Below are 144,179 nucleotides of genomic sequence, written 5' to 3'. Positions count from 1 at the left end.
ATATAAAAAAAAAAAATTTCAAGTCAGGGTGTTCCTGGGAACACCCTGACTTGTACGTGGCGCCGCCACTGACATGGAACAAAACTTTGCTTGTCAATTCTCCAATAATTAACTCCAAGTGTATCATGCCGATGGCGCGTTGTCCTCCTTGGTTAAAACCTTGTATGACCAAGCGACTGTGTGATAATTCCTCCATAGCAAGACCAAGTCGTCTCATTGTCATTTTCGGTAGTATATTAATAGCTGAACCGCCATCAATGAGAATGCGATCAATCTTTTGTTCACGAGCATAACCAGAGACATAAAGTGGACGATTGTGAGGCTTAGGGCCTAACAATAGATCCTCATCAGTGAAAGTCAAGTCTGGAGAGCACGCGAAACATTCCTGTGTTTGTTGAGGTGTATTGGTACAAGGAGTGTAAATCTTTGGCTCTTCAAGAGAGTGGATGATCCCTTCTTTCGGTGAGGTAGAGGATTGTGAGGGTTCAACTTTATCAACCTGAGATTTGAGTTGTTCTAAAGACGACAAAGTCTCATTTGAACTACCATGGTCAACACCTTTTTGTTTTTCATTGACTTCACAATGAGAGACCGTGTGAACAGCCTCCGCTGACTTGTTTTGAAAGAATTTTATGGGGAAAAATTCTTCCAATGTGACAAGACTTCGAAATTTTTGGGTTTGTGCCGAATCATCACACATTTCCGTTCTTAGTCTTTCTTTCCTTTTATCATTCTTTCTTCTTGACTGTGGCTGAATTTGGTTTTGTGCTCTTCTGGACTCTTGGGTGATCAAATGAAGAGGGAACTCGTCTCTTCTTCCATCTCTTACGAGTAACCAACGTCCAACCCTCTTCCTCATCCATTGCTGACTTTCTATCATCATTTGAGTTATAATCAAATGCTTTTTGTGAGAGCTGAACTTGAACAGGTTCCAAAGAACCAAATCGAATGAACCTGGTATTTGCCCTCTGCTTAGTAGTTGGAGACTTGCAACTAGGCGACCCGTAAGCAAATGTTACAAGGTTTGACTGAGCAACATCATTAACATCTAAGTCGATTTTCCTTTCCTTGGCTAGCTTCATGATGAGTTCTTTAAGAACAAAGCATTTTTGGATCGGATGACTTATGATGCGATGATACTTACAATAGTTCGGGTCATCAACCTTTCCTACTTCTTCCGGTCGTTTGCATTCTGGCAATTCAATTAATTTCAAGTTGAGTAGTTGTTCTAGCATTTCGGGTATATCAGCGTCAAGGAAAGGATACACCTTTTGTTCCCATTCCTTAGTGATGAGCGACGCGTCTCGCGTCGTTGGCCTCCCTCAGGCCTCTTCTCGTTAGCCTTTACATTTCCTGTTGAAATTTTGACTGGGGCAAGGTTGACATTCATGGAGTGTTTGACATTACTTTTCGTATTCCTGTCATTTTTCCTTATTTCTCGCCTTTCTTTCTTTTCTTCAGGTATGGGAGGTTTCAGATTTTCATAGCAAGAGATACTCAATTCCATGTCATGCGCACGAGTTGCCAATTCTTCGAATGTTCGGGGCTTTACCCTTTGTAGGATGTACAGAAGTCCCCAATGCATGCCTTGGATGCACATTTCTACAGCAGATATTTCAGAAAGTCTATCCTTACAATCTAAACTCAAAGAATGCCACCGATTGATGTAGTCAACAACGGGTTCGTCTTTCCACTGCTTAGTATTGGTAAGCTCCATCATGCTTACCGTGCGGCGCGTGCTGTAAAACCGGTTAAGGAACTCCCTTTCCAACTGATCCCAACTATCAATTGACTCAGGTTCCAAATCTGTATACCAATCAAAGGCATTCCCTTTCAGTGAACGAACAAACTGCTTTATAAAGAGTCCTCCTTGAGTCCCTGCGTTCTCACAGGTTTCTACAAAGTGAGCAACGTGTTGCTTAGGGTTTCCCTTGCCATCGAATTGTAAGAACTTGGCGGGTTGATAACCATTTGGCATTCTCATATTGTCAATGCGCTTCGTATAAGGTTTTGAATATATGAGAGAATGTGTAGAAGAACCTCCATATTGTGCTTGTATGGTGTTCGTTATCATGTCCTGCAGTTGTTGGACAGATATCAAGGCCATTAAGGTGGAATGTCCTTGTTGAGAAGTGCCTTCACCTCCTTTTCCCTTATCACCCCTAGCATTTTCTCCCTTCAAGGTAAAGCCAGGAGGGTGCTCAAGGTCTGGATTTGATTCACCCGAATCTTGGACTTCTAGTTTGTTCATCAGGGTTACAATTTGGACATCCTTATCTTCAAGTGCTTTTGTGAGAAGGGTGACCCTTTGTTCCATTTCAGCCATCTTTTCTTCCACAGTAGAGGTGTTGGTCATCATTATTGGCATGACCTCTAGATATGATGGAGAAAACGATGAGACAGGATGAGTCAAAGGCATTTTATTCCTTAGACTTCTCATCATGGGTGAAGAGTTGATGGAAAAGGTCTTTGTTGGGGATGATTCATCATTGATCTCAAAATCCTTCGAGACAGATGAATCCTTAGCGGTAGCTTTCCTTTTTGCAAGAAAGTCTAGAGAGATGATATTATGAAGCTTGCTTTCTTTGGTTGATTGGGGTTGCGGTTGATCAAGAGCTTTGGATCGACTACGAGTGATTGGGCCGACATAATCATCCGCAACAGAAGCATCCATCACTGATTTTTTAGCATTCTTGTTAGAAGCCATCGAAGCTAGCAGCAAATTGAATTTCTTTTCTTTTGAAGGAGAAAGAGATGAGAGGCAGAGAGGTCCCACCGGGCGTGCCAGAATTTGTAGATGACTAAATTCTTAGTTCGAAATAAATGAAACAAGTAAAAATAGTTTCACAAATACGAATTTGTATTGATGAATATGTGGTACAATTCTCTGTAATTACAAAAGAGTGATCCTCTGATTCAATCTCCCTGAAAGATTTATTGATTGGAATTGTGGTAATGTGATTTTGATTTGAACACAAGATATCCTTCAATTTGGCTGAGGAATGGATCGAAGATCTTTGAAACGGAATTACAATGAATCTCTGGCTATGAGCTTGTTAGAAATTCTTTGTTCTTCGTGTTCTTCGTGTGTTCTTCGTGTTTGAAGGTTTGTGGTGGAAGTTCTTCGGTGCTTTAGAGGCTTGATTCCGTAGAGCTTCGTTGATTTATGGTTTGTTGAGGTTTTTGGAGGCTTTTGAGCTTGATTCTAGTGACCTTTGAGACCTGGACGAGTAGTTTGGATGATTTTGCTTCGAATGTTGTCTGAATTCGAGGTTGAAATTCTTGGAGGCTTTGGGGTTTGATTCCGGCAGAGCTTCTGGATTTCTGAACTCAAGATATCTTCTTCCTTTTCTCTGTCCTCCTAAATGTCTTAGGAAGGCTTCTATTTATAGGAGTTTAGGGGTGGGTGAGTGACACGTGGCAGAGTCTGATTGGTGACACTTGTCACAGCTTGATTGGTCCGCTTATGTCATCGCTTACACGTGCTGGATTGCTTGTGTCATCGCTTACACGTGCAGGGCTGCTTGTGTCATCGCTTACACGTGCAGGGCTGCCTGTGTCATCGCTTACGCATGCCGATGCAGTTTCATGCCTTTATTTCAATGACACTTGGCAAATTTCTATTGGAATCTGAATAGTGATGGCAAAACCTAGCAGCAGTACGTGGCGCTTTGTAATTAGTTGTATTTTGTGGACCTGGTAGTATGATGTGTCAGCTTGTGATAGGTCGGGAATTTTTCCTCTCTACAGCAGGCTTAGGTTCGCATCATGCAGAGTCTCAAGGGTCCCAACGCGAAGATCATTTTGAGCGTCTTGAGCGACGGAGGGATCGAGAGGGAAGCGTGCATACAGTATATCCTGATGCAAGCCATTCGCGTGGTGGAAGCAGGGCCACCCATGAGGATGATGCCAAGGCCATGCAGAGGAGATTGACCACCTCAAGAAAAAGCTACGCCGTGTCAGACGAAGGCGGGCTTCACCTCCATCCAATCCTTCCTCTGGGGGGTCCCGGGGAAGCAATTACAGTCCAAGGTCCAGGACTCCCCCTAGAGAAACCTTCTCTTACGAGAAGGATGACCTTCCAAGTCGTAAGCACAAGAAGTTTCCCTCTAGGGGCTTGGGGAACGATGCTATGAGCCGAGCGTTGCACCAACTCTCCAAGTCACCCTTCTCATGCAGGATCAAGAAGGGAAGGCTCCCAAGACAGTTCACTTAGCCTACCTTCACCATCTATAATGGCAGGACAGACCCAGTCAAACACGTGAGCCATTTTAATCAGAGGATGGCGGTACATTCTCAGAACGAAACCTTAATATGCAAAGTCTTTCCTTCTAGCCTGGGACAAGTTGCTATGAGATGGTTTAACGGACTAAAGTCGGGGTCTGTCGATTCTTTCATGGAACTCACTAGGGAATTTGCATCTCGATTCATTACATGCAGCAGAGTTCCTCGGCCTTTGGACTCATTGTTATCCATGGCCATGAGGGAGGGTGAGACTTTGAAAGGGTATTCTGACAGATACTGGGAAATGTTTAATGAAATCGATGGAGATTTTGACGAAGTGGCGATTAACACTTTCAAAGTGGGCCTTCCAACTGATCATGATTTAAGAAAATCTCTGACCAAAAAGCCCGTGCGAAGTGTACGTCGCCTCATGGATCGCATCGATGAGTACAACAGGGTTGAGGAAGATCAACAACAAGGTAAGGGTAAGGCGAAGGTTATCCCTCAAGAAAGAAGGGATTTCAGGTCAAACAGGTACCATAACAATAAGCCGAGGAGAGATTTCTCTGGGCAATCTGGTTCAGCCAATCCTCAAGTAGTTAATACCGTATTTTGAGAACCAGTGCACCAACTACTGGAGAAAGTCCGTAAGGAACCCTATTTCAAGTGGCCCAGTAAGATGGCAGGGGACCCTATGAAACGGAATCAGAACCTCTTTTGCTAGTATCATCAAGATGTGGGTCATACTACCGAGAATTGTCGGACCCTTTGGAACCATTTAGAGTAGCTTGTTAGCGAAAGAAAATTGAAGCAGCACCTGTATCAACCCAACGGACAAGGAAATCATTCGAGTTCAAATAATCAGAAGAACAACTCAACTCGGCCGCCCTTAGGAACGATTAATGTCATCTTCGCTGCACCTGGCAGGACCGGTTCCTGTCCCACAAGGGTGATGGCGGTGTCACATTCCCAGGCTGAGGAGTCTGGCTCGAGGCCGAAGAGGATCAAAGGGAGTACGCCTATTTTGGGATTCTCTGATGAAGATAAGGTTAGGACTATTCAACCACACGACGATGCCCTGGTGGTCACATTGAGGATAGAGAATTATGACGTTAGGAGGGTGATGGTCGATCAGGGTAGCGGTGCGGATATTATGTATCCTGACTTATTCAAGGGGCTTAAGTTAGGGCTGGAGGATCTCATTCCCTATGATTCATCGTTGATAAGCTTTGAAGGGAAGGCTGTCATGCCAAAGGGACAAATTCGATTGCCCGTACAGTCGGGCTCGGAGACAGTCGATGTAAATTTCATTGTGGTTAACGCATATTCTCCATACACGGCCATAGTCGCTAGGCCTTGGCTGCATGCTTTGGGTGCTGTCTCCTCGACTTTACATGTTAAAGTGAAATTTCCCTCGGGTGGATTGATTGAAGAAATTCTTGGTAGCCAATCAATAGCAAGGCAATGCATATCGGCCGCAGTACTACATCAAGCCGAATTAAAATCCTCAGCCTCGACTATGGCAGACTTATAGCAATTAACAACTCTGGATGCGCCTGGTGTGGTGATAGCAGAAGAGGCCACGTGTGAAGATTTGGAAAGGTTTCTCATAAACGATGACCCCGAAAGGTTCTTTCAAGTTGGGATACGGTTACCACACCAAGAGAAGATGGAATTGGTGATGTTTTTGAAAAACAATATCGATGTTTTTGCCTGGGATCCCTATGAGGCTCCAGGGGTTGACCCAAGTTTCATTTTCCATCATTTGAACGTCAACCCTGTCGTTGTTCCCAGAAGGCAACCACCTCGGCGTTCTTTGAAAGAGCATGCCGAGGCCGTCAAGGAAGAGGTGCTCAAGCTCAAAAGGGCTGGGGCTATTAAAGAAGTTTTCTACCCAGAATGGTTGGCGCACATGGTCGTAGTAAAAAAGAAGAGCGGAAAGTGGAGAATATGTGTGGACTTCACAGACCTGAACAAAGCCTGCCCAAAAGACTCGTTCCCAATGCCTTGCATCGATCAGCTAGTGGATGCTACGGTTGGGCATCCTCAGATGAGTTTTTTAGATGCCTTCTAGGGTTATCACCAAATACCATTGATGTTGGGTGATAAGAAGAAGACTGCCTTTATTACTCCTACGGGGAATTATCACTATAAAGTGATGCCATTCGGTTTGAAAAATGCAAGGGCTACTTACCAAAGGATGATGACTAGGATGTTCGAATCGCAACTTGGGAAGACCATTGAGGTATATGTTAATGATATGGTAGTGAAGAGTAAGACAGTACCTATGCATGTGAAAGATTTGGACGACGCCTTTCAAACACTTAGGAAGTACAAGCCGCACCTTAACGCCTCAAAGTCTTCTTTTGAGGTGGGCTCCGGAAAGTTCCTAGGCTACATGGTGACTCATAGAGGAATAGAGATAAATTCGGCACAGGTCAGAGCCATTCAGGGCTTGCAACCACCTCGGAATCCAAAGGAAGTTCAGAAATTGACCGGGATGACTGCTGCTCTCAGCAGATTTATTTCTCGATCCGCTGATAGGTGTAGACCTTTTTTCCAACTTAAAAATAAATGGAAAGGATTCCAATGGTCCGAGGAGTGCGCTTTAGCTTTTCAGCAACTTAAGGAATATCTTTCCCGGCCACCCATCATGTCTCAGCCGAAGGTCGATGAAATCCTATTTGCATACCTAGCTGTGGCTATCCATGCCATCAGTCTAGTTCTAATAAGGGACGACGGTGGGGTACAAAGATCGGTTTATTATGTCAGCAAATCTTTGAATGAAGCTGAGGTGCGTTATTTACCTTTGGAGAAGGAAATTCTTGCGGTAGTCCATGCTACACGAAAGCTTCCTCACTACGTTCAATCTCACACCGTCGTGGTTTTGACTCAACTGCCTCTCAAGTCAATATTGCAAAGTACTAATTACTCGGGGAGGGTAGCCAAGTGGAGAACTATTCTAGGAGCTTTCGATATCAAATATATGTCGTGCACCTCGGTGAAGGGCTAGGTTCTCGCTGATTTGGTGGCAGAATTCGTTGAACCATCGTTGGAAGAAACTGCAAAGGAATCGCACATGGATGAAAAATCAGTTGGCATGATCACAGGCAAAGGGCCTCTGATTTGGAAAGCGTATGTTGATGGGGCAGCAAACCAGAGGGGATCTGGCGTTGGGCTTGTTTTGGTATCCCCTAAGGGAATTACCTTTGAGAAATCATTGAGATTAGCGTTCTCGGCCACTAATAACGAGGCTGAGTATGAAGCTGTCTTAGTCGGTATGGATATGGTACGGAGAATGGGGGGAAAGGCAGTTCATATGTCCTTAGATTCTCAATTAGTTGTGGGCCAAGTGATGGGGACCATGGAGGCTAGGGATCCAAGAATGCAAGAGTAACTAACCCAAGTCAAATGTTTACAATCTGAGTTTGATTCTTTCATCCTTTCGCATGTTTCTAGAAGTGGAAACACGCATGCGGACTCGTTGGCCACTTTGGCGACGTCCTCGGCTCAGTGTTTGCTTAGGATTATCCTCGTCGAAGATTTGTTGAAACCGACTTTAACTACCACAGGTGCCGCCCATATCCATCTGATAAGGCGTGGACCTAGTTGGATGGACCCCGTGGTTTCTTTTCTAAAAAGCGATATTCTGCCCGAGGAGAAGTCTGAAGCAGATAAAATTCGTCGAAAAGTGCCTCGATTTTGGTTGTCCGAGGATCAAAAGTTATATAAACGCTCCTTTTCAGGACCATACCTGCTGTGTGTACATCCTGAAGCGACGGAGGCACTTTTGGAAGAACTGCACGAGAGAATTTGTGGAAGCCATATTGGGGGGAGATCCTTAGCCCATAGAGCTCTGACTCAGGGATATTGGTGGCTTAATATGCAGAGAGAAGCGCAGGACTACGCAAGAAAATGTGACTAATGCTAGAGGTTTGCTCCCAATATTCATCAGCCCGGTAGTTTCCTTAATCCTTTGTCTAATCCTTGGCCATTCACTCAATGGGGACTGGATATAGTTGGGCCCTTTCCAAAGGCTGTGGGAAACAAAAGGTGACTACTCGTGGGAACTAATTACTTCACCAAGTGGGTCGAAACTGAGCCTTTATCAAATATTAGGGACGTGGACTCCAAGAAATTTATCTGGAAGAACATTATCACTAGATTTGGGGTACCTCCCACACTTATTTCAAATAATGGCATGCAATTTGATAGTAAAGTTTTCAGGAAATATTGTAATGACTTGGGCATCACAAATAGATACTCCACTCCCGCTTATCCTCAGGGAAATGGGCAGACCGAGGCTGTTAACAAAGTTATAGTCAGTGGACTTAAGAAGAGGCTGGATGACGCAAAGGGTAGATGGGTAGAGGAATTGTCACACGTTTTGTGGACATATCGAACTACGCCACGCAGATCCACAGGAGAAACACCCTTCTCCATAACCTATAGGGTCGAGGCAGTAATGCCTTTGAAATTTGGGTTTCCCACATTAAGGACGAGTTCTTTCAGCCCGGGACATAGCGATGGCCTCCTGGAAAGAAGCCTGGATCTGGTTGAGGAACGGCGAGAGGCCGCCATGGTCTAAATGGCTTATTATCAGCAAAAGCTCAAACGAGGATATGATACTCATGTGAAGCTAAGGCCACTAGCGCCTGGGGATTTGGTGTTGAGGAAAGTCATGGGTACTTCCAAAAATCCAGCGTGGGGAAAGCTAGCACCAAATTGGGAAGGACCATATCAGATCATTTCTATAGCGGGCATAGGGTCATATCGCTTAGCTGATCTAGATGAAAAAATTGTACAACGCCCTTGAAATGTAAACAACCTACGAATGTATTATTATTAATAAAAAGCACTTTTGTCGTTCGTTGTTCAAATTATCATTATGCATTTCAATTCACTATTTCTAAATATCAAACAGAAACTTGGTCATGCATGGTTCTTAGACCACATACCTCGTGGAAATTGATATCCTATTGTTTGTTAAACAGAACCTTAGTTATGTCGGGTCCTCAGACCTTCTACTTTGGGGAGATTAACACTTCAATTCACTATTTCTAAATATCAAACAGAAATCTGGTCATGCATGGTCCTCGGACCACATATCTCGTGGAAATTGATATCCTATTATTTGTTAAATAGAACCTTAGTTATGTCGGGTCCTCAGACCTTCTACTTTGGAGAAATTAACACTTCAATTCACTATTTCTAAATATCAAACAGAAACTTAGTCATGCATGGTCCTCGGACCACATACCTCGTGGAAATTGATATCCTATTGTTTGTTAAACAGAACCATAGTTATGTCAGGTCCTCAGACCTTCTACTTTGAGAAAATTAACACTTCAATTCACTGTTTCTAAATATCAAACAGAAACTTGGTCATGCATGGTCCTCGGACCACATACCTCGTGGAAATTGATATCCTATTGTTTGTTAAACAGAACCATAGTTATGTCAGGTCCTCAAACCTTCTACTTTGGAAAAATTAACACTTCAATTCACTGTTTCTAAATATGAAACAGAAACTTGGTCATGCATGGTCCTCGGACCACATACCTCGTGAAAATTGATATCATATTGTTTGTTAAATAGAACCTTAGTTATGTCGAGTTCTCAGACCTTCTACTTTGGGAAAATTAACACTTCAATTCACTATTTCTAAATATCAAACAGAAACTTAGTCATGCATGGTCCTCAGACCACATACCTCGTGGAAATTGATATCTTATTGTTTGTTAAACAGAACCATAGTTATGTCAGGTCCTCAGACCTTCTACTTTGGGAAAATTAATACTTCAATTCACTATTTCTAAATATCAAATAGAAACTTGGTCATGCATGGTCCTCGGACCACATACCTCGTGGAAATTGATACCCTATTGTTTGTTAAACAGAACCTTAGTTATGTCGAGTCCTCAGACCTTCTACTTTGGGGAAATTAACACTTCAATTCACTGTTTCTAAATATCAAACAGAAACTTGGTCATGCATGGTCCTCGGACCACATACCTCGTGGAAATTGATATCCTATTGTTTGTTAAACAGAACCTTAGTTATGTCGGGTCCTCAAACCTTCTACTTTGGGGAAATTAACGTTTCAACTCACAATTGCTAGATGTCAAACAGAAACTTAGTCATGCATGATCCTCGGACCACATACCTTGTGGAAATTGATATCCTATTGACTGTTAAACAGAACCTTAGTTATGTCAGGTCCTCAGACCCTCTACTTCGGTAAAATTAGCAGAAATCATACGACATGAGTGTTGATATGTTGGTGAGCCACAATAAGTTTGATGGATTGCTTTATGCCCCAACTAAATGCTAAGTTCAGTTTTAGATTGTGTATTGTTGTATTACATGTATTATGGTTTTGATGCATGATTTACATATATACACCTAGTGTATGTACTTTTATTTGAAGCTACTGCTAATCGAAATGTTGTAAAGACATTAGTATTGTTGTACTGAAGGTTGAAAGCCAGTCGAAAATCAAATCTTTCAAATTTCTCATTAATTGTCAATGGATACATTAGAGATAAAATTTTGAAATAAAAAAGTTAAAATGAAAGTCCTAATACCAAAAAAAAAAAAAAAAAAAAAAAAAAAAAAAAAAAATCATAAAAAGGAAAAAGGGGGTCCTAAGTGGCCTGAGCCTTAAGCCTTGGTAGGGGGTCCTGCTCGGAAGTGCTAACAGCCCCTTCTGATTTGTTGTCCTTCTCTGTTTGTTTCAGCTCTGCTTCAAATGAGGTCTGGACTTGTTTCCCTTTGTCTCTTGCCACTAGTGGAGGAACACTAGGCTCGGCATTCTGGCTCGTAGGCTTCTCGGCTCCATCGCCTTGTTCCTTCTCTTTGTCAGAACTAGCAAGTTCTTTAGGAGTTGGAATGGGCAGTGGAATCATGGATGGATGCGTTGAAGGCGCCGTCTTGGGGGTAGGTACGACAGGAGGAAGCTCTTCGATCACTTGGATGTCCTGAGGAAGCCAAATTTTCTCAGGCTTCCTCAACTCGAAAGTTGTGGGAATCCCTGCCACATTTAGAGCTTCCGCCCACACTTGTTGGCAGTACTCCCGGCATAGCTCGGCGAACTCCTCTGTCAGTTGGTTTTCTGTCGCCTCCTCCCCTTCTTTGCAAGCTCCTTCTTCAGGTCGGAGTTTTCTTGCTGGGCTTTGGACAAGTCCTCATCCTTCTGACGCAGAAGCTTGTGTTGCCCCTCCACCTGGGTTCTCATTGTCTTCAGGTTGGCCTCGGCACCGTCCCTCTCCCTCTTCTGCTCTGCCAGCTACTTGGTTAGGTTATCGTTCTCCGCAAGAGCTTGGCCTAGGGACTTTTCAGTCTCCTGCCTGACCTCAAGTTCAGATGCCGCTTTCTTTCGAGAGTCTTCCACCCACTTCTCGGCAGCAAAGACTTCTTGAATGGCCTGTGTTAAAATATTAAAATAAATGCATTATTGTTAAAGCAAATTCAAAGTACATGAGAACGATTTTTTTCGTTAAAGTGTAGTGAAAGCAGTAAGGTGGGGGTAAACACGAGACACTCACCAAAGCCAAGTCCCTTTTGAGCGAGAGAAAAAGATGCGGTTGGTTCATCTTGTCTAGGGTGTCCATGTCCTTTGGCAGAAGAAGAGGTCGTTCCAAAGCCTCAGCCAGGTGATAAGCGTGTCCTTGTTGGAACGCCCTAATGCTGGATTGGCAAGAGATTGGAGCTCCATCCAGCTTCAGGTCGAGAGACCAGTTGGCCGGTGTACTGCGTACCTTGGCCAGGTCCTAGTTCTCCCCACTTTCCAATGAAGACGCACATCCCTTACTTTGCCAGCTTTCTGTTGTTGTTGTTGCTGTTTTAGCTTCTTCTGCCTCTCCACATCTGCCTCCTCGGCCTCATTTTTCCTCTTCTTCTTAGGCTCCGGAATGGGAAGTTTAGGGTCGGAGGGAGGAGGGGGCGGTGGCAAAGGGGGAGGGATCTGGGACTCACTCGCGTCCTTTTGAGAGGCTTTTGAGCCCCTCTTCGACATCAACTTCCTAAGAGTGGACATATCGTCTTCTTCAGAGCTAGAGTCGAGCTGTGCAATTATCAGACCTTTTATGCCCGAAGTTTCTGCGGGCACGTGCTCTTCGTCCGAGAGGATGACAAGTTGATCCTCTCGAGATCTCTCAGCTTCTTCGAGGCGAAACTGGTCAATCTCCTCGTCCAACGATTGTTGCGAGGACGCAGGCTCTTCTCAAACGGCTGTTATTTGGGAATGTGCCGAGAGAGGAATTATTGCGATGGGGCGAGAGTATAGAATGATAGAGGGGTCGTTTGGGAGTTCATGGTCAGAAAGGAAGCCTCGTTGTGAAACGTCTATCCTTCTGCGTCGTTTGTCTCCAACGGTGATCACGTTGTCAATCTCTTGGAAATTCTCTAATAAAAGATCGTATCCTAATATCAGGTGGGCTGCTCTCACTTGTAGGTCTTTGCTAACAAAGACTTCGAAGCGAAGAACGCGATTGAGGTCTGCGACGTTGCAAAGGCTTAGACGCGGACGTACGTGTTGTTTATCTGTGAAAAACATCCGAAGAGATGGGCATGGTTAGATTAGCGATAAATATCAAAGGAAAGTGCAATAATGCGCAATGTAATAAAAAAAGGTAAAGATAATGGGATTAAGTCATGGGTTAGGGAATCTAACTCCTATGGAGTCATACCTAGGTCTCCCCATTCGACTAGGCAGTAAGGACCGTCAGACCAGTTTCCTGAGGCGATGAGATAGTCATCTTTTATGCCTTTGTTGGACTTGGGAAGACAAGATATAAGCCTAACAATGCTAGACCTGGATTTAAGGTAGTATCCTACACTTTTAAGTTTATGGCACTCGTACATGTAAACGACGTCGTGCCATGTGAGGTTCAGACCCATTTGTTTATTTAAAGCGTTGACGCAGCCTAAGACTCTAAATACATTGGGGTTGCACTAATCTGGGCATAACCTATGGTTATGTAAGTATTCCCTGGTTACGTTTTTCATGGGAAGGGTCATCCCATCTTCTAGGAAGGCGATGATGGGAATGATAACTTCTCCCTCTCTCCTAGCGTTACCTATGACTTCTACTGGGCAATATCTTAAGCCTACGTCTTGGGGAATCTGATATTTAGCCCGAAAACCCTCTATACCGGCGTCAGTATCTACTAAACACTTAAATCTACCCATTTGGTGGGAGTGAGAACGAAAGTTTAGAGAAGGGGGGGGGACTAGATGGTGGCCGAGGACAGAAGCCGAGAAGAAATGAGTAAAGGAAGTTGAAAACTTACGGGAAATAATTAGGCGATTCTTCACGAGCTTCTTGAGAGGAAAGATAGTGATTAACTCTTAGATTTGATTAATTTCTGAAAGAATGGATGGAGATACGGATTCCTAGGCGTTTTGGCGTGTGGGAGGCGGCCTCGAATCAGAATTATCCCGCCCAATTTTTTAGAACGAACCTGGACCGTTGGATGCGTATCTCATCGTTGAACGTGGGGGACAAGATGTAACTTGCAGTTATTAATGCGAGTGTTCCGGGTTTCGAAGAGTCAAAGGCGGTTTTAAAGGAACGAAAGGACCCCTACACGTGTGGCGGTTTGCAAAGTGTGTGGAGGGTGCGCTGTTGGTTCAAAACTCCATCTCTCTCCTCGGATGGGAGGAAAAAATGAAGTTTTTAGGGGCTATTGTGGGGGTAAAAATGCTTAAATGCACGTTTGGGCCTTGGGCCTGGTTAATTGGTATAAGTCTGTTCAATCAGAATCTTCTAGGCTCACAGGTCAATCCGCACTATAATAGTCCGAGGAGTTGTCCGAGGAGGAGTATCTCCTCGGACAGGCCCAGTAAAGGCCATGGGACTTGCTAAAGGGTTTAAAGACAGAATTCTAGAAGATCTGTTGGGCAAAGGCGTGATCCAAGCATCCGTTAGAAGCAGGAATGTGTGAGAAATATTTGGGGAAAAAGCTACTACCACCACATTAAAGGCCCTGCATCTACCTCCCTGGCCGCATTAATGGAGAAATGACCTCTGAACAGTATTTTTCAGTCTTCCAGCTATTATTTGAAGACTTTAAGAATGTGGTGGATGGGACAAGTATCTAGGAGGAAGATCTGTGTTACACGTGGATGAAACAGGGAAAAAGAAGAAGGATATAAGAAGACAAGAGATGAAAGAAAAGGGGGATCTCTATTGGAAACTAAAAATTGTAATCTTTTGCTTAGAGAAAGAAAGGCTATACAAATTATCCTCGGCTTACGTCTCAGGAGGGTTTTTTGTCATATTCATCTATCACTTGCATAGACTGTGGCCTTCTAGCTTGTTTATCAACTTTCCAATATCTCTAACCTAGGTTTCAAACTCATACTGTACAAATTTCATTGTATAAGGCTCTTTGGGCCTGAGTCCATCACTCGTTTGGGTCCGGGTACAAATTATGCACTTAGAGTGGTCATGCTAACAAATGCCTTTAGGACATTGGTTAACAATTCATTTTAGGAAAATTTTAACACCACTTTTATGGGAAATGAAAAATGTTGTCAAAACATTAATTGCTTTATTTACTTTCCCATAAAAACTTTCTTTAAATGGATTATTAACCAATGCCCTAAGGGCATTCGTTAGCATTTCCCGTGTAGTTAATAAATCTACTATTTAGTACTTCTTTTTCTCATTTTGTTGGTTATATCGTTTTCAACATTTTGCAAAACATGGCATACGTTTTATTTTGCATTGATTGTGATTTGTTATGCCCCTAAAATCACAATTCACAGCTAATAAACCAAGGGTTGATTTCACCTAACAACATCAAATCAGCAACAACAAAATTAAATGAAAAAAGAAAGTACCTTAAATCACTATGAGTGCCTTAATTTAATTAATCACAATCATTTTCAATCACTATGAGTGCGCTTGCATGCTACATTTTATACTAACAATGTTTTGCATTTAACATAACAAGGGATTTGAAATCGTCTAACAACATCAAGTCAACAACAATAATAAACCAGACATGAAATACCCACCTAAGTCACATTGATGTTCCACATTTTGCACCCATTGGCATGTTTCTTTTTGTTCCTTGATCATAATAAATTTTATTAACATGACATGCCATGACCTCAATTAATTAATTTCACTTAACGACATCAACTTATCATTGACAACAACAATAAAATATTCTTTAAAAAATAAAAAATAAAACTAGCCTAAAAAAAAAGGTAAGTGTATTTAATATATCTACTATTTAGTACATCTTTTTCTTATTTTGTTGGTTATATTGTTAAGCAAAAAACAAGTAAAGGAAGGGGATGATGTTTATTATATTCTTCCATTCACTTACTTTGCTTTAAAAAAAATAACAAACAATTTTTTTTTTTGAGAAATAATTACAACATGTTGCTAACCCGCAGCTCGAACTCTTTCTCCCCCTAAACCCCCAAGTACTTTGTGCATGGGGAGGTACCAATTTAGCTACAAGGCCTTTGGTAACAAACAAAATTATTTATTGTCACATATAATAATTTAGATATTGTAAAATAATATAGTTTTTGTTTATTTAAAATCTAATATACATAGTTTCATATTATATAACATTAAGACATAATAATCCAAAGTCCAAACCTCCCTGATGGCGTGGTGTATTGGTAGGAGTCCTGGACTAGCATCACGTGATGCTGGTAGGGGTGTGATGGTTCAAGTCATACGCTTCAGCCAAAAAAAAAAAATGTTGTGTCGTGACATGGATAGCTATTACATACCTAGGGTGCCCCACACGATGATGAATTTGGTTTTTAGTGGATAGGGTCGGTGACCCACGTGCAAGACCCTTTTTTCCATTTAAAAAAAAAAAAAAGACATAATAATCCAAATTGTAGACAAATCTTAATAGATGAAAACAAATCCAAAAATATTGTGAAAAGATTAAAATGTTGATGTTTAGTAATAAATAATAATAAAAAATGGAACTAAAAATATGTATTAATAATTTTAATGATGTATATAATAATTCACTCTACACAATAACCATTTTTGTTGCAAAAAGTATTAAAGTTTAATCAAGTTAAAGTATTTTTATAAAAAAATCATAAAGAAAATGTATCATTTTTTATTTTTTATAATTTGATAGTTGGGGTAGTAGGGTTTGAACTCTAGAAATTTCTCTTAAAAACGTAAATTGTGCTACAAGACTCTTGACAATACCAAAAAAAAAAAAATTAATATATGATTTTATATACTTTCTATTATATAAAACATATATTTTTATCTAGAAAAAACTTTTGTTTACAGTTATGTTAACTATTCATTTCCCATTTCTCAAAAAAAAAAAAAAAAAAAAAAACTATTCATTTCCTTGCTTTGAAATTCTTGTATTTTTTATTTATTGAAACGATAGTTTATTTTAGGAAAAAAATTAAAATTCAAAATTTGCAATGGATTGGATAATAGGTGAACACTCTTCTATCCACATTTGAGTGCCCCTATTCCAATAGAAGCAGCCACTAACATCCTGACAGCCATATTACAAGATTTGCTAATTACATTAAAAGAAATATGGTAAAAATAATTACGAAATGACAAAATTTAGATACAGTATTTTAGGTGCTATTCCTCAAGTTTTTCTTTTAAGATTCAAATATGTGGCTACTTAAAAAAAAATAGACTTCTATCTCATGAGAAAAAATTCATATGGCAGAATCTTAAAAAGGAAACCTAAGGAACAGCACCTAAGTATTATACGTCTTGCTCATTACGAAAATTACAGATATCTTCCACAATAGTTAAGCTTGGATTTGTAGAAGCTACTTCAATGAAATAATAGCTTATCCTCACCTTCAAGTCTTCAACAATTAATCTGTAAAATCCCAAATCCCATGCCCATTCTTCAAAAGGCTCAACCATTCGCATATGACTTGCAGCCATTACCAATCCATCATGATTCTTAACTACCACCCCAAGGCTCACAATCTAGTCTTTAGATGAACTATAAATCGTCGTATTCAATTTATAGATATCTGGTGGTGGTTTGTGCCACGCTTCCTTAGAGAACTCACATGGAAGATGCTAAAATAAGTTAAAAGTTATTTTAGCAATCAAAAAAAAAAAAAAAAAAGCAAGCTACATCAATGGTGCTAAATTAAAAAATAAGAATAAAAAATTTAGCAACCAAACTACAGTAGCTCTAGAGTTATAAAATAAAAAAATAAAAAAAACTATTTTAATATGTTGATAGTTGTGGTTGTTTATTGTGTTGGATATATTATTTTAATATGTTGAATACTAAAATAAAACCTTTGTTATTGAATGAATTATAAAGTAAAGTATCAAAATAAATAAAGTTATGTTTTGAATTGCTAAAAAACTATCTTTTGTGAACTGTACAATGGAAAAAAAAAAACCCTTAAAAAAATCATAACAAAAAATTCTAATACTATATATAAAAGCAGAAGTTTTATCCTGCAATTAAAGTCCTACTGCCACGTTAGGAAAAAAGCCAACTTAAAAACCTGCCATTCTTCCAAGAAAGGATGCGCAAAACAAAAACCGCGAAAAGTTATAGACACCCTTCAAGCGGTGCGAAAACTTAAAAACTTCAAGCCGCACACTTATTCAACCAAATGCACAAACACAAATACAGAGCCCCTCTCACAATTGTTTCCAATGATCATTCTAACTTCTCCTACCAATTTTCCTTCCCTCTCCTTTCCTTTTTCACTGCCTTGTTCATTCTTTGCCCTATCACTTTTCTACCGCCATTCCTTCTCTACAACAACAAACTATTCAAAAGTTAAACCATTCCTTCTCTGTAACAACAGACTATTTAGAAGGTAAGCATGCTTTTTTCTCTATTCAACTATCATTCCCAATTGTCTAAAACTGCCTACAAATCATTTTTCCATCTGCTGAATTTTTTTTTTTTCCTTTCTCTTCCATCTTTTTCTCCAATTGCAGATTACTTATTCCCTGTGCCAGATAAACCCATTGGGTCTTCCACAAGAAGAATCTCTCAATCAAGGTTTAAGGTTTGGCTATCTGTTACCCTAATTTTTCATTTATTTTTTTTTTCAATTTATTGAGATTTGTTTTCTTTGATTGTTGTATTGATAGATTTTATTTTTGTTTGGAAGATTTTTGTTAGTTTTGCACTTTTTTTTTCGTTTGCCTTTATGTTTTGTCGATTACTGTAGAGTGTAGTTATTAATGATTTTTCTCAAAGTGAAATTATGGTTTCCCTGGAATTATTTACTACATTTTTTTAATAAAAACAAACAAATAGATAACAAAGATTTTGTTATATATTGTTTTGCTGCATTAATCAATTGAGGTTTAAGGTTTGGCTACATTTTCCCCTAATTTCCCATTTATTTTTTCAATTTCTTGAGTTCTATTTTGTTCGATTGTTGTATTGATTAAATTTTGTTTTTGTTTAGCAAATTTTTGTTAGGTTTGTGATTTTTTTGGTTTGCCCCTAAAATTTGAATTGATTTATATTTTGTCAATTACTGCATGTTAAGGGATTATTTCCTTAATATGGTTGTATGATTTACACACTAATTTGTAGATCTATGTTTTGTTGAATCATTCTCAAAAGCCAAAAAAAAAAAAAAAAGTTGAACAGTTGAGTTACCTTTTAAATGGAAACAACCCTTGATTTCAATAGCCATATTAGTAACATGGATGGTTTAAAATCTGAATGTTTGGAGAGTACAATTATTTATAATTTTTTTTAAGTAAAATTATTGGATTTTTATGTTAATTACCAATTTTTGCAGATTGAACCACATTTTCTCTTTTCGCTTTTGTTGTTTTTCTTCTTGATATTTAATTTTACCATTATTTCTCTATTGATCTATGTCTCTCATTTACTGCAATGCTTTTTTTTTTTAGCATCTTACACTTTCTTTTTGCATTAAGAATAATTTCTCATATAATTCAAAATTGTTTTATTAGACTTGATATCTGTTAATTTTTGTACTGCTCAGGCTATTAGGCTCAGTTTATTGGCAATTTTTTTTTTTTGAAGTTGTTGTTAGCTTTGCTTATTTTGTTTATTCATTTGTTTTTATTGTGTATGTCTTAGTGTTTTGGATTTGAGTACTTATAGATGATTTACTTTTATTTATTTATTTTATGAAAAGATGATTACATAATAATGGGTGAAAGTTTCATGAATTCCATAACTTGGGTGTACATATAACCGAATCTATCTCTGTGTAATTTTGAATTAAAGCCTAATAAATTCGAGGGACCTTTGTGTAATTAATCTTGATTATTGCTATCAAAATTAGAAACTGTTATCAACTTCCTTACAATTATTATTTCTTACTCTTTTATGTAGTCTCTCTTACACTATTCCCCTATTTTTTCTATCCCTTATTATATACGAAATATAACATAGAATTATTTTAGTGTTATTAAACTTCAGTTTAGTTTTATTAGACATTCAAATTTCTTGTTGTTTACTTCAAATAAACCTGCCATGTTTTGTGTTTTCAATGACATTTTTATTCTCACGTGCTATTGTAGATTTATCATCTCTACTTTGGCTTGTAAGACTGTTTTTTACTATTCAAGAAGAGCCGCTGAATTAAATTGAGAGGTCAGTACAGCCTAATTTCCCCTTTGTTGCTTTTATTTAGATTTGTATCTCTTTATCATTTGTTGATGTTTGATTAAAAATATTTGAACAAAAATAGTTTAAAAAGATTATTAAATATGTACCCTTTGATTCTTAAAACAGATGCTAATTTTTTTTTTTTTTTTTTTACTTTACCATGTTATAATAGTAAAAGAAAAAATGGAAAATGCAAGATTAGCAAAACAAAAAAGAACGATGATAATATTTGAGAAGCAATCCAAAAGAAAACAGTATGAAAGACAGGATACTTTACAAAATAAAGTTACCAAAGCTAGAAAATACAGAAAAATAGTCATTGCTGGGAAAAAAAAAGGAGTGATAGTACGGTGGTCAATCATGAAAACTCTTTGTTACATTCACCTAGTACAAGTACGAACCTTTTTGAGACAAGAGATTCATTAGATATTGATGTTAATATTGTCCATTCCTTCGGAGAAAATGAGTCGAATATAAGTAATGATATTGAACCTTGGAATTTTGGCCCACCTTCTTATGTATGTAACCATTGTGGTGCGGTATTATAGTTTGTAGAAATAAGTGTAAAATCTAAGAGGCGTAGAAATCCAAAATTTTCTTTGTGTTGTACGGAGGGTAAGGTGAAGTTGCATTTGCTTAAAAAAAACACCTCATCTTCTTAATGAGTTGTTAGATCCTCTTGGTGGACAACAATCTAAAACATTCAGAACTCAAATGAGGAGTTATAATGCAATGTTTGCAATGACATCCATGGGTGGCAAGGTGGATAATAGAGTTAACGATGGTTGAGGCCTTTACATTTTCAGACTTAATGGTCAAACCCATCATAGGATTGGAACATTTCTTCTTAATAATGGTGAGGACCCACAATTTGCATAGCTATATTTCTATGATACTGAAAATGAAGTCCAACATAAAATGAATGCCATTAGTAGTAGTCCAGTTGATAAAGACCTTGATCCATCTATCATTAACGCATTGGTCCAAATGTTTAATGAGTCAAACAGTTTGATGAAGATATTTCGTTGTTCTGAAATTGCTGTAATCATTGTTGGCAATATTGGTGTTGATAATGCACACCGTGATATTATTGTTGAGTTAAAAGGAGGGTTACATAGGATCAATGAGTTGCATCCATCGTACATGACATTGCAATATCTTCTTCTATTTACATATGGTAAGGATGGCTTTAGGCTTGGCATTTTGTGCAAAAATATAGATGAGATCAGACCTGACACAAATGACTTCATTACAATGAGAGAGTTTTATGCATTTAGATTGCAAGAGCGTGATGGTGAGGGACATACTTTGATATCTGGTGGTTGATTATTTCAGCAATTTGATGTAGATGCTTATACATGTATTGAGGCAATAAAACTTATGTGGATGAAGAATAACCAAGAAAAGTTGAGGATTGAACCGTATAATGGATTGAAGGATGCAGTTATGAGGGGTGATACCACCCCTGCATTTGATAGAAAAAGATTTGTTTTACCTTCAAGCTTCACAAGAGTCCAAGGTATATGATTGAAAATTACCAAGATGCAATGGCGATCTGTAGATGGGCTGGCTATCTAGATCTGTTTATTACCTTCACATGCAATGCAAAATGGCCGAAGATTGAGCCTATCCTATCTAGGAAACCTAGATAGAAAGTAGAGGACCGACCTGATGTGGTTGCAAGAGTATTCAAGATAGAACTTGATCAACTTTTAAACAATTTAAAGTATGGTCGACATTTTGGAAGAGTGGTTGCAGGTATACTAAACTACACACCTTTAATATATTTTTTTTTCTTTCTCCTTTTTGGTCTTCATAATTACTCTAAATTAATATAATTAACTTGCTATTTTGGTACCAGTTATCTACACCGTTGAATGTCAAAAGAGAGGCCTACCTCATGCACACATATTGCTTTTTCTACATAATGATGACAAGCATCCTACAACAACAGAAATTGACAAGATAATCTCAGCAAAAATTCCAGATTTGAATAAGGAACCTCTAGCGTATGATGCTATCAAACAATACATGGTCCATGGTTCTTGTGGATCTATAAATTCAACGGCAAGTTGTATGATTGAGAACAAATGTGTGAAGCACTTTCCAAAGAAATTTTGTTCTCAAACCACTGTTGATAATGATGGTTTCTTAATATATAGAAGAAGGAATAATGGAATATTTGATGAAAGAAATGGAGTTAAGCTCGATCATCGATTTATAGTTCCTCACAATATTGACTTATTGGTGAAATTTCAAGCTCACATAAATGTCAAGTGGTGTAATCATTCAAGATCTATCAAATACTTATTCAAATATATAACGAAGAGACTTGATCATGCAACTTTGATTCTTGAAGAAAATCTACCTGTTGATGCTTCTACTAGAGTGCAAAATATGACAGACACGGATGAAGTTAAGGAATAGTTAAATTGTAGATATGTGTTTGCCATAGAGGCATGCTGGAGGATATTTAAGTTTGAAATCCACTATCGACAACTTGCTATTCAAAGACTTAATTTCCATATCGAAAATGAACAGCCAGTTGTTTTTAAGGATACTGAGTATTTAGATAATGTTATGGATAGACCAGTTGTCAAAAAAAGTAAATTTACGGAGTGGGTGAAAGCAAATGAATTGTATGAAGAAGTAGGGGAATTTATTTATTCTGAATTTCCAACAAAATGGGTTTGGCATAAAAGAGACAAGGAATGGAGATTGAGGAAGTCTGGAAGATGTATAAGGCGTATATACTATGCTCATCCTGCAAGTGGAGAATGTTTTTATTTAAGGATGCTATTAAATGTTGTTAAAGGAGCTCGATCCTTTAAAGAAATAAGAACTATAAATAATGTACTATATTCAGATTTCATATCAGCATGTTATACGCTTGGTTTGCTTGATGATGATAAAGAGTGGCATGAAGCTTTAAATCATGTGTTACATTGGGCTTCAGGAAAACAACTTTGTGAGCTTTTCGTCACAATGCTAATTTTTTGTGAGGATTCTGACCCCTATAATTATGGATTTTGAATTGGTGGCTATTATGTGAGGACATTCTTCATCGTCAGAGAGCAATTTTACGCTATAACAATCTACATTTTGATGACTTCCAATTGCAGAACTATGCACTTAGTGATATAGAACAAATTTTGATAAAAAATGAAAGGTCTTTGTGAGAATTTGAAACAATACCATATCCAAACACATTGCTTTTGAGACAATGTAACAATAGAATTGGATTATGATAGAGATTCTTTGGCAGCGGAACATATTGAACTTTTTAATGGTCTTAATTTTGATCAAAGGAATATATATGATGTAGTAATTGATTTTGTTTTGAGAAATAAAGGTGACTTCTTATTTGTATATGGACATGGAGGAACCAGGAAGACTTATCTTTGGAAAACCATTATATGCCGATTTCTTAAGAATGAAAGATTGTCATTGCAATTGCATCACCTGGAATTGCTACATTATTGTTGCCAAGAAGGAGAACGGCTCATTCGAGATTTCAAATACCAATAATTGTAACAGACAGTTCAACTTGCAGAATTAAATAAGGTTCACAAATTGTATGACAAAAGCAAGTCTTATAATTTGGGATGAAGCTCCTATGGCACACTGAAACTGTTTTGAAGTTGTTGATCATTCACTAAGAGATATTTTACGTTTTACTGGCAACAATAGTGGAGATAAACCTTTTGGAGGAAAAATAGTTTTCTTGGTGGTGATTTTAGAAAAATATTACCGGTGGTAGCTAAAGGATAAAGAAAAAAATAGTTGAGGCATCAATTAACAAGTCTTCATTATGAACAATTGTAGTGTTTTCATTCTAACAAAAAATATGAGGCTGACACAAAACCCAGGTGATATTGCTACAAGAGAATTTGCTAAATGGATATTGAAAATTGGTGATGGTGAACTTAATAATAGTGGAAGCGAAGCATTGATTGAAATACGACATGATTTATTAATTCAACCTGATACTCATCCTTTCAATAGTATCATGAATGCTGCCTACCCTGACTTCGATACGAAATTCATTGATTTAAATTATTTAGAAGAGATAGCAATTTTAGCTCCAACAAATGAAGTTGTTGAAGACATAAATGATTATATGATGGACCTTATTAACGTTGATGAAGAAATATATCTTAGTGCAGAGTCAATATGTAAAGCTTCAACCAACATTCTAGATCAAGATGTCCTGTATCCAACAGAGTTTCTCAATTCATTGAAGTTCCCTGGTATTCCAAACCATAAACTCAAGTTGAAAGTAGGACTGCAATAATGCTACTTTGAAATTTAAACCAAAGTGCTGGACTTTGTAATGGTACTAGACTTTTAGCCACTCAATTATCAAAATAGATTTTGGAAGCCCAAATAATATTAGAATTTCATGTTGGAGATAAAGTATTTATCCAAGAATAGTTTTGTCCCCTTCTGAATCTGAATGGTCTTTTGTACTAAAGAGAAGACAGTGTCCAATATCAGTTTGCTTTGCTATGACAATTAATTAGAGCTAGGGTCAATCTTTGAAATGCGTTGGACAGTTATACATTGTTGTCTCCAGTAGAAATGGCCTTAGGGTACTTATTGTAGAAAATGATAATGGTGATCATTTTCATACAAAAAAATATTGTATATAAAGAAATATTCAATGATCTACCTAGAGGTTATACATACTGTTCATTAAAATTATTTTTGTTGATAATGTAAGTTAGATGTTACTTATGTTGCAAATGGTAGATTTTACTCCATAATTATATATAAATTTTATTGATGTTTAAATTGTGCAGATATTATAGATTCATATCAATATGGAGTACACAACTTTGAAACAGATATTGAGGGACAAAGACAACTTGAAAGTGAAAGTTAGAGTTTTACGAATGTGGGATGCAATTAATATAGCAAACAACCATGACCTAATCAATCTTGATTTGATATTGGTTGACAAAGAGGTAAATTCATAATTGATTTTCTTTTAGAATAAATTTTACTAATATGGTGTTCTTAGAGTTTCTTTTCCATTCAATATGTCTATGCTTTATGTGGTCATGATTTGTATTAACTAAAAAAAAAAAAACCACCGTGTAAATAGAATAAATTGTTCTTGCTGATGCAAAATGCTTTCATCAATAAAGCCTAATGTATTATATACATTAATCTAAGGTGGCAACTTCAAGTAAATAAACAAGACTTCTAACTCATTTTTGAATTCTTTTTTATTTGTTAAATCTGTGTGTTGATGCTAAGTTGCTTACAATTTTGATTAAAATACTGATTAGTTCTTTTATTTGTTTTCTTGAAATTCCCAAGACTTATATGCAAATTTTGGTAATCTTGATTTATATTTTTATTTGACTTCTTTGTTTTCTTATGAATTTGAAGTCTATCTTAATTGTATATTCTACAAACCATGAAATAAAGGTTAGAAATAAGATGAAAATTTCAGAATTTTAGTTGCAAACTAAGATCTAGCTGTGAAGAATTTAAATTGGGTTAAATTAATTGTGGGTGTCTATTATTAATGAGGTCATAAGGAAAATGCTCTACATTATGCCACCCCCAGTGAATGTAAGTTGGTAGTTATGTATTGCTTCTATTCATTTAAGGGGTAATTTAATCACTAATCTCTATCTTAAGCACGTATATCTCTTCTATTACTAATGTATCAAATAAATATAAGTTTAAGGGATACTGGGGAACTGATAAACAGGTTAGAAGGCCGCAATCTACGCAAATAATAGATGAATATGACAAAAAACTCTCCTCGGACGTAAGCCGAGGACCACTTGTATGGTCTTTCTTTCTCTAAGCAAAATATTAAAATTTTTAGTTTCCAAAAGAGGTCCCTCTTTCTTCTTTCCTCTATCGTCTTCTTATAACCTTCTTCTTCTTCCTTGTTTCATCCACGTGTAATACAGATTTTCCTCATAGATACTTGTCTCATCCACCACCTTCTTAAAGTCTTCAAATAATAGCTGGAAGGCTGAATAATACTGTTCAGAGGTCATTTCTCCATTAATGCGGCCAGGGAGGTAGATGCAGAGCCTTTAATGCAGTGGTAGCAGCTTTTTCCTCAGATATTTCTCACACGTTCCTCCTTCTAACGAGTGCTTGGATCACGCTTTTACTCAACAGATCTTCTAGAATTTTGTCTCTAAATCCTTTAGAACGTCCCATGGCTTTTACTGGGCCCGTCCGAGGAGATAATCCTCCTTCGACAACTCCTCTACTCCTTGTAGTGCGGACTGGCCTGTGGGCCCCGAAGACTCTAATTGAACAAACTTATACCAACTAACCAAGTCCAAGGCCCAAACGTGCATTTAAGCATTTTTATCCCCCACACCTCATATAAACAGTTTGTGTAAATATCACATACAAAACGATTACAAAAGATAAAAACTTTAATAGATTGATTATTAATTACAATAAAAACATTACTGGGCATTATGAAGAGGAATTTCAATTTTGAATTAAAAAAAAAAAAAAAAAAACTAATTGCATAGGACATGATGCATGCATGTATATATATTTTGCTAATTGTATGACTCTTTGTTTATACAGAATTTGAAATTGGATGAGAATGTCCTACCAAGGAAGATTCAAAGAATAATTGGCAATGAATATTTCTTCCAACTGCATCTTGATGAATATAATTTGAAATATGGAAGAGGGAATTACATCGTTTCAAAGATTTTGGAGACGGAGATCTCACATAAAGTTGAAGGACATCAACTAATAATAAAGTTGAAGTCTATTTCCAATATATTAATCACATTTAAGTACCATAGGATTCATAATTATTCTTAACCTGGTATTTTCAGTATGCTTTATATACTGTTCATTGAAATTGAAGCATTCACACTTCACCTTGCTTGCTATATGATTTTGAAAACTCAAATAGTGTGGAAACGCTAATTTAGAACCCCAATTTAAAATTACAACTTGATTACATTTACTCTAACTTAACTTAGTGCAGAACAAGAGTAAATTAGTCGTAATAAAACTGAAACACTACTCTAAGGCATAAGCATGTACAACAAACAATAAATGTAAAGCTTAAAGGATAGGGAAGAGAAATGCAAACACAAGATAACACCGAGACATATTATTGAAGAGGAAATCAAAGTACTTGGAGAAAAACCTCACTGCCGCCTTCAAGCCGAAATCAATCCACTAGTGAATAAAGTTGAAGTACACGAATATTAAAAAAACCCTCTAAGCCTAATCTACCCAACGTACTTGAACCTTCCAAGTTCTAACTACCAACGGGCTTCACAGAGTTATGTCTTCACTAGTTATCCAGATCCTACAATTAGCTCCAAATTGCATGCGCCACTTAATGGCTTCTTCCAATACTTTCCATATGCACCAGAACTTCTCTCAACACTTAGATTGGGTGAGGTAAGTGTTTGGACTAAGAATCTCTCAAGGATGTGTAGATGGAGAGTTAGGAGTAAAAGAAAACTTTAGAGAAATGGTGTAGATGATTGAATACATTCTCTAACTCTCAGGTGTTTAGCTAGGGTTTTCTCTCTTAAAAATTTCTTGGAAAAACTCGTTACAATTTCATGGGTAATGGGGGCTTATATAGTGTTGGTAAAGGTATGAGAAAAAGCACACTCAAAAAACTCCAGATAGAGAGTTTCACGGATCATTCGCAACTTGGCCTGAGTCGCAAAGTGACTTGTGAAATCCAGCCTGGATAAAAGACTCTTCAAATTCTAGCATGTACTTCTCACGTGGCCTTTCATGAGTTGGCAATCGTGAGCTAGTCGCGAATTCTTCATCTTCATAGAAATACAGAGAAATGATTGAACAAAAATACAATCAAATTTGACACGGAATTAAAGCCAACATAAAAATATAGTTGTAAATCACAATTTTACAAATTTAAACATTAGTTTGCACATGACTTACTATTCATATCTAACTGGTACATAAGAAGTCGTCATCAAAATAAGAAAATATATATAAAATTTGTATGATACCATCAAAGTCAGTATAGTACAATGAAAGCACTCTAAATTTTAAGCAACATGCATATATTCTTCCATTTTTTGAAACACCATTTAATAAAAGTGCAAATTATTGCAGGACACAATAGAGGAAATTATAAGGAAATCCAGGCAAGACAAGTCCATCGCTAATCAAAAAATAGAAATAGGACAAACATCTATTGAAAGACCTCAATTAACTGCCGCTATAACTATTGAAGATGAAAAAGCTGATGATTATGCTGCTCCAAATGCTTCAAAAACGTCAAAAGGGTACTAAGCAAATTGCATCAAAAAAGAAAAAAATTTGAAGTCTAATGCATCTCAATGTATTTTATAAATTACATACTTTTACAAGCAAGACAAACAAACGGACGCACTACAATACCCTTTGAATTATAATGCATTTCATTGTATTGTTAATTTTTTTTTTTTTTTTTTTTTAAGAAGGGTAAACTAAATGTATTGTTAAGTTATTGTATGTCATTTTCTTTGTACATGTTGCCATGAATTTTAATGGATTTCATTGTATTGTTAAGTTTTTTTTTTTTTGGAGAAATATAAATTAAATATATTGTTAAGTTATTGAATGTCATTTTCTTTGTACATATTGCCATTGCCAATGTGAAGATTAATTTAGTTTACTAATGGCTTTTAGCAATAGTAAATACCACACAATTACTATATAAGGTACTCAATTTGAATTATAAAAAATATATATTTACCAATGATTGTTTAAGAGACCATGATAAATAGAACAATACAAAGCGTATTGTTTATGAACTGCTAACCATTTGTTGTATGTGTAAAACGTTGTATTACTATGTAGATTAATTTTATGCTTCATTTTTAACCAATTAGACGGGAGATGCCCTAATTATAATTTTAAAAAAATGAACATTTGGAAGTTTCTAATATGTAAAATAAATTGACTCCGCGTATTGCGCGAATTAAAAGCTTGTAATAATAATAATAATAATAATAATAATAAAAGAAGGCATTAATGCTAACATGGACAGGACATGCCACATGACTCAACTCAATTTCATCCAACGACATGACGTCAACCACAACCAAATAGAAATTTAAAACGCGCCCAAAGTCACTGTCGTTTACGACGTTTTACACCCATTTGCTAAGTTCCTCTGAAGTCTGAAAAGAAATATTTGCACCTATTGGCTTCTGTGAGAACTTTCATCAAACACTTTGCGTGCGCGTGCCGTTCCAATGGAGAAGGCATTGGCTTCTGCTAGTCTTCCTTTCAAGCTTCTTCTCTCGTGCCCCTCAGGTCTTTCACCACCACAGGTTCTCTACATTCCCATCCTCTTAAAGCATCTATACGTGTAATTATGCTATAACTAGACATAATTTTTTTTTTTTTTTTTTTTGAATGTGCAAAAGGTGTCTGTGGCTTTTGATGTAGCATACGATCGGATTCCCCACCAGGACATTCAATTGGAAAATTCCATTTCTGAGGTGACCCTTGAATTTTTTTTTTTAATTTACATTTTTTTTTTCTTTTTATGTAAAGTTCAAAATTTGTTACATTATTTCATTTGATAAAGTTGTTGATTTAGCAAAACTAGTCAATTTTGGGAAATTGAATCAGTAACTGTGTTTAACATTTGATTTTATACGTGCCCATTTGATTCTGATAGAACTTAAATGAGCTATTTGTTATCTGTTACATTATTATGTTAGACCTTGTTCAAACTAAAATGGCTTTAATTGTATTTCCATGGAAATTAAAACATCTCTATAGACTATAGCTAACGCTTTTGACTGTCATTTACTAATTCATTTATTTTTGTTTAGATATGGGATAAGAAGGTTCAGGACAACAAGTCATTATACAATGGAACAAAGTTCCGGGTAAGTGGATAATAGCTAGATTCTGTTTATGGGTATAAGTTCTAGGCATACTCATTTTTTTGTATTACGTAATTGGATGGTGGCTATATTTTGTTGTCACTACGCTATAACTCTGAAATTCTTGTATCTAGAACTTATTGTATGAACTATGTATGAAAAAAATAAATTGATTGCGTAGTTTTAATTGAAGAAGCATTTGATGCCAGTGCCATCAGTTCTGTTGAGGGCATATGGTATGTTATAGAATAGAAATTTGATGCATGTATTTTATTTTGGTAGATTTCTTATAATTAGCATGTCTTATTAATTGTTTGTTTGTTTGTTTTGTTAAAAATTCTACAGTATGGAGGACACAATTTGATTTGTGGTGATGGATCTAATCAGGATTCTCATGTATATCTCCACCTTGGTTTGACAGATTATAGGTCTCTCTCTCTCTCTCTCTCTCTCTGTGGGTGGCCATGTCCATGTCCATGGCTGCATGCACTTAAGTGTCCTGATAAAATAAAACCCCGATGGGTTGGCTAAGTGGTTCTTAAGGCCTCATGATATTTAGCGAAACCTCTTGCTAGCATCTTGGGGCCACCCCCAAGGGGTTCATCCAAATAATAACTTGGTGTGTGGGAGACGGGGGGACTGCATACGCTTGAAGGAATAGTCAAACACTCAAAGAAGTCTGGATACCCTCATTTATAAAATTAGAAAAAGAAAAAGAAAAAGTGTCCTGTAAAAATAATAGACATGGTGATAAATAATACTTTTTTTTCCCTGTTGAATGAATTTAGATGCAATACCCTTCATATTCTATATTGTCTTCACAGTTGTTAGCTTTTAATGTAATATCTCTAGTTTTTTTTTTTTTTGAGAATCTAATATCTCTAGTTTTAAATTTCCTTTTTCCTTTTATTTAGCTTCTGGTAATTACTGCTGGTGGCCTTCGGTGGCCGTTATTTTAGCAGTTTCCACATTTGTATGACTTGGTATTTGGTACTAGACCAGCCTGCCTTAGCATTTAGCAATTTGGTCATCTAACATACATCCTGTGATGCTTAAAACTATTATCAGTAATAAACAAGGAGGGAATATGTGGTGCCCTTCTTGAGCATCCCTCTGTTCATGATCAGAGGAAGTGAGTTTGGAGTACCTGGCTACCTTCTGCTACTAAATGCAGGGGCATTTTTTATTTTCTATATGAACTTAAAAATTCGTTTGCACACATCCTTGTGCTTAATGCTGCTATGGGTCTTATTAATGACATTTATCTGACAAAAGAATTTTTGACCGTTTTCTAGCATATTTGAAATAACAACTGCTAAATTTGGCATGAAATAGAATGCATTACAGCCCATGGTAACCCTTAAATGCAGACACTAGATTGGACTTATTATTTCTGATTGATGTTTTTATCTTGTTTAATTTCTAGAATTAATTTTTTACTTGGTTATATATAATTGGTTAAGAGTTATCTCCTTTCCTACTTGGTTCAGAACTTTATTTAAAGGGCCCTAAGTTCAGTATTGGTACAATTTTGCTTGATTAATAAAATTTCTGTTGGTTTTTTTTTTTTTTTTTTTAAATGGCTTGGTGCTGATTCCAAGCAACCATAGGTACTAATTCCTAAGTTTTATTTTCTTTTCCCACTTGGTGTTGTTTCCAAGCAACCCTAGATGTTAATTCCTAGGTTTATTTTACTTTTTCTGTTTTTATGCTGCATCAAGTTTGACATCAAAGCCCTATGTCCTGCATCAATTTTGGTATCAGAGCCCTTTGTCTTGTGTCAATAGATATGTAAGTTGGCAGGCAGTAGGAATTTATAGTTTGAAACATGTATGTCAACTTATGGATGCTTATGTATGACCCATGATATGATTAACTTTAATTGAATAATGCAAAGCACTATCTGAAACTTCAAGGCTATCTTTTGATCAGAAAGAAGTAAAAACAATGGTCTTCTAACCACCAAATAGAAAACTCAATCAATAATTGGAATGGAGATGTCATCATTAAAATGATGAGCAATTACTATTCTGTTGTTTATCCTTTACATATTCTCAAAATAAATATAGTATTGGTTTCTCAATATCCATATTCCATAGTAGTAAGTTTCTGCAACACTTTGATTGAATTCTCTTGATCCATATCATTTCTCATTGCATTCATCTCTGTTAAAACTCAAACTACGGCAAGTAATCACAGATCAAGGAAGAAACAGATATAGAACATTCAAGAAAGTTCAAGAAAGTTTGAGAAACAAAGAGAAAATTCCGAATGAAGAAAGAAAATTCTCATTGCTCTGCTCTATCAAAATACAAAAACTAAGTAAGTTACACATATCAATCTCTATTTATACTAGAAGCTACAGATCAGAAAGAAGAAGAAAAAACGCGGGAAAACTCTAACCAATTCTAACAGAATTTCCTAAATCTGCTCCTACAATAAGATTATGACATGTGTCCCTCCACTTCTAACTAACTAACTGATCACTTATTCTCATGTGCAACTCACATGCTTCTATTCAACTCTCAATAGTGCAGCAAGTAATTTCTTCAGCCACACCTTAAGCTTCTTTTGGTTCATACTTTGATTACCCTGCTTTGTTTGTGCAATACTCTTCTTTAATCCAGACTTGCATCTTTCCTTCATCTCTGCTCTACCCTTCTTCAATTCAACTACACCCTTAGTCTTATTCTTAACAATCTCAAAGTAATGGTTCTCTTTCATCTATGTGTTTCCAGGACTTTTATGGGGACAAACTTGAATCCTCAGTGGGAAAAGTTCTTGGTTCCATCAGAAGGTATATTAACTTATAGTTGAAATTTTATATGCTGATTGGAGTTTCTTACATTTTATCTCATATGCTTCTACTGAATTCATGCTGCACAGAATTACCAACAAATTTTCTGTAGCTATTCATCTTGCATCCTTCAGCTCCCTGGGACTTCAAGCCATTTCTGATGTCATCAGATGTAGCATGAATCAAATGGTTGAACTTATAGACTATTAAGGAAATAATGCAAGAAACTAAACATGGATATACACATATTATCTTTAGCTATTGAAACTTCTAGACATTAGGCTCAAGTTCATTTGAGTTATGATAATGCATGATATTTGGCAGATAAAATCAACTCAGATAGCTTAGTAGAAATGCCTTTATATTTTAGTGTGTAGTGATGTAATTCATTTCTGTTAGCATCTGTAAATTTTCTTTTTCTGTAGATGACTCTATACGTTGTCAACACACCTCAAGTCCACTTGGTAATGGTGCAATAGTGGAGACATCTGACAGGAAAATAATTGTGTTGCAAAGAAGTACTAATGTTGGGGAATTTCCTGGACACTATGTTTTCCCAGGGGGCCATCCAGAGGTATTGAATATGGAATATTAAAATTGAAGTGCTCTCTCCTTTTGGTAGATGGGGAAAGTTAATTCCACAGCATATGTTTAATCTCAATTTGTCTGTTTTGATTTCAGTGTATTTCTGTATTTGCAATATGTTATCCAGTTATTCACATACAGTATTTTAGCCAATGAACTCTAGCTCAAATAGCACTTCCTACTCACACAATAATGGGATAGGTGTTGAGGTCATGGGTCCAAGATCCACAGGATGTGTGTGTATACCAAAAAAAAGTCACAAGCAGTATTTTATAATTTATAATTTAATGATTATAAAAAAATTCTTGCTCTTCTCTATCCTCTTGCAGAAAAATAAAATAATATTTGACTAATCCAGACTTAATGGTGCATCTTCTGATGGTTGACAGCCCCAAGAAATTGGAATTACATCCCATCAGTACGGCAAGGACTTGACAGGCTCTGAGCTTATTAACAAAAAGGTTTCTCAGGAGATGTTTGACAGCATTATCCGTGAAGTAGTTGAAGAAATTGGAGTACCTGCGTCAACCCTTGTAAGTTTCAGTATCTTTGTTGTAGGAGAATTTTTTCTTCTTGCTTATGTCATAGTTATTTCAGTACAGGTATCTTTTTGGTTAACAGGATTAATTTCTGCACTGTAGTTGATGTTAATTATGAGTGCTCATGAAGGGGTTTGATATGTTGTTGAAATATTCCTTCTGCCTGGGTTTTATTTTTGATCTTCAATGTAAAGTATCTGATATTAATCTTTTGTTTCTCGTGCAGTACAATACTGTTTTCATTGGTATATCCTGTAGGGAGTTGAATGTTAGACCAACCGCATTTTTCTCCATCAAATGCAGTCTGGAGTCAAAGGAAATTCAAAAATTGTATTTGAGTGCACAAGATGGCTATGAGTCAACTCAACTCTATGCAGTTTCATTGGTTAGTTCAAATTTTATTTTCTTGGGGTGACAACTTATGGTTCATTTTTAAAAGATCAAGCACATACACAATATGAAGACTGTGGCAATGGTGAGAGACGTATGGATTGTATAGGTGTATAGGTTTGAAGGGATGTGGTATTAATAATCACAAAATTAAAACTGATTATAATTTGTTCTTTTATGTTTGTGTGTGTGTGTGTGGAGAGAGAGAGAGAGAGAGAGCACTGTTAGTGCAGGGGTATATAAGGGGGGGGAAAAACTTTGAGCTGGAACAACAACTTCTTGCTTTTTATGATATTGTAGATGCTTGATTGATTTCATTCATTTATTTAGACTAAGGTTTAAGTACTCATCAGTTTCCTATATACCAGAGCGAGTTAGAGAATATGACATCAAAAATGCCTGGCTGCCATCAAGGTGGATTTGCTCTTTACAAGTTGATGGTAGATTCTCTGAAGAATACTTGATGAAAGTTCATAACTGCTGATCAATCAAATTTGTCAACTTGAGATGTCACAATAGCTTTTCAGCAAAACTTTTGTGCCATTAGTCTTTACTTTATTATTCATACAAAAACAAAACCGTATGTTCTTTCCTTAGATCTACTGCATATGTAACAAAACATTGTTATGCAGATTAATATTTAAAACTTGGGTTCACTACTGCCCACTTTATCAAACTTGAACTGCAGAGCCTAAAAGTTTGAAAATGTAATGTGCAATTGTCTCTACTTGTGTAATTAAGAAGGTAAGCATGTATATGGGTCTGTTTGTATGGCAGTGGCATAAATCTGGAGTGCCCCCCATCGAGTTCCTAGACCCTTGGAGGTCTGCTAGGCAGAAAAAAATTCATCTAGAATCTATTTCTTCCTCCTCCCAACATTTCTTCTAGGACATGAAGTATCAACGAGCTAATGACCTTTAGGTCAAACTGCCTTTCCTGGTGTGCCCAATGGTGACATTCAGGGTTTGAATACACCCTCCCCCTCTTACAATGTATTAAAAAAATGAAGTATCAATGATCGGTCACTTTCTTTTGAAGCTAGATATAATTGGTGGATGGTCCATAAGTTATTTTGGATTCTATCCATTCATTTAAGTGCAAAAATCAAGATACTCTATTTCTCACACAGTGGCCACTGATTACTATTCAAGACCTTTAATCTGCTTTCTGTATGAAAAACTCAGGAAAAGATCATAGTCTTAAATTTGAGCAAAATTTGTTTTAAGATTTTAAGTCAATATATTGCAGATCTCTGCATGCATAGTTATGCATTAGTGATCAACTTGGGACTTAATAATAGTGCTATATTCATTTCAAACTTCCATTTATATTTATGTTTGACATGCTTTGTAATGGTTGTAGCCCTAAGGTGTAGCACAACTGGTTGTAGAATGTGCCTCGTGAAGTGGAGATCACTAGTTCCAATCTCCCTCTCCCCTTCCCTTCGGAGCCAAAAAAACTTAAAATTAAAGAACGCTTTGTGATGGTTCAATTTTGCTTCGAAAATAATTTTCCTTGGGATCCATATCATAGATGATAATGAGATGATTTCCATCTAAAACACTAAATCTTATTGGTTGTGGTTCAGTTTGATTGCAGTTTTTCGTCATAAAGTGACTTAATCCCTAAATGTGGTTTTGCATTGTGTGCTCTTGAATTAGAGATTCTATGGCATGCACGCCTGGAATACTGCAACAAATTATATTGCTAAATATCTTTTGATATTCTGTAACACACTAATTTGACTAATTTGATGATGTGAAGATCCAAATAAAACACTATGGGACTATTTTCATGTTGCTGGGAGTTGATCATGGAAAATCAAGAGTTGGGAAGAGTTACTGCTTTCATCAAGGAAAGTATCACTTTTAGACTAAAATGGTTCTTGATTCATATTTTATTTTGTGTAATTATAAACTTATTTCAGTTTCTTGGCAAGATTCTTTGATAGTTTCTATATGTAGGTCTCTTTTGAAGTATGCCAACTGTCTGTTAAGTAATTTGTATGTCTGTTATTATGAGAAACACAGCCTAATCATGAAAAAATAAAGAATTAAAAAAAAAATAGTCAACATTAAACCTCCCCCTTTTTTTAAATGAATAACAAATATAGGAAACTTGCTTTTGTAAGCAGTAGTTTGTTGTGAAGATCTTTAATATAAACTCTGAAATTTCACCTAGTGGATATTAGTTAAGGATCACGGATTTCAGCATGAAGAAAGGGTTGTTGATTAGTTAACTAGTTGGTATATTTGGAAATTTTTGGATTGGTTTTTTAACACCACTTAATATGAAGCTTAAGGGAAATCAGCAAGGAGTTTATTTTCTTGAGATACTCTTCAGATTGATGCATAAAATTATGAAATCCATCCTTCTCTCTCTCTCTCTCTCTCTCTCTCTCTCTTATGAAATCCACTTATTTTCTACGTGGTCAAGGCCTGCACTACAAACCATCTTCTTTCATAGACTGACTGAGTCTAGGGGGGATGTCTAATGTAGAAGCTTCCAAATAGTCTAGTCCAAGTGGGTTAGTTTAGGATTGTTGAGAACTACGCAATGTTTAGTATTGGTCACGAGGGAAACATCAGATAATGTTTGAAAATGTAGCTATATGATATTATATTTGCTTGACTTTGAGAACAGCCTTAAGTAATCACATGTACACTGTACTTTTATGTGGCTTATTGAGTGTTTGCACAGTCCACTCGACGAACAGAGATCGACTTACTCTTTGTTGCAGTAATCACATTGTCTAACACATTAGATGAAACATTTAATACATTTTAATGAGATTTAATTGGAAGTGAAAGTTCTGTTTGAACTGTGATCTGTCGTATGTAATGTTTTGTTTCCTTGTTTGTAGTTACCCTATAGAAATTTAGCTTACATGTAAAGTGAAGAAAGATACTTCCAGCTGCTCATGTTAAGTAAAGTAAGACTTCAATTAGGTGATGCAAGTCAAAGTTTTCTTTTTCAAAAAGAGTTGGTGGAGTCAATGAAGGACAAAGTTAAGAAAAGAGGTAAGACCTTGTGCTATAATAATCATGTCTCAGTCTCCCACTTTCTACTTTGCCGAATGTTAAATTTGTTGCTCTAGTTTCTTTCCACAACTTGGTTTTGTTTTCTGGTTTTTTTTTCCTGTGCATTCTAAGACTTCTTCATGTAAATATATAAAAATTATCAGAGTACCAAGTTTAGTGACCTCTATTTGATCATTCTCTACCTCATTAATTGACTCCTAATTGGAAGTCATTAGTGGACTGATGGCCTATCGTCCAGAAAGCTCAGTCATGGCTATATTTTTTACTGGTATCATCTAAACCATGAACACAAAAAACAAAAGGCACAACCCAAACTGTTTTCCCTTCGCCCATATTAAACATCGTGCTAGGCCCATTGATGAGATAGGCCCACGCACCTTCCTGATTGATGCCTTGTGAGATATCACCATCATACATATATTTAAAGAACTTTGCCACACTTGAGCCTTGGACCTTTTTAGCCGGTACTAGCGTTTAAATTATTGGGATACATACAAATGCAATAGTCAGTTTGGGCACTATAGACTGTGCCTTTTTAGAAGATTACCATTAAAAACTATTGGTGCTGGTTGAGTGGTATATCATCATGGTTGTGAGTCTGTCTTAACCTTATTAGCATAGGTTGCATGTTACAACCTCTACAAAAGGTTCAGAATATTATGCAAAAGGTTTATGATGGCTTTAGGCAATACCACTAGATGCAGACGTGTAAAAGAGAGACTACACAGACAGAGAGACGCGGTTCAGCCTGAAGGCCTATGTCCTTTGTATTATCTGTGATGAAATACAGAGAACTCTAACAGGTTTTATATAGGAGTAATAGAGTTTACGGACTACGGTTACCCTAGACAAGCTTTACTCTAAATTCAACCTCTCAGGACATTACATAAAATATAAAGCCAAATATATTTTTTTTAAAACATCATGAATAGCAGTAGGTGTTTAAATTTAAAATCTTACACTTATGATCATCAATTTTAATGACTTGCAAATTACATTTTTTTGTTGCAAATTACATTTTTATTTTTTGAAAATGGACATTTGGCTACCATACTGCAGAAAAAAATCGTGCTGATAACGGAAGCAATCCTTACTAGGTGAGTCAATGGTCAACTTAAGCCCAGTCAATGCAAATTTCACTGTCAAATAAAATGTGCAATATTTTTATCATGGAGACGGATATTACATATCTGCCTAGACTGCCTTAAATGAGAATGACAGCAACATCATAGAGTGGCACTATATATGTACAGTGTGCAGTGACTTTGGCAAGACTAACGAGGAGACCTATACTGTCTGGAACACCACGTGTGGTGGATGATTCCCATTTGCGATGCTTATCTATATTCACTCCTAACCATGTATTAAAAAAAAAAAAAAAAAAAACTCTTCAACCATGTATAAAACTATCAAGTACTTTGATTGGATTTCATTTTGGACTCTAGCCTTAGCCCTCCATGTGAGTTGGGGGTATATTTTACAGAATATACAATAATATTGGTAGTGCATGATCAAGATCTGGGGTGCAAAAAGTGCTTTCCTTAAAAGTACTATATTATAACATAATCTAACGCAAAAGTTTGAAGACAAACAATTGTGTAACACTATGATTGATGACCAATTAGTGCAGCCTTTTACGCTTCCTTAGGTATGAAGGACGTACTTTTATGTTGTCAGGAGAATCTATCTGTTCATGTCAAACATCATTGGTTTCCATATTTTCATAATCTGGAATTCAGATTTCATTAAGGTTTGCTTATAGGGGTTATGAATTGTAACACAGACAAACCAGTAGGTTAAAGGTGAACAGATATGGTTAAATTAAGTCATTTCTCGAATGTACGTATTCTGGTTCTCAGCCTGAAATTCTGACCTATTTCAACCCAAACGGTGTATTATGGAAGTTCCATTTGTGTTTTAACTTATAACACTGTTGACTGTTGTGTCAATTGTACTTACTTGTTATGTTCACATAATGACATTTTAGATGAATAAAAAGGAAGAATATCATATGCATAACCATATTTCCATAAATCTACCGGCTAGAAAAATAACTAACATTAAGAAAACGAGATGAAAAGACAGTGTTAGAGTTTTTTTTTTTTTTAATTATTGAAGAAATATTACTAACCAAAAGAAGAAGAGTGGGGGGGGGGGGTGGTGTGGGGGGAGAAGATACATCTGCTATAGAAGAGCAAAATAGAACTCGGAATAGATGGGAATTCTTCCCTCCTAATTACAACCGTCTAAATAGCAATGGAGTGGGTAAGGTAGTTAACAAATTACAAAACATGAGAGACACTCTCCAAAAATATAAAAATTGTAAAACCAACAGAGTATCACCAATAATCGGAGAATAGAACAACGAGGAGTTTTAAGAGCATATATTTAGACCATCTCCTACTAGAACGATGATATAGGAATAGGAGTAGCCTTGGATGTATGTTAGTTGTTTTCACATCTTCTCATCTTTGTCTATTAAGACGGTTGCAAAAACTAAATATTATCATTATTAAGAACTTTCACTTTGGGGGTTCAGGTAATACTCTAATGGTAATTATATATTTATATCGTTTGTAATGCATCATGAATGTGATTCGAACTTCACCTCCCCTACTATCTACCTATCTCCATAACAAACAAACAAACGAAAAAAAAGAGTCTTCACATTGACTGGTAATCTGAAAAAGGGTTTATTCGGTTTTTAATTTACCAGTTTCTATTGTTAAATTTTGTAGAAAATAATTAATAAATCAAGAGGTTCAATATTGGCATGGGCAAAGAGATCTTTTCCTGTATTTTGATTAAACTATTTCAGCAAGTTGGTCATATATATTAATTTGAATTTTCAGTTGGAGCGTGGCATACATGGCAGAGACACAACTTACACATATTACATATAATGGAGTGGCACACCTTTGCGAACTTTGAAAAAAAAAAGGTAAGATAATTAAAAGTCGAAATCATATTCAAGTAACATTGTTCCATCACAAAGACGTAATCCGGAACGCCAACTTCCCAAAAATTATACATATATATATATATATATATATATATATATATATATATATATACATACACACATTGTTCAAGATTGTTGACTTCTTAAAGTGGAATATATGGGAGACACCAACGTTTAATGGTTAACACTCACTATTAATATCTGGCAGATAGATCTGCATCTCTCAATTATGTATGTCTAAAGCAATTTAGAATTTAATTATTGAGATATTCTAACTTCAATTATACACCAATATTTCCCATATAATAATGCTAATAATAAAATAAAATAAAAATTCACAGATAAAATAATAGAGAAAATGCACATTTTGTACTTATTAATTTCATAGCAGCATGGTTAGCTCTGCCCAACCATATTTAGTGTGGAACGATCCTAATAATAGAAACTATAAGTGATAATAATAGAAACTTAGTGAAGATGATGGATGGAGAATCCATCACTTTTAATCGCAAATGTTTCCCATATGCTAATAGGAAAATTATTAGATAGTCCAAGAATATCATAAATGTGTATTCCCTTCTCTCACATGAATGGTGGGTCCCACCATGAATTTAATTAATGGGAGTCACCATTCATGTGAGAGGAAGGAGTACACATTTATAGTATTCCGGGAGTACACAATAATTTCTCATGCTAATAGTAAAACACCAACAAAAAAAAAAGGTAAAATAGTGGAGGACATGCACATGTCCTTATTAATCTCGCAGCAGCATGGTTGGTTTGCATTTGGTTTAGAATGAAAAATGAAAATTATTTTTTTATTTAACTTATTTTTGCTATTATTCATGGGCTCTATTACACTTTTTGGCACTATTCATGGGCTTCACTATACTATTTCAACTAATTTTTACCTTAATTTATAGTACTTTCAGCAATAATTTTTCAGTTTTAGCAAAATAAACAATATCCAAACATACCTTTAATGTATGTTCAACCATATTAGCGCGGAACATATTTTCTTTTTTTAGAGTAATACTAAATTAGTAATAATCTTAAATTTAGTGAAAAGGAAGGATATGATAACGAAATAAATTGAGAAAATTCAATCCATCTATTCTAGAAAGGAAAAGAGTAATAATCAAACAAACTTTCAGAAATATTCTTATTAAGACAATATTCTTTATTAGAGTTTAAATAAATAAATAAATAATGTTACGTTTACAAATTATTTTATAACATTTTTACAAATTATTGATGTGATTAATTTTTTATTAATTTTTATTTAGGCCCATCATTATCATCAAATTTTTTTCATTTATTAATAACCTCACTTCAGTTTATAAATTTTTTTTATAAAAAAAGTTTATATCTTTAACATTACTTTATTGACAATCATGGATGGAAATTATGATGACAATGATAAAGCAAATTGATTTGGGAATCCAAACCCAATCACATTTGTAAACAAAACAATACAAATCAACCATCAGAAATATCAGAGGGACATTCTCAGCTAAAATAAAATGGAAGGCAAAGTCGTGTTAGTTTTGGTCGTTTGGTAATGTTAACACTATGTAGTTGGGATCTCTCTCGTCATCTGTTAATTTGGATAAAACCATATGCGTTTTTCAGTGTGTGTCGGGTTCTTTTCCACGCTTATTCTTAGCGCGTGTATTCACTTTCCAAAATTGGGGAATCTATTTTTGTGGGGTGGGGTCCATTATTTGCTCAAAACACTAAACGGCGTTTTTGTCTGAACTGATGAGTGAAGTGAACAACGTGGGTGAGCTAAGGTCCGTCCAAAAAAACACTCGCGGTCTACCGCGTGGGTCCCAAACCTTGAAGCCGCCGGATGGGACCTACGACCTTTATTGGCTCTGGTCATCTTCAGCTCACTGTTTGTCGCTTATCGCCCTCCACTACCACTCACACGTTCAATCATTGCAAGCTTTTGAAAAAAAAATTCAACCAAAATGAAATTAAAGAGCAATTATACTTCCATGAAATCAAAACTTCTGACTTTCCGGGAATTTTTCTCCATTTATTCTTTGAATATTCTTTAAATATTTTGATTAAGTTGACTAAGGACCAATTTATATTTGAAATTGCGATTTTCAAAAGTAATTACAAAAGACTATGCATATATTTTTAAAAATAGCTATTAAAGACTGCGTATCTATTATTTCATTGATTTGCTTCTTTTTTTAAAATAAAATAAAATAACTTTTGTATATGAGTCTAGGTATTGTGAAGGGTATTTGATGGAAGGGTTCAAACAAAAAAGAAAACGGATTGGCCAATACATGCACACAATGAGCACAGTAATCTCCGTTTGTTGGGATAAGGATTGCTTACCCTCAAGGTGGTGCAAAGGGGAAATTTATACCCAGAACTGGAATGTGTTAGGCCTAAGAAATCCACCATTATTTCCTCGTAGCACTTTCCGCGGATGTGAGAACTGAGAAGCCCTATCCGCTTTGCTAATTTCGATGTGCTTTTAAGAGATAGTAAGAATTCTCAACACCAAAAGGCAAATCATATCGTATTAAATGTTGATTGAAGGGTTTGGTGTAATTAATGTGACCCTAAGTAAGCTGACTTTTTGATATATCCATATTTTGAGGGTTGTGACTAGGTCGGCCACAGTGAATGACATGCTAAACTGATTTGTGTGTCGTTATCATATACCAGTCTGTAGCCAATTTGACACATGGATGGTGAGATTTCTATCTTGCTCTTTGAGTCATATGCTAACCCACCACAACTTTATTGAAAAATCGACTTCTTGAAATCTCACCATAGACAATACGAAAATATGCAAAATAGTTTCATATAGTTTACACCCAAAAAAAAAGTCCACATACAACCTCGTGTTTAGCATGATTAACAAACTTAAGAATAAGAGTAGGCCCCTTCCATTACATCAATGTGCATTGCCTTCAAATTAGGAATAGATCTTTTTTAACCATTTATAATTTTATAATCCGTGGTCTAAAATTGTCAATAAGGGCAAGACAAAAAAAAGGGTCTTAATATCTGTGGTGGGCATTTTTTTTATATCTTAGGCCAGGTTAGACTGCTCCTGCTGTACTATGACCCAATGATTCTGGAGTAAGAGAGTCGGGATTGGCTTAATTGAAACCCACCTCAAGCCAGTTTGTGTGCAAGTTAGAACCCCTGACAAGGATCTCGGTCATGCGCCCACAGAAGGGTGTACTACCACAAAAAATGTTATGGCAGGAAAAAAATAATACAGTAGGATAACTAAAATATTTTAACTAAAGTACTTGCTATTGACAAAAGATAATGCTTAAACAATCTTGCAAAAAAAAAAAAAAAAGGAAATACGATAATATAAGTATGGCAGGAATGAATAAGCAACAAGAAAAATAAAGTTAACACTTGAACAATTATGATAAAAGAAGGAAGGGGTTAGTTTGCTAAACTTGGCTCCTTGGCAGATTTAAGTCCAAGAAGGGAACAAATTTCCAATGTAGGTAACCTCACAGGAAAATCCTACTATAGAAATTGTCTACTTTGGAAAATTGGCCTAAGTGGCTTAATCTCAAACTCTTAACTTGCTAGAGAATGGGATATTGAGAGAGAGAGAGGTGGGTAACCTATTGGTGCACGCTTCTCACTCCCCTTTACTTTTTTTTTCCTCTCCGTTATCCTACCCTCTTTGTTTTCTCTATTTTCTTCTTCTATTTTCAATGTTTTCTCCCTATTGTTCTTGTTGTTCCTTATTGTGCACGACTAAAGCTTTTTTATACTGCCTACCATGATAAGATTTACCATTTTATCGCTCAACTATTTTTAGCCTGTTGTGGGTGTCCTTCCCGGACTGCCACTGGTCTGCTAGTTGCCCAGCCGCCACCACTACCCAGTGCTGGCTGCACCATATTCCATTCCCAAAAAAGGAAGTTTTGTTTTATTATCTTGCTTTTCGTGGCATTCCTATCTGGATAAAGGCTAGGTATTCTCTCTTACTAACTCCTATAGCATGCACTTAGTGATTCTAGCTCAACTTTGCCACTTTTGGGTGATATGTCATCTCAGTAGGACATTTCCCCTAAAAGAGCTTTAGCGAGAACCCTAGAATAGGCTTCCCCCTTCTCCCCACCGCTAGACCACACCCTCTCTTACCTCTGACCCATGGCCCACCGCTCTTGTATTGGCTGGGTACAAGTTGGTAGTGCTTGAGTCTTGTGCGTGCTCCACTCCCATATGAGTTCATTGCTTGTCTGGTATTTACACGTTTGCTATTGCCTGTGGGTTTGTCTGATATTGCTGTGTATTCTGCTACTTGTTTAACCTTTTGTGGCGTGGGTGAGTCATTAAGTCTTCATTCTTCGCATCTTGTTTCTTCTTTGGGCAAGGTATTACTTAGATGTGGGCATTTACTTCTTTTAATTTGGTCCTTGTCTCTTTTCACCCTTGGTTTGTGGGCTGACTGGTACTCCTGCCATGCCACTGCATTGTTCCTACCATGATATCGTTTAACTTTCGTTTGCTGAGCTCTCTTTGGGCTTGCCATGCCAGTTTCATGTATTATTCCTTCCCTTAGTTTATGTTGCCTAGAATTCCTGCTGGCTTAATTCTCATGTCATTTTGGGCTTCCCCAGCCCATTTAATTCATTGGGCATCATCGGCCCGTTTCATTCCTTAGGATATCCTTGGCCCGTTTCATTCTTTCCTACTTCTTACATTCTCATGAGCTCTTGCTAAATCTTTTAGGCTTCTCGAGCCCAATTACCATATCATTTACTTCAAAGTTTATTGGTCTTTGAACCAATCTCATTTACTAATTCCTTTTCTTTCGGCTCCTCTGGCCTGTCTTTGCTTGCTTTCTATTTCTTATGATTCCCATGGGCTTACTACTTCATTCTTTTGGGGCTCCCTTAGGCTCATTTGCTCTCTCTAGGGTCCTTTTACTATTTTGTAGGCCTGTGGACCATTATTTCTGTCATTCGAGCTTAATGGTTTTTTCTTAATTTGCTAATTCTTCTTCCTTCGCCTCTTTTTATATTGTTAGGCTTCTTCTTGTCATTGGACTTTTTTTTTTGTTGCCAAAATGGGCATCAACAATATCATAAGCCTTTCCCATTCACAAGACTAACCTATTAAAATATTGTCAAAAATCTTATAGTTCAACTGATTAACTCCCTACTAATATTCGTAATAAAAATATCTAGGGTTAAATCCCTCACTTCTAACAATCGAATTATCTATAGCAAAATAAAAAGATATTATATTAATTAATCATTAGAGACATTAGAAAAATTATTTAATGCAAAATTTGTTAATGTATTGGAAGATAATGTAGTCATCTAAAGCTATTATAATGTACAATTATTTATAATAATATAATGTACAAATTGGCAAAATTTTGACTTTTAAAATTTTGACATTTTTGTTTTTCGAGATTGAAATTGTCATAATATTTGATTTACTAATTTGATAAGTATCACGTTAATTTGTATATAAACACCTATACAAACAGGTGAATAATATAGCTTGAGTGAAAAAGAATAAGAGTGTGTTTGAAACGGGATTGGATGCCAGCATCTTCTCATAGCAAATACAAAATTAGTGTTTGAAATATGGGTACTTCAGATAATGTGTCGTGTCATTTTCAATGGGAAAGCTTCCGGCCGCAACCAATAGTCAATGAGCTATCAATAACTAGCTATAACTAAAAGTAAGATGTATTCAGCAAAAAAAAAAAAAAAAGGTCAGATGTAATAATTAAGAGTTGACATTAATTTGGAGACTCAATACTATGAATTACGTTGCCTCTTGAGGCTTGACTGACTCATAAAAAGTCCAAGAAGTAGAATGGTTTATGATTAAATAATGGGTCATAAGTTCTTCTAAAAATAAAAAATAAAAAATAATGGGTCATAAGTAAGAACAAAAAATCACAGCTTTACTTTTTACAATGAAGTCCCAATTAAAAAAGAGGTTTAGGTTTCTAACATGAAATATCACGTCCGCATGAAGAGAATAAGGACTGAACACATGATTAGCGTTGAAGTCAGTTTTCTTGTTAAAACTTAAAACACACACACACACACACACTCACACACACATATATATGTTCATGATTAGCGTTGAAGTCAGTTTTCTTGTTAAAACTTAAAACACACACACACATATATATATATATATATGATTCTTTTGTCAAACCCCGTAGGCCAAATTTTTAGGACTTAATTCGGTAATCAGGAGAGAGGGCTTTAAACTTTGATCAACAATGTTAAAAACGTTAGAAAATACCGGTTAAGTTACATGTCTTTTAACATAACAGATACGACCGAAGACAAACTACGTCAAAAGTCAAAAATATCAAATTCAACGACAGGTTAGATTTTAGGAGTTGTGCCTGTGGTTGAGTAAAGAACAAAAAGTTCTCAACATTTTTTTTGTCTGGAGGCCAAATAGATCGCATATTATTTAATTTTGTTTTCCTTTTAAAACTGATCGATCCGCATTTTAATTTGTTTCTCTAAATGCATGCTTAATTTTCTTGAGTGAAAATTATTGAAGGAATTGTTGAAATTTATGCTCTGAAACCTAATTTGTAATGCATTCTTTAATTGACTATTCATAGCCAAATACTATGCATTCGTTCTTTCATAGACTATTCGATCATCAAATGAATGCATGGCATCCAATGATTATATAATTTCAAAAATTAAAATACCTTCATCAATTAAAGAATGCATTACAAATTAGGTTAATGATTATATGCATTCTTTCATTACAAATTAGGTTAATGATTACAAACTAGTTGAATCCACAGCTCCTTCAACAAATTAAAATTTTGACGTTCAAAAAGGCAGTTAAATAGAACCTGAAAATTAGGCCCTTTTTTTTCAAATGAAAATTCTACTTGTATTAGGGTGTCCTATCTTAAAGCTTTTTAGGTCATCTACAAGAGAGGAGCAGTTTAAAATGAAATTAGATTTTTCTCTTAGAGTTTTGTTTGGTTTAATGGATTGCTAGAAGCCTTACTAAGATAAGGAGTGAAACCCAACCTTCTATAGATAAGGTCTTAACAATCTTTTTATGATTTTAATGATTAAGTTTCTGTGTTTTTTTACTGATTTATTATCTAGAAAGTTTTTATTTATTTATTATTATTTAGTATAGTTCTTTGGTTTAAAGTAGATTGGTAGCACGTTACCTAGGATTCCCTACAAATTAATTCACTAGTTTTGTCTTTCTTAGTTGCCTAAAATCAATTAAATTCTAAAACTACCTTTAGAAATTAACTTTTGTGTCATTTTTGCTAAATCATCTTACTAAAATTATCAACCATTGATATAAATTTTAGTTAAGTTATAAAATAAAAGTGTAAGAACTACCAATAGATATGTTGTGTGTAAATTCCTAAGCCTTAACGCTCGTTTGGTAGACTGTAACGGTAATTATATAAGAATATGAATAATTACAAGGAATATAAGACATTGTAAGATTATGCTTACTACTATTCATTTGTTTGGTGTCAACATAATAATAGAATACCTGAAGACAATGGAATGAAAGTATTTTAAATCAAACTTAAAATATATTTTAAGAAATATGTTACTCATATAATTATATTTTCTAAAAAATAATATTTGTTTAAATTTGAAAGAGAGATTATTTATTTTTTTATGATTTTTTATTTTCATAATTGTTATGTGCATAAAGTTTGTTTATTTGGAAATATATTAATTTTTGAAATTAATACACTTACTAAGGAATAGCTATTACACCCCTTTTAGAGATAAATAGTTATTTCTCATTCTAAAATATAGTTATTCACGAGGAATGATTATTCCCTGTAATAAAAACATAACCAAACATACCCTTAGTGTTTCAAGTTATTTTTGTTTTTCTCAATTTAATTTCTTCACCAACCAAAATACAATTTCTCTTCAATTGATTTTTATTGTTTTAAATTTATTTTATCTCTTGGATTGCTAATCAACTCCCTTTTCATTGGATTCAACTTTGGACTCATTGAGTTATTACTTCATGACATCTGCACTTAGGAGCATTATTGAAATTGTAGTAGCTCGTTATGAGATAACTAGAGTCCAAGGTCCATTGGAGTTAAGATTTTATTTTTCCATTTGGTCCTACATCAAACTATGTATACAAAATCCTCTAGAAGGCTGGTCACATATACTAAGTAATATAAGTTGGAGAATTTTTGTTGTGAGAGAACCCTAGAGTGGCAACTATAAGAGGAGGAAGAGAAAAATTAGTTTTCTCTTACCCTCTTAATTTAACACATGTTCATGGTTTCTTCAACAAAGAAATACAAAGATTCCACACTCTTGACCATACACAGTCATTGAGATAAAGATCAAGATGACACAAGGTTTGATCAAAGTTTGAATAAAGATTCAAGTTATTGGTAAAGATCTTGTTAGTTTTCAAGTTTGATGCATTAAGGATATTTTTTATAATAATTTAGATTCATAAGATCCTAAATTTTATTCCGCGTAATACTTATGATATGTAGATGGGTGAATCATAAATGTGGGGTGATTTGGTAAAGAATCTAAAGATTCGTAAATAATAGGAAGTTCTTGTTGAAGCTCGATATTCAAAGTTCCTACACACACAGCACGTCATCGTTATGGCAATGATGAGAACGCTAAAACTCAAGTTAGAGAGGGAGAAAAGGATTTGTGGAACTATTTAAGGGGTTTTCAATGAGTACCTCTTGGTGAATTGGAGGGGGTATTTATACCCCTATTGGCACATGCTGGAGGATTCAGATCAAGTGCAATAACTAGGGTATTGCACCTGATGCAATTGTAATTAATGGTTGAGATTGAAAGTTATTTTTTCAACTTTTAATCTCAACCATTAAATAGAATCTATTAAAAGAGAGTTAAAAAGTAAAAAATATAAAAAAAAATTTGTGAGAGAAAGTGGGTGAATTGCATCAAGTGCAATACCTGCACCTGATCTCAATCCCGTGCTGGACCGAGAAATCATAATGATTCCCTCTTGCTACTTTCAGTTAGATGTGACATATCCATACCTATTCTGTCGGTTTAGGCTCTCTTTTTGATTGGTTGGAAGTCCCATCAAAAGATAAGCCACATCACATTTAATGTTGGGTGAATACTCTAAGTAAGGGTGTGTGGAGTAATTAATGTGATCCTAATTAATGTGGCCTCCAACACAATTTTAAGGACAATTGAGTCCAATCACAATAGACCAATTTGGTAGTCGACAAGTCTTCAAGCACCAGCCTCACCAGATGAAATTACCATAATGCCCTTGCTCATTAATTACCACCCACATAATATACATATTGTTTTACAACAGGAGCCACCTACAGTCATGGACAAATGGCTAAGACATCTCTTAAGAAAAAGATGGAATCTAATTTTATAATTTTATACATAATTGATAATTCTTATAGAGTATCATGTTGTCTAGAAGAATCATGTGCCATCTCTTTACCTTTTCTTTTTTCTTTTGATGAGCTCTTTCTTCTTTTTCTTTTTTCTTTTTTTTTATAGAGAAAAATATGAGTTAACTAGGTTACGCCAGCCCTCGGGCAGGACGCTAAGGTTAAAGTTCATGGGTCAACCCGTATGGATGCCCACCAACGAACTCTTGCTAGCAATATGACTCAAACCTAGGTGAGTTAGACAAGTGTCTGAACCTTACCAACTAAGCCAAGCCGTAGTTGACTTTCGATAAGCTCTTTACCTAAATATTTCCTATTACTTTAAATATTGTTTTGGCATGGTTATTGACTCATCGGCCACTCATCACTATCAGCACCATATAAGTCCCCTCCGAAATCAAAAGATCATATCACATTTTTGTTCATTTCTTGATCATTGATTTGATCCTACAGTTATGATTTAGTGCCTTGTATGCATGGGCTATACTTATAACCATATACAAAGGCCGTATAACGAGAGACTGATTATGATCCTCTTGGTGGTGCTTTTTATGATTAAGACTTAAGATAATCCACCTTATAATTATGAGGTTTAAGGACACATTTTTCTCTTAAGAGGATCACAAAACCCAGTATGTGACGATTGCAATAACAATTTATATGTATTTTAATTATAAAATCTATTATATGATTATTGCATAAGAATTCACACATATTTTAATAATAGAAAAAATATTAACTTTTATCCTAAGAGCATCTGCAGCTGGACTTCTAAATGCCATATTTAAGCATGTTTTAGCATTAAGGCATTAAAAGTGAGCTCCAGCCAGACTTGTCAAATTGTAAAATTATAAAAAAAATTTATAATTGTGCTATAGTACCATCTTAAATGTAAGATGGTACTGTAGCTCAATTCCAAAATTTTTTTATATTTTATTTTTTATTCAGCACTCTCACTTTTGCTCTCTCTCCGTGTGACTGTACCCACTCCCGCTCTCGTTCAAGACTTGCCACCGGAGCTACTTGGGCCGTTTTGCATAGAGTTCATCGTGGGGCGTGTGGGTTGTGGCTAGTCTTGCGTGGAGATCAGTGTGGCGAGGTGGGTTTTGATTTTGGGTGGGTTCAGATGGGGTTTTGTTTGGCGGAAGGAGATCGGGTGGGTTCTGATGGAGTTTTGATCGGCATGGGTTCTGTGGAGATCGGAGTTTTGATCGGCGTATATGGAGATCGGGTTTTGATTGCGTGGGTTTCGTTCTGATGGGGTTTTGATAGAGTGGATTTTTCCAGTGGGCGTGTGGCGTGGTGGTGGTGATTGGTGGTTTGTTGGGGTTCGGCGACAGTGGCAAGTCCGATCACTTTAAAGATCGGCATGGATTGTTGATGGTGTGTTTTTCTTCAAATTTTTGTTTTGAGATTGTTGTTGTGATTTGCTGGAGTGGCTAGTGGTGATTTTGGTATGGATTTTTAGATTTGTTGTGATTTTTGCTGGGTATGGGTTTGCTAGAGGTTGAGGCCGGTGCTGGAGGTTGAGGGAAAAAGAGAGGAAAAGGAAGAGAAAAAGAAAAAGAGAAATAGTAAAAAAATATTAAAAAAAATATTAAAATTAAATGCGAAAAAAATAGAGTTTTGAAATGTTAGGTGTGGGGAGTAAAAAGACCCTGATGGGGATGTGGGCCTTTGGGCCATGCTAAGGAAGGCCGACCTGCTCTTGGATTTAGAATTTGTTAGTACTACGGGTCGGCCCATACGCCGAGGATCCAGCCGAGGGCGAATTTCCCTTCGAACGGACACCGGAGAACCCGGGACTTCATGATAAAGGTTGGGGAATGACACGGTCAAGACCGATGGTTAAAGGGGGTAAACCCTTGAATGTCCTAGAAGCACCGATGTTAAGGAAATACCAAAGATAAAGGCTGCCACCTCCACATTAAAGACCCTGCACCTACCACCCTGGCTGCATTAATGGGGAAGTGACACCTGAACAGTGGAAGGGAAACTTTTGGTTACTATTCAAAGGCACTGAGAAAAGAAATATCTAGGCTAAGGGGGAGTTGGGGCAACACGTGTACGAAGTATCAAAAAGAGGAGTATTTAAGGAACAACCTAGAACAGAAATGGGGGGGACCTTCTTTGTAATTGAAAAGAAAAAGAAAAAAGAGAAAGAGATAATATAAGAACAGCTCTCGGCTTACGTCCGAGCAGGTTGATTTACCATATTCCTTGTTGTTTTCAAGTGTTTACAATCTTTGGCTTGTCATTTAATCCTCAAACCCTTCTAACCTGGGTTTCAAGCCCACACTCTACAAATCTTATTGTTTAAAGGCTCATTGGGCCTGAGCCCGTGATTGTCTTTGGGTCCAGGTGCAATTGTGCACTTACATTAGGTGTTTTGAAAAATGGTATGGTATAAATGATAAATTAGCTTTTTGAGATGGAATGAGATTTTCAGTTGTGAATGCTTTAAAAACATATTAGTTTATAAACTATTTTTAAAAATATTTTATAAAAAAATAATAAATTTAATTCACTCTAAAGACACCTATTAACGTGATGTTTTTAATACTAATAGTTATATGTCATCAAATAAGTATTAACTTATCTTTATTGAGTTCATTTTAGATTTGAAATAAATTGAATAAAAAGTACAAATTATACTTCAAAAGTAAAACTTTAAATAGTTATAATAGTAAAAATAATTGGATGTCAAATTTATCCACGAAACACGGTCAAAAGATTCTATATAATGGTTAGTTGATTGATTAATGTAGCTGTGACCCATTAAACGTGATGTGACACACTAAAATTGATGGTGCCTTCATCACCACCAACCTTCTTTTATGATTTCATTCCTCTTTGTATTATCCACTGTCCCAAGTTCCCACCCATGTAAGTGAAATCCACCCAAGCAAATTGAACGCGTGGTGAACACTCAATAACCGTGTCTGCTATATATATAAATATATATATATATATATATATATATATATTTACCCTCCGTATGTTTTGAAATAAAATATTTTTAAGTATGTAGAATAGCATGTGCAATTTTCCCAACAAACTACCAAAATTTATGGCTCAATCACTAGGGTTGTTGGTGCTGGAGGTTTGGTGACTAGATCTCCAGTGACCACCGTTAAAGTAGTCTTTGGTGACTAGACTATCAACATTGGTTGTTTGAATGGCATTTTTGGCTACCAGATCGCCGAAAACTTCCTCTGAAATAGCATCTTCAGTTACCGAAATGCCAACACCAATCACTTCAGCCATCAAACTGCCAACACCAATCACCCAAACGACACCTCCAGTTACTGGAACTAGGGCTGCCCAGAGTACCCGACGACCCGCTGGACCCGATCAGCCCGACCGAAACTGACCCGTCACGGCCAGACCGACACCTCCGACAGGTCGGTGACGGGTCCCAGTCTTCAGAACCCGACCCCGGCGGGTCGAGTGACGGGTTTTGTCCTCAAGAACCCGATCTACCCGACCCGCCCAACAAAACCTCAAAAAGAAGCTGAAATCCAGCGACATTTGGGTTTCTTAGCTCCGATCCGGCGACGTTTGGCATTTCTTTACTCAAATCCGCTCAAATCCTCACTCAAATATGCTTAAATCCGGCCAACTTCGGCAAGATGAAGCTTAGATTCGAGGAGATCTAAAGAGAACTCGACTGTATTTGGTAAGATCGAGCTTAGATTCAAGGAGATCCGGCAATAACAAGCTTCGAATAGAGGAGATCTGATGAGATCAAGCTTCAATTCGAGGAAATCCGGCCAAAGCCCAGCGATTTTCAGCAAAAACATGTACAATTCGGCGAGAAAATGCAGAATCCGGTGAGTTTTTTTATATTCCGGCGACGCTTTTTTTCAGATTTCGATCCTTTCTTTATTCCGGCGACCCGCCTGGCCCGACCGACGCTCACCCGCACCCGAAACCGACTCAATCGATTTTTCCGACGGTCGGTTACGGGTTCCTCCGCCCCTCCACCCGACGCCGGCGGGTCGAGTCCGAGTTGGGTCCAAAACCGACCCAACCCAACCCGTGGACAGCCCTAACTGGAACAACGTCTCCAATTATTGGACCGTCATCACCAATCACTAGAACAATGTCTTTAGTTGCCACGACAACTTCAACTATCAAATTGCCAACTACTCAGCTAACTAGACTGGTGACCTAGCCATAAGATGGGAGGAAGGAAAGTCACTGTGTAATTTTATAAAATGTTTTACCACATTTTTAAATGTAAAAACTTTTTATAAAAAATTGTACAGTCAATCAAAAATATTTTACAAATTTAACCACATTTTACAAGTAAATAAATACCTAAAAATAGGAAAAAATCAAAATAAACGTGTTAAATCCTAAACGGTATTTTTTTAGAAAAAAAAAAAAAAAAACCGGGGCTGTGTATTTAAAACTTGTCACTGTGCATGTGATGCTAATTTTTTTTAAAAAAAATAATTAACTCTATTGAATAAAATTGAGGATAGAGAGGAAGTGGAAGAGGTACTTTCACCAGCAGCAATGGTAATAACATATAACCTGGACCCCTGGTGGAAATGGAAATCCTTCCACTTAAATTATAAAAAGAAATCCAACATGCGGCATCATTAGCAAGAGAATTACCCGACCTCCCAACATGATCAGTAATCATCTTTTCTTTTTATAATAAAAACAGTAGTAATCATCTTTTTCCTCTCTTTTTTTTTTTTTTAATGAAAACATGAGTAATCATCTTCTTCTTTTTTATAATGAAAGCAGGAGTAATCATCTTTTTTTCTTTTTTCTTTTTTTATAAATGAAAAATATGAGTAATCATCTTTCTTTTTTCTTTTTAATGAAAACATGAGTAGTAATCCTCTAAAAAGACAAGGAATTTAACAAAAGCAAAATATAAACAATCTTCACAGAAACTATTGACCAATGGGGCTTCACAGTTATTTCATTAATAGTTGAAAAGCTAGTAGAGTATCGCAATTCATGTGGTTCCTTTATTAAGCCATGGGTCCTCCTGTCCTGAAATGTAAGACAGTATAAGGGTAGGAGGAGCTCATCGTGTATATGGGGGACAACTGCCAAGTCTCACCGCAAAAAGTAACACTATTACGTAAATATTCCAACGTTCACATTCATATAATCATTATGCCATAGTAATATGCTTTGCTACTATTGTTTCATCAAAAGGAAAATCATTTTAATTCTGAAATTTTTTTATCTGGATTTTATTTTCATTTTAAAACAGTCCTTCGATTATTGACCTTACTACTCTCTTTTTTGGTAAGTCTTTAATTTACTTACAACCTTCAACATGCAAATTTGTAACATTTTTTATTCTATATTTCTATTATAAGGGTTCTATAATAAACCAATTACCTTTTCATGAGTGAATCTAAAATTTTAATTAGAGAGAAACACATAAGTGCTACTCATATTATTTCTTTTTTCGTTCAAAGAAGTCAGTCATTATTATTACACCTGAACACCCTTGTCTTTTTCTTTTTCTTTTTTAAGTCAATCGTTGTTAAATCAAGAAAAGATCGAAAAATATATATACCATAAAACTCATGTCTAGCTAGGACATGTTTAGGAAATCAGTCAATTAATTATAAATATATAATAGACTCAATTTTGAAAAGTTTTAAATTAGGAGGAGTCAAGTACCTAATATGAGACATCATTGATGTATTTTATTTTCAAAATATGTAAACCCACAAAAAAGTCTTAACATAGTTATGAATAAGATCAAGGATAGTACGTAAATAGTTTATCCAAGAATGACCTTTTAGATTAGGGGTCCAATTTTTTTTTTTTTTTTTTTTTCTAGATGATAATTGACAATTACAATGGCAAGAGGGTGAACCCCTGAATGTCTCTAATAAAAATATCAAAAAGTGTCATTTTGAACGGCAAAACTCTTAGTTAGGAATTGAAACTTGACTTTCACTTAACAAGAAAAATAAAAAGAATGAAGGGTTTATCCTATAAAACAACTAAACAAGTAATAATATCTTGGGTTCTAGTTAGCTCTCTCTTATTATCAATGTGGGGAGTAAAAGGGCCCAAATGGGCATATGGGCCTTTGGGCTGTAACATGGAGGGCCGACCTGCTCCAGGATTAAACTCTATGAGTCGGCCCATACGCCGAGGGTCCGAGGATACAGCCGAGGACGAGCTTCTCCTCGGAAAAGCCCTAGAGAATTCAAAGTTTCATTATGAAGATCAAAGCACAACTCTGGAAAGACCAGTGGTTAAAAGGGAACATCCTGAATCTTCTAGATGCACCAGTATTAAAGAAAATATCAAGAATAAAGGCTGTCACCTCCGCATTAAAGGCTCTGCACCTACCTCCCTGGCCGCATTAATGGGGAGGTGACCCCTGAACAGTGAGGTGGAAACTTCTAGTCACTGTTCAAAAAGTATCAGGGAATGAAGTATAAAAGGGGGTAAAGGCCAAAGAAAAGGGGGGGGGGGAAACTAAGAAAGAAATTAAGAACTTGTAATCTTGAAGGAAGAAAGAGAAATAATAAAGAAGTAGTCCTCGGCTCGAGTCCGAGGAGATCCATTTGTCATTATCGTTCGTTATTTACTTGTGTTTGCTTATAAAAGCCTGTTATCAAGCTCCCAATACTTCTAACCTAGGTTTCAAGCCCACACTCTACAAATTTTATTGTTTAAGGCTCATTGGGCCTGAGCTCATAATCTTCTTTGGGTCCAGGTGCAATTGTGCACTTACAATTGGCGCCGTCTATGGGGAACCTGGTCTAGAAAAGGTTGGGATACCATGGCAGGCCTAGGTTCTCACCATGTAGAGTCACAGGGATCACAACCGAAAGATCATTTTGAACGTCTTGAACGTCGAAGGGATCGTGAGGGAAGTGTCCATACAGAATATCCAGGGGCTAGCCATACTCAGGGTGGGGGTAGCAACACCCACGAGGAGGGTTCTAAATCCATGCAGAAGGAAATCAATCGTTTGAAGAGAAAGTTACGTCGCGCTAAACGTAGGTTTTCACCATCCTCATCTAATCCTTCCTCAGATGAGGATAGGGGAGGTGGCTACAGTTCGAGGTCGCGCTCCCCCACCAGTGCAACGTCCTCCGGTGAAGAGGACAACCAACCAACTCGCAGACGTAAGAAGCTTCATTCTAGGGGCTTAGGCAACGATGCTATGAGTAGAGCATTGCACCAACTCTCCAAATCTCCATTTACACGGAGGATTGAGAAAGGAAGGCTTCCCAGGAGGTTTACCCAGCCCACTTTTACCATCTACAATGGCCGGACTGATCCGGTGGAGCACGTGAGTCACTTTAACCAGAGGATGGCGATGCACTCTCACAACGAGACCCTGATGTGTAAAGTTTTCCCCTCAGCTACCGGGACTGTTGCTATGAGGTGGTTCAACGGCCTTAAGTCGGGGTCTATAGGTTCGTTTGGGGAGCTTACTAGAGCATTCACTTCGCGGTTCATTACGTGTAGCAGAGTCCCTCGGCCATTGGACTCGCTGTTATCCATGACTATGAGAGAGGGGGAGACGTTGAAAGCATACTCCGACCGTTATTGGGAGATGTTTAATGAAATAGATGGCGACTTTGATGAGGTGGCGCTTAATACCTTTAAGGTAGGCCTTCCTACTGATCACGACCTGAGAAAGTCTTTGACTAAAAAGCCCGTTCGCAGTGTACGTCGCCTCATGGACCGTATTGACGAGTATAAGAGAGTTGAGGAAGACCAACAGCAAGGAAAGGGTAAGGAAAATGTTATCCCGCAGGAGAGAAGGGATTTCAGGTCGGACAGATACCACAATAACAGGCCGAGGAGAGATTACGTTGGATAGTCCGCCTCGGCAGCACCTCAGGCCGTGAACAACCGTGTTCGAGAACCGATGCATCAGCTGCTGGAGAAAGTTCGTAAGGAACCCTTCTTCAAGTGGCCTGATAAGATGGCAGGAGACCCTGCGAAGAGGAATCAGAACCTCTTTTGCCGGTACCACCAGGATGTGGGCCATACTACTGAGAACTGTCGGACCCTTTGGAACCACTTGGAGCAGCTTGTCAGTGAAGGAAAAGCCGGCTTGTGCCAACCTACGGCGGGCGTGCGCCAACTGGTTCAAACAATCGAGAGAATAATTCATCTCGGCCGGCTTTAGGAACAATTAATGTTATTTTTGCTGCACCTGGCAGGACCGGTTCGGCTCCCACTATGGTGATGGCAGTTTCTCATTCTCAGGCCGAGGATACAGGCTGCAGGCCAAAGAGGTTGAAGCTCAATTTGCCCGTCTTAGGATTTTCTGAGGAGGATAAAGTAGGGACTATCCAACCCCATGACGATGCTCTTGTAGTTACGCTCAGGATAGGGAACTATGATGTGAGGAGGGTGATAATAGATCAGGGCAGCGGTGCAGATATCATGTACCCTGATCTATTTAAGGGGTTAAGATTGAAGCTGGAAGATCTTACTCCTTACGACTCACCACTTATAAGCTTCGAAGGGAGGTCCGTTGTGCCGAAGGGACAGATCCGTTTGCCCGTTCAATCCGGCTCAGAAACGGTTGAAGTGGACTTCATCGTGGTTGATGCGTACTCTCCATACACGGCCATCCTCGCCAGGCCTTGGTTGCACGCTCTGGGAGCTGTCTCCTCTACTTTGCATGTTAAAGTTAAATTCCCCTCGGGGGAATATGTTGAGGAAGTTCTCGGCAGCCAATCGGTGGCCAGGCAATGCATATCGGCTGCAGTACTGCATCAGACAGAAGTCGAGTCTTCGGCTTTAATCACCAAAGATTTATAGCAGTTAACAGCTCCTGGTTCATCTGGGATGGTGACAGGAGAGGAGACACATTGTGAGGAGTTAGAGAAGTTTCCAGTAGCCGATAACCCAGAGAGGTTCTTCCAAGTCGGCATACTTTTGCCACACCAAGAGAAGATCGAATTGTTAGAATTTTTGAAGGACAATATTGATGTTTTTGCGTGGGATCCTTACAAAGCTCCAGGCGTCAATCCGAGCTTCATTTGTCACCATTTAAATGTCAACCCAGCTATTGTTCCGAGAAGGCAGCCACCTCGGCGCTCTTCCAAAGAACATTCTGAGGCTGTGAAAGAAGAGGTGCTTAAACTCAAGAGGGCTAGAGCTATCAAAGAAGTTTTCTACCCCGAGTGGTTGGCCCATACAGTTGTTGTTAAAAAGAAGAATGGAACATGGAGGGTATGTGTGGACTTTACTGATCTGAACAAGGCCTGTCCCAAAGATTCGTTCCCAATGCCGCGTATTGATCAATTGGTGGATGCCACTGTCAGACATCCTCGGATGAGTTTTTTGGACGCTTTCCAAGGTTACCACCAGATTCCCTTGGCATTGGAGGACCAAGAGAAGACTGCCTTCATTACTCCGACGGGGAATTATCATTATAAGGTCATGCCATTTGGTTTGAAAAATGCTAGGGCTACTTACCAAAGAATGATGACCAGGATGTTCGAACAGCAATTGAGGAAGACTATTGAGGTGTATGTAGACGATATGGTGGTAAAGAGCAAAACGATACCTTCACACGTGAGAGACCTGGCTGACACCTTTCAGGTGTTAAGAAAGTACAAGTTGTGCCTTAATGCCTCAAAATGCTCTTTCGGCGTTGGGTCTGGAAAGTTTTTGGGGTACATGATCACTTATAGAGGCATAGAGGTAAACCCAGCACAGGTAAAGGCTATTCAGGACTTGCAGCCTCCTTGCAACCCAAAGGAAATCCAGAAATTGACCGGGATGATTGCCGCATTGAATAGGTTTATCTCTCGGTTAGCTGACCGATGCCGTCCCTTTTTCCAATTGTTGAATAAGTGGAAAGGGTTTCAATGGACCGAGGACTGCGTGTTAGCTTTCCAACAGCTTAAACAATATCTTTCTCGGCCACCCATTTTGTCTCGCCCCGAGGCGGACGAGGTTTTGTTTGCTTCTCTAGCAGTGGCCGTACACGCGGTCAGCCTGGTCCTTATCAGGAATGAAAGTGGGGTGCAAAGACCGGTCTACTATGTTAGTAAGTCTTTAAATGAGGCCGAGGTGCGCTACTTGCTCTTGGAGAAAGCACTTCTGGCCATAGTTCATGCCACGCGGAAGCTCCCTCATTATTTTCAGTCTCATACTGTGGTGGTTCTGACCCAGTTGCCTCTCAAGGCGGTGTTACGCAGCGCCGATTACACTGGTAGGGTGGCAAAGTGGGGAACCATATTAGGAGCTTTTGACGTTAAATACAAACCTCGCACCTCGGTGAAGGGCCAGGTCCTCGCTGACTTGGTGGCAGAGTTTACTGAACCATTGCCAGAAGAGACTCTAAAAGAAGCACGCATGGATGGAAAATCAGTTGGTGTGATCATGGCCGCAGGGCCTTCGACTTGGAAAATGTATGTGGATGGGACGGCCAATCAGAGAGGGTCTGGTGTGGGACTTGTTCTCATATCCCCAGAGGGAATTATCTTCGAAAAATCTCTAAGGCTGTCATTCTCGGCTACTAATAATGAAGCCGAATACGAAGCAGTTCTGGTAGGCATGAACATGTTACATAAGATGGGTGGAAAGGAAGTCCATGCGTTCTCGGACTCTCAGTTAATGGTCGGCCAGGTCATGGGGACCATGGAGGCCAGGGACACAAGAATGCAAGAATATCTTGCCCAGGTCAAGCGTCAGCAAGCAGAATTTGACTCCTTTGTCTTAGCTCACATCTCTAGGAATGGGAACACTCATGTCGATTCCTTGGCTACGTTAGCAACGTCCTCGGCTCAAGACTTGCCCAGGATTATCCTTGTGGAGGATTTGCTAGAGCCAACTCTTATCCCTGCCAAGGCGGCTCGCATCCATCTAATAAGGCTTGGACCTAGTTGGATGGACCCAGTCGTATCTTTTCTTAAGAACGACATCCTTCCTGAGGACAAGTCTGAAGCAGAGAAGGTACGTCGGAAGGCGCCACGTTTTTGGCTATCCGAGGATCAGAAGCTGTATAAACGATCCTTTTCAGGACCGTACTTGTTGTGTGTGCACCCTAAATCAACAGAAGCATTACTGGAGGAACTGCATGAGGGAATTTGTGGGAGCCACACTGGGGGAAGGTCCTTAGCCCATAGAGCTCTAACTCAAGGTTATTGGTGGCCCAATATGCAGAGAGAGGCTCAGGACTATGCCAGAAAATGTGATCAATGCCAGAGGTTCGCCCCAAATATTCATCAACCTGGAGGGGTTCTTAACCCTCTCTCCAGTTCTTGGCCTTTTGCGCAGTGGGGGTTGGACATAGTGGGGCCGATTCCGAGGGCAGCAGGAAATAAAAGATGGCTTCTTGTGGGAACTGACTATTTCACCAAATGGGTTGAGGCCGAGCCCTTAGCAAATATCAGAGATATTGATTCCAAGAAATTTGTCTGGAAAAATATTGTCACTAGATTCGGTATACCACATACACTTATATCAGACAATGGTGTTCAATTTGACAGCAAAGCTTTTAGGAAGTATTGCGGTGATATAGGCATCATAAACAGATATTCCACCCCATCTTATCCTCAGGGAAATGGACAAGCCGAGGCCGTTAACAAGGTCATAGTCAGTGGGCTCAAGAAAAGGTTGGACGATGCGAAAGGCAGATGGGTAGAAGAACTCCCACATGTCCTGTGGACGTATCGGACCACACCACGTAGGTCCACGGGAGAAACGCCATTCTCTATGACTTATGGAGCCGAGGCGGTGATACCCTTGGAATCTGGTTTTCCCACCCTAAAGACAAGTTCTTTTTGCCCGGAGAATAACAATGGACTCCTAGAGAAAGGTCTTGATTTACTCGAGGAACGACGCGAGGCAGCCATGGTCAAAATGGCTTATTATCAACAGAAGCTAAAACGGAGATATGATGCCCACGTGAAGCTAAGGCCACTTGCACCCGGTGATCTTGTACTAAGGAAAGTTGTAGGCACTTCTAAGAACCCAGCTTGGGGTAAGCTAGGACCCAACTGGGAAGGCCCCTATCGTATTGTTTCAGTAGCATGCATAGGGTCATATCGGCTAGCTGACCTAGATGAAAGAATTGTACCACGTCCGTGAAATGTAAATAATCTTAGAAGGTATTATTATTAATAAAATGGGTTTTTGTCAGTTAATATTTCAAAGTTATGAGTACCTCTGACACTGCCGGCTACGTTCTTAAGAATCAAACGAGAAACTTGGTTAAGTGCAATCCTCGAGACCACAAACCTTGTGGAAATTGATGTCTTGTCATTTGTTAAAACAGAACACTAGTTATGCCGGGTCCTCGGAACTCATACTTTTGGGAAATTAACATTTGAAGCTACTTTTCTTAAGAATCAATCAAAAAAATGGTTAAGTGCAGTCATCGGAAAACAAAACTTTTAGAAAATGAAGTCTTGTCATTTGTTAAAACGAGAACCTTAGTTATGCCGGGTCCTCGGACCTCCTACTACTTTGGGAAAATTAACATTTGAAGCTACGGTTCTTAAGAATAAAGCAGAAACTTGGTTAAGTGCAGTCCTCGGACCACAAACCTTGTGGAAATTGATGTCTTGTCATTTGTTAAACGTAACCTTAGTTATCGTGGTCCTCGGACCTCCTACTTTGGGGAAATTAACATTTGAAGCTGCTCTTAAAAATCAAATAGGAACTTGGTTAAGTATAGTCCTCGGACCAAACCTTGTCACTATTCTTAATATTTTGTCACTGTTCTTATTCTTATCACCCCTTTTTATGGAAATCATTATCTCATCATTTATTAATTTGGATCTCAAGTTCTTCATTCTTAAGTGTTAAGCAAAATTTTTGCAAGGAATGGTCTTCGGACCTTACATCCTGCTGAAAGCAATATATCAGATTACAAAGGTTTAACTGTCATATGAGTCGTCTAACTTTGGTGTTATTTGATGTCTAAATTAAGTTATGCGGCAGTTTTGAAGTCATAGTTAATTGCATGGTGGAGTTGTACTTATTTATACGCTTCCCTTTATTTGTTTTTTATTAAAAGCTCTCATGGCAAGCACAAAAAGAATAAAGTAAAACCAAGACAACGTGAACAAAAATTAAATAAAAGTCTTCTTCATTAATTATATACAAAGAAGGGGAGTACAGAAAATTCCTATACTAGGCCCTAAACTAGGGAAGGGGGGTCTTGAAGGGAGCTGCTGCCAGCCTCAGTACTCTTCAATTCCAGTTCAAAGGTTGACAAAACTTGTTTCCCTTTGTCTATTGAAGGAACGAGGGGCTCCACACTTTGGATCTGCTCCTTCTCGGCACCACCACACTCGTCCTTCTCTTTGTGGGAACCTTCAGGTTCTGTAGGAGCAGGAACGAGCTCTTCCACTACAGGAGGAAGGGCAGGGGAGGCGAACGGGAGGGTCTTCAATTTCTGTATGTCTAGGGGAAGCCAGGATGTTCTCGGGCTTCCTCGGCTCGGAAGCTTGAGGAACCCCTACCGCATTCATGGCCTCTCCCCGGACACTGCGACCACTCGGCACGGCCGCGAAAGCCTGTCGGCTCTTCTTGCGTTACGGTCACCCCTCCTGATAACTGGCCTTCTTCACAGCCTCTAGTGCGTGCTGATGGGCGCGAGCCTCCTCCTTAGCCCGCGTAAGCTCCTTTTCCAAGTCAGAGCGTGCCTGTTGGACTTGGGCGAGCTCGTCATCCTTTTGACGAAGGAGCTTACGCTGCCCCTCCACTTGGGTTGTCATCGTCTTCAAGCTGGCCTTGTCACCATCTCTTTCTCTTTTCAAGTCGGCCAGCTCTGACGTGATCTTCCCGTTCTCTGCTAAGGCCTGGCCTAGGGATCTTTTTGTCTCCTGTCTTAGCTCTTGCTCCATCCCAACGCGCTTCCGAGAATCCTCCACAAACTTCTCGGCCGCGAAAACCTCTTGGATGGACTGCAAATATGCTAGGAGGTTAAAAACAGTGAAGTTGCTTACGAATAAATATAAAATATAAATGTAAGGTGGAACTTACCATAGCTAAGCCGCTTTTTAAAGAGAGGAACAGCTGCGGCTGGCCCATCTTCTCCAAGGACTCCATGTCCCTGGGCAGCAGAAGAGGGCGCTCTAGCACCTCGGCTAAGTGGTGAGCGTGGCCTTGCTAGACTGCCCTAATACTGGAGTGGCAGGGAATGGGAGCGTCGTCCAGTCTCAAGTCAGGAGACCAGGTAGTTGGTGCTCGGCGCACCTCGGCCACTTCTCTGACCTCCCCGCTTTCAACTGAGCGGGCGCGCCCTTTGCCCTTGTCCAACTTCTGCTGCTGGGCCGGCGCGGGCTGTTTCATCTTCTTTTGCTTTTCTCCTCCAGCCCCCTCAACCTCCGCTTTCCTTTTCTTCTTGGGATCTTCGAGTGGAGGCTTAGGGTCGGCGGGGAGGAGGAGGAGGTAGTGGTAAGCGGGAACTGGGACCCCCGTGTCCCTTTCTTTGCCACTCGGGCGCCTCATCGGTCGCCAAGATCCTTTAGCTTGTCCATATCTTCTTCAATGGAACTGTCGTCTAGACGCGCTATCACTAGACCCGCGATCCCACAGGCCTCGGCTTCTTCTTCCTCCTCGTCGAAAAGGATGACAAACGGGTTTCCGCGAGGTCGTGAGGAGTCCTCGAGCCGAAATTGGTCTATCTCCTCGTCCAATGTGTTCGAGGAAGACACTCGCTCCTCTGGGACGTCAATAGCCTGAGAGTGCACAGCGAGGGGAACTGCTGCTATGGGCTGTGTGTACAAGACGGTGTGAGGGGCGTCAGGGATGTCGTGATCGTCCAAGAAGTGACGTCTGGCTACGTTGATTTTCCTACGCCTTCGGTCACCCGCGATTATGGCGCTCTCAATCTCCTGGAAGTCCGAGGAGACGGGATCGTATCCCAAAATCAAGTGGGCCGCTCTAAGCTGTAGGGCTCTGCTAACAAACACCTCTGAGCGCAGACCCCAATACAAGACTGCAACGTTGCAGTGGCTGAAGCGCGGGCGTACGTTTTGCTTATCTGCAAAGAAAAACATCCAAACAGACAAACATGGTCAGATTCACACAACATATAATAAACTTAAATAAACATGAATACATGTGAATACGCATTTTTGTGAGTGTTAGAGGAAGTTGTGCGGTGAGGGGGTTAATCCTAAGGTGTCGCACCTGGATCTCCCCACTTAACTGGGCAATGGAGGCCGTCGTGCCAGTTCCCAGAGACGATCAGGTAGTCGTCCTTCATGCCTTTGTTGGATTTGGACAAACAGGAGATCAACCTAACTACGCTGGAGCGGGATTTGATGTAATAACCGACTCCAGTGAGTTTGTGGCATTCGTACATAAAGACGACATTATGCCAGGTGAGGTTCAGACCCATTTGCTCATTCAGAGCGTCGACGCTACCCAAAACTCTAAAAACGTTTGGGGCGCACTGATCGGGACACAACCGGTGGTTGTGGAGGTACTCCCTGGTTACAGGTTTCATTGGGAGGGTCATCCCACCTTCTACAAAGGCTACCATTGGGATGATAACCTCTCCGGCCTTCCTAGAACCGGCCACGGCTTCCACCGGACAGTATTCTAAACCTACGTCGCTGGGAATCCTATACTTGGCTCTAAAGCCTTCCATCCCAGCGGCGGTATCAACTAGACACTCGAACTTTCCCATCAGAAAGGAACGAAAGGCTAAATTCTAAAAGGGGGAATGATTATAAAGGGAGCCGAGGAGAAAGGGTCAAGAGAAAAAAAGGAATAGGAACTTACAGACTTGGAGTTGTGCGAGTTTCCACGGATTTGTGCAGACAAAAAGTGATTGCTGATGTTTTGATGGGATTAGTCTCTGGAGAAATAAATGAAGGCGCAGGTTCTCGAAGCGTCATCACGTGTGGGAAGCGGCCTCAAAATTATATTTATCCCGCCCAAATTTTCGTGAAGTAACGAGGACCGTTGGATGCCCATCTCACCGTTGAACGTGGGGGACAAGGTGTAACTTATAGTAATAAATGCGCGCGTTTTTGAAAATAAAACCGCCAAGTGTCACCCTCCGAAACGCGGAACGGTTTTCACACATGTGGTTATTTACAGAAAGTGTGGAGGAAGTGTTCGTTGGATCAAAACCCTATTTTTCTCCTCGGATGATGAAAAATAGAGTTTTGAGGGGCTATTGTGGGGAGTAAAAGGGCCCAAATAGGCATATGGGCCTTTGGACTGTAACATGGAGGGCCGACCTGCTCCAGGATTAAACTCTATGAGTCGGCCCATATGCCGAGGGTCCGAGGATACAACCGAGGATGAGCTTCTCCTCGGAAAAGCCCTAGAGAATTCAAAGTTTCATTATGAAGGTCAAAGCACAACTCTGAAAAGACCAGTGGTGAAAAGGGGACATCCTGAATCTTCTAGATGCACCAGTATTAAAGAAAATATCAAGAATAAAGGCTGCCACCTCCGCATTAAAGGCTCTACACCTACCTCCCTGGCCGCATTAATGGGGAGGTGACCCCTGAACAGTGAGGTGGAAACTTCTAGTCACTGTTCAAAAAGTATCAGGGAAGGAAGTATAAAAGGGGGGGTAAAGGCCAAAGAAAAGGGGGGGGGGAAACTAAGAAAGAAATTAAGAACTTGTAATCTTGAAGGAAGAAAGAGAAATAATAAAGAAGTAGTCCTCGGCTCGAGTCCGAGGAGATCCATTTGTCATTATCGTTCGTTATTTACTTGTGTTTGCTTATAAAAGCCTGTTATCAAGCTCCCAATACTTCTAACCTAGGTTTCAAGCCCACACTCTACAAATTTTATTGTTTAAGGCTCATTGGGCCTGAGCTCATAATCTTCTTTGGGTCCAGGTGCAATTGTGCACTTATTATCAAATTAGTAACATAAAATTCCACTTACACCAAAAGGAAAGTAATTGACATTTTTACAAAGAAATCATCATAAAACAAACCACCTATTTTCAAATCCTATTGTATTTGTTATTTTTTAGAAGCTATAAAATTGTCAATAAACTATAACTCAACTAGTACAAAATAAGATCATCTCTATTTCACTTGAATGATGAGAGTTCATTTCATAGTTAAAGATTTTATTTCCTATATGTAACAGTGAACATGATGTCAAATCAATTTATTTTATTTAAAAAAAAAAACTATATTCACTTTAAGATTTATAATAATACATCATGAAATCAATCCATTTAAAAGGGTGAAATGTGGTTCAAGACTAGGGCAGAGTGAGAGGGGCATGACCCCCTTTGATTTTAAAAAAATTGTACTATATTTTTGTAATCACCAATCCATATTTTTTTCTCTCCTTATTACTTTGTAAGGACCAAAAAATCCAACCCGAAGCAAAGGCACACTATGAATCTATGAAATTAAGGCCCAAAACAAAGAATTTGTAGAGAGAGAACAAAACAACAAAGGACAATAGTGTCCCGAGGATTAGATTAAAAAGGAATACAAAACAAACACTCATTCTCGGGCTTTTCCGGAAGAGGTTTCCCTTACATTCAAAAATCCCTAGTCCTTCTATTCTTCAAACCATGTTCATCATCCCTTTTCTCTAGCCTCTTTCATCCCTATTTATATTCTTTGATCTGGTCATCTCCACCATCCATCTCCCACCTAACCGTTTGCCTTTATTGACACTTGTCTGATTACTTGTAGAAGGCAGTAGAAAGGAACTATCTAGCTGTGATTTTCACTGTTCAGGTCACCTCCACATCAATGCAGCTGGTAAAGCTGTTGCTCCCTATTTAATGCGGCTAGGAAATTAGATGTAGAGCATTCAATGCGGAGATCATAAACTATCTACCATCAAACCCGATATTTTCGCTCTCTTTGTCATATATCACCAGTCTGCCCTTTGCACTTCTCCATGCAACCATGTCCTCCTGTCCTCGGCCTTTATCCTAACTACAATCTCTTTCACTCCTTGATCTTCATCTTCGGTCCTCAGGCCCCCACAATAGCCCCTTAAAACTTATGCTATTAATTCTGGATTAAAAGTCAAGTTTTAACTTTGCAAACTATCCACGTGCCACTTGTTTTCCCACGTGGTGACGTCTTTTCGCTTCCTACAACATGTTCCTGATGCTTCGGAATCCACGATCTGTCATTTATGGCGTCAGGCGGCTCCTTGTCTCCCCATGTTCCACGGTTCGATCAAAATTGTACGGTTCAAATTCTTTCCTTAGTTATGAGCGGGAAAATTACCGCTCATTTTCACCTCTATATAAGTAAGACTTGGGGCTGGCTGAGGCTCATTTTGAGCATTTTGAAGGAAAGGGACCTCCCAAGGAGCAATTTTAGCGTTCACTCAAAGGTGTGTTAGTTTTCTCATTGATTCTTCTTTGTTGATTACATTTTCTTTATTCTTTCCTCTTTCCATAAGATTTAATGGGTAGATACGCTAAGTTAGTACATACTGATGAGGCGAGGGCAATTTTTAAGGCTCAATATAGAATTCCTGATGGTGTTGACATTCAACATTGTGAGGAGGGAGAGTGGTTAGTCCTACCACGGCCTCCCGAGTTTGTGATAATTCCAATGATCGCCTTTATTGAAGGTGGGATGGAAATTCCTATGGGTAGGGTAACTCGGGACTTTTTGTTAAACTATAGATTAGCTCCAATTCAATGTTCCCCCAACATTTTTAGGATTTTAGGGTGCGTAGATGCCATAAACCGTAAGATGGGGACTAACCTTTCTTGGCACGATGTAAATTGGGTGTACAATTGCCAAAATGGAGAGAAAACTAAGTACTATATGAAGTGTAGGGTTCCCGCCGTTAGGTTAATCTCCTGCCTGACTGATTCAAGCAAAGGCATGGACGAGGATTTCCTGATTGTCTCGGGGAATTGGTACGACGGATTACACTACCCTACCCAAGAAGGGGAGCCAGGTAGGGTTCCCGATAACCGAAGCAAGACTTGGGATTTTTAATTATATAAGGGTTTTTTATTCAATAAATTTCACTAACAGTATACTCCTTTTATGACAGACGAATATCACACTGCTCCAGATAAACATTTAGTAAACTTCCTAGACCTGAATAAAATCCTTAGGTCGGAGATATTTTTGCATACAGACGGACAGCTCAAAGCGGCACACGTTATTCTCGGCTACAAGCCCTCTACTAAGCATTTTCAAAGCCCGAAAAACGTTATCAGAGCCAAGGATTTGTGGCTAGCAAAAATTAACGTGGCTGTGCCAGGATTCTTATTGACCGAGCCTCCTCTAGAGGGGACCCAAGACGCTCAGCTTCAAGCGCCTTTGGCAGCCCGACTCCTCTACTCCCAGGAACCCCCCATCTCTTCTGAGAACGAGGAAAGAGAGACTACTCCCGAGGTCCTTCACCCCGAGGTGACAGAAAAAGACTTCGAAGTCTTTTATCATGCAGACGCTCCTAGTACTTCTGCTACTCATTCTTCGAGAGATATGGGTTTCCAAGAGAAAGAGCTAGATTTCCTTGCTCTGCTAAAAGCCCATGCTGGGGATTCTTCCCCAGCTGTTGTAGTACCACCCTGACCCGCCACCCCCGCCATGACACGCACCTCGCCTGCCGAGGTTACAGACAAGAAGAGGAAAAGAAGTCAGGGAGGAAAAAGTCCTATAGGAACTGAAGAGGGCGAGATCCCCGAATCACACGCTAAAGAAGCCCGGGTAGGTAAAGGGCAGCAAAAGAAGCCTGCGCACACTGGAACCTCCAAAGATACAAGCAGAGATCAATCTAGAAAGGCTTCAATCTGGAGACCCAACTTCACTTTGAGCTCTGGCAATCCAGTGCTCGACGATGCCAACCTAAGGGATCCTAAGAAGGATAGCTCCAGCCTGATGGCCGAATGCTTGGAGAAAGCGTTATGCTTACCTAAAGATATGGCTGAATTGAGATCCTTTTGGAAGAGAGAGGTTTTCTTGTCTTTGAAACAAGACTTAGCCAAGGTAATACATAATAACTTTATACTAATATAGGTGACTCCATTTCTATACGTGTGACACTTACACCATTGTGTTCTTTTCAATTTGTGCCCTTGGTAGGCTGTCCAAGCCGCTTTTATGGCCGAGGAGTGGGTAGATCACTCCTTGGATGTAGTAAGAAAGGCTAAAAATAATCTGGAGGCGACAATAAAAGCTCAAACTGAGGCGGAGCAAAAGCTAAAGGACACCCTCACCCAGCTATCTAAGATTGAAAAGGCCCATAAGAATGCATAATCAACACTCTAGAGCTACGAGAAACAGGCGACTGATGCGCTGGAGGCCCAAAAGAAGGCCCAAAATAGACTGGCTCTTACAATGGTAGAGCTAAAGCAAACACAAAAATAACTAGAAGCCAAGGACTAGGAGAAAGCTGAGGCTGAGCAAGCAACATATGATGCCGGAATGAAAAAAACCACAAAGGGTCTAACTGCCTAACTCAGGGATGTTGCTCGTGCATTCTGCTTGGAAGTATGGGGACATGCTCTGGATGCTGCAAGAGTATCTACTAAGTTTGAGCTTCGGGCTCCAGACAAAGTATATTAACCCTCCGCACTACAATTAGCACCCAATCTTCCCAAGCTCCCAGCTAATCCTAGCTTCATTCCTCCTTCTTCCACAGCTTCCTTGGATCACAATCCTTCCTCCGTTCCAGCTAAAGGCAAAGGAAAAGGAGAAGACATGCTACTAACAACTGATGTAGCTATCGTGGAGAATGAAAAGGATGTGGTCGAGGTTGTGCAATCAAAAAAGAAGAAGAAAGACAAAGACCTAGAGAAAAAAGATCCTAAGGAAAAGCAACCAGTAGCTTGAATTTTTAGCCTGAAGAATTTAGTAACATTTTTGCAATGTGTTGTACCGATCCCTAATTTTAATAGCGACAAAAACAATCCATTGAAGTTGTTTTTTTTTTTTAATGCTATTGATTATTACAGACCGTTTTGTACATACATTTTATTGCATGAACTTTATTTTCGTTATTTCCTTGCTTAGTAATCAATCCATGGGGTTGTATCATATCACCACAAGTTTACTATTGTGTTATCTTGTACATTATTTTTAGAATGCTTCTATGCCATGCTACCCTTCTTTAAACTTGTAATCCAAGTAACCGAACAAGGCCTAGATCCAATTTATCATTTGGAAAATTCTATCCTCATGTTAATTTTCCCTACTACGATGATCCAAGGAGTCAAACAAAGACTAAATTTAGTTCAACACTTAGAAAATTTCATCAACATGTTAATTTTCCCTAGGCTTGTGGCCCGAGGAGCCGAACAAGGCCTAGGTTCAATTTAACACTTAGAAGATCTTGTCAACATGTCAATTGTCCCTAGGCTTGTGGCCCGAGGAGCTGAACAAGGCCTAGGTTCAGTTTAACACTTAGAAGATCTTGTCAACTTGTTAATTTTCCCTAAGCTTGTGGCCCGAGGAGCCAAACAAAGCCTAGGTTCAGTTTAACACTTAGAAGATCTCCTATTGCAACAATAACTACCGCAATACATCGACAATGAATGGTAAAGTAAGACATACTAGCAAAGTACACAACCACAAAAGAGGATATTACATTATTAATAATAGTAACGCCGCAAATTGTTTACATTCTAGGGGCGAGTTCATCCAAGTCTTCCAAGTAATAAGCCCCTATACCTACTAGAGACATGATTCTATACAGCCCTTCTCAATTAAGACCCAGTTTACCCCAGGCCGGATTCTTTGTTGTCCCCACTACCTTTCTTAGTACAAGATCTCTTGGAACCGAAGGCCTCAATTTCACCCCTTGTCATATGTTTGTTTGAGTTTTTGCTGATAGTTGGCTATCTTTACACTTGCTATTTCTCTTCTTTCCTCAACAGTATCAAGATTATTGAGGAACATGCGATAATTTCTTTCGACGCTATACTGTTCAGATTTCAAGGTTGGGAATCCTGACTCCAAAGGGATTACCGCTTCCATACCGTATGTCATTGAGAAAGGCGTCTCACCGGTCGATCTATGGGGAGTTGTGCGATAGGTCCATAGCACATGAGGCAATTCTTCTATCCATTTGCCTTTAGCATCATCTAGCCTCTTCTTCAACCCGACCAAGATAACCTTGTTGGTGACTTCGGCTTGACCATTTCCTTGAGGATAAGCTGGTGTACAAAACCCATTCCTTATTCCCAAATCCCCACAATACCTTCTAAAGGCTTTACTATCAAACTGAAGGCCATTATCAGAGATCAAAGTGTGCGGGATTCCAAACCAAGTGACTATATTCTTCCAGATGAATCACTTCACATCTACATCTCTGATGTTAGCTAATGGCTCGGCCTCTACCCACTTAGTGAAATAATCTGTGCCGACGATGAGCCATTTTCGATTGCCACTCGCCCGAGGAAAAGGTCCGATGATGTCTAAGCCCCACCGAGCAAATGTCCATGGGCTGGATAATGGGTTTAAGACTCCCCCTCGTAATGAATATTTGGCGCAAACCTCTAACACTGATCACATTTTTTTGAATAATCTTGGGAAGTTTTCTGCATGTTCGGCCACCAATATCCTTGAGTTAGAGCCCGATGAGCCAGAAACCTGCCACCAGTATGACTCCCGCATACGCCTTCATGTAACTCTTCTAATATGGGCTCAACTACTTCAAGATGAACGCACAAAAGATACGGATCTGAATAAGAACGCTTGTATAATTTTTGCTCCTCGGAGAGCTAGTAACGAGGAGCATTCCTGCGCACCTTTTCCACCTCAATCTTGTCTTCGGGCAACGTTCCTTGCTTTAAAAAGGTCACGATAGGATCCATCCAACTTAGTCCAACATGGATACTGTGAATACCAATTGTTGGCATGTTGGCGAGGCTGGAACTCATCATATCCTCTACCACCACCACCCGCGGGAGCTTCGATCCCAAGGACGTGGTCAGCATAGCTAAGGTGTCGGCGTGAGCATTCTGTCCTCTAGTGATTTGCTTTACCACAAAACTCTTAAACTTGTTTAAGGCACACTTCACCCTACTAAGATACCCCTGCATTCTTTCATCCCTAGCTTCGAACTCCCCATTGACTTGCCCGACGACTAAATGGGAATCACAATATAATTCTACCACCTCTCCCCTTAATTGTCTAACCATTAGGGCCCCTGCCAAAAGAGCCTCATACTTGGCTTCATTTTTTGTGGCTACGAAACCTAATCATAATGATTTTTCCACGATCAACTTCTCGGGAGTAATCAACACAATCCCCACTCCTGCTCCTTTTCAGTTAGACGCTCCATCTGTATAGACTTCCCACGGGATGGGTAATGTAGATGTCACGGCTTAAATCATTTCTTCTTTCTTAAAGCTCTCCTCAGTGAATTCCGCCATAAAATCAGCAAGGACTTGTCCTTTGATGGCATTCTGAGGCATGTACTTGACATCATAAGCTCCGAGCCTTGTTCCCCATTTTGTCATTCGGCCTGTATAATCTAATTTCCTCAAGAGTGCCTGTAATGGAAGTTAAGTGAGCACTACCACTGTGTGAGCTTGAAAATAATACGGAAGCTTTCTTGTAGCATGTATAATAGCTAACACGGCCTTTTCCAAGGGTAAATAACGCATTTCGGCCTCTTGTAGAGATTTGCTAACATAATATGCAGGTTTCTGGACTCCATCATCATTCCATACAAGGACAAGGCTAACAGCAGAATTTGTAACTACCAAGTAAGCATACAACACTTCCTCCTACTCAAGTCAAGAAAGTATCAGTGGCCAGGCTAAATATTGCTTCAAATTTTCAAAGGCCTCAACGCATTCCTCAGTCCATTAAAAGCCTTTCCATTTGTGCAGGAGTTGATAAAAAGGGCGACATTTGTCTGTAGATCGAGAGATAAACCTGTTTAATGTCGCGGCCATACGAGTTAACCTTTGCACCTCATTAGGATTTCGAGGCCAATGTAAGCCAATGATAGCCTTAATTTGGTCGGGGTTAACCTCGATTCCTCAATGCGTTATCATATAACCAAGAAACTTCCCTAAACTGACCCCAAAAGAGCACTTAGAAGCATTTAGACGCAGCTTATGCTTTCTTAGGACTGAGAATGTTTCTTCCAAGTCTGCCAAATGATCTTCCCCCTTCTTACTCTTGATCACCATATCATCAATGTAGGCTTCCATATTCCGTCCTAACTATGACTCAAACATTCAAGTCACCATTCTCTGATAAGTAGATCCCGCATTCTTGAGACCGAAAGGCATTACTTGGTAATGATAATTGCCATTGGGGGCACGGAAAGCTTTTTTCTGCTGATCAGATAATGATAAAGGAATATGATGGTAACCTTAGAAAGCATCTAGGAAACTCATCCGAGGATGTCCCACAGTAGCATCCACCAACTGATCGATTCTTGGAATGGGGAAAGGGTCCTTTGGGCACACCCTATTTAGATCAGTAAAATCTACACAAACTCTCCACTTCCCATTCTTCTTTTTAACCACTACAGTATTGGCAAGCCACTCAGGGTAAAAGGTCTCTTTAATAGTTCTAGCTTGTTTACTTCTACCCTTACAGCCTCGGCGTGATCTTGAGACACTCGCCGAGGAGGTTGTTTACGGGGCACAATCTCGGGATTAACATTTAATTGATGACAAATAAATTCAGGGTCAACTCCCGGAACATCATATGTCGTCCACGCGAAAACATCAAGGTTGGCCTTCAAAAACTTTATCAACTTTATTTTCTCAACATCAGGTAATTGAGATCCCACCTGGAAATACCTTTCCTCATCTTCCCCAATTAATACCCTCTCAAGGTCTTCAGACAAATTTCTACCCGTCTTGGCATCGTCTCCCTGGACCGGGCTTTTTGATTGCTATAAAGTTTTCTGATCTGCCCCTTCCTCCATACTCTCCGTTGTCTTAACAATTGCAGATACCAAACATTGCCTGGCCATTGACTGACTACCCAAAAACACTCCTACCAGTCCACGGGTGGGATACTTGACCTTTACATGCAAAGTCGACAAAACCGCACCCATGGCATGAAGCCATGGCCTAGCCAAGATGGCCGTATAAGGTGAATAGGCCTTTACCACTATGAAGTTAACCTGTACTTCTTCATCCTCAACCTGCACGGGCAATCTAATCATTTCCTGAGGAATTACCGGCTTTCCATCAAAGCCTACCAACGGTGAGTCATACTTTTCAAGGTCTTCGACTTTCAAATTTAAACCATTAAACAAATCAGGATACATAATTTTTGCTCCACTTCCATCGTCGACTAGGACTCGTTTCACATCATACCCCCCAATTCGAATGGTGACTACTAATGCATCATCATGTGGTTGGCATGTTCCCTCCTTGGCCTCCTCAGAGAAACCCAAGATAGGAACTGCTGGCAATTTGCCCTCTTAGCAATGTGGTTTCCCATCTCCACAGCCTCATCCCCAAGGCCACCTCGCACGGACATGATCCTGGAAGATGTCCCAAGCTCTCCCTCCAGCTTTGCTAAAATGACATTAATAATGCCCAATGCTGGCCGGGGAGTATTACTACGAGACGATCCAGCCCTACGATGCTCAAATTGTCCTACTGGTTGACATAAGAAGTGGTTAAGTTTCCCCGCCTTTGCTAGCTGGTTCAAATGATCCCGTAACGTCCTACACTCCTCTGTAGTATGTCCCTTATCCTAATGATAATGGCAATGAAGGCTTTGGTTTCTCAGGGATGCATCTCCACTCATTTTATTAGGCCACCTAAAATAAGGTTCATTTCGTATTTTCTCCAATATATGATATACCGGTTCTTTGAACAAATAATTCACCAAAGGAGACCCCATCGGTAATGAATGAACTAGGGGCTCTCTTCTGGGGCGATTGCCCTAATAACCCCCTCCCCGAGGATCCTTTCTCTCCGGGAACATTTTCGTTTTGCCTTTACCCTGAATTTGATCCTCCTCAACTCATTTATACTTGTCTATGCGATTCATGAGCTAGCGCATATTTGAAGCAGCTTTCATTATCAACGACTTTCTCAGACCATGTTCAGTAGGGAGCCCCACTTTAAAAGTCCTCACAACAGCATCTTCGACATCCCCATCAATCTCATTATAGGTCTCCCAATATCTATCTGAATAAATTTTAAGCCTCTCTCTTTCCCTCATGGCCATAGATAATAAGGAATCTAAAGGCTTAGGGACCCTGCTGCAAGTTATGAACCGAGCCCCAAACGCTCTTGTAAGCTCCTCAAAAGATCCCACAGATCCCTCTTCAAAAGCATCAAACCAACGCATGGCTACTGGCCCAAGACTAGAAGGAAAAACCTTACACATCAAAGCCTCATTATTTGAATGAACTGCCATTTTCTGGTTAAAATGACTAACATGCTCCATGGGATTGGTCCTACCAATATAAATGGTAAAAGTAGGCTGAGAGAAACGATGAAGGAGATTTGCCTTGTATATCCTTCTTGCAAAAGGTGATTTAGAAATCTGCCTCAGGGCTTTACTCATAGCATCATTTCCCGTGCCCGATATGACCATCCCCCAGCTCGTTTACGCCCCCCATTCTTAAATTTGTCCATATGAGCGAAAGCTGAATGGGATTCGCCAGGGGGGATTTGGACCTATGATGATTGTCCCAACCCTTTCCACCATCCGAGCTATCACTAGACAAATAGGAGGGACTCCTTCTATTACTCCTCCTTCGTTTCAACCTTCTACACAAATGATCTATCTCTGACTGCATCTACTGCAACTCTTCCTCACGAGAAATGCGATTCCCAGTGTGTGAATGACTTCTTCTTACTTGATCATTGTGATATAACTCCACTACCACACTTGGGGTGCACAATCTATCACTTCCCCGTTGCATGTTTAAAGACTGGTTCTCCCTCTGCGAACCAACCATTCTTCCCTATCCTGACTTGCGCTTGCGCTCTCCATTTTTCCTCAAGATAGAATGTTCTGTTTTGTTGTTCCCACAGACGGCGCCAATTGTAAAGACCAAAAAATCCAACCCGGAGCAAAGGCACACTATGAATCTATGAAATTAAGACCCAAGACAAAGAATTTGTAGAAAGGGAACAAAACAACAAAGGACGATAATGTCCCGAGGATTAGATTAAAAAGGAATACGAAACAAACACTCGTTCTCGGGTTTTTCCCGAAGAGGTTTCCCTTACATTCAAAAATCCCTAGTCCTTCTATTCTTCGAACCGTGTTCATTCTCCCTTTTCTCTAGCCTCTTTCATCCCTATTTATATTCTTTGATCTTGTCATCTCCACCATCCATCTCCCACCTAACCGTTTGCCTTTATTGACACTTGTTCGATTACTTGTAGAAGGCGGTAGAAAGGAACTATCTAGCTGTGATTTACACTGTTCAGGTCACCTCCATATCAATGCAGCTAGGGATGGCAATTTTTCCCCGCCCCGCTTGACCCGCCCCTCCCCACTTCGCCCCGTGCGGGTTTTCCCCGCCACGCAAAGGTGATGGGGCGGGGATGGGGTGAGATTTTAGACCCGCATCACGGGGCGGGGCGGGGATGGGTTTACACTTTTTAGACCCGCCCCACCCTGCGTTAATAAGGATTAAGTTATAATTTTTATATACTTTAAAATCCTACTATTTAAACAAAAATATCATCAACTTATTTTATTCTACCTAACGTGGTTCTACTTCTCTTTTCTCTCAAGCAAAGTTGGAAATAAGGTACCGATTTTAACTCTTTTTTTTGTTTTTTCATTCATGATTCAAATGTCTTTCTCAACTTACTGTTCATCATTAACATAATTTGAGATTTTTGTGTCATACTATGAGATTTTTGTTGTGACATTGTCTTGTTAAACATTTAGATAATATTATTTAGTTTTTGCTAAAAATTAGTTTGATTTGATAGGATAAATTTATTTATAATTTCAAGTATATTTTTAATATTGAAACATGTCATTTTATTTGAAAAAATGGTAATAGTTATAGGGAAAATTAACAAAAAATAAAGTTTTACTGTATAGGACGGGGCTTCGCGGGTCTTCGTGGGGCCTTAAGGGGCGGGGATGGGGCAAGAAATTTTTCCCGTCATGCGGGGCGGGGCGGGGATGGAGCAAGAAAAATCTATACGGGGCGGAGGCGAAGATCCCATCCTTCGGCCCCGCCCCGCCCCATTGCCATCCCTAAATGCAGCTAATAAAGTTGTTGCTCCCTATTTAATGCGGCCAGGAAACTAGATATAGAGCATTCAATGCGGAGATCATAAACTATCTACCATCAAACCCGATATTTTCGCTCTCTTTGTCATATATCACCAGTCTGCCCTTTGCACTTCTCCATGCAACCACGTCTTCCTGTCCTTGGATCCTCGAGTCCTCGGCCCTCATCCTAAGTACAATCTCTTTCACTCCTTGATCTTCATCTTCGGTCCTTGAGCCCCCACAACTTTTATATCATATATATAACTCATTAAACAAAAGTAAATTCAATCTGTGTATTTCTAAAAATAATATAAATAAATATTATTCATAAAGATTTCTTTATTTTGTAAAAAAATTATTTCTAATTTGCATTTGGAAAATTAGAGATAGAGACACTATATTTTTATTTTTTTTTATTTTTCAAAGAAAAATAAAATAAAATTGTGGGTTTTGTGATTAAAATTTAGAGATCTTTACTGCAGTTATCATTTATTAAAAAATTATTTTAGTTGTTATTATTATTATTATATTTTTTTTATTGACTTGTATATATTTAGGCATGCAAAGTGATGTTTATTATTTAAATTATAAAATTAATTAAAATTTTCATGTTTCATAATTTTCAAAATATTATTATTATTTAACTGTGTAATCTCTAATTTATTTAATAAAAAATATTTATCTAATATGTTTGAAGAGTATTTATTGAAATTAAGTTGAATTAAAAAAAAAGTTGAATTAAAAGATATTTGATGCAAAGAATAAGTTGATGGAGTATTTATTTATTTTAATATATGTTTTGAGTTATGTAAAGAATAAGTCGATGCAATTATTTGTTTATTAATTTTATACGAGAAGATGATATACAGTAAATCATATGATAGATCCATTTCATATGAGAATGTTTGTGGACTTAATTTTTGTGCCACTATGACGATGTAAGTGAGTGTAAATGATGGAGAAAAAAATAGTAAACTTATATAAAATCAATTGTCTATGAAAATGATTGCTGCACAAAAGTTTTTTTTTTTTTAAGAAGATCGTGGCTCAAAGGTTGTAATTGTAGAAGAACTTATATGTATCATTGAAAAGTTTCTTTTTTGAATTTAAATTGATTAACACATTTAACTTGGGCTCCAGACAAAACTACACATAAAATAAGAAAGAAAAAAAATATATATATATATATCTCAGAATGAAGAGAGAGAGAGAGACAGAGACAGAGAGTCAACTAATAAACTGTTTTGGTCCAGCGAAAGAATGACACTTGCGACTTTGGAGATACAAGCGCGCGTGGTGCTGTTATTACCGTTGTTTCTCAAGGGCCACCACCTCTGGTTTTGGCTCTCTTTTGCCTTTTTTTTTTTTTTTTTTCCTTTATAATTTTTGATTTCGCACATTTTCATTTTCTCCAGCCAACGTTGTCATCATCACCACCTTTACAAAAGGCCCTTCCTCTTGAGTGGTTCGTGACTTCGTGTATAAGCTCTGGCCTTTGGGTTTTGATTAAGGCTCACATTAAAAAAAAAAGAAAAAAAAAAGTGGGTGCAATGCCCGGTTGCATACATGTGCATTTCATGTATCTTAAGCCTATAATAGCCCTATACTAATATTGTTGCTGTTATTCCTTTCTTGCACTTTCTTCATCCTCCAATATAAGAGGACCACTCTAAATGTTTTATCATTAATGGAAATCCTAAATATCCATTACAGGGTGTTATGTTGATCCCATGATGATTGTCCAGAATCTGCTCCTCTCAATTATATTGGGTTCATTGGTGTTAGATGGAGGAGACCAATTATAGAGCTCCTTTCTTCAAACCACAGGTAATAAAATGCTCATGTTCATTCTTTTATGGTTTCACCTCTCTTTCTTAGTTTGATCTTGTTGTAGATAGAGAAAAGGAAAACCGAAAACCAAAACTTTGTTCATTGTACTTAAGTGGGGTGGATTTTATTTATTTATTTTTTTTCATTTTTCAAAAGTGTGATTGGTTTGCTGGAGATTCATTAATCGTTTGACATAAATGGATAATGGGGTGGGTTCATGGGCAGAGCAACTTGCATTCATGTCAGAAAGATTAAAACCTGGATTATTTTGTGATCAGGACACTGATTTGGGATGGTTACCCCCAAAAAAAGAAAGAATTCCAGAAAAATTCAAATGGTTTTTTTTTCTTTGAGTTGCTTTGAGGAAATATTGGTTATTTTGGATTAAGAGTGTGATTTTTTATCTGGGTTTTTGCTGGGCAGATGAATAAGTTATGAAGTATTGATTGGAGCTAGCTGAGGAGAGGGATTTAAGGATTTTCAATCACTGAATCCAATGGAGACACCAGCTGAGCAGCCACAAGCAGGGCAGACAAGCCTGCCTCGGAAGAAGATGACAAAACAGTTGACTGGAAAACGTGACGATACGCCTTTGCATACTGCGGCAAGAGAAGGGAATCTTACTGCTGTAACAGAAATCTTTAGTGGCACCGGAGAGGCTGAATTGAAGGAATTGTTGGAAAAGCAAAATCAAGCTGGTGAGACAGCCCTTTATGTTGCAGCAGAATATGGTTATGTTGATTTGGTTAGGGAGATGATCAAGTATTATGATCTTGCTGATGCTGGCATTAAAGCAAGAAATGGCTTTGATGCATTGCACATTGCTGCAAAACAAGGGGACTTGGGTATGTAGTCACTTAAAAGAATTCTCTGTCTGCTTTCTCTTTGTGGATTTTGTTTTTCAGGAGGGAATTTGAGTTCTATTTTGCCTTGTTGCAGAGATATTGAAGGTCTTAATGGAGGTCCATCCAGAATTGTCTATGACCGTGGATGGATCAAACACCACGGCTTTGCACACTGCCGCAACACAGGGGCACATTGAGATAGTGAATTTTTTGTTGGAGGCAGGAAGTAGCCTGGCAACCATTGCTAGAAGCAATCAGAAGACTGCCTTGCATTCCGCAGCACGAAATGGGCATTTGGAGGTTGTGAAAGCACTTCTGGAAAAGGAGCCTGGGATTACCAAACGGACTGATAAGAAGGGGCAGACTGCACTACACATGGCAGTGAAGGGACAGAGTAGTGAGGTGGTGGGGGAGTTGATTAAGGCAGATCCTTTGTCGGTAAACATAGTTGATAATAAGGGCAACACCGCGTTGCATATAGCGACCAGGAAAGGTAGAGCTCAGGTAAATTTGCCTCTCCCTGCCTTGTTAGTTGTTATTTATCTATAATGATGAAAACTTCTTGCTGTTTCAATAATAAATTTCAGATTTGACCTTATGCTGATGGAGTTAATGCATCATAGCATTATAATATGACTTTTATTTTCTTTTTCTTTTTTTTCATGAATCATGGTACAGACATTTCATCAGGGGGCCTTCTTGTTGTGCATGGTTATTGAGACAAGCAACCCAAGGAAAATATAGTTTGGAATTCACCTATTATTTGTTTGATAGATGTTGCTACTTCCTGTGAAACGTGAGAGGTCACTTTTCTGGGTATATGCTGCCTAGAGAAAATTAGAAACTGAATACAAATTTGGGAATAGTCCATGGGAAAGTTATTTATTTGATGAGGGTGATGTACTTCCTGTTTAATTACTTTAATAGTTTTATAGATTTTAATGTTTTAAAGAAGTTGGTCTGGAAAGCGCTTCATTTGGATCCATCCCTTTTCATTTTACAAAAGTAATTTAATTGAAAGAAGGAAATGTTAAAAAAATAAAAACAACATAGAGAAACTTTTGTTTGAACTGCGTTACTTCAACATCCTCATCAATCATCATCTGAGACATAAGTTAAGGATACAGCTCATATATAGTTCACTTCCACTAGTAACTGTTCAGATCAAGTTCTTACAGTTGTCCTCTCATAGGTTTTCTCTAATGGAGTAAGTTTCTTCGATTGCGCATCTATATTTTTTAATTAAAAGATTTCGAAGCCTTCAGCTGGCTTCTCTGAAATGTCATAGATTGTAGTATTTATCTGTTTTAGTCTGGGATGAGAAACCTTTGTTTTTGTCACTCACAGCCCTCTGGTTCTTTAGTGTTGTAGTTTGTATAAATGCACATGCTTTTGAACATTATTTTTTCATTTGTTAAAGGCAGTTATGTTTTCATCTTTTATTGATCATAATTGTTCTCCTTTGATGCCAGTGCCACCATGGAGAATGATACTTCAGAACATGAATGGCGTTATAACTTTCTTTCTGGATTAATTTTTCAACTCTAGTTTTCCAAATAGCTTGGTCAAACAATGACTAATAACCAAATTTTCTAGCGGAGAAGTTACATTTTCAGAACACCCCCTGGTTCTGTCACCAAGCACAAGATAGTAGACTGACTGGCCACTTGCAATACTTCAAACAATTTTGCTATCCCACAAATGCACCTTTTTTCAGGGCTATGATTCATCTGCAACTATTTAAGTTTAACCACACCTTCATGATTGATCAAATGTATTTTTAATATTGCAGAAATTTCGCCGTCATACTTTTCTTAATAGAATCAGCTGAAAGGAAGAAGTTGACATAGTTTAAGTATCTATTTGTGCAGATTGTGAAGATGCTTCTCGAACACAATGAGACAGACACAAAAGCCGTTAACAGGACTGGCGAAACTGCCACTGACACTGCAGAGAAAACTGGCCAAGCTGATGTTGCAGCCCTTCTTCAGGATTATGGGGTTCAGAGCGCCAAAAACCTCAGGCCTCAAGCACCAAGCACTGCCCGTGAGTTGAAACAAACAGTAAGTGATATAAAGCATGAAGTCCATGACCAGCTAGATCAGACCCGGCAGACCAGAAAACGTGTTCGAGGCATTGCCCAACGTATCAACAAAATGCACACAGAAGGTCTCAACAATGCAATCAACTCCACAACTGTTGTAGCTGTCCTCATTGCCACAGTTGCATTTGCAGCCATCTTCACAGTCCCTGGACAATATGTTGACGACCCAGAAAACATTCCTCCTGGAGTCTCCCTCGGGGAAGCAAATATTGCACCTCAAGTGCCATTTATAATTTTCATCATCTTTGATTCCATTGCACTCTTTATTTCTCTGGCAGTTGTGGTGGTGCAGACCTCAGTGGTAGTCATAGAAAGCAAGGCAAAGAAGCAAATGATGGCAGTTATCAACAAGCTAATGTGGTTGGCTTGTGCACTTGTTTCAGTGGCATTCTTGGCTCTGTCATTTGTTGTGGTGGGTGAGAGTGAAAGGTGGCTGGCAATTGGAGTAACAATTATAGGAACAACCATAATGGCCACTACTTTGGGTACTATGTGTTATTGGGTCATTAGGCATCGGATTGAGGCCTCCAATATGAGGAACATTCGAAGAAGATCATCACTTGGCAGTGGATCAAGATCCTTGTCACTGTCTGTGATGTCAGACTCTGAGATCATCAACAGTGAGTACAAGAAAATGTATGCAATTTGAGACACTCCCTACGCCAGATAAGTTTTTAGCATTCGGCGTACGAGATCTCTATGCTTATATATAAGTTGACATCTAAAATGTATATTTCTTGAAGAGTTGATCATACTTTTTTCTCTTCAAAAAAGATTACTCATTACAATATCAGTTTAGTGAGATCTCTCTATGCTTCTATAATGTGTTCAATTAAATTGTAGTAGTTGAGTAAACTCTAAAATGTGGGCTTTAATTAATTGCCATGAAAAAATCTCACAGTTAAATCCAATCTCATACGTAGCTTATAGGCAAGGCAACAATAAATTGTTGCACCTAACTGGTAAATAAATTCAAGCTAGGGCAGCAATATTACGTTAAATGTACTACACGATAGATGTTGCTAAGGATGATCCCAAAATATGACAATTGACAACCTTTTTTTTTTTTGATAAGAAGACAACTGACAACTAAGATTTATGCTTTTTCCGCTTTTTGACCTTTCTTTTGGAATAGGGAGGAAATGTGAACAGATTCAATGTAGGAAAGGTCTAACTACATTAAATGCAGTTGTGATTTGCCATAGTTTCAGAATTACACTAAAATCATTCCCGCCGGCTTTGGAGCGGTGGTCACTCTATAAGTATAAATGCTTGTAGGGTGTAGGGAGCAAGGGCTGAGGGTTCAAGTCTTCAGGATGGAGTTTCATACACATATACAGTTACATTAGACTAAAGTAGAATTCTATCTTGTAAAAAAAAAAAAAAACACTAAAATCATGTCATGAACATGGTGGATTTGACACACATACCCTTAGGAGACGTCTCTCTCTCTCTTAATATGAGTGGATCCCACAAACGCGGATGTCGTTTTTTTTTTATGAATTAAATGTAAATGTCACGTCTTGTGAGAGAAATGTCTTATAAGTACTTTTTTATACGAGACCTAATAAAAACATTAGATAAAAGCAAAACACAATTCCCATTGTAGTTTTTATGTATAGTTATACTCAATCTTCTTAGATTATTGCTTTTTATTTATTCAAAGGTAAGATTTCTCAAGAAGACACATGATCCAATATCCAAATTATATGGATATTAAAACTACATCAAAATATTATTCAATCCAACCCCGAAGCTTGATTAATTCTTATTTTAGCTTATGGCAAGCTTAAATTCAGTTTTACTTCCTTATTTTCTTCCATTATTACCTGCTTTTAAGCGAACCCGAGAAGAAAAACACACACAAACACACACTGGTGATTTGAAGTGGAAAAAAAAGATATTGACACCGTTTATGAAAAAAAGGTAAAAGGAATTTTTTTTAAAAAAATTAAGGTACAATTCATTAGGTTGCATCTTAAATTTTCCAATTAGACTTTATAATCTAACCTTGATAGCTATAACTATGCACAAGAAAGTGTATTGCCAATAAGTCATTTAGATAAATAATGAGAAATATTTTATTAACAATATTTTCATAACAAATCTTAAGTAATAGGTTGTTATACGATGTTTCTTCTAAAAAAAAAAAATTGTTACTGGTAAGTGAAAAAGTAATTTTAGTGATAAATTAAAATTAGAACCAATAACAACTTTATACTTAGGATTTGTTGTGAAAATGTTATAGACTCTTATAAATAAACCATATGATTGAATATTTTAGAGTTTGTTGGTGCCCATTTTTGATATAAAAAAGAAAAAGAAAAAGAAAAAGAAAGCCCAACAATAGAAAAGCCTAATAACAAGTGAAAAAAGGGATATAATAAAAGATTAGTGAGTAACTACATAAACAAAGGGTTGAAAAGGCCTAAAGAAAAAAAGAGAAATAAGCCCGATAGGCCAGCCTGGCAAAAAGTAGCAACAGACAGACTCACGGGCTCAAGAAGAGGCAAAAGTGAGGCAAGCCCATGCCATCTCCCATAAAAGATAAACACGGGTAGAAAGAATGCGGGTGCAAATGAGACAAGGTCATACATCAGTGGCAAGAATGGCATGGGAAAGAAAGAAGACAAAATAGGAAGTAATAGGACAACCACATTTTAGCCAGAGCACCACCAACTTATATCCAACCAATGTAAGGGAGATGAACCCACGGTTAAGGGATTTGCAAAAGGTGTGGTTTGGTGGAGGGGGAAAATGGTATGTTTCTGGTATCCAACCAATGCCTCTTTTGAAAGGTGCTCTGATGGGAAGGCATCTTTTTCCAAAATAGGTAGTTAATGGTTGGGACCACTTGATGCATGCATAGAAATAGGTAAAGAGAAACTCAAAGTTTTGCTTGTCGGAATGAGAGCGAGATAGACCTACAGCAGAACTAAACAAACAAGGATTTGTCATGAAATAAGTAGTGGGAGAGAGAGAAAGTACTGAGCATGCCCAGGTGTAGTGGAGGTTGAGCGGCTAGCAAGCTGGTGGGAAACTCTGAAAGGGTGCTCACAGCAGACAAAAATGGTTGGTGAGCAATGAGAATGAAATAGAGAAATCTCATAGACTTAATCTAGTATAAATAGGAATAGTAGCCATGAATAGAAGGGGGATAGTGACTAAGAGAAAGAAACAGAGAGAGTTGAAAGAGAAATAACGGAGAAAAAAGAAAGAGAGAAGTGAAAGAAAAGAGAGTGAACACGGCAGAACAGCATGCATCAATAGATCATCTTTTCCTCCCTCTTACAGCAAACCCACTTTTTGAAATTCCAACAAGATAACAAGTAGCCATCAAACGCCATTTCCCAAAATGCATAATTTTGATGGTTTAGCCCAATAGAAAGGTTATCCAAGTTGGAGTTCAAGATCTCTTTGGTTCACTTCTTGCAGAAGAATTTGTTATTTTACATTTTGCCATATTATTTTGCATTCTGCTGGTTATGTTAATTTCTTCCCTGACTAACCTTCCTGATGTAACTAATCTTCCTGCTATAAGATATTTGCCCTTCAATATATAAAGCATGTACTAACATTTGCGGGCTAATATGCATACATTTGTTAACGCTTTTAGTCTTTATTTTGGATGCTGAGCTTGTGCAAAAACTGGCCCTTAGCAATGTCTTGCTAGAGTAGCGGGCTAGGCCCAACTCTCTAACCCACAGCAGAACAGGCCTCAGCCCAGAAGAACGGGCCTTAGCCCATCAACATAAAAAGCACCAACAGAGATCAAGAAAAAAAAATCTGGTAAAAGTTATTGGGATAGGCTAATTTTTCGAAGCCAAACCCAAAACATAACAACGAAGCCCATTAGATTTCTCTCACTCTCTTATCTTGGTCGAAACGTTCACACCGTTATATAAGGAAAAGCAATAATAATAATAATAATTAAATAAATCTCTCTCTCAAGTCTCTGTGTGATCGCGGGGTGAGAGTGATCATAGCAACAACAACAACAACAAAAATGGATGACGAATTGCTGGAATTGCAGAGACAGTTCGAGAGCGCACAGCAAGCGAAATCGAGCATTCGATTATCGGAGCGAAACGTCGTCGAATTGGTCCAAAAACTTCACGAGCTCCACATCATCGATTTCGATCTTCTCCACACCGTCTCTGGCAAAGAATACATCACTCCTGTACCTCTCTCTCTCTCTCTCTCAATTTTCGCTTACGTTCTGTTTGTTTCTCGGGAAAATTACAGAAATGAAAATAAAACAACTCGTTTGTTTGTTTTATGATATACATATATACATATGGCTCTATGCAACAGAGGAAAACCTATAATCAATTAATTTTAGGCTGTGCAACCGGTTCATTTAATAGCTGTAGTCTGATAATGGATACGGACTGATTCGATATTTGATTGTTATTATTTAGTTTCTTACATATTCTCAGTTACCAAACAGAGCATTAGGGTTTGAAACTTTGAATTCCTCTCTGATAATGTATGAGTATGAGGGTTGTTAATATTTATGTCCATGTGATTTCTTTTGTTGAAATTTGATGATAGTATGTTATGGTATCAATTAGGAGCAACTGAGGCATGAAATGGTGGTGGAGATCAAGAAATTAGGGCGTGTTTCTCTGATTGATCTTGCGGACACTACAGGTGTTGATTTGTATTACGTTGAGAGTCAAGCTCAACATGTTGTTTCTGATGATCCGGGGCTTATGTTATTTCAAGGAGAGATAATATCACAATCTTACTGGGACTCTATGGCTGAAGAAATCAACGATAGGCTTCAAGAATGTAGTCAAATTGCTTTGGCAGAGATTGCCACACAGTTAAATGTTGGTTCGGAAATGGTCACCTCTGTGTTGGAGCCGCGCCTTGGGACTTTGGTAAACTTGTTTTTGCTAAATTTCATGTGATTTTAGAATGTGTAAAGAAAGAAAGAAAAAATTAATTATGTTGGATTGAACATGTATTTGGATTTTAGGTGAAAGGTAGGCTTGAAGGTGGGCAATTGTATACGCCTGCATATGTTGCTCGTGTTAGCGCCATGGTTCGTGGCTCTGCAAGGGGTATTACAGTCCCAACTAATTTGTCTGCGTTGTGGAGCTCACTACAACAACAACTGCATGAAATGGATGGAGCCAGTGGTGTGGCCATTGACGGTTCATTTTTCCAATCCCTATTTAATGGGATTGTGAAGGAAGGCGAGGTTTTGGGATCACTACGTGCAGGAGTTCATTGGACACCTAATGTACGTAAGATAATCTAGACATTTTATCTGGAAAAATTTGTTTAGATTTTTCTTTTGGGAATGCTGAGTTTTGATAGCTGTTAAAACTATTTCTGGTAGACTATTTGAGGTTTCTTATTCAATTTGGGCCTCCAAAATCCTCCCATGTTACCTAAATTAGAGGAGGAGAGGGGGGGGGGGGGGGAGTAGCAGTTATCAACTGTTTTCTTACAAAGTCACGTAAATAAATAAATAAATATATATATATATATATTTTTTATTTACTATTTTTCTGTGGATTAGCAGTAAATATCTCTTAAAATAAACTAGGAGAATTAATGGAGAATAGGGTATACAATGACTTCTCCTAGATGTTACAATCTGAGAAAGAATTAAATGGACACTGCTTACAACATTTGTCCAATAATACAAGGATCTAAGAACTAAGTACTATCAAATTCTGGTTATGCTCAAAACCATTATAGAAATATGAATTCTGCCATTGTGTGCATTTGCTATTGGAGTGTAACTAGAAGTATCTCTTTGTTCAAACTGCATTTCAAATTCCCATTAATCTTCCATATATTATTCTTAATTCTTATCTACGTGACTAGGGACTACGCCACATGAAGCGAAGTCACTATTTCGAATATTCTCTCTATTTGAGATGGGGAAAAAAATAATCCCCCCCCCCCCCCCCCCAAAAAAAAAAAATTGATATTACTAGCGACTGGTAGTCATGATGCTGATTTAAAGTTTACCCCCTTATGTATATGCAAGTAAATTTATGCTTATTATTTTGATTGCTCTCTCTCTCTCCCCTTGAGGGATAGAGATAGAGACTTTTCAAAGAGAAGTGGGGGTGACATGTATGTGGTGTCCTTAAAGCTCCCCCCTTTCTCTTTCAATAATCAAAGCCCTTTTTAGCTGTTGTAAAAATATAAACAGTTGTGGTTTCACATTATGTAGACTTGTGCAACAGGTCTTTGCCATTGCTCAAAAGGAGTGTGTAGATTCTTTCTTTTCACAGGTATGGAGTCCTCTTCTTTCACCTATCCATAATTTACTACTTCAGATATTTAATGTATTGTGTGTCCCTAATGCGATTTGTATATCAAAATGCATGTTCAAATCCTCTCTTTTTTTTCTTATTTCAAGTCTCATAATTTTTCATAAATCTTTTCCCTTGTTGCAACCTAAATTGTGACCAGATCGATTTTAACCCCCTTACATGTTCAATCTATGTTGTATTAGAGTGATCACTAACTTAAGCTGAGCACAAATTCAATGTCACAATATCATGTGATTTGTGAAATTCTATGTTCATATAGATTACTAATTACTTCAAAGCTAGGTTCCACTTTCTTAAGTGACTGAATTCCATCTGGGTTTGGAACATTTTATATTCATTTAAGCTTTGTTTCATTTTTCAGAGAATTTCTGAAAATGTTTCAATTTTCTATTCTTTGTTTCTCCCTTATCTCTGCAGAATTCTTTTATCAGCTATGAAAATCTGAATAAACTTGGAATTTCCCAGCCCGTTCAGTTCTTGCAGGTATTTTGTGGATTTCATTCCAATTCTATGTTTGCGGAGGTCATAGGATTTCTGTGAAGTAAATATTTTGCTTTTTATTCTTCTCTGGTTTTTATCTAATCAAACCATGGCTATGCACTCCAATTTAGTCCAGATATCCTGAAGGTGTGCCTTTAGTCTCTGTGTTTGTTCACCCCTCAATGATTGAGATGCTGGATGCTGCTACTGAGGATGCTCTTGAGCGTGGTAGTTGGTAAGGGCATGACTTAGATGTTAACTTTCAACCCTTATTCTTTTCCTCCCTGTTTCCATTGTTAGCTTTTTAATTAGGGCTGTAAATAAATCAAGCTATTTATGAATAGCTTGCACTCCGCTAAAAAAAACTAGTTTATGTTCATTAATTTAGCAAATGAGCCAAGCTCAAGCCTATGTTTAGGCTCGACTATTAAACAAGCCAAACTCAAACATAATAATGTGTTCGTGAACAAGCTCGTGAGTATGATGCTTGATTTAAGTAGATGTAATATTAGATGCTTTTATGCATACGTGTAAAAATATGTTTATATAGACGTAAGATTGGATTGTGTAACTTTGTTAATAAGTTCAAAAGATAGTAAATTATCAACAACAAATACACACTATTCCTTTTTGTAATTTATGACTATTTTTTTAACATTTAATTTATTGACAACTTAAATAGTCCATTTATTGTAAAAGATATATATATATATATATATATATATATATATATATATATATATATAATTTTTAACAAGACGGTTGAAAAATCTAATTTTCATTAGTTCATAATCAAAATCATATTATCTAATTATCTCAAATAATGTAATTTCATTTATGATTTAGTCATTAATTATTTGGATAGATTTGTGAAGGGTTAAAAATTTTTAGCCAGTGTGTTTATTATATATAAAAAAAAAAGAATAAGTTAACCAAGTAGCTCCTTGTGAACAAGCTTGATCTTGTTCAACAAGAAAATGAACCAAGCTTAAACATGTAATTGTTTATGTAGCACGGAATACGGACATGATACGTAGTAAAGTGACATGACATTTCTTGAAAAACTAGGATACGATACGTCGAGGATACGACAATTAATTAATTAATCATTATTTATTTTTAGGTATATGTATTTTATATTTCAAATAAGTTATGTTTATTTTGGATTTCAAAAGTATGTAACAACAATAAAAAGTTTGGCCATATATCTAAAATTAATTTAAAGATAATAAAATATTGTCTAAAGTACAAACAAAAGAGTTCAAATAATCTAGACACCCATAAAAAGAGTTTAAATAAGCAACATTTAACATCAAAATAGAACTGTTTGCGTACTTGACACGCTTGTGTCCGTGTCGGATACGTGTTTGACACCAGTATGTTGGAAATTTTTCCATGTTTGTGCTACCCAGGTAATTGTAATCTAGTATTGTGATGAGCTTGAGCTCGACTCTTATTCAAAATAAAATTAAATAAAAATATTTAACTTTTATTGCTCGGATTGACTCGGCTCGTTTACAGTTCTAATTTTAAGCAATTAGTAAATTTATTCAAACACTAACACGTACAACACTCTTATTGGCCAAGGATGCTAGCATATATCACTGCATTTGGCAGCATGGTGTTCCAAGCTATCACTTATTTATTCATCAAAGATGAGATTTTTCTTAGTTTGTTTATTTATTTCTGGAATTAAATAAGTTACATGAACTTGTTAGATAAACTCAGTGAGACACTTCCTTGTAAATATATTTTGAGACACTTTCCAATTGAGTTTATTATGTTAAGACAATATTTGCTTCTTTCTTGACTGGTATGATTGATGGACCAATACAGGATTGATTCTCTTTCTGTATTACCTGCATCATTTGGACCCCAGGACGCTTTTAAAATTATGTCCCTCTGCCCATCTGTTCAACTGGCTCTCAAGGTGACTTTCTGATAGCAGCATGAAAGCTTATTGATTTCACATTTGCTTTAATGACTCATACAACCATCTGTTTCTTGTTTCCTGGCAGTCTAATAAAGCACTCATTTTTGGGGAGTCTTATGTATTTAGCAATGGCTTTGTCAAGGTATGGCCCTTGAAATATAGTCACTGAGTTGTTATGTTATGAACCTCATTTCAATTATATATGTGTATTAATGCTTTTGAAAAAGTTTAGCAGTGTGTAAACAGCAAAGATGGCTAGTTGGTTCAGTAGCTTCAGTTAACATAGCATTCTAGATGAATGATATTGTTATCTCAGCTGCTATCATTTGTAATAAAACAAGAAATAAGAAGCCAAGAAATTTTTTCAGTATTCTGCATCCCTGTTGTAAGAGCTACGGATTAGGCAGCCCAAGCCCACTTAGAATAGTAGTGCCTTGTACTTCAACCCAAGCCCAAACAATAGAGTGTTTGTTTGTAGAGGTGGGAAGACATTTACAGTATAGCTGTGTGCTAAGTTTAAGGTTATGAAAGTGGTGCCCCAATAAGGAAGAATGAATCAAGTAGTAGATGAAAAAAATTTCTCCTCGGTCACTTATGAGGAAGGGTTCTTAAATAAGATTGACTCTGGTTTTTATTAAGCAATACACTGTTCACTTTTCTGCTTCTTACTTTCTCTTTCTAAAAATTCCTCCCCCTTCCGTTGTAGAACTTCATTCCTCTTATATATCCTCCTTCTTGACATCCTAGCCCTCCACTTGTACGCCCATAGCTCTTCCCTGGATACTTGTCACATCAGGGCTCTGCTGAAGGTGGTAAAAGGGGTTGCTAGTTGTGAAAACACTATTAAAGGATCATTTTCTCATTAATGCAGCTGATAAGATTGTTACAAAGCATTCAATGCGGGGGTGGAGGGTATACCCTTTCAAGAAGCTTCCTCCCACCGCACGGATCCTCTCCTACAACTCCATTCCTCCCAATCGGGCGCTCATAAGATGCTATGTCTTTTCTCCATTCTCTTCTCGGGTTGACCAGCTCCTTAGGTCATACGCACTTTTATAAATGAGTTAGTGCATGGTGCCCCGTCTCTTTCTCTTCTCGGTTCTCGGACACCCTACACCTGTTTTGTTGTAAACTTATATGTTAGCTGAGATTTTGGCATGAAAAAGATGATCCAATTTCTTGCCTCATCATCTGTATTCTCAAATAAAACCCTGTAGCTCAATCCATTTGATTGATAAATAACTTCAAACAGATTTCTTCTCTTTTTGTGCTTTTAAATTTTGAAAGACAAGAACCTAGGATATTTGGTAATTGTTGAAGAATGTTTATATTTATTGATATTAGTTTTTCTCTCATGAAATTCTGATATTTGCAATTTTGTCTCTTTGTTGTTTAGGTTGTGTATGATCAAATGGAGAAAGAGTTGGAACACTTTAGTGTTTCAGGGTCTTCTGGTATTATACCGTCTGATGATTCACAATTTGTCAACGCAGCTAAAGCTGGACATGATTCAAACAGGTCAATTGAGTCATTTGACGCTGGTAGTGAGAGTGGTAATAGTAAACAGGCTGTTGAGAAAGGACCAAAAAAGAGAAAGGGAAAATCTGCTGGGAATGCGGGTGCACCTGAAAGTGTTTCTGATAACCAGGAGTATGTCCCAACAAAATCCAAGAAAAACCAGAGGAAAGGCAAGGATACGTCTTCCTTACAAGTTTCAGACTCAAAAACAGGTGCTAAGAAAGAATCAGTTAGAGCAAAAGAGGACAATCTCAGCATTCCTTCTGAAGAATGGGTTATGCAGAAGATTCTGATGCTAGTTCCTGATTTTGAAGAACAAGGTCTGTTGATTCTGACTTTAGTTCTGTTAATTCAAATTATTGAGATAATTTGGCATCCATTTCATTCTAATTTTGACAGATGCAACTTTCTAACTTGGTAGGTGTAGATGATCCCAAAACAATCCTTAGACCTTTAGCAAACCATTTGAGACCTATGCTAATCAATTCATTGAAGGCCAGAAGGAAGGCAGTATTTACAGAAAATGCAGATAGAATAAAACGCTTGCTTGATAATTTACAAAGGAAACTTGATGAGGTTAGTGCAATTATAATTTATGTATAAGTACATTCTGTGTCTGCTTTCTAGTTTTTTTCTTTTTTTTTTTTTGGGTGGGTACGGGTTGCGTATTTAGAAATAGAGCTACTTTTTAAGTTTTATCTTTTATTTTTTACATAACCTCTTGGATATGTAAGATGTGTTTAACATGTTATATAAACTTGGGAATTCTGAATACTTCCCAATGCCAACTGTCTTATTATATTTATTTTTTCTGGCAGTCTTTCTTAAACTTGCAGCTGTATGAAAGGGCTTTAGATTTGTTTGAAGATGATCAATCAACTTCAGTAAGTTTCCTTAATGATGAAGATTTTTAAGATGTTACCTTTGGTGATGAAATTGGTATGAGAGGACTAAACTATAATTCGCAGGTTATTTTGCACCGGCATTTATTAAGAACAGCTGCTGCTTCCATTTTGGATACACTCTTACATAACTTGGTAGCACTTGTCGATTGTTTTACTGTTGGTTTATAGTTTTCCTTTGTTATGGTCTAGTAGGCCACAATAAATGAATTTGACAGTTGATTTAATATGATGATTTTTTACAACGTAGGATATCCACAACAAATTGAAGAATGGAATCGAAGTTGAGGAAGCCCAGAATTCCGAATCTGTTTCACTAAGTCCTGGAGAAAGAACTGCAATTGTATGAGTAATCCACTATCGGATGAATAGTGCCTATAATGAATAATCAGTATTTTAAGTTATTTTATAACGTGGATCTTTGTTCAAGTTCTTCATTCAGGAAGAATACCTATATGGTTGCCAAATTTTTAATATACTCCTTTTTGCTTTTGTAGGCAAAGAGTTTTCTAGGATCTCTGTCGAATAAGGCTCTTGCAGTAGTTGATGCTTTGGAAGGAAAGGTCTGTTCTTGTTTTTCAGAATATATTTTTTTCATTCTTGGAATTTATTATCATACAAATAAAGGTTTTGGTACTCATTAATAAAAAAAAAGTTTCGTATTTATTTTGAATTTAATTTTACTTTAGACAGTTACATTCCCTTTCTCAACATGTATTTTTTTTTCAACCATAAATCTTTTTGGTCCCTTGTATGCGTGTGTGTGTATATATATCAAAACAAGTGTATCAAGTTATGTTTTCATTTCTTCAAAATTTTCTGGTGTTATAAATTTTTTGCCCCTTCTATGTTCATTTATGTCACTAGGTAGGCATCAGACTATTTCAATTTTTATTGTTTTACATCTTTTGTGGTTGTTCCTTATTCTTCTTGTGTACTTCATGAGCAAAAGCTCCTCATAAGTTTGTAAAAAGAACCAAGTTCTTGTTGACGGTGCCACTAAGAGCTCCCCTCTCCCAAGGAGGCCCGGCTACCTCAGATTAGCCAGATATTTTGTTCTTTTCTGCTATTTCGATCAGCTATGGGTGGTTCCCGTAGTTTTTTCATTGAAGCCAATTTTTTTCAATTGGTAATAGAAGAAGGGGGATGTTATTTTTCGTTGCGGATTTTTGAGCGGGGAAATTTTTTTATGAAATCAGTTTTTATGGGTAAGAGCGCTGCACAATGGCTGATGAAGAATATTGAACACGTTGTCATTGGGATTGATTCCAAGCAGTTCTTCACATTCAAGGATGGTGATGTTGCTTACACTCTCCAACAAAGTGCCAACTCTTTTGGCCATTTTTTATTACTAACTGAACTTAAAGTTGGTGGTTTTCGAAGGTCAATCCTTATCCCTGAAGGCAGAGCAAAAAATGGTTGCAGGACTTTAAGACTTGAATTAAGAAAGGTGCTGGATCCGAACCAAGATGCTGTTAGTAATTCAGGTTCCTCAAAATTTGTTGCTCAGCCACACAGGTGCAATTCAGAGATTCAAATCTCTAGATCTTTTGCTGAAACGGTGCAAGGCCGTCACATACAAGTTAAGGATAGAAAGCATCCAGAGCAATTGAGTATTTCAAACAAGGGGAAGACATGGTTAGGGGAGGAGAGGATGGTGGTGCCAGATTTAGAATAGGCAAAGGTGGCGGTGAGTGGTGTTTCGATGGACAAGCCATGCCCGATAGCAGCAGGTGGAGGATTAGTGAAATCTCGGAGCGTTAATGTTGATATTAGTTTAGGAGAGACATTGCCTGTGGGAAATAAAGAAAGATCTCCATTAGGGAAATAAAGAAAGATCTCCATTAAGGTTCAATTGAATTCAAAAGAATCTGATTATGGTATTGGGAGTCATTTTAGGAATGCTTGTTGGACAGGTAAGGGTTTGACTATGGAGGTGGGAGAGAATGGAAAGGGGAGGATTTCATGGGATTTTAACAAAGGTGGACCTAAGTGTTTCAAATGGGTTCCACGAGTGAGTCAGAAAATAAATAATATAAGCCCAATGTGGGATTAGGCCCAAAATCCACAGTGACCTAGCCCTTGCGCTTTATTCAGATGCCTAACCCGTTGGTCCCTGGCCCGACCCAGCCCTATTTGGGCATTACCCAGCCATCCAATCCATGCTTCTCGGGCCTGAGTACTTATGAAGTGGGTGAGAACTCTTCCAAGGGCGGCCACCGGAAGGGGATAAGGCTTTAGGTCCAGATGGCTTCTCAATGGCCTTTTTCCATCATTGTTGGAGAGTTGTGGAAAGAGATGTCCTAGCAGTCTTTGAAGAGTTCTTTCAACACTGTAAGTTTGAAAAATCTCTCAATGCTACTTTTATCGCCTTAATCCCTAAGAAGAATGATGCCTCTAATATTCAAGATTTCAGACCTATTAGCTTGGTGGGGAGTATTTATAAGATTTTGGCTAAGGTTCTAGCAAATCGGTTGAAAGTGGTGTTAGATCAGTTGATATCTGAATCACAGAATAGTTTTGTGGGAGACAGACAAATCCTGGATTCTGTTCTTATAGCCAATGAGTGTGTTGATAGTTGGGTGAAGAGTAAAATTCCGGAGGTGATTTGTAAGCTTGATATTGAGAAAGCATATGACCATGTGAATTGGGAAGCTCTGTTATATTTGTTGAAGAGAATGGGATTTGGAGAGAAATGGTGTAGATGGATTCGTACCTGTATCTCCACAGTTCAATTTTTTGTGTTGGTTAATGGGTCTCCATCTGATTTTTTTGGTAGTTCAAGGGGTTTGAAACAAGGAGATCCACTGTCTCCCATGTTATTTTTGGTTATGATGGAGGTGTTTAGTAGGATGCTGAAGAGAATGGAGGGGGCAAGATTACTTCATGGTTTTAGGGCTAATGGTAGGAGGGGTGGAAGGGAATGTGTTTTACACCTACTGTTTGCGAATGATACTATTCTTTTTTGTGACACAGATGTGGAGCAACTCCTTCATGTTTGTTTGTTACTACTTTGTTTTCAGGCCGTGACAGGCTTGAAGGTTAATGTGTTTTAAGAGTGAAATGGTTCCTATAGGGGAGGTACATAATGTGCATGCTTTGGCAGAGGTTTTGGGCTGTAGGGTTGGGCCTTTGCCAATGACTTATCTTGGTATGCCGTTAGGGGCGTCTCATAAGTCTCCCTCTATTTGGAATCCTATTTTGGAAAATATTGAAAGGAAGTTAGCCGGGTGGAAGAAGTTGTATTTGTCGAAAGGTAGTAGACTGACTTTGCTTAAGAGTACGTTATCTAGCCTCCCTACTTATTTTTTATCTCTTTTCACCATTTCGATTCATGTGGCTAACAAAATTGAGAAGTTGCAAAGGGATTTCTTGTGGAGTGATTCCAAGACACATTTGTTGGGATGAGACAAGGTGTGTATGCCTATTGCCAATGGTGGTTTAGGAATTAGGAAATTGACCACCTTCAATAAAGCCTTACTAGGAAATGGCTTTGGCGTCTCGGGGTTGAGGAGACTCGGTTTTAAAGGAGGGTTGTAACTTCTAATTTTGGGGAAGAATTTGGGGGGGGGGGGGGGTTGGACTTCCAAGCTAGGAAGAGATGTTCACGGGTGTGGCTTGTGGAGAAGTATCCAGAAGGGTTGGGAAGCTTTTAGCAAAAACATCCAATTTAAGATTAGGGGTGGGGAGTAGAGTGAAATTTTGGATAGATCGGTGGTGTGGGTATCTTCCTCTTCGTTTGGCTTTTCCGGTCTTATACAATATTGCTACTAATAGAGAGACCTCTATTGACTCTTCTCTGATAAGGCAAGGAGTGGGGGATAGGAGAGATTGGAATGTTCATTTTAATCAGGGTCCTAATGATTGGGAGGCAAAGTTGGTGGATGATTCTTTTCAGTTCTTGGCAGCCAATTTACCTTCAACAGATGATGGTAACCGTATGAGATGGAAGTTGACGAAGAATGATAATTTGAATATCCGCTCGTTTTATCATAAGTTGCGTGGTTCTTCTTCCATTTTTTTTCCATGGAAAGGTATTTTGAAGGTTAAGGCACCCCAGTGTGTCTCTTTCTTTGTTTGGACAGTCGCATAGGATAGGATTCTCACAGGTGATAATTTGCGAGGTAGGGGTTTTTATTTTGTTGATTGGTGCGTCATGTGTCGTTGTTGTGGGAGAGTGGATCATTTGTTGCTACATTGTGGGAAGGCTCATCGTTTATGGAGTTTTGTCTTTAACACTTTTGGGGTTTCGTGGGTTCTTTCAAGATCGGTTACAAATTTCCTTTTTGGTTGGTGGAATTGGTTGGGGAAGCATTCATCTAACATTTGGAATTTAGCTCCGTGGTGTTTGATGTGGTGCATTTGGAGGGAACGCAACTGGCGGACTTTTGAGGACTTAGATAGATCCGATGACCAATTCTTGCTCTTTTTTCTAGTTCCCTTTTTGATTGGTCTAGGGCTTAGGGACACACATCTAGTGACTCTCTTGCTTTGTTCCTTAGCTCTCTTTTTCTTTGTATTTAGTTTTTTTTTTCCCCCCCTCTGTTTTTGCTTCTCTCTATTTTTTTGTAATCTTCAATATGCTTTGTGCTTCTTTGCATAAAGTAGTTTTTTGAATATACATCTTTCTTACTTATCAAAAATATATATATATATATATTATGTATAATTAAAAAGGTTATGAAAAAGCATGTTGCTTTTTTTAAATAATTTTTTCCTTTTCTACCAGAGTAAAGTAACTTGCACTGCCTAGTCATAGTATGTATATTGTGAAGTAGACTACTTGACTTTGTGCTCTTCTTTGTTTGTGTTTTTACCCCTAAACTCTTCTTTGTATTTTTTGCCAAGAACCTTATAGCTCAATTGGGACCTCTAGGTGTTTCCAGCAGAGAGGTTTAGGGTTCAAATCCCCCCCTCCCCATTGTAACTATCATATTCTTCTTTGTACTTCAAAGAATGAAATACTTGAAAATTTAGAGAGGTTTTGTTTTTAGAGGAACTCTGGTTTGTTTGATTGCAATTCCTCAACAGTTGATAATTTTGAAATGTTCTTCATTTGTGTATTACTTTGTTTATTTGTTATGAATATACAGCAATGACTTTAAGATTTGAATATTTGATGTGACAGCGGGTAGAAACATTCATGGATGCGTTTAGAGAGATAGTGGAAGAGAGGTAATTATTTTTTTCTTATATTAGTGTGATTATGGTTTCCATTTGAGCTATATGAAGTATGTATGTTGACATGAAATTTACCATTTTCATTTTGAGCTTCATTGTTCCAGTGGGTTACTCTTGAAGAAGCTTGACAAGAAATTGGAGAGAACACTTCTGCATTCATATCGCAAGGTGATCCTCCTTTCAGTTTTATAAGTAAATGTCAAAATCATTTTGTTAATAAATGGGTTGGTTTGCAATCTAATCAATATCATCTTGTATTCTCTCTGCCGCGTCAATCATGGTGTTCTTTTCCTGATTTGAAAGTTGATGACAATTGACCCAACAGTAAATTCACGACAACTTCAGCTTGCTCATGTTGTGAATATAAAAGACTAAAACTATGTTCATAACATTGAGAATATTAGGGACCAATCAGCTAAAGCATACCATGCACGTCCCCTCCCCCACCCCCCCACTCCCCCCCCCCCAAAAAAAAATTCTCGCATGTGTGTGACTTATCCTTTTGTTTATTTTTCCCTTAAAATCTGACAAATAATGTTTGAGACAGCAGCAAATTGTGTTAACTTTGTCCGGTTGGGCATTAATAAATTGGTAGGTATGAAGTTAGAATGGATCGATGGTCTCAAGATCTTATTTCTCATGTGCTTTTCATTTATTTATCATTGTCATGTTCAGGATTTGACATCTCAAGTTTCCGCTGAAACTGACCCAGTTTCTCTTCTGGCAAAAGTTGTCTCCTTACTGTATATACAGGTCAGTTAATTTATATTGATATGTTTTATTATACATGCTTGAAAAGTGTTCATTGTTCTTTGTTATAAGGTGATTTTTTTTTGCGAATAGGTTCACCATAAAGCTCTTCAAGCCCCAGGAAGGGCCATTTCAGTTGCTGTTTCTCGATTGAAGGTATATCTGTATTTATCCCAAGAGAATATGTTTTTCAAACAATGTGCTGCAAGATTTTGAGTGTATAATAACTAACCTTGTGGAGCCTTGAAGAGAAATAACATCAAGGCAGTGCAAATATGTTTTGAGAAGCTTAATCATTAATGATGGGATAACAAGTACTTACTTCTTGTCAGGGCTCCCTAGGATTTAGTGAAAGTGAGGGAGACTTTCTCTTCATTCAGGTTTACTTCATGTATTATGACATGACTTTTATCCTTTCTTTTAAAGTAAAAGGAAGAAAAAGATGCACTGATAGAGTCACCATTAGTGGGCACCTTATCTGTTAATTCAGACATGAATGACCTCAATGGATGGCAGCCGGCTTACACATGGTATTTCTGGAGTGCGGGATGTCTATTGTAAGGCAATAGTAAAAAATTTTAGTGCTTGGTTTTGCTTATGATGGTTGAAATGAACTAATTCCTACATCCTGAAATAGCTGGAGTAAGGAGGGACTGCATATAGTTTGATGGCAAAGACAGATGCAAAATACTTATATTAAGATAACTATAAAATGTCCCATCAAAAAAGAAAAAAGAAGAAGTCAACAATGAATGTGATTAGCACTTTCAGTTCTAAATAATCTCCAATCTTGACATGTTATATACACCAAAACTGTAGATAATTTCATAAAATCTTCTCTTTTTTTTCTTTGTTGAGTTTTTTTTTTTTTTTTTTGGGAGCTAATCTATGGTTGTAAAAGGTGGTGATTAAAATACAGAAAATAATAGGCCTTTGATTCTTAAAGGTTGTGTGGATTCAGTTGGCATGCTTACTTCTGGTCTTTGGGTCTCAATACTCCAGCTTCCTGGATCAAACTTTGTAGCATTTACTTTGGATAGGGAATTCAGATACATTCAAAACAGAACTTGTTGGGTCAGTCAGCTTATTATTTGTTATACCTCTTGAGACATGTTCTTAGGGAAATGTTTTGTTTCATCTCATGGTCATATATTTATTGCCAATAATCCCAATGGTTTGGACCAAATGGTTCAATTGTCCCACATGAATTGTATCTACCTACCAAATGAAGAAGGAAGAGAAGGGAGGGTGGGTGGAGGGCGGACCAATGATTTAGTAGTCTACATTTTTGTTTGAGCTGAACATGTATGTGATGTTGGAACTTGGTTCAATTAACAACTGTGAGGAGTGGCCATCATGTAGGTGATATGGATTTGATCATTTTACTATTTGGATTTGGACTACTTATTTGGAATCTGTTGGATTCGGAGTCAGATTTGTATTCATGTAATTAGAATTAGAATTATTTTTTTCCTGATTGGTAAGTTACAAGTGCAACCAATGGGTCTTGAATCCTTGACCTTACACTCCACTAGAACTTATAAAGGGAGGAGGTGCCAGTTGAGCTAGAGCTCATTGGCAGATTTTTTTTTTGAGTACAATAGTTTCATTGGCAGAATTTGAATAACTTATAACATGTCAAAAATGAAAATCAGGTTAGAATTTGAATCCTGTAAGAACTGCATCGAACTTTGCCCCCTGACAGCCCAAGTTGGTTAAATGAACTGAACCTAACTGATGTCTAACTGATGGTTATAATACGATTGCCTTACTTGAAGTGTTTGGTGCTATTTATTCTATAAATGTCTTTCCCCCTACATTTTATGTTCCATAATTGTGTATCTATTTTTCAGGATAAACTAGATGATTCAGCATACAAGATCTTAACTGATTACCAAACTGCAACAGTGACACTTTTAGCACTAATATCTGCTGCAACTGGTGATGTGAGTAAATGTGCATTTCACTCATCAGATTCTTTATTTGGCATATATGTCATTTTTACAATCGGCCCATGATAGTTCAAGCTTGAGCAAAACTCTAAATATTCTTTTCGTCATGTTTTAAAATTTATCTCCTCTGTTAGGGCCTAAAGGGGTCACAATAAGTAAATTTTTTGCAAAATAAGTTGCTGACATGATAACTATGTTTATTTTATGAGAATATATGCACTTGTAACAATTTTCTTTTGGGAAACTTAGAAATCCTCACATTTATTTTAGGTTTTGATCTCAAATCAATCGTTTGTTTATTTTGTTGTGTCTGTGTTGGTTAGGAAGAAGACTGTTCATCTGATAGAATTTTAAGCAGGAGGGAGCTTTTGGAAAATCAAATGCCAGCACTGAAAGGCCTGGTCTTGAGCGCCTCACAATCTTGATTCTGGATGAGGACAAATTACTATAGGCCAAGTCAGTTGTTGAAAGAAGAAATAGTGAACTGTTTGATGCTCCACAATTTCTCTTTTAAATTTGAGGGGCAATAGTATTTTCAGCAAAACTAGAAATATTAATTCAATCATGATGTTTCATTTTTGTTTTTAGTTTGCATCTTTTATGTTGCCATATAATTATGGTCTGCCTGCTGGTCTATCGGTTAATTAGTACTATTTTCTTGCGGAATATAAGGATATCTTATAAAGTTTGTGGCAAAAGATTAGTGGTGATATCAGAAAGAAGGCATGGAACTACCAACATATATTTGTGTTGATTATATCATGGTGTTTGACAAAGGTCAAAGCTGCATGTAGGCTGACTCAATAACTTTGGGGGCTTAAGCAAAAATTTAAGTGGGGGTATTTTTTTATATTTAAATATTTACTAATTTTTTTATTTAAAATTTATTTTTTATTACATGATTCAATAAATTAGTATCACTATTATACAAATGAGTTGACATAATATACATCAAATTATTAATTGATGTGATAACTAATAATAATTGATAAAGTAAAAGCTTGTATATCATATATTATATAATAAAAGTTGGGTTTAGATGCTGTAATTGTGCCAAGTGGTTTTATCGTATTGTAGAAATTTTTTAGATTTTCAGATTTTAAAAGTATATATAATTGTTATTTTTCTGTAATTTCTAAGTTGATATATGATTGAGTTAAGGTGATTATTTTACACACTTCCACGAATTAAGTTTGAATCCAAGAGAAATTGAGTTGAACTAAAACTATTTAAGAATGCTAAAATCAGTTAATAAAAAAAATACCAAACTACTACATGCAAATATATATGCGTGTGTGTAATTTTTTGTTTCTTATCTTCTTCTTCTCTTATAATTTTTAAGTTGATAAAAATCTTAATTTAATTACAATTTAAATTCTTTTCTTCATCTATTACTTCTTAATTTGATCACAATCCAAAATCTTCATCTTCATCTTCATCAATCTTTTTTTCCCCCATTTAGGTTATATTACTACACCTATTAGCTACCGTTTGTTTTGGATAAAAATTAAAAATTAAAAATTAAAAAAAAAAAACGACAACAACAACAACAATATGAGTTGAACTAAAACTTTCTAAGTCTACTCTACTATTTAAGAATCCTAAAATCAATCAATAAAAAACCAAAATTAAGTGAAGAACTTCAGAAGGAAGGATTTGGCTTTTTTGGTGAGAAAAGCTGTCTTTTTTTTTTTTTCTTTTTTTTTGCGTTTCTATTATTCTGTTAACATAGTTCAAGTATTATTTATGTGTGGGTAAAACTGGTCAGAACACACATTTGGGCCTTGGGCCTAATTTGGCGGTGTGAGCTTGTCCGAGCAGAGCCTTTGAGGCCCACAAGCCAGCTCTTACTAAAAAGGTTAATGAGCTTGTCCGAGGAGAGGAATCTCCTCGGTTGAGTCAAGTGAAAATTGTATGACACGTCATGATGTTTGAGGAGAGAATTCTGGAAAGCTTGTTGGATAAAGATGTGTTCCACACAGTTATAGAGAGGGGGAACGTATGAGAAATATCAAGGGAAAAGGCTGCTACCATCGCATTAAAGACCTTGTACCCACCTCTCTGGCCGCATTAATGAGGAAATAACATCTGAACAGTAAATGTTCAGCCTTCCAGCTATTGTTTGAAGACTTCCAGAAAGTGGTGGATGAGACAAATATCTAATTGGGTGATCTGTGCTACACATGGAAGATGAAAGGGAGGAAAAAAGGGATATAAGAAAGGAAAGAGGCATTAGGAAATGGGGGAATCGGAGGAAAGAGAGAGGAAGAGATAGAGAGCACTGTACATATTATCTTCAGTCTTAATCTTTTGTTTAAAGAAAGAAAGGCAATACAAGTGATCATCGGCTTACGTCCGAGGAGAGTTTCCGTTATTTTCATCCATTGATTGCGTAGGTAGTGACGATCTAGCCCTCCTATCTGTTGTCCAATATTCGTAAAGCCTAGGTTTTAAGCCCACACTCTACAAATTTTATTGTATAAGACTCTTTGGGCCTGAGCCCATCACTCGTTTGGGTCCGAGTACAAATTGTGCACTTACAATTGGCGCCGTCTATGGGGACCTTGTGCTTAAGGAATTGGAATACTATGGCAAGCTCAGGTCTGCATCATGTAGAGTCTCAAGGGTCCCAGCCTGAGGATCATTTCCAGCGACTTGAACATGAGAGGGATCGAGAGGGTAGTGTACATACGGTGCACCCTAGTAGGAGTCATTCGCGTGGTGGAAGTAGAGTCCCCCAAGAGGATGATGTGAAGGCCATGTAGAAGGAGATTGATCACCTTAAGAAGAAGTTGCACTGTGCGAGACGGAGGCGGACACCATCCCTTTCTGATCCTTCTTTTGAGGGCTCTTAGGGTAGTAGTTACAGGCGAAGGTCCAGGACTCCTCCTAGCAAAACTTTCTCGCATGAGAAAGACGACCTTCCTGGTCGTAGGGATAAGAAGTCTTCCTCTAGGGGCTTGGGAAACGATGCTATGAGCAGGGCGTGGCATCAGATCTTTAAGTTACCTTTCTCACGTAGGATCGAAAAGGGAAGGCTTCCACAACGGTTCACTCAACCCACGTTCACCATCTATAACAGCAGGACAAACCCAGTGGAGCACATGGTCATTTCAATCAGAGGATGGCAGTACACTCTAAGAATTAAACCTTAATGTGCAAAGTCTTTCCCTCTAGCTTGGGACCCGTTGCTATGAGATGGTTTAACGGCCTGAAGGAAGGTTCTATTGATTCCTTCATGGAGCTCACTAGGGCATTTAGATCTCGCTTCATTACATGCAGTATAGTTCTTTGGCATGTGGACTCGTTATTTTCCATGGCTATAAGGGAAGGAGAAACCTTGAAAATGTATTCAAATAGATACTGGGAGATGTTTAATGAAATTGATGACGATTTTGACGAGGTGGCAATTAACACTTTCAAGGTGGGCCTCCTAACTGATCACTACTTAAGGAAATCTCTGACCAAAAAGCCTGTACGGAGTGTACGTCGGCTCATGGATCGTATTGACGAGTACAAAAAAGTCGAGGAAGATCAACAGCAAGGTAAGGGGAAGGCGAAGGTTATCCCTCAGGAGAGGAGGGATTTCAAGTCTGATAGATACAATAACAGCAGGTCGAGGAGAGATTTCGCTAGGCAGTCTGGTTCAGCCACTCCTTAGGCATTCAACACCGTGTTCCAAGAACCGGTGCATCAGTTGTTGGAGAAGATCCGGAAGGAGCCATACTTCAAATGGCTCAGCAAGATGGCTGGAGATCCTATGAAGCGGAACCAAAACCTCGTTTGCCACTATCATCAGGACGTAGGCCACACCACCGAGAACTGCCGAACACTATGGAACCATTTGGAACAGTTGGTTAGTGAAGGCAAGTTAAAACAATTCTTGTATCATCCCAATGAACAAGGAAGCCATTTAGGTTCGATTAACCAAAGGAACAACTCATCCAGACCTCCCTTGGGAACGATCAACGTCATTTTCGCTACTCCTGGCCGGACTGGCTCCTGTCTTACTAGGGTGATGTCAGTATCACATATTCTCGTCGAGGAGTCTGGCTCGAGGCTAAAAAGGATTAAGGCGGGGAATCCACCTATTTTGGGCTTCTCGGACGAAGATAAGGTTGGGACCATTCAACCCCATGACAATGCATTGGTGGTTACATTGAGGATAAGGGCTATGATGTGAAGAGAGTGATGGTTGATCAGGGTAATGGTGTTGATATTATGTACCCTGATTTGTTTAAGGGACTTAATTTAAAGTTCAAGGATCTTACTGCTTATGAATCACCAATAATAAGTTTTGAAGGGAATGCCGTCATACCAAAGGGACAAATTCGCTTGTCTGTACAGTCAGGTCCGGAAACAGTTGATGTGAATTTCATTTTGGTTGATGCTTATTCCCCATACACGGCCATCGTCGCAAGGCCTTGGCTGCATGCTCTGGGTGCTGTTTCCTCAACTCTACATGTCAAGGTGTAGTTCCCATCGGGGGGACTGATTGAAGAAATTCTTGGGAGCCAATCAGTAGCAAGACAATGCATATCGGTTGCAATACTGCATCAAGCCGAACCTAAGTCCTCAGTCTCAGTTGCAGAGGACTTATAGCAATTAACGTCTCTGGATGCGCCCAGTGCGGTGACAGCAGAGGAAGCAACATGTGAAGAGTTAGAAAGATTTCTTATAAGTGATGATCCTAAAAAGTTCTTTCAGGTTGGTGTTCGGCTACCACATCAAGAAAAGGTGGAATTGGTTATGTTTTTGAAAAACAATATCAACGTATTTGCCTGGGATTCCTATGAGGCCCCTAGGGTTGATCTAAACTTCATTTCCCATCATTTGATCGTCAATACTGCTGTTGTCCCGAGGAGGCAACCACCTCGGCGTTCTTCTAAAGAACATGCCGAGGCTGTTAAGGAAGAGGTGCTCAAGCTTAAAAGGACTGGGGCAATTAAAGAAGTTTTTTATCTGGAATGGTTGGCTCACACTGTGGTGGTGAAGAAGAAGAACGGAAAGTGGAGAGTGTGTGTGGACTTCACTGATCTGGACAAGGCTTGTCCTAAGGATTCATTTCCGATGCCTCGCATAGATCAGTTGGTGGATGCTACAGTCGGACATCATCGGATGAGTTTTTTGGATGCTTTCCAAGGCTATCACCAAATACCTTTGGCCCAGGATGATTAGGAGAAGACAGCCTTCATTGCTCCTACAGGGAATTACCATTATAAGGTGATGCCTTTTGGTTTGAAAAATGCAGGGGCTACCTATCAAAGGATGATGACCAGGATGTTCGAGTCGCAGCTGGGAAAGACTATTGAAGTGTATGTGGATGACATGGTGGTGAAAAGCAAGGTCGTGTCCATGCACGTGAAAGATTTGGATGACACCTTCCAAACGCTCAAGAAGTACGAATTGCGCCTTAACACCTTTAAATGCTCTTTTGGCATAGGCTCTGGTAAATTCCTAGGCTACATGGTGACTCATAGAGGAATAGAAGTAAATCCGGCACAAATTAGGGCAATTAACAGCTTACAACCTCCTCAGAATCCAAAGGAAGTTCAGAAGCTAACGGGGATGGCTACTGCTCTCAACAGGTTTATCTCTCGATCCGCTGATAGGTATAGACCTTTCTTCCAATTGCTAAATAAGTAGGGATTCGAATGGACCGATGAATGTGCCTTAGATTTTCAACAACTTAAAGAGTATCTTTCTCAACCACCCATCATGTCTCGGCCAGAGGTGGATCAAATCCTATTTGCGTATATAGCGGTGGCTACTCACGCTGTCAGCTTGGTTTTAATACGAGATGATAGTGGTATACAGAAACCAGTTTACTATGTAAGCAAATCTCTGCATGAAGCTGAAGTTCGTTATTTGCCATTGGAGAAAGCGATTCTGACTGTAGTGCATGCTATGCGTAAGTTTCCTTACTATTTTCAATACCTTATGGTTTTTGTTTTGACCCAGCTCCCTCTTAGGTCAGTATTGCGAAGTGCTGATTACTCGGGGAGGATAGCTAAGTGGGGAACTGTCTTGGGGGCTTTTGATATTAAATATATGCCTCGCACTTCTGTCAAGGGTCAGGTCCTTGTTGATTTAGTGGCAGAGTTCGCTGAACCTTCATTAGGAGAGAGTGCAAAGGGGTTGCACATGGATGGAAAATCAGTTGGCATGATTTCATGCAAGGAACTTCCGATTTGGAAAGTGTACGTCGATGGCGCGGCGAACCAAAGAGGATCAGGCGTGGGGCTAGTTTTGGTATCCCCTGAAGGAATTACTTTTAAGAAATCGTTGAGATTAGGATTCTCGGCCACTAATAATGAGGCTGAGTACGAAGCTGTACTGGTTCGGATGGATATGGTTCAGAAAATGGGGGGAAAGTCAGTTCAAATGTTCTCGGATTCTCAGTTAGTCGTGGGCCAAGTGATGGGAACATTAGAGGCTAGGAATCCAAGAATGCAAGAATATTTGACCTCGGTCAGGTGTTTACAATCCAAACTTGACTCTTTTACCTTGATGCATATATCTAGGAGTGGGAACACACACGCTGATTCATTAGCCACACTTGCAACATCTTCGGCTCAAGGTTTGCCCCGAGTCATTCTCGTTGAAGATTTGTTGCTCGAACAGTTGCTGGTGCTGTCCATATTCATCAAGTTAGGTTTGGACCTAGTTGGATGGACCCCATAATATCCTTTCTTAAGAGCGATGTCCTACCCGGGGAGAGATCTGAGGCAGATAAAGTTCGTAGAAAGGCGCCCCGCTTCTAATTGTCCGAGGATCAGAAGCTGTATAAATGCTTCTTTTCTGGGCCGTACTTGCTGTGTATACACCATGAAGCAACGGAGTCACTGTTGGAGGAGTTTCATGAAGAGATTTGTGGAAGTCATACAGGAGGAAGGTCTTTAGCTCATAGAGATTTGACCCAAGGATATTGGTGGCCCAGTATGCAGAGAGAGGCTCAAGATTACGCGAGAAAATGTGGCCAATGCTAGAGATTTGCTCCTAACATCCATCAGCCCGGTGGTGTACTTAATCCTTTGTCTAGTCCTTGACCGTTCGCTCAATGGGAATTGGATATAGTAGGGCCTTTCCCAAAGGCTGTGGAAAATAAAAGGTGGTTGCTCGTAAGAATCGATTACTTTACCAAGTGGGTTGAAGCTGAGCCTTTGTCAAACATTAGAGATGTGGATGCAAAGAAGTTTGTTTGGAAGAACATTATCACTAGGTTTGGGATACCTCATACTCTTATTTCAGATAATGGTCTGCAGTTTGATAGTAAAGCCTTTAGAAAATACTGTTGTGACCTAGGTATCACGAATAGATACTCCACTCCAGCTTATCCGCAAGGAAATGGGCAGGCCAAGGCAGTTAACAAAGTTATAGTAAGTGGACTCAAGAAGAGGCTGGATGATGCAAAGGGAAGGTGGGTGGAAGAGTGGCCACATATTCTATGGACATATCGGACTACACCGCGAAGATCCACGGGAGAAACGCCCTTCTCCATGACTTATGGGGCTAAGGCCGTGATCCCTTTGGAAATTGGGTTTCCGACGTTGAAGACAAGCTCTTTCATCCCAAGCAATAATGATCGTTTGCTAGAGAAAAACCTGGATCTAGTTGAGGAACGGCGAGAGGCCGCCATGGTTCAGCTAGCTTATTATCAGCATAAGCTCAAACGATGGTATGATGCTCATGTGAAGCTGAGGCCACTTGCACCTAGAGACTTAGTATTAAGGAAGGTCTTGGGTACAACCAAGAACCCAGCATGGGGAAAGCTAGGACCTACCTGGGAATGACCATATCGAATTATTTCTGTAGCGGGCGTAGGGGCATACCGTCTAGCAGACTTAGATGAAAAAGTTGTACAACGTCCATGGAATGTAAATAACCTACAAAGGTACTATTATTAATGAAATACTCTTTTGCCATTCTTTGTTCTATTATTATTGTGTTATGATTTGGTTCATCCTTATAAGTATCAAACAGAAACTTGGTCATGCATGGCTTCTCGAACCACATACCTCGTGAAAATTGATATTTTATTAAGTGTTAAACAGAACTTTAGTTACGTCTGGTTTTCGGGCCATCTACTTTGGGGAAATTAACATTACCGTTCATTCTTATAAGTATCAAACAGAAACTTGGTCATACATGGCTTCTCGGACCACATACCTCGTGAAAATTGATATTTTATTAAGTGTTAAACAGAACCTTAGTTACATCTGGTCCTCGGGCCATCTACTTTAGGGAAATTAACATTACCATTCATTCTTATAAGTATCAAACAGAAACTTGGTCATGCATGGCTCCTCGAACCACATACCTCGTGGAAATTGATATTTTATTAAGTGTTAAACAGAACCTTAGTTACATCTGGTCCTCGGGCCATCTACTTTGGGGAAATTAACATTACCGTTCATTCTTATATGTATCAAACAGAAACTTGGTCATGCATGGCTCCTCAGACCACATACCTCGTGGAAATTGATATTTTATTAAGTGTTAAACAGAACCTTGGTTACGTCTGGTCCTCGGACCATCTACTTTAGGAAAATTAACATTTCACTTTGTTTTTCTAAGTATCTGATAGAGATTTGAATAAGCATTGATTCTTGGGCCATACACCATAGTGAGTTTACTGGTTTGCTTTATGTCCAAGTTAAACATCAAATCAAGTCTTAAATTGTGTTTCTCCTGTCTTGAGTCTAGATATATCCATACATATTCAATTGTATCCTGTTGCACTTCAAATATTACAGTTTCATTATATAGTTTATCTGTTGATAAATTAAATTGATAAAGGAGCATAGTTTCATGTCGGATTATTAGTATTGGCTGAGGCATTAGATTTCTTTGTACGTTGGGATATTAAGTCAATTGTGCTACGCATGTAATTTGCATTAAGATCAAAGAGGTAAATACTTCAGTAAAGAAAATTGGCAATGCAATAAAGAGCAATCTTTTGAACTTGTCATTAATACTGTTGATGGGTACATTGAAAATCAAATCCTAGAATAAAAGGATCAAAACAAGAGTCCTAAAACAAAAAAACAAAAACAAAAAAGCTACATAAAGAAAAAGTCCTAGATGGCCTATGCCTTAAGTTTAGGTGAAGGGTCTTGCTCGGACTTCTTAGCAATCTCTTTCACTTTACCCTCCTCCTTTGTATGCTTGGGCTCAGCTTCAGATGGGGCTTGGACTTGTGGAGGAGCATCTTGTTCAGCATTCTCTCTCAAGCGCTCCTCAGCCTTGTCACCTTGTTCCCTCTCTTTATCGGAACCAGTAAGTTATTTAGGAGGTGGAATAGGTTCTTGAATTAGAGATGGTTGTATCAAAGGCGCTGTCTCGAAGGTAGTTAAGACGGGAGGAAGGTCTTCAAACACTCGGATGTCCTGTGGAATCCAAATGTTCTCGGACTTCCTCCATTCAGAAGTTGTGGGGATTCCTGCCACGTTTAAGGCTTCTGCCCAAACTTGTTGACAATACTCCCTACACAATTCTGCTAGCTCCTCAGTCAGCCGGGTTTCCGTTGCCTCAACCCCTTCATCTTAAGAAGCCTTCTTGGCAACCTCCATGGTTTCCCTGAAGGTACGAGCCTCCTCATTGGCTTGAGCAAGCTCCTTTTTTAAGTTTGAATTTTCTTGCTGAGCTTTGGATAGATCCTTTTCTTTTTGGCGCAGAAGTTTGTGCTGCCCCTCCACTTGAGCCTTAGTAGTTTTGAGGCTGGCCACGGCACTGTTTCTCTCTCTCTTCTCGTCTGCCAATTTTTTGGCCAGATCCTCGTTGTCTACCACGGCACGGCCTAAGGCCTTCTCGGTCTCGACTCTAACCTGGAGCTCAGTCATAGCCTATTTCCGAGAGTCCTCTACCCATTTCTCGGCAACAAAAACTTCTTGAATGGCCTGCGTTGAAATATTGAACAAGCACATTATGACAGAAACAACATAGAAACACATACAAAAGATTTTATACAGAAAGATAATGAAACAGTAAGATAGAAGTAATTGGAGGATACATATCAAAGCCAAGTCTCTTTTTAAGGAAAGGAAAAGGTGGGGTTGGGTCATATTCTCCAAAGCTTCCATATCCTTTGGTAGAAGAAGGGGTTGTTCCAAAGCATTGGCAAGGTGGTGGCCATGTCCTCGTTGGAACTCCCTTATGCCGGAGTGGCTGGGAATTGGAGCCCCATCTAGTTCTAGGGCAGGAGACCAATTAGCTTGCGTGCGGTGCACCTCGGCCAGATCATGGCTTTCCCTTTTCTCTACAGAGTGGGCGCGCGTTCCACCCTTGGCAACTTGTTGTTGTTGTTGTTGTTGTTGTTGCTTTAGTTTCTTCTGTTTCGTCATTTCTGCCTCATCGGCCTCGTTTTTCCTTTTCTTTTTGGGGTCAGGGGCATAAATCTTGGGGTCGGAAGGAGGAGGAGGTGGTGGCAGCTTGGGAGGAGGTTAAGATCCAACTACGTCCTTTTTAGGAGCTTGTGTGCCCCTCCTGGTCATCAGTGCTCTTAGGCTGGACATCTCTTCTTCCTCGGCACTAATGTCAACTTGTGCAGTCACTAAGCCCTCTACACCTGAACTCTCGGAAGGTTCGTTTTCTTCGTCCAAGATGGTGACAATGTGGCTCTCTATGGGTCTCTTAGCTTCCTCAAGTCGGAACTGATCTATTTCCTCTTCGAGTGATTGTTGCGAAGATGTTGACTCTTCCCGGATAGCTGTTGTCTGAGAGTGCACCGAAAGAGGAACTACTGCGTTTGGGCGTACGTAGAGGATAACCGAGGGATTGTCCGGTAGTTCCTTCCCAAATGGGGAGAAAAATAAAGTTTTGAGGGGCTATTGTGTGGGTAAAAATGGTCAGAACACGCATTTGGGCCTTGGGCCTGATTTGGCAGTGTGAGCTTGTCCGAGCAGAGCCTTTGAGGCCCACAAGCCAGCTCTTACTAGAAAAGTTGATGAGCTTGTCCAAGGAGAGGTATCTCCTCGGCTAAGTCAAGTGAAGATCGTATGACACGTCATGATGTTTGGAGAGAGAATTCTGAAAAGCTTGTTGAGTAAAGATGTGTTCCACACAGTTATAGAGAGGGGAAACGTATGAGAAATATCAAGGGAAAAGGCTGCTACCACCGCATTAAAGACCCTGCACCTACCTCTCTGGCCTCATTAATGGGGAAATGACCTCTGAACAGTAAATGTTCAACATTCCAGCTATTGTTTGAAGACTTCCAAAAAGTGGTGGATGGGACAAGTATCTAATTGGGTGATCTGTGCTACACGTGGAAGGTGAAAGGGAGGAAAAAAGGGATATAAGAAAGGAAAGATGCATTAGGAAAGGGGGCAATCGGAGGAAAGAGAGAGGAAGAGATAGAGAGAGCACTGTACATATTATCTTCAATCTTAATCTTTTGTTTAAAGAAAGAAAGGCAATACAAGTGATCCTCGGCTTACGTCCGAGGAGAGTTTCCGTTATTTTCATCCATTGATTGCGTAGGTAGTGGCGATCTAGCCCACCTATCTATTGTCCAATATTCGTAAAGCCTAGGTTTCAAGCCCACACTCTACAAATTTTATTGTATAAGGCTCTTTGGGCCTGAGCCCATTACTCGTTTGGGTCCAGGTACAAATTGTGAACTTACAATTTAAATTCTATGATTTTTTAAATATTTTACATAATGCAATTCATCTCAATTATTGATGTATTTTTTTGATTTTGTGTTCTTAATTGATTGTGCAGATTATTTCCTCACTTATGGCAATATCAAAATGGCTAGACAAGTAATTTATATGTAAACTTCTACATTTACATTGCAATACAATTTTTGTTCCTCTTTATGCACTTTTATTTATCTATTTTTGAAATTATTTTGATTGTGGTACCCTAGCAGGTTTATATATTTTGATTGTGGTACCCTAGCAAGTTTAGATAGTTATATATATATATATATATGAAATTTTTATTTCAATCAAAATTTTATCATTAATCTATTTGGGATGGAACTCATCTACCATATGAAATTAGGAGATTTATGTGAGAAGAACTATCTTCATTTTTTTATGAGTTTTTATTAATGTAGTTCAATTATTGTTTAAATTTTATGATTTTTTAAAATTTTAGATGATACAATTTATCTTGATGATTGATATCATTTTTTTATTTAGTGTTCTTAATTGATTATGCAGATTATTTCCTCACTTATAGCAACATTAAAATGGCTATGACTGGTAATTTATAAGTAAATATTACATTGCAGTCTAAATACTTACATTTTTGTAATTTATGAAATTTGTTTTTGATCATATATACAAGAAATTTATATATGATTAGTACTTATGCTACTATACATGTTAGCAAATATAATGGAAAGATTTGTAAGTGCCACACACACACATATTGTGGGGGTATTGGCCTAAAAGGACTTGAATGGCCCATCTGCAAGGGTTTGGGCCTAAATGACCCAGAGCAGCTCGCATGACCGAAGCCCAAGATCATTGGGCTAGAACCATCCCACTAAGAGGCATGCTGGGATCAGGACACAATGGTCGGCAGCGCCTTTTTGACTGGGACCATGTTTGGCCTGGCGTAGGCACCGACCGAGTGACCTGACAAGAAAACAAGGTTGTCCAAGTCAGTAACCGAACGCTAGATAATGCCCTTGGAGAATTCGCTGCCGAACAATAGATGACGTTTGGAACAAGTTACGAGGATATCCTCTAAAATTGCGAGGATCCCTGGAGATTTACAAGGACGTGGGAGGACATGTGTAACAGGAAAATAATGATGATCAAGCCACTGACAAGGCTCTATAAAAGGTGGAAGAGGCAGAGACCTGGGGGTTGGTTGGAAAAAGAAGGTAGAAACTAAGGGAATGAGAGATAGAGGGAAATACTTGGCAACTGAGGGAAGTTAGGAAAAGGGTCTTAGATTAGGGCTCAAAGAGGACACACCAAGCTAAGCTGAGAGCCCCATTAGTAGGATCAAGATATAGCTCATGTAAAAATTAATTGGAGGCCCAAATACTATCACGTAAGGGGTATTCGGGGCCCCCCCCCCCCCCACACATATATATATATATAAAATATTAAATTACAACTTTACTACTAAGAGCTTATAGAAATTTAAAACTTGCCATAATTTTTTAAAATATTTTATAATATCTTTTTTTTCAAAAAAAAAAAAAAAAAAAAAACTTGCGCAATATACATTTTTCATGTAACTTAATTTTTAAAAATATTTTTACTATTTTATTTGTTGTTAGATTTGGTTATATTATCAAAAAACATATTTTTTTAAAATTATATATAATTTTTTTTATTAAACTGTACATCACACAGGCATAATATCGGTATATATATATATATATATATATATTAATTTGAGTGGGTATACATTGGGTGTGGCCCATGTGGGTGGAGCCTGTTTTTCCACTTTTTTAGATTATAAAATACTATATAATCAACAACTGCTTCTTTGCAGTGCTAAGTCCTATCATTCTATCAAGTATCAAGCTTTGTGCAATGTGCATGAAAACTTTGTGCAGTGTCACTGTACAGTCGCAGCAGTGCTGTGGACCGTGAGCAGATTGTGCTAGTTTAAGAGCAAAACTAGCGTGTTGTCGTTGTCTTATCAATCAAGTTGATTAAAAAATATAACTAAAAATGAATGATTGAGCTTATAGGAAAAGATAAAAAATAAGACAGAAAAGAAATGTAAGAATATAGATGGAGAGGCAGAGAGAGAAATATGAGAGATTTACGTTGGATTATTAATGAATTTGTCTACCACCGCACACCCTTAGTGCGGTGGTCACTCTACCAGTATAAATACTTGTGAGGCGTGTGGGGCAAGAGCCGGGGTTCAAGTCTCCAAGAGGGAACTTCGCACACATTTACACTTAGATTAAGTTATAGTAGAAATTCTAACTTGTATAAAAAAAAAATTAATGAATTTGTCTGGTATTAATTTTGATTTTAGCAAATTTCAAGAATGAGTTAATGAATTTTTATCCTAAAACTTAATTTTGTTAGTAGAAATTTGACAATGGGGCCTTTTCAATTTTATCTTCTGCATTATAAGATACTATGGGCTTTTTTAATGCATTTTATTGACCAATAAAAGGACTAAAATATTTTTTTTGCAATTAAAATATATAGATAAATATATTATGCATATATATATATATAATTTTTTTCAAATGAAAGCCTTCTTTTATTTTAGAGCCTTAGAGCAACCACATCAGTTAGTGTAAAATTTCCATCTATTTTGCACACAAAAAAAAAACCTACTTTTTCTATTTTACACTCACTTTTACAAAACTCCCACATCAGTTTATCTATTCTACACATTTATTCAATAAAATAATCATTTCTTTTAACACTGTCATCTCTCAATACAATCCCCACAGCCACCGTCATCAAGCAACCACCATCATCAACCCAGCCTCTGGCCTCCCACTGAGCAACAAGATTGACACCAGCATCTAACCAAAAAAAAAAACCAGAAAACCAGAAAAACAACCCAAAGACCCACATCCATCAACTGATGGTGGCTCCAATAAATCAAGCCACCATCATCAACCTACCTAAATCCAAAAACCCATTTATCAGAAAGAGTGACGGATGGTGGTAAAGGTTAGAGAGAGTGAGGGACGGTAATGACCTGAGCAACAACGAGCGACGGCCTGAGCAACAACGAGATCAAGCGACGCTGGCTTGAGCAACAGCGAGATCAAGCAACACCGGCTTGAGCAACAGCGAGATTGTGGGTGTTGCTCAGGAATGAAACAAGGAGAGAGAAGTTAAGACTGAAAGGCGTTGGTGTAGCTCAGTGAGAGGAGAGAGAAAAAAAAGAGCGAAAAAAATGTTTTATACTGTACAAAGATAATATTAAAATATGGGATAAATGAGCTACAGTGACCGTGTATATTTACACGGTCACTATAGCTTGTGGATGAATTTGCACATTTTTACACATTTTTACACCCACTGATGTGGGTGTTTTTTTGCTCAAAATGTGTAAAACTTGTACTTTTTTCTATTTTAGAAGACTATAAATGGACTGATGTGGTTGCTCTTAGACATTTGCATCGATTGCATCTATTGTTCAGCCGATCCTGCTTATATTTGGTTATTTATATGATATATTATATACTTGTATCAGTTTTAATAATAGTTTATTACTCCCTTCGTCTCATTTTGTTTATCCTTTATTCCATTTTAGGATGTCTCAAAATATTGTCATGTTTCTAAAAAATAAAAGTTATTAGTTTACTAATGTTCCTATTATACCCCTACTTTATTTTCAAAACTATTTGAAAAGAAAACTAACTAATATTTTAAAAAAATCAATCTAATTGGGGCACCTTTTTAGTTGCCTCATTAAGAATAACTCTTTTTTTAAAAAATTGATAAATTTATTTAAGGATAGTTTTGTAAATTTATACATTTTTATAAAACAAACAATAAAATAAATTATGTTTCTTTAAAAAATTTGACTTTTCAAATAGGAGAAACAAAGTGGAACGGATAGAGTATATTTTTTATATGTTATATGTTTAGCAATTTTTACAATATTATATAAAAAAAACGATTATTACATTAATTTTATCAATTTTTTACATCGACCATATTTTACAATAATTTTATAAAAAAATTTTGGTAACAGCGTATTACTTGTGGCAAAAAGTGATCAAATTTTTTTTTTTTGGAGAATAAACGTCAAAAAATGATGTCAACTCTGTGGTGAGATTGTTGTAAAAATAGTCTTTAATTTAAATTATTTATGGGGTGTTTGAGAGAGTAGTTTAAGTTATGTTGTTTGAGTGTTTTTGATATACGTGTAGGTGAAAAAATGTATGAAAATGTGTGTAATGTTATTTAAAATGTATAAAAATGTGTTAAAACTATTGTGTCAAACACTCCCTTAATGACTAACAAAAAGAAAACTCAAATAGGATACCACGTATATTACTCGAGGGAAACTAGCAGGCTAGAGTTGCTTTGCTTTTGCTTTTTAAGGACAACTTACGGCCGTTTGAGAGACTAGCAGACTAAAATAATGTTGTTTGTATTTTTTTAAAATATTTGTGAGTGAAAAAATGTATAAAAATATATGTAATATTATTTAAAAATTAAAAAATATTGTTTAAGCTACCGTACCAAACGGCACATTAATTTCTACCCACCAGGACTTGGAGCGCACTATAATCCATTAATCCCAACTCTTGCAAAGTAAAATCTCTTGGACGGTGTGACAATCACGAAGGACAGTGAAAATTTTCCGGCACTGCACACAGATAATTTTAAAAAGATGAAAAATGTAATTTTTTTTTAATGCCACTAACACGATCTGCAAAATTACCTTTCGAATTGGAGTATCAAAATGTAACATAATATTATCTTTACTTGGTCTAAGAGAAATGACAAGACGCAAAAATAAAAACACTGTCAAACACCATATAATGTCATTTCAGAAAATGGACATATTAATGACAAAAAATATACTGTACTTAGCGAGATATTTCAGAAACAATATTTAATTATGGACTGAAACACGATAAGCAGGCCTCTTCCCCAAAAATCAAAGAGAGATAAGAGATTTCCACACAAATACCATTAAAAGGAAGTATTGATATCACAACTCTATATCATAATATAATTTTTGTCATGTTCTTTCAACAAGTACATAGTAGAGTTATGGACCCATACGAAGCCACCATTTTTATTTCCCCATTCGTAACTTACCACATATTTTATGGTGACAAAAATTACGATTCTAAAATTACTCTGTTAAAAAGTTGAAAAATGTGATTCTTTTATCGTAATTGCACGACAATAAATATTTAATACGTTCTGCCGAATCAGCAAGTCTGATTAAAAGAATTGAAGTGTCAAAATGTCACATAATATCATCTTACTTGGTCCAAGAGAAAAAAGGTAAAAAGACAGGCACCGTCATTGCACACGGATCAATGACAAAAAAAAACCGTACCCAGATTCAGTTCAGAAACAATATCTAAGAAAAGGATAAATACATACTGATCTAAATTGTTTTGATGTTAAAATGAGAGATTTTTAGCTAAAAATTGTAAAAAACGGAGTTTATTATTGTTATAGATACTGTTCAAAGTTATTTAACAAAATGAGAAGAGAGATTGAATTTCGGTAACGGTACTGCCGAAATTGCAAGAAAAAGTAGAATGTGTCAGGGGAGAAAGGAAAATTGAATTTCGGTAATGAGATTACCGAAATTCTTGTCCTGCCCTTACTCCAAGCCTGCCCGTGAAGTGCCTAAAATGCTGAAATGAAAAACCAATTGTGGCAATGGCATTACCGAAAATGGAAGGAAAAAAAAAATTGTGGCAACCAAGTTGCCAAAAATGGAGGGGAAAAAAAAAGGATTCTACGTCCACAACATTTTTCACAACAAATTACAGGTGGTTAATTGTTATTGGTTCAAATTTGAACCTAACACTAAGATAACTTTTTTGCTCCAATAATAACAATAAGTAACAACTTATCATTTATGATTTGTTGAAAAAATATTGTGAAAATATTGTGGACGTATCATTTCTAAAAAAAATTGTGGAGCAGAAATAGAAGGAAAAGAAAAAAAAAAAAAAAAAGTGGCAATGTGGCAATGGCATTGTCGAAATAGAGGGAAAAAAAAACAATTTTTTTCCCCTCTATTTCGGCAATGTCATTGCCACATTGCCACTTTTTTTCTTTTCCTTCTATTTCGACTCCGCGATTTTTTTTGAAATGATACGTCCACAACATTTTCACCATATTTTTACAACAAATTATAAATGGAAAGTTGTTACTTATTGTTATTATTGGAGCAAAAAAGTTATCTTAGTGTTAGGTTCAAATTTGAACCAATAACAACTAACCACCTGTAATTTGTTGTGAAAAATGTTGTGGACGTAGCATCTTTTTTTTCCCCCCATTTTCGACAACTTGGTTGCCTCAATTCTTTTCTTCTTCTTTTTTCCTCCCATTTTCGACAATGCCATTGCCACAATTAGTTTTCCATTTCAGCATCACGGGCAGGCAGGGCAGGACAAGAATTTCAGTAATCTCATTACCGAAATTCAATTTTCTCTCTCCCCTGACACATTCTACTTTTTCTTGCAATTTCGGCAATACCGTTGCTGAAATTCAGTCTCTCTCCTCATTTTGCCAAATAACTTTGAACAGTACCTATAACAATAATAAACTTCATTTTTTGCAATTTTTAGCCAAAAGACTCTTAAAATGATATGGGCAAAACTTAGAGCCCTCCGAAAACTTGAATCCGCGCGCCGACGTATATGAATTTCTACTTGGTTGATGGGAAAAAAGAAAAATTTAAGACTAGTAGAGGAGTTTGAGTATTATTATTTATAATTTTTTAAAATATATAGAGATGAAAAAGTATGTAAAAAATGTGTAAAATTATTTAAAAACTGAAAAGGTAAGTTTGAACTACTCCACCAAATAAGCCTAAATATCTTGATAAAATTAGTTAAAGTTGGTCTTATTTTCTTTCTATTAATGCTACTTTTTCATTGTCTTCTTTCCGTGATATGTTCGTTGCTTCTCTTATTTTGTTTCCATGTCTTCCTCTGTTTTGCAATCATGTTTTGGCCTAGCTGAAAACAAATACAAAACCCACGTGAGAATCCAAAACACATAATAGAAAAGAATAAAATGAATGGAAAACAGAGGAAGACAGGGAAACTAAAAAGAAAGACGACCTTTTTCTGAGTGGGTTTTAGCAGTCTGTAAATAACAGTACTGTTGCCACAGCTATTTGCCAAAAAAAAGCTATTGTAATTGTACGGGATGCTACTTCCCCTCAGACCCATTGTTCATAAAACTCATCACAATGATGCCACGTGTGCAAGGCCTTGGACTTGTTGGGCCTCAGGCCTTTGGACATCATGCGGGAATGTGTGTACTATTAGGCCTCAGGTCTTGGGACATCATGCATGAATGTGTGTACTATTGGGCCTACGAACTCAGTCTTGGCAAGCCTTGTCACCTATCCAAAGCCTAGAAACTGTAATGAAGCCATTATGACATAAACGGCGAAGTTGAGACCCTGCCTAGGCGGGGAATGCAATTTCCCGAGAAGGTAAGTCCCAAGATGCTCGGTATTGCCTGGGAAGTATCGCTGCCGGACGGATCTTCTAATGTGGAAACCAGTTCCAATGTCACTCTTACCACCTCCCACTCCCAACTAAACACCCACTTAAAGATAATAACATTGGACCTCCTTTCCCACTCACCACGAAAGTAATCATAACCCTTCCACTAGTCTTGAGTTATAAATGAGATATGAGAATGAAGAAATGAGGTTGGCAACTTTAGAGAGAACATTGGGAAAAGAAAGTGGTCATTCTGAGAGAAAGGAAGCAACTATGTGAGGCCTAGAGAAGAGTTGAGAAAATAAGTGTAATTGAGTTGTCGAGCACAGAATCACCCATAGTAGGAAATCCAAAACCCACAATACAAATAGATTGTGAGCCCAAACAGAGGTTAAGCCCAATAACCATATTTTGGGTATGCACAGTAATGAAAACATACATTTTCCTTACTAATGCAATAATATTTCTGGAAGTAGCATTAACAGAGAAGAAAATAAGACTAACTTTAACTAATTTCTTCCAGCCATATTCATCTAAAATGAATTTCCCCACTTTCAACCAAACAAAAATCCACATATGTCAACGCCCGTCTCCAAGTTTCGCAAAGTGCTCGAAGTTTTGCCCATATCATTTTAACATTAAAACAATTCAGATCAGTATTAAAGTGAGAGTTTATTGTTGTTGCAACGTCGAGAAGACAGTCTCTTCTGACATCTATACTGCTCCCTGCCACTCCAAGAAAATAATGCAATGAAGAAAGAGTATATCATGGGTGAAAGGAGGAACATGTTTCCTTTTACAGGGCACCATCTCTAATAATACGAGGTTTAAAAGGTTCAAATAAAAAAAGTTTAGCAAGGATGTGGCATGGGAAAAGGAGGAACATGTCTCTTTTTATAGGGCACTGTCAGATGTTAGATTGTAATTCAAAACTGTAGTCTGTAGTGTAAAGTTTGTACATGAAGATGAACGACAAATCGTTTATGCATTAGTTAGTTAGTTAGCCTACATATAGTTTTATTGTATAGAAAAGTTAGTTAGGACTAGTTGACAGATGGCTTTATTTCATTGGTTAGTTTGTTAGTTGGTTATGTGTTTAGTCTTTCCCTCCAATCTATTTCCAGTATAAGAAACAGAGTCTATTTATTTGATCAATAAGAATTCAATGCATATTCAGATAACTCTCTCTTCTTCATCTCTGATCTGATCACTCCATTGATGAAGCTTGTTACATGCATAAATTCTAGCACGGTATTAGAGCAGAACTAAATTTTAGAGTCTTCAATTTATGTATTTTCTGAAATTCTTAGTTCAATTCCTCTTGTTTTCTTTTCAGTTTCTAGTGTTCTCCTTCCAATCAAGTTGCTCATCATTTTCACTTGATTCTTGCACTAGATTCTTTGCTCTAGATCTTGATTTCTTTGCGATAATTGGCAAATTGAATTTCTTGATTTAGGGTTTCGTTTATCATATTGATTGTGATATTTGCAATTGGATTGTTTGATATTTGCAATTGGATTGTTGTTCTTTCAAATCCCTCGATCAACAAGAATTGTGACTTGATTCTTTGTGTCTGAGGATCTTGATTTGTTGTTAAACCAATTCTAGTTCGGTGGTTTGGAGTTTTTGTTCCTTGAGTGTAAAAGCGATAGTTCTTGAAGATTTGTGTGATTCTTGATTGTAATCTTGAAGTTCTTGATTAGTGCAAATCTGAGTTTGAGGACATGGCATGTAGTACTTCAAGTACTTCTGTTCCAACTGTTCAGCCATGGGAGAATTCTTCTAGCCCTTATTACTTGTCTAATAGTGACAATCTTAGAGTTTCCCTTGTTGTTCAACATTTGACTGAAGAAAATTACATTTTATTGCCTTGGATGCAAAAACCAAGTTGTGTTTTATTGATGGCTTCATACCAAAGCCTCATTCTGTTGATCACCCTTGTTACACAGCCTAGTGTAAATGCAATAGTACTATCTTGGCCTGGTTGTTCAACTCAATTTCTAAAGATTTACAACCTAGTGTGATTTATTTCAAGACAACAAGAGAGGTTTGGCTTGATGCAACATAGGTTTTCCCAAGGCAATGGTCCTCAGATTTTTGAGCTGAAAAGGGAAGTTTTTTCTTTGAATCTGTTGACACCCCATTTTGCAACCTGTATTTAACCTCATATGGAGGGTAAAAGGCTAATTTCACCTTGAAAATATGCACCTTGATTTTGGTCACTAGATCCTTAATCTCATTTCACCAAAATGATATTGATGTTATAACGATCAAATCGACTAGTCATAAGCCTTAATCGGACTTTCAGATTGAAAGTTACCATCAAATCAAGTTTTAATGGCCGAAATGCACTATCACAAATTGAGTCCGACTATATGTGATTATGAAGAATTGATTCCAATTGGTTATAATTATAATCAATTTGAGATTAATGATGTGTTATAATTTGATTGGTAAGGACTATATTTTATGGTAAGGTTGCACACACCTAATTAATTAAATATTTAAACATTAATTATTCAATGAGTAATTTGTGCAATTATCTTTTAATTAGGGTAAATTTGGAACTAATTAAGTCGGAGTGATTGGAGCCTATCAATGTTAATTAGAAACTAATTAGGGACCTATCAATGTCAATTGTCATGAAATTGTTTTCTAACAAATGACCGCTGCTCACCATTTTGTTGCTATCTCTTAGAATACTTTGAATCTGTGAATGAGATTAATTGTCTCAAAAACTAGACATCTGGGGCTTCAATTTGAGCACAAGAACGAGACAATTTCGATTATAATTGAGTAAGATATGATTTTTTGAAATTGGCTCTATAAGCTGTTACAGTAGCTATGGGAAAATCGAATTTTGCTTGCTCCTCACTCCCACCAATCTCTACATTTAATGCACCCCATTTCTCCAAACGCTAAAATAAGATCTAGGTTCATGATTTTTTGTCAACCCTCATTAAATGACCTTCCATTCATATTTTCTCCACCACTACTATATAAATCTCCCCTTTCCTCCATTCCAAGACACACAAAAACCCCTCTCTTCTCTCCTCTTAAGTTCTAATGAAGTTGAGTAGTCTTGTCATATCTTGGTCTTCCTGAGACTCAAGGTATTGAGTGAGACTCACTCTCCCTCTCCTAGCTCTTCTTTTCCTCCACCCTTAAGGACCTCCATCAAGAGTATCCTCCTCCACCATATGGATCTTGCATAAAGGTATAATCCCCTTCCCTAACTATTTTTTTTTTTTTTATGTTACCATGATGAGAATTTAAGATTAAATCATGATAGTAATTATTTAAATTCCCTTGAATATGTTTGAATGTTCTTAGTTGTTCCTATGTGTTCTTCACATGTTCTTGGTTGTTTATCACATGTTCATGCATAATACTAGTTTTAATCTTAAATCCTCATCAAAAATATGAAAAAACATGTTTGTTTCATAACTTTTTCAAACTCTTAAATCTAGGATATCACCATCTACACACATTTACTAGAATTTATTTTTCAAATCCAAATGCAATGCTTGATAAATTGAATTAGGGTTTAGCACATGCAAATTAATTGATAACATATTGGATGATGTGATATGAATGTTGGGCACCATAGTCTAGAGGACCGATTTCACTGGGCAAGGTGGGTGTCTAACACCTTCCCACCTTGTAACATAGCCTCCAAACTTAGATCAAGGGTTGATAGACCAATGCTTATTCTTGTAATTTTCAATTTTTAGATTATAACTAGGAAATAAAGCTATGTACTTTATCTTAGATTGTATCTGGGACCAAAGCTATGTAATTTTCCTATGATCAATGTAAATCCAATTGAAAATTAATAAAATGAGGAATTTTTCAATTTTGGTTTTCTTATCTATCCCAATAATTAAATAAGTGGCGGCTCCATTGTAAAACCCTTAATCTAAAGGGGAAAATATAACTAGTCGAACCTCCATTTTGAGAGGCAATAATATAACTCTACCCATTCACGTGGGTTTGGCACAACAACCTAAAAAATAGGCCAGGGGCGCGGTCTCTCATAGAGTCAAGAGGAACTAACCATCAATGCCTATTATGCAAAGTTTAAAGGACTGTAGGATGAGCTATCAAATTACGGGACCTGTTCCTGTGGTCATCAAGCTGAAGAATGTGTGATGTCTTTTTTGATGGGTCTTAATGACACTTAAACAGTTGTGAGAGGGCATATCTTGCTAATGGACCCTATAGGGAAGGTATTTTCTCTCTTGGTTCAAGATGAGAAACAAAGGAAAGTAGGAAAGAATCTCAACACTGAAGCTTCAGCCTTGGCAGTCAAGAACAATGGTTCTTTATTTAAAGGATCCAATAAGGGCAAGTGTGGTAGACCCCAGTGCACTCACTGTAAAGATTTGGGTCATGTTGTTGACAAATGTTACAAATTACATAGCTATCCACCTAGCTACAAGTTCAAGAATAAGGGGCAGCAAGGTGGACATCCTTCCTTTGCAAGTAATGTTACCACTAAATGCAGCAATGAAGAAAGTTTTAGTCTCACTAAATTAGAATATCAACAGCTTCTTGGTTTGATCAATTCTCAGAACCATTTTGGTACTCAAGCTTCACAAGAATCCACTTCTGGTGTTCATCAAGTAGCCACTATTATCACTCAATCTCCTTCACAGCCTTCTTTGGATCTTCAAGGGCATGAGATGTCAAGTATCAGTTCTTCCATTCATCTTTTATCTCACCTTCGTAGGCTGGTTTCCCCTTCTTTGGACTATTCAGTTTTTTCTTCTCAAGTTAACACTACTCATCTTTGTTCCACTGATTGGATTCTTGACAGTAGAGCCACTGATCATATGGTCCATTCACTTCATTTTTTCACTTTAATCACTTCCATTGTCCATTTTTCTATTAAGCTTCCTAATGGGGACATGGCTAAGGTCACTCATATAGGGACTGTCAAGTTAACTTCTTCATTGACATTAGAGAATGTGCTTTGCATTCCATCTTTCTCTTCTAATCTTGTGTCCATCAGCAAACTAACTCAATCTCCTTCTTGTTGTTGTATATTTCTTTCTCATTACTATTTTATCCATGACTTACAGCCTTGGAGGATGATTGGGTTGGGTAGAAAGCAAAGAGGCCTTTATACATTGGAGCTTGCAAGCATCGTTCTTCCTAAGTCTGATTCTGATGTGCTGTCCAAGCTCTCTTCTTTCAGTTTTGTAAATTCAGTAAACTCCTGTAATTCAACTTCTATAATAGATAGTACTAGCCTTTGGCATAGCAGGTTAGGACATCCTTCCTTTCAAAGATTGGCCATTTTACAATCTCTTGTACCTAATGTTATCAATTGCAACAGTAATAAATCTTTTGATTGTCCTATTTGTCCAATTGCTAAGCAAAAAAGGTTGCCATTTCAGTCTTCTGTTTATGTTTCTAATTCTTGTTTTGATTTAGTGCATTTTGACATTTATGGACCTTATTTCACTCCTTCATTGAATGGTTCAAAATACTTTCTTACTATTGTGGATGACTTTAGTAGATGCACTTGGACTTTTCTTATGCCACACAAGTCTGATGTCTCCAAATTAATTCAGTCTTTTTACAATTTGGTAGTTAATCAATTTAACAAAACTATCAAGGTTATTAGATCTTATAATGGTCCTGAGTTTGCCTTACATTATTTCTATGCTTCGAAAGGTATTATACACCAATTGTCTTATGTTGAAACACCTCAACAGAACTCCATTGTTGAGAGAAAACACCAACATCTTCTGAGTGTAGCTAGAGCTTTGAGGTTCCAAGCCAGTTTACCATTAAAATTCTGGGGAGATTGTATCCTTACTGCCACTTACCTTATTAATAGGATACCTAGTCCTTTGTTACAAGACATTACTCCCTATGAAAAGTTGTTAGGACATCCACCCACTTATTCCCACCTTAGAGTGTTTGGTTGTCATTGTTATGCATCTACCTTAGCTAGAGATAGAACTAAGTTTGACCCTAGAGCTAAGTCTTGCATCTTTCTTGGTTATCCACAAGATGTTAAAGGATATAAATTGTATGATTTAAGAACCAAAACTTGTTTCTTGTCTAGAGATGTCGTTTTTTAGGAATCTATTTTTACTTTCAAATCTTGGATTTCCAAGTATGTCACTACTCCTTCTTCTCATTCTGTTTTTCCTCCTCAAACTTCTATTCCTAATTAGTCATCTAATATTCCCAATGCTTCTGCTGAATTTTCTCCTCCAATTACACTTATTGATATTGCTGTGCCACCTGATGACTTCCCTGATTTAGTTCATCCTACTGATGTTTCAAACCAAGCTAACTCCATTGATCTTATCCCTACTGAATTCCATATTTCTGAATCACAAGTTCCTGTTGTTGTTCCTGTTAGGCAGTCTTCCAAAATTCATAGGCCTCTCACTTACCTTAGAGATTATCATTGTAACCTTGTTGCTAGTCCTATGTTGGCCTTAGCTGCTCTCATTCTATCAGATGATTCTTTTGCTTCTAGTTCAGGTATTTTGTATCCCTTTTCATCTACTCTCTCTTATACTAAACTATCTCCCACTCAAAGAGATTTCTCCATTGCACTCATTGTTCACAAAGAATCTGATACCTATGCTCAAGCCATTTTAGATCCAAGATGGCAAGAGGCTATGCAAGTAGAGATTAATGCTTTGAAAGCTAATCATACTTAGGTTATGACTCCTCTTCCTCCTGGCAAGGTTCCCATAGGGTGTAAATGGGTTTTTAAAATTAAACTTAGATCAGATGGGTCTATTGAGAGGTATAAGGCAAGATTAGTTGCGAAGGGGTACACTCAAATTGAAGGGGTTGATTTCTATGAGACTTTTTCTCCTGTTGTGAAGTTTACCATAGTTAGGACCTTGCTTGCTCTTGCTGCCATTCAAGGTTGGCATCTCACTCAATTAGATGTCAACAATGTTTTCCTCCATGGTGACTTGAATGAGGAAGTTTACATGGTTCCCTCATGCAAGCTTACCAAGTCCTTGTATGGTCTTAAACAGGCTAGTAGGCAATTGTTTGCTAAAATTTCTTCCACCATCATTGATCATGGCTTTATTCAATCAAAATCAAATTATTCTGTGTTTACCAAAGTTCAAAAAGGTTACATTATCATACTGCTAGTTTATGTTGATGACATTTTGATATCAAGCAATGATGTGGATGCTGTGAGTGCTTTCAAGCAATTTTTGGACAACAAGTTTAAGCTTAAGGACCTTGGTACCTTGAAGTTCTTCTTGGGGCTTGAAGTGGCAAGAACTACTAAAGGGATATCTTTATGCCAGAGAAAGTTCACCCTTGAGTTACTGTCAGACACAGGGTTGTTGGCTTGCAAACCCTCAAATGTTCCTATGGATCAATCACTCAAGTTAAGTAGTTCAAATGGAGATAGTGTACTAGATCCTTCCTTGTATAGGAGGTTGATAGACAAACTTCTCTATTCGACACTTACAAGACCATACATTAGTTATTTTGTCCACCAGTTGAGTCAATTCATGAGTGCTTCTAAAATGCTACACCTTCAAGCAGCTTACAAGATATTGAAATACTTGAAGAAGACACCAGGACAAGGTCTTTTCTTATCTGCACAATCTGAAATGCAGCTGAAATGTTACTGTTATGCAGATTGGGCAGCTTCTATTGACACCAGAAGGTCAATCTTTGGTTTCTGTGTATTCTTAGGTGAATCCTTGATTTCATGGAAATGTAAGAAGCAACAGGTAGTCTTAAGATCTTCTGCAGAGTTAGAATATAGAGCCATGGCTAGTATGACTAGTGAGATAGTTTGGCTAATTGCTTTGCTTGTTACCTTTGGCCATACACACAAAGGACCAGCTTCTCTCTATTGCGATAGCAAGGCAGCACTCTACATTGCAGCAAATCCTATGTTTCATGAGGGAACCAAGCATATTGAGATTATTGTCACTTCATTAGGGAGAAGAATGAAGATGGAGTGATCCAAATCTTCCATGTGCCTACAAGACATCAACAAATTGATTTGTTTACCAAGCCTTTGCACCAAAAGCAATTCATGTATCTCTTATCCAAGATGAACTTGATCAACATTTACAGTTCATCTTGAGGGAGAGTGTTAGATGTTAGACTATAATTCATTACTGTAGTCTGTAGTGTAAAGTTAGAAGAGTAAAGTTTGTACATGAAGATGAACTAAAAGTCGTTTATGTATTAGTTAGTTAGGCTACATTTAGTTTTACTGTACAGAAAAGTTAGTTAGGAGTAGTTGACAGATGGCTTTATTTCATTGGTTAGTTTGTTAGTTGGTTATGTGTTTAGTCTTTCCCTCCAATCTGTTTCCTATATAAGAAACAGAGTCTGTTTATTTGACCAATGAGAATTCAATGCATATTCAGATAACTCTCTCTCTTCTTCATCTCTGATCTGATCACTCCATTGATGAAGCTTGTTACATGCATGAATTCTAACAGGCACCATCTCTGATAATACTGGGTTTAAAAGGTTCAAATAAAAAAAAAGCTACAAAGCGGCTTGTGGGAGAATCAAAACCTAAAAAGGTATTATGCATGGTTTTGAAATCAGGTTTTTTAAACTTATAATACGGCAAATTATATTTTTGCTGTGAACCTGTGGGTTTTCCGTTTTCTTCTTCCCAGAAAATTTCACAATAAAAATGGCAAAATGTAGTTTGGGTTTTCGTGGAGAGCAACAACCTGTTCGCTAGATCTGTTCTTCAGATATGAAAGGGTGAGGAAGGGAGAGAAAGAGGTAGAGTTAGAGAAGACTAAAGCTGGGAAAGAGAGATAATTTGTTGTTTTGCTGTGTGTTTGAGAAACTGGGGAAGACAACGAGTGCTGTGGAGACCGAAAAATGAGAAGAGTAGGAGATGAAGATTGAGAAGATATGTTGGGAAGGATGGATATTTATAGACCAGAAGAAGCTAACAGATTCTTAGATTGCTTGGGAAACGAGATAATGGGAATAAGTTTTTTTTTGTTTGGTTAAACGGCTTGATTATAAAGAAACAGAACAAAACAGAGCAACATTACAAACTGGCCACAGAGACCAATATTGTGGCTACAAGCCTAAGGTCAGACCGACCACTTACATCAGATACAAGCAATTTAACTAAATCAACAGAGGGTGGGGCATCAAAAATAACAAAATCTTCCCTCATAGAGCAACCCTCCTAGCCAAAAAATCTGCGTATTTGTTCACCTCTCTAAAAACATGGACCACCCGAACCTGCATGAGCATTGACAAGAGGGACCTACAATCATGTTACAAAGGGATTGTTTTCTGTTAAAGCAATCAGTGTTGTTAATCATCTCCACTATTACCTTGAGAATAAGTTGGCTTTCTTTTTATTTGTTTAAATTATTTTCAAACTTAAAAAGCCAAGTGTAAGACTTGGCCTCCAGGCCTAGTGACGTGCTTAATGCTCAGTGAGATATTAGTTCTCATGAGTTGTGAATTTCATACATTTTTTATATATTATCTCAAGGACTTATTTACTTGAAAATATTAAAAAATAATAATAATAAAAGTCCGGTTAATACTTTTTCAATTTTCGAGAAAATATTTTTAAAAATGATTAATTATTGTGTGCTCTTAGGGCACACATTAACAAAATCCTAATAATAATAAAGCATACCAATAGAATAAGTAAAATCTTTGTATTTCCTTTTATATTATAGAGAATCAAAACATAAGTCATTATAACTACATACTTGAATGATTAAGGCGAAAAACTCATTTTCGTCCTTACAATTTCACGCGATTCCCATTTTGGTCTCTAACTTTTTTTTCCACCGCTTTTACTCTCTATCCTGGAAAACGCATCTCGTTTTTGTTCCTACCGTTATATCAGAGACGGAAATTACACATGTGACAAACGGAACTATTAAAATAAAAATAAAAAAATTTTATTTTGGCATTAAAAATGCCATGTTAGCATCTAAATTAAAAAAAATTAATTTATTAATTTTAAATAAATAAAAAAAATAAAAAAACAGAAATAAAAACCAAAATTCACATGAATTAAGATCTAAGTGTGTCTTGAACAAGAGCAACAAGAACACAAACCCATATCTAAAAACACAAAATTAAAATCCAAAAATCACAAATCCAGAAAATAAGAATAACAAATTAAACTATAAATCCACATCAAATTAAACATGAACAAGAAATTAAACATGAAAACAAAGCAGTCATAGCCATGGCCGACTCTCATTTTATACTTCTTTTTCTTTCTTTCCAGATCCATTACTTGCTCTATTTGTGTTTGTATCTTTGTTTTTCTTTTTTCTTTTCAAATCCATGACTCTCTCTTTCTCTCTCTCAGTGCTTGTTTCTTTTCAAATTTTGAATTTATGATCTTGTGTTTATGTTCAAATATCAGCAACCAATGGGTGTGGCCATGGGTCTCGGCCATGGGGTGGTGCGATTGCCGATTTGCTTCTGGGGCTGCTTGAGAGCCTTCCGAGTGCTGCTCCAGTGCTTGAAGAGAATAAAGGCGTAGCCTTTAGACTTATCGGAGACGCGGTCGGTGACCGCCTTACAATCCTCGATCTCGCCGTACTTGCCGAAGATGGAGGTGAGGGTTTCAGTGGTGGTGTCCCAGCCAAGGTCGCGGATGAAGATCTTGCGGTGGGTGGGGTCCGAATCGGCGAGCTCACGCACGATTTCAATCAAGCCCGGGTGCTTGCTCACTCCCTTCTTAATCAGAGCCATAAGATGGTCCTTCATGAACTGCTATAGAAGCTTCTCCACGTCTTCGTCCTCATCGTCGTTAGTTGCTGGGTTTGTGTTTGTTGCTTTTGTGTTTGGTTGACAAGGAAGATCTATTGCTGGGTTTGTGTTTTTGTTTATGTTCTTGCTAGAAATTAGTTTGTGTTTGTGTTTTTGTGTTTGGTTGACAAGAAAGGGCAAGAAAATGCTAGAAAATCTGGGCATGTGTTCTTATGTTTAAATTTAAATTTGTGTTCTTTAGAGTTCTTGTTAAAGATGAACTGGGTTTTTTTTTTTTTTTCTTTTTCGTTTTTTTAAATTTTGTTTTCATGTTTAATTTGATGTGGATCTATAGTTTAATTTTATGTTCTTATTTTCTAGGTTTGTGATTTTCGGATTTTAATTTTGTGGTCTTACTGAGTTTGTGTTATTGTTGTTCTTGTTCAAGACACAGTTAGATCTCAATTAATGTGATTTTTTGTTTTTATTTTTGTTTTTAATTTTTTTAATTAGTTAAAATTAATATTTTTTTTAATTTAGATGCAAATGTGACATTTTTTAATTCCAAAATAAAATTTTTTATTATTATTTTAATAGTTTCGTTTGCCACATGTGCAATTTCCGTCTCTGATATAACGGCAGGGACAAAAACAAGACGCGTTTTCCAGGATAAGGAGTAAAAGTAGTGGAAAAAAAAGTTAGGGACCAAAGTGGAAATCGAGTGAAAATGTAGGGACGAAAATGGGTTTTTCGTCAATGATTAATTGTAATTTTAATGTAATTTTTTATGCTTTATTATTTTTTATTTAAAAGTTGAGATAATATACTTGAAAATTATTTAATTTTTTATATTTTTAAATCAATATTACTCATTTTCATAGTTTTTTTCTATTATTTGTTTTCATTTTATTATTAAATGATTTATGATGTCATCGGGGTTCAACATCGATTGAACCTCGGTCCAATTTCAAAAATCTTGAACCTTTCTTCTTCTTTTTTTCAGTTCTATGAACGGTCCGGGTTTCAAAATCATAGTGATATGTAGTGAGATTCAATCATGGTTGTGAAATTCAAACCGGAATGTACGCTCCAACCCGATTAATCGGGTACCTTAACACCCAAAACCACAAACCACCATATCCAAAATTTTGGTCCTTATCATCCGCTACAGCCTCCAGTCGATGACTCAACAATTGGATCTCTCTAAATCAATGCATGGTGGCACTGAGACTCTTTCTCCCTTATGGTATATTTAGTTGGTGGTAAAATAAAAAGGAGAGAAAAAGTGGATAGATGATGTTTTTAGTGTGTGTTTGGTTGGAAGGAATGAAGGAAAATAAATCAGTAGGACTTGAATGTTTTCTCTTCGAGCTCACCAAATTAGAGATTAAAAAAAAAATGTTTAGACAAAAAACACCCATGGTGCTGACGTTTCTACGGTTCACAATTTCTGTTATTTTTCATTTCCTACTTTCTTTTCTGTTGTCCTATTTATTTTACACGTTTTGTCAATTTTTTTGATACGTGTAACTGTTTTTTTCTTTTTTCCTTCTTTAGTTTTTTGTCATTTTTCTTTGTTTTTTAATCTCCTTTAATTTTTCTGTCGTTTTCCTTCTCTCTTTTTTTCCCTTTCTTTAGCTTTTTTTGTCCTTTGTTACACTGTTCAATCTATTGGTGCTTTTATTTTTTATTCATCCTTTTATTTTTCCTTATTTGTTATTTTTTATTTATCTGTAAAAAGTACGAAAGTAAATTTATACCAACTATATTCTTAGTCCCTCCATTTTTCTACTCTCAAACCAAACAACTTGAGGGAAAATTTAAAAAATTTCTATTATCTCTCCATTTTCTATTTTCTCACTTTTTAACTCCTCCTATCAAATAAACCTTTAAGGTGCGTTTGTTTGGAGATAAAATAGGATGGATGGAAAACTTTGGAGAGAAATTGAGAAGAAAAACTTTTTTCGAATGTGTTTGGTTGGGTAGGAAGGAAGGAAAATAAATGATAAGGTTCAAGTGTTTTCTTTTCGGACCTACAAAAATATTTTCTCTCCAAAATAGAGAGAAAACTAAGTAAGGTTGAATTTTTTCTTGACTGACAAAAATACCTTTATTTTTTTTCTTATCCCCTGACGATGCCTTTTTGCCTTTATTTATTTATTTATTTTTGTTTAGGCCTGGTGCCTTTTTTCCTTCCTATTCTGGACAGTAACGTTGGCCTCCTTCTTTTTTCCTATTCTTTTTTTTTTCATTTAATTTTCTAGGGTCTAGGCGTGATGGTTTTTTTTTTAATTATAAATGTTTTTTTAGGACATGATTTTTTATTTTTTTAATAAATTTGGGTGATTGCTCTTTTTGTGATTATTTATCACTTTTTTGTTTTAATTGGGCATTATTTTTTAATAAGGGTATATGAGTAAATTTATTCAAACTTTTTTTTTTTCGTCCCTTCACTTTTTTACTCCTAACCAAACAAAAAAGAAAGAAAATAAAATCTTTCTCATCCTCCCACTTTTTCATCCTCCCACTATTTTTTATCCTACTACTTTTCCACTCCTCCCCTTACTGTTGTGTTTTCTTTTTCTTTTTCTTTCTTTTTTTCGGTGTGTTTTTTTTCTTTTTCTTTTTTGCTGAGATTTTTTATGAAGTCTTTTTTCTGTTTGGTAAAAGCGTTTATAGCCTGGTAAAAGCATTTATAGCCTAGTAAATATCGCCAACAAAGTCTATCTTCTATACCAATCTACAGGTCTCTGTTTTGGCCACATAATTTGTTTATAACTTAGTGTACCAGTCAAATCTCTTTCTTTCTTCTTTTAATGTCAACAAAAAAAAAAAAAATCCCTTTCTTTTCACTTCAAAAAAAATAAAACTCTTTCATTTAATTTAATTTAAGGTAAACTACATATTTGGTCCCTAAACTTCACACTAAATGTCAATTTAGTCATTGACCTTTCAGATGTCTCAATTTAATCTCTAACCTTTTGGTATTGTGTCAAAATGGTCCCTACCGTTAACTGCTGGATGGAAAATGTTAACGTGGCTAATGGTAAAATTAAAATATTTTTTTTATGCCACATAGATTTTCACATAAGCTGCCACGTGGAATGAATTTTAAAAATCAAAGTTTTTCTCTGTCTCTGATGTATCACTCTCTCTATGCTTACTACTCTACCTCCATTTTCGAAGCTTACTCAAGGCTAGGCAAATACAAAAATACCCATTCCAAGTCTAAATCAATTTTGATGGAGCTCCTTTTCTCTCATACCATGTAATTTCTTGGCCCCTTCAAAGCTCCAATGATCGAACTCCATGAAAGAAGTCGATAAAATACAATCTATTCACACTATAGATGTGTAATTTGTGTCCTTCATTCTCTTTAAATAATTTTTATAAAAAAAACCCCTTCATTTCTATTCCATCAAATGGAAAAAAAAAAATGAAAGAAGGGATAGTATTGGGAAACTTAAGGGGGTGATGGGTAAAGTAGTTTGAGATGGGATTTTTGTAGTTTTTTGAAATTTGTGTGGGTGAAAATGTGTGTGAAAATGTATGTAAAGTTGTTTAAAATGTAAAAATGTGAGTTTGAAAGTGTGTACCAAACGAGCCATTAATTTTAGAAGATAGAAATAGAATAGAAGTTAAAATAGGCCAAAATGGGCAATTAGCCATAATTCGTCAACAATATAGTTAGTAGGTATTGTTTCGAAAGTTAATATAATACTAACATCTCAACTCTTAGAAAGTCGATTTTAAACCTATAAATCGAGTCTTAGAGACTCGATTTCCATGTTCTGATCGCGTCTGAGTTGGTGTTTTGTCCATGTGGCGTCCACCTGGAAATCGAGTTTTATAGACTCGATTTGTCCATGTGGAAGCTACCTGGAAACCGAGTCTCTAAGACTCGATTTCTAATAGGGCTTTTTCAAATTTAAACGCATTGTCTCTAACGCCTCTCCACTCTCACTCACCCTCTCACTGTCACCCTCTCACTCTCACACAGACCAAAGCGATCTCACGCCTCTCTCACTCACCGACCCAAGCGATCTCACGCCTCTCTCACTCACCGACCCACGCTCACGCCTCTCTCCTTCACCCTCTTCACCCTCACACTGACACCCATCGTGCCTCTCTACCCTCACAGACACCCTCTGACGGTCGCGCCTCTCTCTCTCTCTCACTCACCCTCTCCACTCTCACTCAGTTCTCTCAGGTAATTTTCTTATTGTGTGAATTTTTCATGTGGGTTTGTGGTTTTTTTCTGAAATTATGATTGATTTTTTCATGTGGGTTTGTGGTTTGTGATTTTTTCGAGTGTTACTCTGTTTGGTGATAATGGATGAGAAAATTTTGTGAAGCTCGTTGTTGTCTATTTGGTTGAAATAGACTCCCAAATTCCAAACCAGTTTGTACTTTTATATAGTAGTTGCTTCGAAAATAAAAACTTCTAGGACATTTTAGCCAAGACTTGATGTGGGCAAAACTTTGATATCATATTGGTGAATCATAGATAGCCATTTTACAAGGGCATAGGATCTTATTTACAATATTTCTTATAGGACAGCTTTAACATTAACAGAAATGACTTGAATCAATTAGGAGGAGCTTTGACAAGTAAACTACATAATAAATTAGTTGAACTTTTAATAAAATTACTTAACAAAAAACGAAATTAACAAATTAGTTGGATCCCCACTTGCTGTCAAAAGGTGTGAATCTTTGAGTTGGACCTGTTTGTTGTACTTCTTAGTTCTTATGTTCAATGTCAATTTAAACATTAGATCAATCTTTCATTTATGTTATGCCATTATGGTTGACAGAGATGATGTCCAGTACAATCTCTAATTCCTTTTGCACCATTTCAGGCAGATATAGTTGTGACTTTATCCTTTTGATTTAACATAATTGTGTGTGTTAAATTTTTGTTAATGTCTTTTCTTGTGCTTTTGGACAGTTTTTCTTTTTTTCATCTTTTTTTAATTTTGTGGTTAATGATTTTGTGTTTCCCACTTTTGTTTGACATGAATAATTTATTTTGCATCCTGAACTTGCCTCATTACAAACTTGTGATGCCACTGTTTTTCTTTAGTAAAATTCTCTCTTAATTGAGCAAATTGATCTGTTAAATAAGATTTTTCAAGAGCAAGGGTTGAAAACATTTTATTAAAGGTCTGCTTTTAGCTAAATTGGTGCATTTGCTTTTGAAGATAGAGATAGATTCTTTTTGGTAGTGTGATTTTGTCGGTGGCTAAGGAAAAGAGAAAAATTTAAAGGAAGACATGCAGGTTATGCACCATATCGTTAAAAATAAGAAACACACAAACCCAAAAAAAAAAAGGTGTCTATAAGAGCCAAATGAGTCAATTGTCCAATAAGGAGGAGTTTTGGTAGTTTCAATTTGTTGTATATTGTGGGACTACCACATTGTTTTTGTTTTTGTTTTGTTGAGAATCTTTCTTAGATTGTTTTTGTTTTTGTTTTCAATAACGTCTATTACGTGGTAATTGCTTATCATTCTTGTGCAGTATGGCTGCTGCAAATGCTGGACAGATTGAACATGCGCAGCCTGGCCCCATTGACCCGTCGATGTTGACGTTGCAACCCAAACATCGGTCAGAAGCTATTTGGAATGGGCAGGTAAAATAGAACATTAAAGATTTAACGAATGTACATGCATCTAATTTATACAATATACACGCACTTGCTGTCATATATTAATCTATGGTTTTGTTCTGTGCAGGATCCAAGGTCCCTTAAATGCCATACCCGTAGTGAAGAGTTATCCGATAAAGAGCCAATGGTGGATGGCCGAATCATTGACATAATTAAGGCACTTGGTTTGGAGGGACTCCTCAGGACCCCGAGTAGAGAGATAGACAACGGCCTGATAACGGCCTTAGTGGAGCGATGGCGGCAGGAAACTCACACCTTCCACATGCCACATGGTGAGGTCACCATCACATTGCAAGATGTGGAGCTTCTTCTCGAGCTTCCTGTTGACGGCGAGGCCATTACAGGGAGCACGCAGAAAGAATGGGAGAATGTGTGCGATGAATTTCTTGGCTTTCGACCTATAAATAATCAGAGAAAGGAACTTCATGGCCAGAAGATTCTCATCCAACGGCTTTTGGAAGCTATTGCCAATCCATTGCCGCCTAATGCCACAGAGCATCAGTTGCATAAGTACGCACGATGCTACATCCTAGCGCTACTAGGGGACACAATCTTCATGGACAAATTTGGCGATAGGGTGCATCTAATGTGGGTGCAGCAGTTGGAAGACCTTCGCAACCCACGAGGGTATAGTTGAGGAAGTGCTTGCCTTGCATGGTTGTACCGAGAGTTATGCAGGGCAAGCGATAAGAAAGCTAATTAGATTGATGGGTGTTTGCTATTGGTCCAGTATTGGGCATGGGCCAAGTTCCCATATTTGTGCCCGACAGTTGAACATGGCCTGCCAGTGGGTGCTTATGGTCCTCCAGTGCGTGGTCCGCTGTCCCTGAAGTAAGTCTCTATCTCATACACGTCATGTAACTTCAATTTATTTATTTATTTTAAAAGATTCTAGGAATTATTTAAGTCAATATTAAACAATTTTAAACAGAGGTTCAATATAGGCCATTAGGTTAATATACTCTATTGGAATGTCAAATTTCCTAAATCATATGATTAGGTTGATATATATGCTACTTACCTATTGAATTTTTAGTTTTTGATTATTTTATAAGTATATAAAAGCTGCTTAGTTAACCAAACTTTAGTTTACTAGAGTAACTATCTTATTAGAAAACATACTCTAAATGCAGCATAACAAAGTATGTTTGTGATGATTAGTTGAAAAGAACGTGGGTGGGCTAAGGTTATAAATGCTTGACCATCCATAGAGAGTTTATATGCAAATTGTGAATACAATTTCATTACATTAACTTGACCATCCATAGATTGATTACATTATAGGTTTAATCATATGATTTTCTCAATGGGAAAGTTGTACAAAGTTAATGATCCCTTGTTCTTGATTGTAGGTGGTTGTGGGTCCCAAATAAGAAAAACAGGTCTGCCCACATCTTCCTGGAAAGGTATCGCGAGCAAATAGCTTCAATGTTGCCAGACCAGGTATGAAAATGCCTTGTTTAACGTGTTTAGGAACAAGATATAGGTTTGGTGAACTTTGAAATATAAACATTGTTGTCTAATGTGTTGCGTACTTGTTTTTTGGCTATTGTAGGTGGTGTGGCAGCCGTATGAAGCTGAATTCGAGGACCTTCTACCGTGGTGCGTTACAGGGATGGCCGTGTGGACGGCAACGGTGCCGCTTGTATGTTTCCACCTAGTAGAGAAACATACACCAGATCGTGTTGTTCGTCAATTCGGGATGATCCAAGAAATTCCCCGTAATGTTAACACCAATATAGTGCTTCATGGCATTGATTTGAGGGGGAAGGTCGGTGTTGATTGGATGCGAAAACATGCTGCACATATTACGGACTGGGGTAATCGCCTTCAACGGCGTTTTGAAGCAGTGCTTGGTGATATGCCTCCAGAACACGAGTACTTCGATTGGTACAAAAGGGTAACTCGGAGGTTCATCAATGTCCTCAGTGCTAAATTGATTATAATGGTAACTTTTCCATGTGTTCTACATCTTACCGTACTTTTTAGCATGAAACCACTGTTTAGAGAACGTGATATATGTGATCCAATGTCTTCTCAGCATCAAACCTCTCTTTTAAAGCTGTTGTCTGCTTAAGATTCCTTATAGAGAACTTTGTTCATTTAAAAAACTATTTTGAGATGCTCTAAGGTCATCTTTCCTAACCACTATTAGAGTTATGGTATACATTCTTATGTCCATTTTTATTATTTTTAAATTTCTGTTCATTTGAACTTTTAATTAGCATTTTTGTCTACTATATGCGCTATCTACATCTTTAATAGAAAATATAATTTAAATTTAGTCAAAGGTAACACTTGGTCTCCCTATAATTTGCAATTATTACTAGCAGAACCAATTTAGAATCAACGTTTATTTTATTATCGATTAGCATTGTTGATTTGGTATTGCATTACTAATATACCTGGTTTTTTCATGTGCAGATTGAAGGATACGCCCGTTTGTTGAGGCGTCACCCAGTGGGCACGGAGGACCACAAGGACATTATTGATGTGCTGAAGGCAGTGCAGGAGATTGGCCGTGTACAACCTCCTATCCCTGAGGCCCCGAATGAGGAGGCAGCTACTCCTGCGGCAGCGCCTACTCAAAGCCCAAGCCCAAGCACTTTTAAGAGGCCAAGCACGAGCAGAGCTCCTGCCAGATGTGGCTCTCATCAGCCTGTTGCTACCCCGAGAGTTGTCCCTACTCCCGATCCCCACCCATCCACCCCACATCCATCCCCTAGCCCCACCATCCCTTTGCCCATCCCATATCCATCCCCTAGCCCCACCACCATCCCTTCACCCACCCCACATCCATGTCCTGGGTCTGACATCCGTCCACCCACCCCACGGTCATTTCCTGAGCTGTCACCCATTCCATCCTTTGACCTGGGTCTTGATCCAACCCCTCTTAACATGCACACGCAGCCACCTTCCCACAGTACGTCCACTGGCCCTTCTTCGGGCACCGACCCACCCTATGTTCAGGCTAAGCAAGCTGTTGGGTTACCTGTAGAGCCAACAAGTCGGCCGAAACGCATATCAAATGCACCTCCTTGTGGGACAAGGGGGCATAAACATGGACACAAAGCTAGGCCCGAGGCATCTAACGAAGGACATGCAAGACCTCCTCCTCATTATACGAGACGGCATAAGGTTCAAAAAAGGTAATTAGACAAAAGAGAGACAAAGATTTCTATGTTAGATAGGCACATATTTCTATGATTACACTATACGGCATATACAGGCAGGGTTCATACTTCAAGCAAATATTTCCTAATCAAGTCAAATAAATGTTTTGATTCTTTTTATTATCCAGTGCTCTCTCTTTCTCCCTTGCCACTCCTCTCATGTCAGATACATCTAATAATGTTACACCTAATTTCATATATTTGTCTTATGTTTATTATGGTTTTCTGTAGGAAACTTCATACTCTCATACTCTCAAACTCTCTTCCAAAATCACTACTAATATTAATTTATTATGTTTGCTTAAATCTGATTTGCTCTTTGTTACAAAGTGTTGTAATGCGTGATATCTACCTGCCTGGCTTATTCATTTATGTTAGGTTAAATTCTTATATGTTGGTTCTGCAACTCTGTTCAGCTGAAAGTAAATCAACCAATGATACAAGCAGAGACCAACTTGCAGCTCCAATTGTCCCATCCTCAACCACTAGGTTTTGGTTGTGTGTTCAAGGGGTGGATTGAAGAAAATGGAACTGCTCCGGTGAAACCTGGCACAGGGCTTACTGTTGCTGTAAAAACTCTCAACCATGATGGGCTTCAGGGTCATAAAGAGTGGCTGGTTTGTAACTCTCGTTGCCCAAATTTATTGATGTTTTTCTTATTATATTTCATCTATTTTCCTCATCTTGTGTAATAGCGCAATAATGTAGCGCAATAATGTAGCGCAATAACGTAGTACCATCTATGGGGCTAAGTATGGTCCAATAGGTGTACTGGGTACCCGAATCTTGATCCAAGTATGTCAACAACAACTTTCGCCTTTGGTAAGACTCCTCCCAATCTCCAAATATCTTAGCAATTGCCTTTTGTTTTGCGTCTCATACCTTATAGTAAGAAAGTTGATGATTATACTTCATATCTATGTGGCCCCGGAGCTCATCAATACAAGCAGTGTGATTTTGTCGCAATTTTCCCACAATTTCTGATACAACAAAATTAAAATCCATCATTTTACCGTCTCTTCGCAGGCCAAAGGGTATACAACTGTGTGGACCCACATAAGACGTGACCATCCACAGACCATTAAATTTAGCCTTCATGAATGCCCCAACGTACCACTTGCAGTTGGTGTCAATGCATGCGACGCACAATTTAGTTTTGGTCGACCTCTAGATTATAAAATTTCTATTATCCTTTGCTGCGTATATTATCAATGCACACTTCACCGTCTCTTTATTTGCAAAAGTCAACCATTTATTAAAATGCATCACATCTTCCCAAGTAGAAGTAAATGGTATCTGAAGATGTGAAGAATCGACCATATTTTCTCAAGTATTTGCAGAGAATGACTCGGTAGGAGGTGTGTAGGCAGTGGTCGTATTTGTAACATGCTGGACACCAATATCATCGTCTGCATCACCTTCATCATGGCACTCCATATTTTCCTCTTCAAAATTGGAAGCAAGTTCATGGTCATCCACATCCTTCTCAAAGTCGCCTCGCTCAATCATCTCTTCGTACTTATCCATACATCGAGATTTTCATCATTAATCGCAAAATGATCTTCTTCCTCCACCCCTAAATATGTCTCTTGAGGTTGAAGTGTTTCACCAGTATTGGCAGCATAATCTTGCGATAGGAATGCGTAACCTCCCATTGTAGTGCATCCATCGTCTAAGGCTGTAAATTGCAAAGATGTAGTTGTTTGTTGCAACTCCTCGACATCAACTTCTGCGAGCGGCTCGGAACTTACGTACAACTCAACAGTATTTACTTAGGGCATTTTATGGATCCTATTAAACATGACCTTTACATGTTTATCATCTTTGATCGCTATGTACTTGTAATTTATCCGTTCATGAAGGACTTCTTGTGGGTAACGATAAATAATATTTATGTCATAACAAGTAAGGCTCAAACTCAGTTCTTTCATTATTTTCATTTTCAAATCATTCAATGTCTTCAACTTACGACGTATCATCATGTAATAGCATTCGATATTCGACCCTTGAAATGGGAATCCGTCAATCTGTTCAGGATTGAAAAGGGGTCCACCGTAGTATACATTTATGTTAATATTCTTCAAAGATTGTGAACCTATTAGAATCAAGGGTAATATGTTAGTGACATATTTTAACACAATTACAAAACATTTTTATGTACTCAAAGTACAAAAATTACAACTTCTTACATCAAACACACCCCACATTTGCATATACTCACTCCATATCACATACAAACACACTCAATCATTATCATTTCATACTCAAACAAATAAAAAAAACTAAAAACAAAACTTACCCCCACTACAAAATTTCAAATCATTCTAACAAAAAAATAATGAAAAATATTAAACCAAACAATAACAAAAATAGCCATGATAAAAGCCTAACAATACAAATATATCTTAAATATTTTTTACTTTTAATAAAAAAAAAAAAATTTAAAAAGCCTAGCATATATACACTAACTTGTTACATGATATGCATATACAAACCCCACATTTGCATATATACTCAATCATTACCATTTGTTTCTAAACAAAAAAAAATCATTAATCATACTCAAATAAAAATAAAAAATAAAAAACTAAACACACAAATCTTCAAATCATTCTATCAAAAATATAAAGAAAAATAACAAACCAAACAAAAAAACTCATGATACATACCCATAAAAAACCTAACATTACATATATGTAACTAACAACTACCCATAAAAAAACTCTAACATTACATATATGTAACTAACAACTATTCAACAAAAAAAAAAAAAACTAACAACTAGAGAGAGTGTATTAAAACCTTACTTGACATGAGAATGTGTAAATGGAGAGTGAGTTTGATTTGAAGTTTTGTATGAGAGTGAGAGAGAGAGTGAGAGAGGAAAAGAGAGCTACTGGATTTTTTGGTGTGAGAAACAGCAGACCCCAGAAAATAGGTAATATGGACTAAAGAGCAACTGCCCTAACCACGTGGATTAAACTGGACCAACCATTGCAAATCGAGTCTTAAAGACTCGATTTCCCTTTTTAAAAACCGAGTCTCTAAGACTCGATATCTAGCTGGAGTCCACGTTGATGCAACTGACAAGATAAATAGAGTATTTAATTGTTCACATGTAAATCGACTCTTAGTAACTTGATTTTCAGGTGGCCGCCACGTGGAAAAGCGTCACATCATATCTAATCAGAACATGGAAATCGAGTATCTAAGAGTCGATTTATAGGTTCAAAATCGACTCTCTAAGAGTCGAGATGTTAGTATAATATTAACTTTCGAAACAATACCTACTAACTATATTCTTGAGCAATTATGGCTAATGGCCCATTTTCGTCGTTAAAATACCCAGACCTTTACAAAAATAATTTGTTTTTAATTTTGCAAAGCTAAGCTAAAAATACCCAAACCTTTATACCAAAACAAAAAAAATTTAGTCAGATCACATGGAGCACTTACTCATATCCATACCCATTTACAAATCAACTTAGAATCGGAAAAATTTTAACCCATGAATCCATTTTGAAAAACAAACCAAAATCAAAATCCAAATCCAAATCATACCATCTATATGGCTTGCAAAAATGAACAATACCCACACATGCAAAGGGATTCATCCACTCGAAACATACCCATTTGAAATCGCCAAACCCATCTCCTTTAGATTCCCCTTACGCATAGTTTAAAGACAGATAGAGGCTTAGAGCTTCGATCTTGGTAGATTGATGAGAGAGAGCGAGTAAGAGTGAGAGAGCGGGAGGTTACAAAAGAGGGCTTGGATTTGGCAACCACTGGTGTGATGGCGATGTCAAGCAGCGGAGAATAGCAGTGGTGTTGAAGGAACTCAGAGAGTGAGCTTTGGTCATGCTGTCATGGAGGCTGAGCAGATTGAATCTGAGTTAGATCAAAGAGACAGAGAGAGTTAGAGGGAGTGAATTAGAAAATTGTTGATTTTTTTTTATTAATGCCACATAAAAGCTTATGTGGAAATTTCCATGGCATAAAAGATAATATTAATTTTTCCGTTAGCCACATTAGCATTTTCCATCTAGCACTTAATGAAATAGACTATTTTGACACAATACCAAAAGGTTAGGAACCAAATTGACACGTTTGAAAAGTCAAGGACCAAATTGACATTTAGTGTAAATGTTAGGGACCATA

At 37.6% G+C, this 144,179-nt stretch overlaps 8 protein-coding genes across 9 annotated transcripts; 7 read left to right on the top strand and 1 right to left on the bottom strand.

The window, feature by feature from the left end:
* The first annotated feature begins 23,685 nt into the window (after nt 1–23,685).
* Nucleotides 23,686–24,132, top strand: LOC142606057 (uncharacterized). Its single transcript, XM_075777466.1, has one exon. The coding sequence runs from the start codon at nt 23,686–23,688 to the stop codon at nt 24,130–24,132; it is 447 nt and encodes a 148-aa protein (XP_075633581.1).
* Nucleotides 24,133–28,921: 4,789 nt separating this feature from the next.
* Nucleotides 28,922–38,454, top strand: LOC142608287 (nudix hydrolase 9). Of its 2 annotated transcripts, XR_012839457.1 has the most exons (11): nt 28,963–29,152; nt 29,249–29,323; nt 29,663–29,719; nt 30,062–30,144; nt 32,455–32,513; nt 32,939–33,087; nt 33,488–33,631; nt 33,864–34,022; nt 36,891–37,047; nt 38,128–38,165; nt 38,322–38,454. XR_012839457.1 is itself a non-coding variant. In XM_075780031.1 (9 exons), the coding sequence occupies exons 1-9, from the start codon at nt 29,075–29,077 to the stop codon at nt 34,489–34,491; spliced, it is 900 nt and encodes a 299-aa protein (XP_075636146.1). In that variant the 5' UTR covers nt 28,922–29,074; the 3' UTR covers nt 34,492–34,703. The 2 variants fall into 2 exon arrangements, 1 of the variants encoding a protein (XP_075636146.1); XM_075780031.1 differs by lacking the exons at nt 36,891–37,047; nt 38,128–38,165; nt 38,322–38,454 and adding an exon at nt 34,396–34,703 and having other exon boundaries at nt 28,922–29,152.
* Nucleotides 38,455–75,340: 36,886 nt separating this feature from the next.
* On the bottom strand, nt 75,341–75,889 carry LOC142606056 (uncharacterized). Its single transcript, XM_075777464.1, has one exon. The coding sequence runs from the start codon at nt 75,887–75,889 to the stop codon at nt 75,341–75,343; it is 549 nt and encodes a 182-aa protein (XP_075633579.1).
* Nucleotides 75,890–78,952: 3,063 nt separating this feature from the next.
* Nucleotides 78,953–83,141, top strand: LOC142608276 (ankyrin repeat-containing protein At5g02620). Its single transcript, XM_075780021.1, has 4 exons — nt 78,953–79,366; nt 79,793–80,214; nt 80,309–80,718; nt 82,086–83,141. The coding sequence occupies exons 2-4, from the start codon at nt 79,866–79,868 to the stop codon at nt 82,965–82,967; spliced, it is 1,641 nt and encodes a 546-aa protein (XP_075636136.1). The 5' UTR covers nt 78,953–79,366; nt 79,793–79,865; the 3' UTR covers nt 82,968–83,141.
* A 3,110-nt stretch (nt 83,142–86,251) lies between these two features.
* LOC142607513 (E3 UFM1-protein ligase 1 homolog) lies at nt 86,252–102,055 on the top strand. Its single transcript, XM_075779046.1, has 20 exons — nt 86,252–86,498; nt 86,893–87,204; nt 87,303–87,569; nt 88,531–88,578; nt 89,038–89,103; nt 89,232–89,335; nt 90,937–91,030; nt 91,119–91,175; nt 92,430–92,871; nt 92,973–93,127; nt 93,370–93,435; nt 93,520–93,588; nt 93,704–93,796; nt 93,951–94,016; nt 98,582–98,628; nt 98,739–98,802; nt 99,310–99,387; nt 99,478–99,540; nt 101,238–101,330; nt 101,660–102,055. Exons 1-20 carry the CDS (start codon nt 86,325–86,327, stop codon nt 101,759–101,761), a joined length of 2,460 nt encoding a protein of 819 aa, XP_075635161.1. The 5' UTR covers nt 86,252–86,324; the 3' UTR covers nt 101,762–102,055.
* A 3,026-nt stretch (nt 102,056–105,081) lies between these two features.
* On the top strand, nt 105,082–105,519 carry LOC142606055 (uncharacterized). Its single transcript, XM_075777463.1, has one exon. It carries the CDS (start codon nt 105,082–105,084, stop codon nt 105,517–105,519), a length of 438 nt encoding a protein of 145 aa, XP_075633578.1.
* A 26,837-nt stretch (nt 105,520–132,356) lies between these two features.
* On the top strand, nt 132,357–138,608 carry LOC142606053 (serine/threonine-protein phosphatase 7 long form homolog). Its single transcript, XM_075777462.1, has 7 exons — nt 132,357–132,421; nt 136,698–136,809; nt 136,913–137,422; nt 137,576–137,676; nt 138,198–138,288; nt 138,401–138,490; nt 138,588–138,608. Exons 1-7 carry the CDS (start codon nt 132,357–132,359, stop codon nt 138,606–138,608), a joined length of 990 nt encoding a protein of 329 aa, XP_075633577.1.
* A 98-nt stretch (nt 138,609–138,706) lies between these two features.
* Nucleotides 138,707–139,998, top strand: LOC142607354 (uncharacterized). Its single transcript, XM_075778805.1, has 2 exons — nt 138,707–138,793; nt 139,270–139,998. The coding sequence occupies exons 1-2, from the start codon at nt 138,707–138,709 to the stop codon at nt 139,996–139,998; spliced, it is 816 nt and encodes a 271-aa protein (XP_075634920.1).
* The last annotated feature ends 4,181 nt before the right edge of the window (nt 139,999–144,179 follow it).

Source organism: Castanea sativa, chromosome 8, assembly GCF_040712315.1.
Source record: "Castanea sativa cultivar Marrone di Chiusa Pesio chromosome 8, ASM4071231v1".
NCBI lineage: Eukaryota > Viridiplantae > Streptophyta > Magnoliopsida > Fagales > Fagaceae > Castanea > Castanea sativa.
This window is presented reverse-complemented; position numbering and strand designations above follow the sequence as displayed.

What these genes read in the sequence shown, in the direction of transcription:
- LOC142606057 (XM_075777466.1), top strand. Translation starts at nt 23,686, where the DNA reads ATGAGGCTGACACAAAACCCAGGTGATATTGCTACAAGAGAATTTGCT.
- LOC142608287 (XM_075780031.1), top strand. Translation starts at nt 29,075, where the DNA reads ATGGAGAAGGCATTGGCTTCTGCTAGTCTTCCTTTCAAGCTTCTTCTC. An exon ending in GAGTACCTGCGTCAACCCTT is followed by an intron (nt 33,632 to 33,863) that starts GTAAGTTTCAGT and finishes TTTCTCGTGCAG; the next exon opens with TACAATACTGTTTTCATTGG. An exon ending in AACTCTATGCAGTTTCATTG is followed by an intron (nt 34,023 to 34,395) that starts GTTAGTTCAAAT and finishes CCTATATACCAG; the next exon opens with AGCGAGTTAGAGAATATGAC.
- LOC142606056 (XM_075777464.1), bottom strand. Translation starts at nt 75,889, where the DNA reads ATGGTCATATCGGGCACGGGAAATGATGCTATGAGTAAAGCCCTGAGG.
- LOC142608276 (XM_075780021.1), top strand. Translation starts at nt 79,866, where the DNA reads ATGGAGACACCAGCTGAGCAGCCACAAGCAGGGCAGACAAGCCTGCCT. An exon ending in TGCAAAACAAGGGGACTTGG is followed by an intron (nt 80,215 to 80,308) that starts GTATGTAGTCAC and finishes GCCTTGTTGCAG; the next exon opens with AGATATTGAAGGTCTTAATG. An exon ending in CCAGGAAAGGTAGAGCTCAG is followed by an intron (nt 80,719 to 82,085) that starts GTAAATTTGCCT and finishes CTATTTGTGCAG; the next exon opens with ATTGTGAAGATGCTTCTCGA.
- LOC142607513 (XM_075779046.1), top strand. Translation starts at nt 86,325, where the DNA reads ATGGATGACGAATTGCTGGAATTGCAGAGACAGTTCGAGAGCGCACAG. An exon ending in GCAAAGAATACATCACTCCT is followed by an intron (nt 86,499 to 86,892) that starts GTACCTCTCTCT and finishes GGTATCAATTAG; the next exon opens with GAGCAACTGAGGCATGAAAT. An exon ending in TTGCTGTTTCTCGATTGAAG is followed by an intron (nt 99,541 to 101,237) that starts GTATATCTGTAT and finishes TCTATTTTTCAG; the next exon opens with GATAAACTAGATGATTCAGC.
- LOC142606055 (XM_075777463.1), top strand. Translation starts at nt 105,082, where the DNA reads ATGGCTGGAGATCCTATGAAGCGGAACCAAAACCTCGTTTGCCACTAT.
- LOC142606053 (XM_075777462.1), top strand. Translation starts at nt 132,357, where the DNA reads ATGACTCAACAATTGGATCTCTCTAAATCAATGCATGGTGGCACTGAG. An exon ending in TGGACAAATTTGGCGATAGG is followed by an intron (nt 137,423 to 137,575) that starts GTGCATCTAATG and finishes CTATTGGTCCAG; the next exon opens with TATTGGGCATGGGCCAAGTT. An exon ending in CTTCAATGTTGCCAGACCAG is followed by an intron (nt 138,289 to 138,400) that starts GTATGAAAATGC and finishes TGGCTATTGTAG; the next exon opens with GTGGTGTGGCAGCCGTATGA.
- LOC142607354 (XM_075778805.1), top strand. Translation starts at nt 138,707, where the DNA reads ATGCCTCCAGAACACGAGTACTTCGATTGGTACAAAAGGGTAACTCGG. An exon ending in GTGCTAAATTGATTATAATG is followed by an intron (nt 138,794 to 139,269) that starts GTAACTTTTCCA and finishes TTTCATGTGCAG; the next exon opens with ATTGAAGGATACGCCCGTTT.